The sequence below is a fragment of the Acomys russatus genome, chromosome 27 (assembly GCF_903995435.1).
Source record: "Acomys russatus chromosome 27, mAcoRus1.1, whole genome shotgun sequence".
Lineage (NCBI taxonomy): Eukaryota > Metazoa > Chordata > Mammalia > Rodentia > Muridae > Acomys > Acomys russatus.
Genome location: NC_067163.1, coordinates 41,895,668 through 42,039,846, shown reverse-complemented (window position 1 = coordinate 42,039,846; position 144,179 = coordinate 41,895,668). Strand labels below are relative to the sequence as shown.

Below are 144,179 nucleotides of genomic sequence, written 5' to 3'. Positions count from 1 at the left end.
CTATAGTCCTCTGCTTTTATGCCTCCTGGGTATTTTTCCTATAAACCCATCACATCATGATTTTTTAAAAATGTCACTCAAACTTGATAATTTTTCATCCAACCTTAATTATATACATCTTAAACTTTATCACCTCCAATGAGATCACAGGATGTTAGGATTTTGTCCTTTTAGAGTACACACTATTATGGTTTGAATCTGTAACAGCTCCCCCAAACTTCGGTTTGAATCTGTAACAGCTCCCCACATTTCTGTTTGAATCTATGATAGCTCCCTCATACTTTTGTTAGAGTCTATAATAGCAGCACTCCACACACTTCTGTTTGATGCTTGTTTCCCCAGCTATTGAAAGATGTAGAGCCTTTAAGAGGAAGTGCCTTCTTTAGTAGAAGTAGCCTATTATGAGATTCAACTCTGAAAGCAATAGTAGCCCTTTGCTCCGATCTGGACTCTCTGCTTCCTGTCTGACATATGAACAAGATTTTACATCATTCTCTACCATGGACAGAGCTGGTTATGCTACTGTGTCCTCCAATCGATGACAAACTGAAATCATTCTGAAATTATGAATCCAAGTAAACCCTTCCTAGATAAGTTGTTTAGTAAACTATTTTCTCTTTGTAACTGTAAAGTTCTTTTCCATTGTTCTCAAAAGATACTGTTCTTTAGGAAAGAAAAGTCATGCAATTTGACAGGAAAATTATCATAGGTTTCTGGTGTATAGTATGGGGCAAGAATCTGTAACATTCAAGATAGAATAGCTATAAAAAAAAAAGCTCCGTTGATGTTGGGACACTTATCTGAGGGTATAAGGGTAAGATTTATAGAGTAGTAATAAATGTTTGTGTAGCAAGTAGTAGTAATAGATTCTTTTTTAACGTCCAGCTTTACTTACCCTGGGAAGCTAACCAGGTTTCCAGTACCAGGCCTGATTTTCCTACTGTTGAGTGAGCCTTAGCTTCAATTAGACAACTGTTTGTTGCCACTGACTCATGAATGTCACTTATTGCACCTGCATGCACATCTTGTCATGATGGTGATTGTCATAGTTCGTAGGTACTGAGGCTGAGTAGGACTATTAATTTGCTCCCTTCCCTTGTAAGCTTGCATAATATTTCCCAGAATAAACAAAAAAAATTACAGGCAGCTGTTGACAACTAGGAGAAAGACAATTAGACTCTTTCATGGATGAGCTCCCTTTTGGGTTGTCTATGCATATTCTAATTATATGTTTTTGTATAGACACATATACACATATGCATTTATGTATACATATATGTCTGTATGTATGTATGCAACAAATACATTAAAGTCACACAGAGTATCAACTTGAGAGGAGGAAGCTCAATATGGTTTCCAGAAAGGGTATATTGGAGGGCTAGGAGAGAGGAAACACAGGGGCTGGGGATAATGTGATTCTATCCTAAATAAAAACATAAAAAAGAATGATATCTGATATGTACCAAAAATTATAAATAGATCATTCACAGTGAGTTTCCTTTGTTATATGCATTACCAGAAATTCTGAATAAAATATATAAAGAGCAGAAGTGGTACTTTGTTAGGCTATTGAGGATCCATTTAACACTTTCATGGTAATGGAGAAAATGTGTTGCTCTGAGACAGAGATTCTGATGTAGCCCATTCTAGAATCAAGATCTGCTTCTATAATGCTGAGACTGCATGTGTGGGCTATTGTTCCTGGTCCTTGGGAAACTATTAAAACATTTATTCCAGCTTTTATATCTAGACATTGTCATAGGCCAATGTCAAACATCATACTGTCATCTTGGTTATAGATATGACTATAGTTTCTTAAATTATTTATATTTTATGTTATACAACAAGGTGATTGTGGAGATAAAAAGCATGTTTTAAAAAAGTGACTGTGGGAAAGAACATGCTACTTGCATCAGACCACTTAGATTGTTTCTGTACATACTCATTTAAAAATCAGAACCAATTTATTTTTAAACTGGGAACCAGAGACTATGGATGCACAGATGTAGGTTTATGTATAAAGATTCCCAGGCTCTTCTTCAACATGGGCCTCTATTAGATTTATGACATGCTTGTGATTCTCATGTGGAAACGTTCCCATGCAGTCAAGGCAGGCCTTTGATGTTGTGCATATCCCACGCCCTTTCTGTCATATGGATCACTTTAAGAATATTATGAAAATTTGTTTTAAAGAAAGATTTTTCCCCTCTGGGACCATCTCCTGTTATAATTCTGGTTCGATTTATTTTAATATATATTTACTCCATAGTCTTCTCTGTTTCAACTTATTGCAAAAGATATTTATTTGTTTATATGATAATAACTATATATGCTATTAAATACCTTATTTGGTTAATTATAGAATGGTTTCTTATGGGGAAAATATGATGTAAAATTTTAGGTCATGTGAATATCACTAAAATTGTCTTTAATCTGATAGCTATAAATAGACAAGTTGCCTAATCAGAACAGATTACTGATTGTAGGTTATTCTCTGTGCCTTTTTCACTCAGTATCAGATGCAGTGTACTTTACAAAGTTAAGTAATATACCACTTTTGAAAACTCATAATGGATAGAAATATAAGTAGATATTGATTGGCATGTCTATAGTGTACTAGCTTAAAATACAGTTTATGAGATAATATATTGCATGTGATATCTTTTTGAAAAATCAGCCACATTACACCTCAAAGTTAATACTAGTTTTCTATAGATAAAATCAAATTGAATTTATGGTTTTCTTCTTGAGTTCACATATTTTCTAAACATTTCATAAAGAAAGTATGTTGTCCTTATAACCTAGCTTGAAATAAAAGTAAAGTTAGAGAGATCACACAATAAGATCAAGTCATTGAGAGCCCGAGGAACGGCAGCACTGGGAAAATAGGAAGGAAATTTGGGGAAAATGGGCATTTCTCTTTAGCTTCCCCAAATCCAGGTAGTGGAAGATCCTATACGGATTTCTGTGGCATACATTGAACTTTAAAGTAAAATTCTAATATGACTTCCATGGAAACATTATAAAAATATAGATAACACAATCAGAACCTTTACTCTATTTTAATGCTTCTTAGTTGAAAATGTAATGAATAATGAGGGAGAAGAATTGATAAAAATAATATGCAGTTGTTTGACCTTTCCTTATTAGAACAAAAACTATTTGATAATTAATGTGAACTCACCTGATAATCAAACTATCTATTTAGAGAATGAAGAAAAAAACTCATGTAATAAGTGAAACTACACTTATAAGCCAAATTATATTCATTACAAACTCTAGAAAGTAATTTTATTTACAAAGGACTTTCTACACACTAGAACTTCATTTCCTAAAGTCATCACAGTATAAACTCATTTTCAGAACTAGCAAATTGCACACTTATTTGAAAATTTACTTTATTTTTTGAGATTATGATAAAATTAAACCATTTCTCTCTTCCTTTTGCTCCTTCCAAGCACTCTCCCATATACCCTTTCTTTCTCTATCCCAAACTCATGAACTATTTTTATTAATTGTTCCTACACACACACACACACACACACACACACACACACACACACACACACGCGCGCGCGCGCGCACGCGCATATGTATTAACAAATACATAAATACAACTTGTTTTGTACAAGCTGTTTTCATTATGTATAATGTTACTTGTATGTATATTCTCAGAGACGGCCATTCAGTATTGAATAAACACTTGGTGTGTGCGGGAAGAATATTTCTCACACTCTCAGCACTCCTTAGCTGGAATATTGTAAGAGCCAAGAGTCACGGAGTTTGCTGTGAGATTGTGTCTCCTAGAACAATCAGAAGCTAAACTCATAAAATCTCACCAAATGACTATTTAAAACTGAGGAAGGAAAATAGACAAGCTAACATGGACAGTGAGGCCTCAAACCTATACAGAGTTGTACAGGTAACACGTTTACTTTTGAACTGAAAAAAGAAGTTTTGACAGGTCATTCGATACACTAGAAGCATCCTGATGGGCATATATGGCTGTCAGCTGAACAGAACTGTAGCACAGCGCACGTGAATATGTTATGTCCAAGTCGAAGGACCCCCGTAGACCACCAGAGACCAGCCGGATGCAAGATACACAGGGTCATTTATTGAGCAAGCTCCGGAGCAAGGACTTCCAGTTCCCCAATAACTGGAGGAAGCTGGAAGCCCCATCTCCTTGGAGTCCAGGCTTTATTAAGGCAAAAACTACAAGCAGGGCTTTCCAAGCATTAAAGCTGATTGGGGTAGGGGGCTTGGACCAAACCGCAAGCAGAATTTTTATCTACTGTGGATTTTGCCCCTGATGAGTTGGCCCCGGGTGTAAGGGAGATGTTACCAGGCGTACTTTTGTTGACTTAGCGAGACTTGGGGAACATGGGGCAAGCGGGGAGTTCACCATGGGGCCAAGAGAGGGATGACTTTTTTTTTTTTTTTGGTCCATACAGACGCTCTGGAGGTGCACCGACCAGTGCATCAAAACACAGATAAAGAATCAAAGAGAATATGGAAAAATATACAAATTAGAAAATAACCTTTCATTTTCCTATCGGTAGCTAATTTTATTTTATTTATTTATTTATTTTTTAATTTTATTTTATTAATTTATTCTTATTACATTTCAATGGTTATCCCATCCCTTGTATCCTCCCATTCCTCCCTCCCTCCCATTTTCCCCTTACTCCCCTCCCCTATGACTGTTCCTGAGGGGGATTTCTTCCTTCTTTATATGCTCATAGGGTGTCAAGTCTCTTCTTGGTAGCCTGCTATCCTTCCTCTGAGATTTGGACCCAGGGGTCCCACTCAAACTATGGCACCAGCCAAGGACAATACAAGCTGTAAACTTCAAACCCCTACCCAGATCTAGCCAATGGACAGGACATTGTCCACAGTTGAGTGGAGAGTGGGGTATGACTTTCACACATACTCTGGTGCCTCATATTTGACCACGTCCCCTGGATGGGAAGACCTCGGCAGCTTATTTTAAACTGTATCTGAATAAGTGCAACTACTCGAATTATCAAATAAGCACTTCGTAAGTTTAATCATTAGCCTTTGAAATAATCCTCATTTCTAAAAACTTTAGGAAGCTTTTCCCTAATTATGAAATGAGATCTTGGAGTTCTGCTCTACAGTGCGTTTCCAAAAAGCTTTTCAGTATTTTTTTTTCTTTAAAAAGTTTAATGATAGAAAGCAGCCCGTGTTTCCAACCTCTGGAGTAGCTACCCATGAATCAACGTTAGCGCCAGCTCTCTGGTTTGGTTCAGTCTATTGTCTTTGTCATAGTCTTTGATACTTGATGCTCTCAAATCCCTTTATAGGAGAAATGTTTTTTTTTTTTGTTTGTTTTTATGGAGACAATGTGCTCTAGCGAGACATGTTTTTCTAAGATTGTTTTTTTCCCCCCTGTATCAGAGGAAAAAGAAAATAAAAATCCAAACTCAGAAACATCTGTTTCTCTTCAAGTTTCTAAGACTTTCCATGTCCATTCCTCAGTTATTACCAACAGCTAATTTTAAAGTAGGTGATTTTTTTTTCTAGGTCATTCTCTAAAGAGGAACCAGAGTGAAGGTACTTGGGTGTATTATTTTTATGAAACCATAAGGTAAGCCTTTTGAGTAGGCAAGCAGTACTTAGTGTTTACCAAATACAACTGTGACATGGATTAACTTGCTGTCATAATTTGATTTGTCCTTTTTGCCTTCTATTACGATGTCTCTATACACTTGATTGTAGATATGTTTGAACACACAGGACTGTCCCTCAAGGTAGCTTTATGGCCCACCAACCTATAAAAATTAGACATGTCTGCAATAGGAAGCTAGTATTCTAAAACCTTCATGGTCTTGAAATTATCTCATGGAAAAGCTCCTTGAATTGGTTTCAAAAATTTCCAGTAAAATAAGATAAAATATAACTGAAATTATATTACTCTTTGAAATTTGCTGAATTTTTATAAGTAGGGATATAAGCCTCTTAAAAAATTAATGCAAAGAAGCATGATTAACACTAGACTTCAATTCGAAATAATGCTATAATTAAATGAATAGACACTTTCATAACATGGTGGCATTATATTTAAATCAAATTTTTATGTATTTATTGTTTCATAATCACATTATTATTAAGTGGTGTAGCCTAACTTTTCAAATGCTGGTACACCAACAGATGAGCTTTGGGAGTAGATTCTTCTGGAAGCTTCCACCATGCTCTTGAGAGAAGATCCAACCTTCTATTACAGTAGAAATGCATATGGTGTGTGAAGAGTAATCTTAATTTTGAATTCTATACCAATGTATCTAAAATTAAACTTATTTTGCATTTATATACAAAATTCTTTATCAGTGAATTAAAAATAATCACGTGAGTAATAATTAAGGCATTAAGCTGATGAGTTGATTCACTAATCTACTTTTTGTCCTATCATCCCTATAGTCCAATACTTTGAAATTGCTATTGCAGGCTGTCTAGGACAAGGAAGTTACGTGAATTAATTGTTAGTTAATCAAATCATGAATATATCAATTACTCGTCTATTTTTATCACAAGAATATACATCCTAGGTGTAACAAATAGATATGATTTTATAGAAAGATAAGGTAAAATAGTTAGATAAGGTATTCAGAAACCTCAGAGACATACAGAATATGGCATCTAAATATGTTTTTATTATTACAAAGATAGATTTACAATGATCCAGGTTAACTTGTTGCAATATACAGCATACCTCAAAGAAGATGATGAGCATCAAAGAATCTCCTTATGGAAATGTCTTCAAATGTGGCAAACAAGCCACTGAGCAAAATGTTCTTATTTCTACCACACACAGAATTCTGCCTAAAAATGTGCAAGCTTGGATGCAGGCAGAGTTGATGGCCAGTCTCTGCGAAGACAGAATAAGCAAGTCCTCAATAGTTCCTGCCTTACAAATATGTCTGTCAGATACATTGGGCCAGGCGGCTAAAGATGATACTCCAACACTATAGAGAATTTTGGGTGACTCTTCAGGCAGCAAACCATCTCTGTCATCTTCTCATTTTGGAAGCTGCTAACCTGGACTCCTTTTATCAGGTTATTAATTTTATTCCTTCTCAAGTCTCTGATGGGGTTGAAGACCAAATAGTTTAGTGCTACAATTAAGCTTAGTTGTTTAGGGCTTAAGATGTGTTTAGGTCTAGTTAGGTGTTTTTTAAGTTGATAGTCACAAGATATGATAGATATTGATTTACATTAGACTCGCCAAGATAGGAAAGATGTTTTCTTCAAGGCTGCCAAATACAAATAGCTAAAACACTATGAATGTAACACACACACACACACACACACACACACACACACACACACAAAACATATATAACAAATAATATAAATAATATTTCCTGATTCGTGGTTCTTCTTGACATAGGTAACTTTTGGTATATATGTATAATAATATAAATGCATAAGTAAAAATATTTAATAAAAATTTTGAGAAAGAAGAACTGACCTTCTTACCTACAGAGACATCAGGTAATAGACAAGTACATTTTAATATGTTAAATTTCTGTAATTTGTTATGCAGCACTAAAGAGCTAACACATCGAGTTAGTGGTCAAATGAAGTTTGCATGTAAGGTAACATGCGAAACACTTTATTTCTGATATTGCTTGGTGCCTCAAATATCCAGATTGTATTCTTCCTACTGTGATGCTCTACCTTTATTTGAAAGGCTTGTCTTTATTAAAGCGTGTTGATCTTTGTCAAATCAGCAACAGTGAATTAATTCTGTCATCTTTTCATTTCTAAAATATTGTTTAATTTAAAAGAGAGTTGAAGGTCAACTAAACTATGTTTCTTATATGTAGAAATATTAAGTCATGCCCTGGACTGTGTGTGTGTGTGTGTGTGTGTGTGTGTGTGTGTGTGTGTGTGTGTGTTATGTACATGTGTCTGTGAGAGTGGGCACACAGACATGTACACGCACATGGAAGCCAGAGTAGTGGGTCCCACTCTCTCACTCTCATGAGACAGTGTTCTTATTCTCAGCAAGCTCCAGTGACTGACCCCCCATGTCTGGTTTTCACATTGTTGGAATTACAGACACACATAACACAGCCAGCTTAAAAAAACATGGGTGCTGGGGATCTGAATTCAGACCCTCCTGCCTGCACAGCCAGCACTATAGCTCACTGAACCATCTCCTAACCCCATAGACCAGTGAATCTCAACCTGTGGGTCTCAAATACCAAAGGAGTTGCCTAATACCATGGAAAAATGGATATTTCCATTACAATTCATAGTAGTAGCAAAATTACAGTTACGAAGTAGCAACAAAAGTTTATGGTTGGGGGTCATCACAACTAGAAAAACTATATTAAAAGGTCACAGCATTAGGAAGGTTGAAAACCATTGTCATGAACTGTGTTTTTGATAAGAGATAGTAAAATTACATCTACAAAATGTCATTTGTGAACAAAATAGGTCATCACACAAGAGTATCCCGTGCACTGTTAAGAATTGAAAAACGTGTTCCATGTCCTGGAGTGTCTGGCAACTTTGTTCTAAAGTCTTGTTTTCATTAAAATGGCTTGGGCTGGAACCTTTCTTTGATAATTTAAAATTCCTTTCCACTCTCCCTCCAGCTTCCATGCTTAAAACATCACTGGTATTTTGGCAAATGAAGCAACATTAAAAACAAAGTACTTGCTTAGAGTTCTTCAAGTTATCTGTCTAGCAGTAACACAGAATGTGTCGATGGGCACGCCCTCTTCTTGCTGCTGTTGTGTACGGATTTGATTTACCTTTTCCCCTCAAGAACTGCTTCTAATGGGCACTGCTCTAACTGGTCTCATTATACTCTCACCAAGCTGTATGTCTCATGTAAGACCTAACTGTCGAGATGCTCTGGGTGAGTCAGCAGCAGCACTTGTAGTGCCATGCCTCCACTTCTCCAGCATCTCTTTGGTTAGCTCCTCCATCACTGTGGTTCCCTTTCACCTATTCTTGTTGGCCACTGAGGCTGCACAACAAAGCTACACCCAGTACTACAGATCTGCAGCAACTGTGTTGCAGGTCACTCTGTGGGTCAGGAATTCAGACAGGGCATAGCAGGAATGGCTTAAGTCTGTTCCATAATGCCTGGGGCCGAGGGTGACTCAGAATATCTGAGGTCTGAATCACTTGCAGGCTACAGAGTCCTGGTGAGTTGGCATGAATCAAAGGCTGGATATGGCTGGGACTAGTTACTGGAGAACCAATTCCTGGTCGGTCCCTGAGACTTGCTTCCCACATAATCCCCATGGTAAGGAAACATACCAAGAGTCTCCAAAGGGGTCACTTTGGTGTCTATGACCTAGAAAAATCTGGGACTTGCAGCTGGACTCTCAGAGTTGTTTGGAAGACAGTGGATGGAAGGATGATGAGTTTTATAAAACGTCTTTCAAATGCATCATGTACATTGGCCATATTCATCTCTGCATGTCATTCATATGTAATCTATACTCACAAAGAAGGACAAATATCTGAGTCTAGCTTGTTTTGCTGAAATAAGATTATCACCAGACTCATCCATTTTCCAGTAAATGATATAATTTAATTCTTTTGTTGCCGAATAAAATTTCATTGCAGGTGTGCATCTGTGGTTATGCGCGTGCGCATGCATGCATGCGCACACGCACACGCACATACACACACGTGTGCATATGCACAACATTTTCTTTATCCCCTTATCTATTGATGGACACCTAGGCTGCTACCACAGAAAAGCCTTTGAATAGTATTGGAATTAATATCCACATAAAGGTACCTATAATTTTTCATATACATGTATAGATGTGCTGTGACTTGGAGTCCTTTGGGTATATATCCATGAGGATTGTAGATGGATAATGTAATTCTACTGTTTAGTTTTTGAGAAACCTCCAAATGAATTTCTATATTGCTTGCAATTTACAATCTACCATTAGTTTTTACAATCTACCAGCATTTTTTCTTTGTTTACTTAATGACAGCCATTCTGACAAGGGTGCTTAGAATGTCAGCGTAGTTTTAATTTGCATGTCATTGATTTCTACATGATGTTCAATGCTTATTTTATGTTCATTGACCAATTTTACTTCATGTTCAGAGATTTCATTACCCTATTATTGATCAAGTTGTTTAGAGTTTGTGGTATTTAGGTTTTATTTATATGTATTTATATATTCAAAATCATCTAAAATTTAGCTACAAAAGGTTTTCTCGTAATATGGTATTACTGTTCACTGCTTTTTGTTTGTTTGGTGTGCAGAAACTCTATAATTTCCCACATTCTCACATACCATTTCTTTGAGTTATTTCTTGAGCTAGTGGAGTGCTCCTCTGAAAGCCCTCCTTGCCTGTGCCTATATCTTGAAATATTTTGCCTATGTTTTCTTCTAGAACTTTCAGTATCATGATGCCCTTGGAATCAATCATTTTTGTTCAGGGTTAAGAGACAAGTTTCTAGTTTTCTTCTCATACACATATATATCTCATTATTACAGCATCATTTCTTAGAGAGACCATATTTTTTGTAGTGTGTATTCTTTAAACCATTGTCAAAACTCAGGTGACTGTAGATATTTGGCTTGAATTCTAGGTTTCTAGTCTAGTTCATTGGTCTATGTTTTCCTGTACTATTGCCAAACTGTTTTCACTACTATAGCTCTACAGTATAACTTGAAATCTGGCTTGTGATTTCATATTTAATACATTTTCTTTATTTATTTATTATAATTTATTCATCTTACATCACATTTGTGATTTCTATCGCATCATTCTTTTTTCATTAGAGTTGCTTTCGATGACTGGAGATTTGATGCTTCCAAATGAATTTTAAAACTGCTTCTTTTCTATTTCTGTGAAAAATGTTAGATTTGATGTGTATTTTATCAAATTTGTATGTGGCTTTTGGGTAATAGGTCACTTTCACTGTGTTAGCTCTGCCACTTTGAGAGTGTGGAAGTGTCTTCTAGTGTCTTCTTTAACTTCCTCAGTATTTAACTTTTTAGAGAATATCATTGACCCTTTAAAGCTTTAATCCTAGGTATTTTTTTTTAAAACCCCATGAGTCGGAATGTTTTCTTCATTCCTTTATATTGAAAAGATGTGAGTTTTGTTTGCTAATTTTGTATTCTGCCACATTGTTGAAAATGCCTGTTGGTTTCAAGAGTTTTCTGTTTGCGTCCCTTTTATGTATTTCTCTTATTATAGTAACTATGGTTTTATGAACTAATACAATATGAGCAATTATAGTGGAAATTCACATTTTCCATTTATTATAATATTGGCTATAGGTTTTTTACTGTCTTCGCCCACCCTCCATCTCTCTCTCTCTCTCTCTCTCTCTCTCTCTCTCTCTCTCTCTCTCTCTCTCTCTCTCTCTCTCTCTCTCTCTTCTTATGTTGAGGAGTGTTTCTTTGGTTCCTAGTTTCTTCTTGGCTTTTATCAGAGGATGTTGTCAGAGGCCTTCTCTGCAACTACTGAGATCATGTGAGTTTTGCCTTTGTGTCTACTAATGTGGTATATTCTATGTATGGATTTGCATATGTTGAACATTTCTACCGCTGGAATGAAGTTCATTTGGTAAAGTGACAGCTCTTGATTTATAGTTGGATTCAGTTCATAAGCATTTAATTGAGATCTTCTGCATTCATGTTCAATTGGGAGATAGTCATGTGTGTGTGTGTGTGTGTGTGTGGTGTGTGTGTGTGTGTGTGTGTGTGTGTGTGTGTGTGTGTGGTGTGTGTGTGTGTTAATTGGTTTTGGTGTTTGCCTTCATGGTATGAGTTTAATAACATCCTTTCCCTCTTGTTTTTATGGACTATGTTTAAAAATACCAGTGTCAATTTTTCTTGAAAAGTAGAAATCAACAGGTTTGGTTTGGGCTTTGTTCAGATGGAAGACACTTTATTAGTGATTCAATATCAGCACTTGTTATAGATGTACTTAAGTTGTTTGACTTGTTTATCTTTGATTTTGGTAAGCTGTTTGCATTCTGATAGTTATTTATTTTATAATCTTCAATTTTTTAAATATATATTTTTCAGTGTGTGCCCCATTGGACACATGAATTTTATTGATGTCTTTTTTAATGCCTCATTTTCATCTAATTTTATAACTTTGAGTCTTACCATCCTCTCTGGGTAGTTTAAGAATTCGTCAGTCTTCAATGAGACAGGTTAGCTTCTGGCAACACTCAGCCTACTTCAAAGAGGATGATTAGCGTCAAAGAACCTCCTTATGGAGATGACTTCAAATGTGGTAAACAAGCCACTGGGGAAAATGTCCTCATTTCTACCACAGACAGAATTCTGCCTTTAAAAAATGCAAGCTTGGATGCAGGCAAAGTCAACAGGTAAACTCTGCCAAGAAGGGGTAAGCAAGTCATCAATAGTGTCTGCCTCACAAATATTTCTGTCAGATATATTGGGCCAGAAGGCTGAAGATGACTATGCAACATAATAGAGTTTTGGGGGACTGTCCAGGTAGCACACTGTCTCTATCATCTTCCTATTTGGAAAACTACTAACCTGCACTTCTGGCATACTCAGTTAATCAGTTTTATTCCTTCTCATATCTCTGAAGGAGTTGAAGACCAGGTAGCTTAGTTTTACAATGAAGTTTAGTTGTTTAGGAGTCAAGATGTTTTTAGGTCTAGATAGATGTTTTAAGTTGATAATGATAAGATGTGACAGAGATTGATTTACATTTAGAAATTAAAGTGCTCCAAGATAAGAAAGATGCTTTCTTCAAGGCTGTCAAATACAAATAGCCAAAACACTAAGAATGTAACATTTATATAATTCCTGATTGTGTCATGGTTATTCTTGCTATAGGTAGTTCACTGCATATATGTGTAATAATGTAAATGTCTATGTAAAATATAAAACACGTTTTAAAAAATATTTCATCAATCTTGCTTATTTCTTTGAAGAATCAATTCTTTGCCCCTTGTATTGTTGGCTGTTCTTTATTTCCATTTCATTTATTTTTGCATTGCTTTTCTTTAACTGATTTGAGACCTAATTCATTCTTATTTTTCTAAGACCTCTAGTTGCATCATGAAGGTACTTATTTGTGGTTTTTCTGCTTTTTTATTGCTGATGTATTTTAATTATTTATAAAGTTTTTATTAAATATTTTAAAAAATTTTACATATGCATTTATATTATTACACATATATACAATAAGCTACTTATAGCAAGAAGAACCACAAAATAATCAGAAATTATAAAATGTTACATTCATACTGTTTTTGCTATTTGTATTTGGCAGCCTTAAAGAAAACACGTTTCCTATCTTGATGCACCTAAAATTCTGAATGTAAATCAATATATATCATATCTCATCATTATCAGCTTAAAACATCTATCTAGACCTAAAAACATCTTAACCCCTAAATAACTATGCTTAATTGTCAAACTAAACTATCTGGTCTTCAACTCTATTAGAGACTTGAGAAGGAAAATAACCTATACTCCTGGTATAGCCATGTTTTTCTGATTTTTAAATGTAGACATTTCTTGCTGCAAATTTTTCTTTTAGATTTGCCTGCTATTGTATTATACCAACTGGTTCTAATATATTGCTTTCATTTGATTCTAAGATTAGGATTTTTGATAACCTTTCTTAATTTAGTAATGTTTTGATCAGTCTCCACACAATTTTATGTATTATGAAGTTTCTCTTGCTCTTTGTCATTTTTTCTGTTGTGCTTAAATAGAATAGAATAAATAGAATAGAAAATTGTATCATAAAATGTCATCTATTTTGGAGAAAAAAAGTTACATGGGTCATTGACATGAATACATTGTCTGCAATGTTTGGAAAGAATTATCTATTGAGGTCTACTGAGTCAAATGATTCACCATTTGACCTGGTTAATGTTTCCTCCACAATTTTTAATCTGGATTATCTATTTATCAGTGAGAACAGGCTATTAAATTTATCTAGAATTGCTGCATTGATGACAGCTTCACTCTGTATCTTTATATTCTGTAGACTTTGGTTTATGAAACTGGGTGTGGAAACGTAGAGTAGATACATGCTTAGAATGATTGTATCCCCTTTGTAGCATCTTCTGTTAATCAATATGAAGTTACTTTCTTTATTTGCCCTAATTTTCTCATTTGATTTTTTTATTTTATCAGATATTGGTCAGATACATACCTTCTTGTTTTCTAGTTCTGTTTTTTATTGCAATATCTGTTTTCCCTTTCTCCTAAAGGCTCTGATTTTCTTTGTTAGTGAAATGTCTTTCTTCTGTCAACAAATGTACTTGCTTTTTAAATCCACTCTGGTAGCCTGTGTCTTTTGGTTGGAGAACTGAGATTGTTAACTTTCTAAGTTCTTATCTGGTGTCTGCGTTCACTCCTGTCACTTCGTTCTATTTATTGGTGTTTAATGTTTCTTAGATCCTCCTTTCTGCTCTAGTTTAGTTTATTCTTTCCCGTGGCTCATTATATGTTTATCTTTCTCTTCTGAATGTATAATTAGGCACGGGTTTATTTAGTTTGCGTTTATCATGTAAACTTTTTGTTTCTTCAATTTTGAAGTATAGCTTTATTGGATATGTACTCTTGGTTGGGTTACTGTCTTTCTTGCGTTAAAGGCATAGTACTCCATGGCTCCTGACATTTAGAAGGTTTCTTGAAAAATAATATATTATTCTAATGGATTTACTTTACATGTGCTTTGGTTACTTCTCATATTATTTCTTGTTTTGTATGCTTAGTGTTTTAATACTAATATGATGCAGAGAGGTTCTTTTCTGTTCAGCATTCTAAATGCCTTATAGTTCTCGATGGTCATCTTTTATCCTAGATATGGACATTTTCTTCTGTGACTTTATTGTATATATACTCCATGTCTTTGTTGTCTTCTCCCTTCACTATCTCCATGATAGTGAATAAAAGGTGGTCTTTTAATAATTTCCCATAGATTGTTTATGCTCTATCCATATATTATCACTTTATCTTTGTCATAGTCTAGATCTTAGGTCTTCAAACCCAGATATACTATATTTATCTGATCTTTTATATTACTGAGACTTTCCAGTGACTTTTTTTTTAACTTATTGAACTTTCCATTTCCAAACTTTGCATTCATGCTTAAAAAATATTTTATCTCCTTATTGAATTTCTTCATATTTTATATTTACCTCTTTATTTTGTATAACAGTTGGGGGCCAGATGTAAATATTGTTTTTATTTCCTCTGATGAAGGAATTAGATGAGAGCCATACCCAAGCTATGCAAATACAGGACTTGGGCTGAATCCAGAGCACTTCTGTCTCTGTTCTATCTTTGGGATGAGGCCTGGAAACTTCTAGCCTCCCTACAATCTAATCTTCTGTAACCTGAACCTTGAATGCATCAACTTCCAGCTCTCACCTGTTAATCTAGGCCTAGAAAGTTTCATCCTCTGAGACTTACTGCTGCTTATACTCACCCTTTCCAGTTCTTTCTGAACTCTCACTGGATGGTTCAACTCAGCTCTTCTGGCCCAAACTCCTCTGCACCCTGATTGATTCAACCTGCCTTCTCTCTCAGCTCTTAGGTGATGACTGAACTGCTCCATTGGCCTCAAACTAACTCTGGCCGTATGTTCTAATCTTCTGGCTCCTTTTCATTCTCTGGATCATTCTCTCTGCAATTTGTCTCTGTAAAACTGGTCAGATCAAACTGCCATGGACACTAAGTCTACTAGTCTCACTGTTCTTCCTCTTTTTGCCCTGCACTGTCTTAAGTAGCCTTTCTTTCCTGTAACTCTCATAAGAGTTGAGCATATCTTATCTCTGACTCATTCTGTCAACACTTCCTCTGATTGTCACTTCGTTTGCCCATCAATTAGATGTCACTTTTGAACATTGCTTCTTCCTTCGTTAAATGAATCCTATTTTCGTTGTTTAGGATTAAACGTATGTACTATGGGAGAGTCTGCTTTGCAACCATTTCACATAGACCTAGAAGGTTTGGGTTTAACCCTTTGCCAAAGCAGCTATGTTGCTTGATTAAAATTACTCTACAATTTTGTTAAAGTGCTTGTGGTATTGTCTTTGTATACATTTAGAACTTTATTTGTGTCTTATTTGATTTTGACCAACTTTCTCATTATCATTCTTTTCTTGGTTTGACTGAACTGATTTCATTGGATTCCAGTTACTATGATAATCCTAATTTTTTGGAGGCACTGTATTGCCTTCATTTTCTTCATGTTTCTTGTGTTTGTGTGTTGAGGTCTATGTATCTGAGATCAGGCCATTGTCCTAGTTAGCTATAACTGTAAACTTAACACAGACTTGGGTCATCTGAAAAGGAAGCTTCCATTGAGGAATTGCCTAGATCAGAGGGGCATTTGGGTACAACTACAGGAAATTGTCACAATTATTAATTGGTGTAAGTGGACACAACCCAGTATAGGTGGTCCTAGGCTGAGTAAGAAAACTAGCTGGGAACAAGCCTGTGCAAACCAGGGTGCAAAGCAGAAAGTAATCCAGCAGGTGACATTTCTATGTGGGATCTACTTCATGTTCTTTTTTTACTTCCTGTCCTGTTTCCCCTCCTGATAAACCGTGACCTGGGAATTTAAGCTAAATAAACCCCTTTCTTCCTCAGGTTGCTTATTGTCAGTGTTTAGCACTGTAACATAAAGTTAGTTTTTTTTTCTTCCCACAGGATTGAGACTATAGCTCAGTAGTTAAACATGTGGATTCTTCTTGTTATATGCATTTCTCAGAGCATGGAAGCAGAGTTACAAAAGGAGAATCTTGTGATATTGTCTGGAGAACTCCTACTCCATTGTATTTCTTGCTTGGACAGTCTGCTCAAATGTCAAAAGATGGCACTTATATTTTAAATTTGTATTACATTCCCCTACCCCTTTGTGCATGTGCTTTGTGTGTATGTGTCCATGTCAGTGCGTGTATGTTCGTGTGTTGCCTATGCACATAATTGTGTCATCTAGACCCTTTCATGGATGAGTCATTCTTTATTCTCCTTCCTTTCTCTGTCACTGACTTTAATAATGGAAATATTTTCTGTGTTGGAAGTCTTCCAATATTCTCAAAAAGCCAACTGGTCACCTTCTTGCCTGATAAAGGTGCGATGACACTTGTAGAGTGAAGTGGTGAGATTTGTAGCCAGAGGTGATGTCGAGACCAATGATGACTGACTGAGGCTTCAGCAGAGGAAAGCCTTTGGCAGCTGCAGTGGCTCTCCCAGTGGGATCTCTCCAGGCAGTGACCTGTGTGTGTTCTTGATTTGTAGGATATTTCTCTATAAACATCTTAGTTTTATTTTCCTTTGTTGACATGTATGAGCACTATTATAGTCATAATTTTATTTGATGGTATGTGACCTTTGAAGTGTTCTTTGTGTATTTTACAGTTCAAACTCTGTGGGGGCTGAAACTGAACATTGTTTTTTGTGATTTATAATGACATGGGAAGATGATTAGATCTTTCACATAATTATTCAGGGTTTGGCAGATTCTTGAGCTGGATTTTAAGTGATTAGAGGAAAAAAGACCTTTTGAGTGAATCATACTGACTTTAAAGTGCTTTTGCATTTACAATGTAATCACTATTTGTGAGGTGCTATGATACCCCCACCACCACTAATCTCTCTAAGACCTTGAAAGAGTCTTCCAGAGGGTTTGGCTTGTGGCTTGACAAAGCCTTAATCCTACGCATAGCCCTGGATTCTCCCCGGGAATGTTTTCTTATATTCATACCCATTTCTAAAATTTATTTACTTTTCCTTTATTCACTTAACATCTTGATTGTAGTTCCCTTGCCTGTCTCCTCCCGTCCCACTCTTCTTCCCTTCCTTCCCCTCCCCTTCTTTCCTAGTCCTCAGAAAGGAGGAGCCCTCCCCACCTACCATTGGACACCACTTAGCCTATCAAGTCTTATCTGAACTGCCTGCATCCTCTTCCTCTGTGTCCTGGCAAGGCCACCCGGCCAGGCGGAAGTGATCAATGAGTGGGCTACAGAGTCCATGTCAGAGGCATTTTATGCACCTTAATTTATTTTCTCTAGAGGCAATTAAGAACATATGATTTTAACAACATCTCCCTTTTAACTCACATATATTTAATCCATAAGTATGGCAAGGATTGAACAGAAATCTCAGAAGAAAAAATATAAATCATCAGTAAATACTTGAAAGTGAGTTCAACATCCTTAGCCACTGGGGAAAGGCAAGTTACAACTGCATTAAAATTCTATCTTATCCTAGTCAGAATGCCTATCATCAAGAAAATATACAACAAAAAATACTAATAAGTATACACATAGATACACACACACAGGAATTTTATTCAACAATAGAGAAGAGAATGATGAAATTATGCCATTTAGGGAAAGTTGGAATCAAATGGATATCACTTAATTAAATAAGATAGAGTTGGAAACACTAATGTTCTTTTTTTTTGAAAAATAAAATCATTCATATTACATCTCAATTGCTATCCCATCCTGTGCATCCTCCCATTCCTCCCTCCCTCCCGCTTCCACCTCATTCCCCTTCCCTATGACTGAGGAGGACCTCCTCCCCCTGAAAATGATGCTAGCATATCAAGTCTTTTCTTGGTAGTCTACTATCCTTCCTCTGAGTGCCACCAGGGCTCCCCATCCAGGAGATGTGGTCAAATATGAGGCACCAGAGTTCTTGTGAAAGTCAGTCCCCTCTCTCCACATAACTGTGGAGAATGTCCTGCCCCTTGGCTAAATCTGGGTAGAGGCACGTATTATCCTATTGGGACTTTAGGTGAGAGAAATATAGGGGACGGGGAAATAGAAGGTCCTAGAGGGTCCTAAAAACCTACAAGAAGAACACTATGATGCATGGATCTGGGCCCAGGGGTTCTGCTCAACTATGGCACCAACCAAACACTAATGTTCTTTCATTTGATGAATCTGGATTAAAATTTATATAAAAGTGTATACATATACAAATATATAAATATGCAGTAAATTAATATAGAAAGGGGCCTATGGGAGGGGATAAGGAAAACTAAAGATTGGGCAAAAGCAGCAAGGAACATTTTAAGAGGAGGAGAGAGTGGATCAACAAAAGAGAGGGATGGTGATAGAATGAGTGCAATTAGTTTAAATGGCATCACTCACACACACACACACACACACACACACACACACACACACACACACACACACATATATATATGTATAATGAAATTTATCACTCTGAGTACTTTTTAAAAGTTATTTATTTTATTTTGGATATTATAATATAATTACATCATTCTTCATCCCTTTTTCTTCTTCTAAATTGTCTTGCACACCCCTATTTGTTCTCTTTTAAATTCATGAACTCTTCTAAAAAACCCTAACTGTTGTTGCATGAATACACAAACACACACACACACACACACACACACACACACACACACACACATGTTTCTAAATATAACCTGCTCAGCTTGTACAATGGTACTTGTATGTATGTTTTCAGGGTTGGCGATTTAGCATTGGAAAACCGATTGGTTTACACTTCCTTGGGAGAGACTGTTTCTCCTCCGCTCAGCATTTCTTAGTTGCTTGTACCACTTTTTGTGGTACTGAGGCCTCCTGGTCTTTCCCTTGTTTACTTTGTCATGTCTATTGTTACATTTGCTTAAGCAGTCACGTTGGTGTGAATTGTGGATATGTGTTCTAATATTAGAACACACAGACGCACAGCAAACTCCATGAAGCTCTGGCTCATACAGTCTTTCTCTCCATTCTTATGAAATGTTCCTTTAGCCTTAATTTTTTTTTTTTTTTTTGGGTGGAGGAGGGACGTTGTTTTGTTCTCTTTTGTAGGTATATCCATTGGGACTGGACGTCACGCTCCGCATTTTGATTAATTATGTTTTTGTTTTGTCTAAATGTTGTTGGTTTTTGTTTTGTTTTGTTTTTTGGTATTCATATTTGTTGAAACGAGAAGTTCCCTTGATAAGTGATGAGAACTATACTTAACTATGGCTCTGATAACAAATATTTAGAATGTAGTTAGAAATTATACTGGTTTGGTAAAGTTGTGTTTTTAGTTTCTTATTAAAGCTATATCACTTCACTACTCCTGGACAGTTAGCTAGGATATTAAGCACTGTTTTTCTCTGGTTGAACAGGTCTTTTTGTTTGTTTGTTTTGTTTTGTTTCTTGTATTTTGTTTTCACTTTATGTCCTGGCCTTAGCTCCATTCCTTCTCACTGCCCTTCCCCCCCCTCCCCCAGGACCCCTTCCCTAGTCTTCAAAAAATGAGAGTCCCACTTCACATTCACCCCAGCTTGTCAAGTCACATCAGGACTCCTCATGTCCTCTTTCCCTGTGGCCTGCCAAAACAGTTCTGCAGGGGGAAGTGATCAAGAAGCTGGCAACAGCTTCCACAATCCATGTTAAAGACAGCCCTTGCTCCCCTTTCTGGAGGACCCACATGAATTCTGAGATGCCTATTGGCTACATATTTGTAGGGGGCCTAGGTCTAGTCCATGCATGATCCTTTGTTGATGCTTTCAACCTCAGCAAGCCCCTCAGGGCCCTGGTTAGTTGGCTCTGTTGGTCTTCTTGTGGAGCTCCTGTCACCTCCAGATCCCATTCTCTTCTCTCTCCCCCCACTTAATCACAAGACTTCCTACATAGTGCCCAATGTTTGGCTATGAGTCTTAGCATGTGTTTCAAACTGCTGCTGGATGGAGCCTCTTAGAGGAGAAATCTGTTAGGCTCTTGTCTTCAAGCATAGCCGAATAGTGAGCATGTCTTAAGTCCAATTAGAGAGCTGCTAGTTATCACAAATATATGTGTGCCAATAATTCTCCCTCGGTGTTATCCTGGCACTTGGTCATGGTTGTGGTTCGTAGGCATCACAGCTGTGTAGGACTGTTGGTTGTTTCTCTCTTTTGAAAACTTATATTGCAATTCTAGACAACTCTTACCAACAACTCTAAAGAGAATTTATCATACATGGTGGGTTGTTTTGTTCTGTTTTTGTTACATGGGGTATGCTTCCTGGAGGAAGCATTGTCACTCCTAATGAGGCAATTTCATTTAAACAACTTATATGTCTGGATTGATCTTTAATATTGCTTGTATTTTTATAATGAGATCTGGGTAGGTGGGTTTATTTTGCTAACTCTAAATCTGATATGGCAAACCAGGTTGTGGCAAAAGAGATGGTGTATGGTGAGATTGAGTGTAAATGTTTTATATGGCTTTGGGGGAATGCAGTCAGGTAGAAAAGGTTGGGTATATAGGATGTACCTCCTGGTCCAAGGGTAGAGTGTGGGGCGGATCTAGGAAAAGTTGGGTGTGGCATTCCAGAGGCCTTGGGTTGGAGGGTAAGCCAGTTGGACCTAAGAAGAAACCTAGAGATTGATTGTAGAGTAGGCAGGGGTGTCCAAACCAGACACAGGCACTGGATGTGAGACCCAGGGTAGATCTGGCAGGTTATGAGACATTTTGTGGAGGGAATGGTCAGGCAGACTCACAGGGCTAGACACTAGGGAAGGCTGTGGGAGAGCTAGCTATGAAGAGAGGTAGGATATGGCATGAGAAGGACCTAACTAAATTATTTTATTAAAAATTAGAAAATATTATGTCCACCATCTTATCATTCCTCATCTCTTTAGGCTACTTTGGTTTTTCCCTTTGAAATTTTACTAAAATCCCATTGACACACAATATTAGTGCATCCACCCTAAGTATGATAAAACTCAGACTCAAGATTAAATAACCGGAATTTACAAGTTTCAAATGCTGACAATGATAGAAAGTTTGGCAGAATTTGAAGTTAAAGAAAATTGCTGTAAGTACCCAGAATAAATTTTATCCTATCAAGAGTACTTGATGTCAATAAATCTCAAAGAAAACCTTATAGAGATGAAAAGTTCCTTACACTATGTGGATATATACTAGGATAAATGTTTTTTTCTAACATGTTAGATGAAAAGTCAACCACATTGTAGATTGAATACTAATTTCAAGATATTTTCAGCAGTAATAATAGTCCATTATTTTCTACATTTTCCTTTTATGTTACCAAAGATCCACTGTTTTGTTCACTAAGCATTATTTTTCACCACTGATAGGTTTCTTCTTTCAATACTTATAGACAAAACATAATTTTGTTTTCTCTAAAAGTTGGCCACATTTTTTTAATTTGGTAAAATGATTATCAGATCATTTCCTGTTTGCCCATGTCTGTTGCTAATACTTTTTACTATAGTGTGATAAAAAACATTGTTCTGTACACAAAATAGATAGAACATTGTTTTGACTTTTTGAGGAGTCTGCTGTTCAAGGTCAGATGTTGGCCACACAAGAAACTGTAAAGGTTAGTTGTGTAACTTAGTGGAAAATCATTTCCTGAACATTATTACTGAGGCCCTGGGTGTTGGCTAGCTTTTAAAATACATTTTTTTTGGTTTCTTATATCTCTTTCATCTTTCTCTACCCCAATCTCTTCTAATACTGCTACTCCAGGTAAAAGAGAAAGAAGGTTTGTGGAGAGAAAGGACATAGTTCCCTTTTGGCTACTTCCTGCTGATTAGGGTCATTGGGTCCCTTGGGGTCAAGTCAAATCTTTGTTTGAGGACGTCTCCAACTTCTCCTCATCAAACTGCATCAACAGCAACCAGGAGCAGCAGTCTCCTTCTTTCCTGGAGACCCTCATCTCTTTCTGTGATCTGGCATTTATTCCATCTCCATAGTCCTCAGAATTAAAGTATTGGCAGCTGCCAAAGAGCGCCTCTCAGAGCCTGCACAAGGCAAATAGTTTGATTCTGTGGACAATGGGAATTAGCCCCATATTCCACACCTGGGATGAAAACAAAAACATATTTATATAAGATAACTGAGTTCTTAAAGACAAAAAAAAAAAAACCCTTCCATTACACCTGGGTTTGATCTGTAGCACCTTTAGTAAAGGGTAGAAGAAAGGTGGGAAGGAAGGAAGGAAGGGAGGAAGTGAGGGGGGAGGGAGGAGGAGAGAGAAAAAGGAGGGAAGGAAAGAAAGAAGGAAGACATAACAGTAACATTTGAATTCAACATAAATATTGTATCACAGGTCCTGGCTTTCAAAAAAAAAAAAAACTGTAAAAAATGGTCTGGCTTTCTCAGATCTAAAGACAACTGGAAGAAGGCCCCTGTCCATCTACAGAGGATCTGATTCCCACAATTGGAGAATTTTCTATGTGGAGATAGAATTTCCTCTGATGTGGCAAGATTCGCTTTCAATTCTTATAGGTATTTCTGCAGAAGCAGGTAAATTTATACACGTCAATAATGAGTCACTAGGATGCCTTCCCCTCTGGCCCAGTTTCCTGGTAAGTGAAGGCTTTATAGGGGACGTAATCCCCCTCAGGAACCAGTCATAGGGGAGGGGAATAATGGGAAAATGGGGGGGGAGGAATGGGAGGATACAAGGGATGGGATAAACATTGAGATGTAACAAGAATAAATTAATAAAAAAAAAAAAAAGAAATTAAAAAAAAAATAATGAGTCATGGGAATTCAAGCAATCACACATATAGCTTCCCAATTAAACAATTAGGAAATAATTACAAAAGAATCACCCCCTGGAACCTTCAATAATATTGACTGTCAGGGAGAAAGTAACTCAAAACCCTGAGGAAGAGATATGAAAAGGTTAAGACATATAGGAGAAAGACAACAAATATGTATTTAAGAGAAGAAAAGTCACAAATAGGAATTCTAGAAGAATAAACAACGACAGTGATAGTAAGTACAATGTAGCATTGTACTAAATATCTATTTCCCTATTACAGATTATTATAAAACCAAGAGTGTTAGGACACTGACCTTTAATTATCTTTCTTTTTTTCCTTTAATTATCTTATAGTTGCCATGGGTCAGAGAGCCTGATTCTCCAAAGTTCTTTCATGAGATTGCAGCCAGCATGCCTGTGGAGGTTAGGCTACTTGAACGTGACTGTTTTTGGAGCACCCAAGATCAAGCTAATTCATTGTGGTAGATGGCAAGAAGCTTCCGATTCTTATTCTATAGATACCCTCCACTGAGGTGCTCTGAGCACCAAGGAAGAAAAATAAAATTTTGCAAGGTACTCTCAAGACATAACCCAAAGCCACATGATCCACTCTCAGTGGGGACATCTAATCACGTCTTTGTATGATTCAGTAGATCAGTTTAGTACAGATTTCAGTGGGATGCCCCAAGGCTGTGGCTATCGGAAAGTGAGGATGATTGGGAGTCTAACTGAAGGTTCTGTGCAACACGTATTACAAAAGACATACCTCTAGAGGCGAAAAAAAATAACTAGAATCTGCATTTTCAAAGAATTCCACCAATTCTAGTCTAGATAGATAGGGGAACATGTACACACTCTGTGTGAGAGTTGTGAACTGAGGCTGGGTGTGTAATTCAGTGGTTAAGCACATGCATACTGTGCACTAGGTTCTGAGTTCTGTGCTGAATATGAAAAAGAAAATAAAAGAACCTTGAACACTAAGTACCTAATAACAGATCACAGAAGCTGTAACTTTAAACTTATTGTCACTTTAAAAAGTCAAATACCAAACTAGACCAAGATTTAGCTTTGAAATATATATGTATATTTATGATATATATGTATATATATATATATGTACATGTAATGATAACTAATGAAAAAAGGCCATGAATTTAAACAACATCACAGATGCAAATATGGGAGTACTTGGAGTAAGGGAAGGAGAGAATAATGCAATTACATTATCTAAAGGAATACAGTTGACTAGAAGAGGGTGGAATGGTGTCTAAAAGCTGAGAAACTAAAAGATTACACATCAAGAATTCTAGATGAAGGTAATAGCATAAACCTAAACATAATATGAGTAGGAACTTGAAATATATATCATTCAGTTTTTCATTATAAAAATAATTGAGAAACGATATTAGCTAACTATGTAAACTGTTAGTTGGGGACTGAGCAGGAAATATAAGAAACGGACATTGGCAGCATTGTACTATGTATACTTATGAGACTATATTATACAAATGATAATAATTTTTAAAAGGGAAAGATACTACAGAAAGAAAATTATTAGGCTCATTTTCTTTTGTAACGAACATCCCCAAGCCCAGTATCTCTTTCATTCTGTAACAAAAACTTGCTTCTGCCTTGTTCCTGGTTATCTTCACCTTTTGCAGCTCTCTCACATAAATGCCCTTTATGAAGCTCCTTACATTTTAAGTAAGTTAAATCCATGACTGTCCAATTTACTACAATAGAACTTTATGGAATGGCCTCTTTACAAAGGAGGGAAGCCATATAATCACACACAGGCTTTTCCCTTGCTTCACCCTGAAAATGACCGACAGGACTTCCATTTACAGGGCATTGTCCATGATCCATTACCCATCTTCTGCTGAGTGTGAGAGAGCTCTGAAGCAAAATGCACAAAGTAAAAGAGAAAGTGAAGTGATAAAATGCAGGCCTTTTATATGGAAAACGGAGACTCCACTGAGGGGCAAATCATGTAGAGTATTGGTAATAGGTCATCAAGAAGAGAGTCAATACCCTATGAGCATATACAGGGGGAGGAGGTATCCCTCAGTCACAGACATAGGGGAGGGGAATGGAGGGGGAAGTGGGAGGGAGGAAGGAATGGGAGAATACAAGGGATGGGCTAACAACTGAGATGTAATTTGAATAAATTAATAATAAAAAACGGAGAAAAAAATGCATTACCCTAATTAAGTGTCAATCAACCCATCAATGATGAATGCTGACTGTGGGCACAAAATAGTGCAGGACAACAATTGTTGGGACTGTATCCTCTAGGAGGTGTCACGGCCCTGAGTGCAGCATTTTCAATGGAGAATAGACCATTATCTACAGTAAAGGTTTAAAATGATATAAAGAAGAAAATGACAACTGCAACAAACCTCTTAATGAATAAAATGATACTTGTTAATTTTTCCCATTGTTTGTATTGCCTTCACTCTCTCATCAGTCCAAAGCACAGAAATCATCGCAAAATGGAACCTTCTGAGTAAGTTTTCTCATATTTATCTGCAAGTTAAGCTGGCATTCAGTTGTGCCCATTTGATGTCTGGTTGAGTTAAGCTTTGTAGAACACATAATAGCTCTATGAGGCAATGCACTGAAGGCAGGAAACATTTCAATGAAAGTCAGTCCTTTGGTCTGAGGCAGCTAAGGTTTTCTTTTTAGATATAATCTCAAGTATTGTCTAGTTGAATGTATGCAGCTATGGAGAAATTATTTCAGAGAATTTGAAATTGTCTGGCGACATACAAATATAACTTGCTGTCATAGAAATTCATAGGGCTCTGGGAGATTGAAAAATCATCTTATTCTGAAAATAGTTGAGGTCAACAGGCTGCACATAAGAGAAGAGCAAAGCCAGAGAGGAGCTACAAGGCTCAAAGTCACTGTCTTTGCAGCGCTTGACACAACTCTGATTAGAAAAGCCTCTGTGTAAAGTTCTGAAGTTCTATTTAATTTTTAATAAACGTATCAGTAAGGATAATTAGATTTCTAAAAAAAAAAACCCTTAAAATTGAACTGCTACAGTAACAAATATTTACTGATTGGTTGATTTTTTTTTTTAATTTATTAAGGAACTGAAGATACTGATCAGCAGTTAGGAGCAATCGATATTATTTTAAGTTGGGGTGGTTGATTGCTTTATAGTTTCTGCTTGGTGCAAGGCAGAGTTATAGGTCAGGAAAGCTCAGTGCTGTGAGAGAAGAGGGAGCTCTCTGCAGCTCTTTCTGGTGACTGTTGCTTGCTGCCATCTTCATAGCTTGTGTGATGGTGCGTTTGGGTGGGTGGAGCTCCAGTCTATCACCAAGGGAGCTTGACATGGCTGTAGGTTCTGCTGGGTCCTCAGGGGGCCCAGGTATTGACCAACTGCTTATTCATGGTTTTGAGAGCCAGGTCACCAATGACCAACCTTCTGGAAGCTGGTGGGGGTGTGTACAGGTTAATTCTGCTGAGTACTTAGGAGACTCCCAAAGCAGTGGGCATGAATGAATTGGAGGGTAGACATCCCGAAACAGAAGCTTTGGCCATGCTTGGACCTGTGACACCCTTGTGATAGGGCATGGCATCTGCGGGGTACTAAGAGCTTCCATGGGAGGGGATGCAGGGTGAGGAGGTCAAGGATCCTGCATAGTAATCATGGGCTGCCAAGAAAGAGCCATTGCAATGAATGGCCTCTATGCTTCTAGGTTGGAATCTTATGGATACTCTGGCAATGAGCCTTGGCAGGCATCAGCACTTGATATTTTTGCAGAAAAGTTTGGTTCAAGCACCCAAGCTCACAACATGTAAAGGCTGCTGCAAAAGATCGTTTGGACCTTGTGACCATTAGCACACGTGTATACATGTGTGTACCTATACACACATACATAGACACAGACACACACACACACACATAGTAAAATCTTTTTTTTTTCAATTTAATTTCTTTTTTTTTATTAATTTATTCTTGTTACATCTCAATGTTTATCCCATCCCTTGTATCCTCCCATTCCTCCCCCCCCCCATTTTCCCATTATTCCCCTCCCCTATGGCTGTTCCTGAGGGGGATTACCTCCCCCTATATATTCTCATAGGGTATCAAGTCTCTTCTTGGCTACTTGCTGTCCATCCTCTGAGTGCCACCAGGTTGCTGGTGGGAATGCAAACTAGTACAGCCACTTTGGAAATCTATCTGGTGCTATCTCAGAAAAATGGGAATAGGGCTTCCTCAAGACCCAGCTATTCCACTCCTTGGAATATACCCAGAAGATGCTCCAGCACACAACAAGAAAATTTGCTCAACCATGTTCATAGCAGCCTTATTCATAATAGCCAGAACATGGAAACAGCCTAAGTGTCCCTCAGTAGAAGAGTGGATAAAGAAACTGTGGTACATAGTAAAATCTTAAAACTTCATTTGCTTATTAATTTGTTTGTTTGTTTATTCATGTTATTTTGTGGGTTTCTGAGAAGAAACTCTACTTGTCAGGCATGGCAGCGAGCACCATTCCCCACTGACCACCTTCCTGGCCCTTGAAAGTCTTAGTTTATCCAAGGAGACACATACAAGGAAAATGAAATGCATATTAAAGATGTATGAGGAACTTATTTAAATGCAAAAACGGTATATATATATAAATATATAGCTACTAGGTACAATTTGAGGGGTGATTGTATTAAAAAGTTGCCTCACAAGGTTTGTTGAACTTTGGGTATTAAAGGTCCTAAAAGCTTGGTCTTGGTCCTGAGAACGTTAATTTTAGGAGAGATTGGGGCCTCCTGAATCCTGGGAGGTCAGTCTGTAGTGAGTCCCTGCAGAAGACTGTGTAGCCTGCTACAATTCCTTTCCTTTCCAGGTTTTGTTTTCTCATCACTAGTTACACTTTGCTGTGGCCCAGTCTCTTGTCCTTCTGTCTGTGAGTCATCGCAGACCCTAAGCAACGAAGTCAACTGATCATCTGCTTGAACTTTCAAAATTGGGCCAAATGAAATATTTTCTTTTTTGTAAGTTTTTAGATCAGTAATCTTATTTTATTTGTCTGTTTACTTATTTAGAGGAATGGTCTCATGGCTAATACTGGCTGTCCTGAAACTTACCATGCCAACTAAGCAGATTAGGAACTCCCAGAGATCTGTCTGTTTCTGCCTCCCAAGTGCTGAGATTGAAGACACATGTAACCCTGCTTAGCTAAGCATGTATTACAGTGATGTAAAGCAGACTCATACATGACTAACTTACAAAGGAAGGGGGCAACAAAATAAGAAAGGAAAATTCAATTTGAGAATATATCTGCAGTAGTTTACATTATGTTGAAGGCTGGTAAGGATGTTCTAAATTTCTCTTTTCACTGGCCAATTACTTGCCTTCTGTTTAGAAAACACAGATGGCATTATAGCCTTGAAGAAAGCCAATGTCCAATTTTATTGATTTGGACTTGTCCTAACAGAAAAGTTCAGTTAAGCAGTGTATGAGTGCATGTACACTGAAACAGAATTATAGTTAAAGCATGAGTCTATCACGTTTAATGATCCTCAATTTGTTAACTTTTAATTGGCCACAAACAATGAGCTAGAATTACTTGTATCAAAACTTTTTTTTTTATGTTTTCATGGTTTCTATCATTTTTATTTATTTTCTCATTTTGAAATTATAATTATTTTATTACCTCCTCCATTTCTTGCTTTGAAATCCTTCCATATACCCTCTTTTGTTCAAATATCATTATCTCCTTTTTCGTCAATTTTTAAATATATAATATGTATACATATATATGTGTATAATATATGTATTGATTGACATATTATGTATGTATATATTATTTACATGTGTATATTATATATGTATTTATGTGTACAAATATTCCTAAATTCATAAATACAATCTGCTAAGTCTGTATAATACTGCTTGTATGCATGTTTTCAGAGATGATCACTTGATACCAGATAGACAATTGGTGTTTTGTTTTGGGGGGAAGACTATTTCTCTCCTGCTCTCAGCATTTCTTAGTTGCCTGTAGTTCTTTGGGTAGAGTTGAGGTTCTTGCTCCACTCACTCCTGTCCATACTACCATATCTATTGCTGGTTTTCTATTTCAGCTCATGTATAGGAAGCTGTGTGGTGAGAACTTATGGTTGTACCTTCTGACATTCCAAGAAGACAAAGTCTTATAGCAAAGTCCCTGGTCCTCTGCTTTGTACAGTCCTTCTGCCCCGTTTCTGCAATGATTCTGGATCCTTAGATGTAGGAAATGTTTTACACTTGATCTTAGCCAAAAGGCCAAGAAGTGATGGTGTAGTGATTGTTTCATAGACGCATCTCTTGAGTCTGGGATATACCAGTCTGTATTTTAATGGTTTGATCTGTTACAAAGTGAAATCTGTTACATTCATAGTATTTTGGCTATTTGTATTTATTATCTTTGAAAAAAACATCTTTCCTATCTTGGTGAGTCTAAAATTGTGAATGTAAATCAGTATCTATCATATCTCATGTCTATCAACCTAAAAACATCTATCTAGACTAAATACATCTTAACCCCTAAACAACTAAGCTTAATTATAAAACTAAACTATCTGTTCTTCAACTGTATCAACCCAGAAGCAGAAAGAATCAAATGGTATATACTCACTTATATCTGCATACTAGCCCAAGGGGCATGTCCCACAAAAGCCTTCACTTACCAGGAAACTGGGACAGAGGGGAAGGCATCTTATTGGGACTCTAAATGAGAGACGCATGGGAGAACAGCAAAATAAAAGGATACAGAAATCTACTAGTAGAACAATATGATAGGCAGATTTGGGCCCAGGGGTCCCGCTCAAACTAAGGCACCAGCCAAGGACAATACAGGAGGTAAACTTCAAACCCCTTCCCAGATCTAGCCAACGGTCAGAATATTCTCCACAGTTGAGTGGAGAGTGTGATACGACTTTCTCACGTACTCTGGTGCCTCACATTTGACCATGTCCCCTGGAGGGGGAGACCTGGTGGCACTCAGAGGAAGGACAGCAAGTAGCCAAGAAGAGACTTGATACCCTATGAGAATATACAGGGGGACGTAATCCCCTCAGGAACAGTCATAGGGGAGGGGAAAAATTAAAATTTATAATTCCTGATTGTTTTGTGGTTCTTCTTGCTGTAGGTAGTTTGTTGTATATATATATGTAATAACATAAATATATATGTAAAAATATTTTTTAAAAATTGTAAAAAATAATAAAAAGAATTATTATTTTAGAAAAAACCAAGGAGAAGTCTGCATGATGAGGGACAAGAACTTCACTTACCAGAGGGTATAAGGACAAATATTTAGAACTCTTCTATCTTAATAGATTTTTAATTTAAGCCACCCAGTATTTTGCACAGTCTAAAAACACATTTTAGTGTCTTTAAATTTGTAAAATAATTCAGCAATCCATATATTCTATTGACAGTTATCAAATTAATAACCAACAGGCATTTGTAGTTGGACATAAAAGCTTAGTTAGAATGCAATGATCACTTCCTCTCAGAAACTGAAATTCTTTTTTTTTTCTAATGGTCTTCTTTTCTTACTCCAAAAGTTTTTTGTTTATTTGATAAAGATATTATATCTTTTACCTAATTACCAACAATTAAAATTACCACGAGAATAGAAGGAAGTGATTACATATTTTCTTCAGTCAAATTCATCATTACTGGGGTTTCTTAAATTTACTGGTTGGTGACTCATGAATCCTGGTGTAAATTCTGGGGGTCCTCTTCTGAACAGAATGTGAGATATGGGGGACCCTTGAACTTTCCTTTCTGCATGCTGACAAAACATAGAATAATTTGTGACTTTCTAAAGAGGATGTGGGGATAAAAATCACACCTGAGTGGTTAGAAATCTCTTAGATAATCTATATATATATATATATATATATATATATATATATATATATATATATATATATCTGAGAATTGTTTAAAAAAAACACTGAAAACAGACTGTCAAACAGATGTTAGGCAACATCTAGAGGAATTTAGAAAATTCCATAAGGTTAAAACAGTCATATTTAGAAAAAGATTGTGGTGGACCTGCCTTTTGCCTTCTAAAATAAAGCAGTCAGTTAAAATGGAGAAGAAAAAAAAAAAGTGTGACTTACTCACAATGAGACAGTGGAGATCCCTATTACTTGACCAAAGCATGTTCACAGAATGGATGCTATGAGAAGGTGGCTAGCAGCAAGATGGGAGATCTCACCAGAGCACAAACTTATGACTTCTTGATCTTAGATTTATATGGCATCTAGAACTGTAAAAACAAAAAACTAAGCAAAACAAAGCAAAAAACCCCCAAACAATTTCTTTCCTTTAAACTCAAACCTTGGGTATATTCTTATGGCAACTCAGACTAATGTAGAAGAAAAATTCATTTAAAAAGTAGTTGTACACAGAGAAGGAAGGGTGAAAAACCATCTTGTGTTGCAAGTGAATTTCTCTTTAACCTATTAATTTATATCTTATAGTGAGGTGTGATTATAACAGAATTTTTTTTTATCTAAACTTCTATCCATAGACAATCCCTACAATTATTTGGTATATATTTGGTATATATTTGAAAGAATTAGTTATACAAGTAGGGCTATATGTAGCATACAGTGTATTTGTTAGACTATTAATAATAACAAGTACCCAGATTTAAATAAAATTACACAGTTTGAAATCTAAAAAAAGAAAAGGAGTTGTTTATATAGTAGCCTTTGGAGAAACCTAGACATAGCTAGATAGGGAAATCTACTGACACAAAAAATCAAAGTCCCTCATTTAGAGTCCCAATAGGATGCCTTCCCCTCTGTCCCAGTTTCCTGGTAAGTGAAGGCTTTCGTGGGACATGCCCCTTGGGCTAGTATGCAGATATAAGTGAGTATATACCATTTGATTCTTTCTGCTTCTGGGTTAACTCACTCATTATGATCATTTCTAGCTCAATCCATTTATCCACAAATTTCGGGAATTCCTTGTTTTTAATAGCTGAGTAGTATTCCATAGTGTATATGTACCACTGTTTCTTTATCCACTCTTCTACTGAGGGACACTTAGGCTGTTTCCATGTTCTGGCTATTATGAATAAGGCTGCTATGAACATGGTTGAGCAAATTTTCTTGTTGTGTGCTGGAGCATCTTCTGGGTATATTCCACGCATGGGAGAACAGCAAAATAAAAGGATCCAGAGGGTCCTAGAAATCTACAAGTAGAACAATATGATAGGCAGATTTGGGCCCAGGGGTCCCGCTCAAACTAAGGCACCAGCCAAGGACAATACAGGAGGTAAACTTTAAACCCCTTCCCAGATCTAGCCAATGGTCAGAATATTCTCCACAGTTGAGTGGAGAGTGTGATACGACTTTCTCACATACTCTGGTGCCTCACATTTGACCATGTCCCCTGGAGGGGGAGACCTGGTGGCACTCAGAGGAAGGACAGCAAGTAGCCAAGAAGAGACTTGATACCCTATGAGAATATATAGGGGGACGTAATCCCCCTCAGGAACAGTCATAGGGGAGGGGAATAATGGGAAAATGGGGGGGGGAGGAATGGGAGGATACAAGGGATGGGATAAACATTGAGATGTAACAATAATAAATTAATAAAAAAAAAATAAAAAATTAAAAATAAAAAAAAAAAATCAAAGTCCTTGGTTCAAAAGCTTTTCACAAAGGCAGAGAAAATTAAGGAATAGGAATTTGGTATAAGAACAGTGCTTGTGCCTGCAACAATGGTTAAAGAAGGAGGAGGAACTCATAGAAAAGAAAGAAGGGAAGGGGGAAAAGTGGGAGAATCGTATTATATTTTAGTTAAATAAAAATAATTTAAAAATAATGCCTCTGGGTGAATGTGAGGGTATGGCTTTTAAAGGCAGCAACTCAGCGAGCACTCTGGCCCAGTTCAGTTTGAATTATGAGTGTACTTAAGTCAAGGCTATAAAGTAAGTGTATTTTTATTTCTTTAAACTTAATTTATCATCTTCAGAGGTTTTGCCATACATTCTTTGCTTTAAGTAGAATGGCTGGGGTGCTGGAAATTAAGAGCTCTTTCTCTTTCTTGATGTCAGGGTAGTATTTTTTCTCAGAGTCACCAAATATGAACTCCTTTGACAGGAATAATTTCTGTGCTACAAGATTTTGACACAGTTGTAGGCATGTACATACATACGTGAGGTTTTTCAGTTCACTACAAGATGCTTCTAAAATAATTTAGTGAAGTAAATTTCTCGTTTTATGGTAATATCTAGGAAAAAGATTAATTTGCAAAGGGCTTTTTAAAACAAATCCTCCCAACATTTTCCATAAAATGGATCATCATCACCACCACCACCACCACCATCATCACCACACTGCATTGGTTAAATCAATAGTCTGAGTCCCATCTTGGCATAGGACTTAATATAGCACACATAAGTGTTACGGTAGGGGGAGAAAGAAATGACTTACGACTCCCTTTCCTGTGTTTTTATGCTGTTGTGCCACTTGTGAGCTCTGTAGGGCAGTGAAAGGCTTTTAACAGTTCCCAATTATAGGTGTTTTATTCTAAAAATGAGGGACAATCCTATATAATTATTTTAAAAAGTCCCTTCCAGGCGTAACACAAACTTCTGCAGTTATTTTAGGAGCAGAAAGAGACAGGGCTGAGTGTCCAAATAAGCTTTACAACTTACAACAAACACTGCTTTAGCATATGGAAACCATAGATTCATGAAGCAAAGAATTTGAACACTCACTATGGCTTTCGCTATAAGCTTTCTCTAGGTACTCTGCAACACAAATTGTCAATCATGGTTGCCTATCGTGATGTCACAGGAAAAAAAAAAGAGCTTGTCATCTCACACAAGTGGAAGCAAGTCATCTAACATGTAAGAGAAAAACCAGTGAGATAGATAATGAGATTCTTACATGATCTGAGCTTTTGCGTACAAACATCTGTCCTTAATCTGTGTAGGAGGAGACAGTGAACTTTCCCACTGACCTTCTCAAAGGAAAGCATCATTAGGGATGCTGGGAAACTAAGGAACATTCAGCACATCCATGTAGAAAAAAGAGCTGGAGGATTTTCTAACAAAGATTTTTCTGTGTTATATTTCAACTTTTACTGAAATGTTGAAATTTTTATAAAGCTGTGATGGTATTCGTCATCCATGGTCCTAGTCAAAAGAGTTGCAATATAAAACATACATTGTACTTTGTCATTCTTGGTCATACATTGCTGGGATATTTCTACGCATTTAAAGAGTTTGTACATCTTCCTAATCCCCATCTAACATGGATGATATCTTCAACATTTTACTTTATCATTTCTGCTTCTGCTTTGTCTTTCATATCCATCTAAGTTCTCTCCTTCTTTATACCTGATTTCTTCTTTCACTTAATTCCTCTCTCTTCCTTGTTCCCTTAATCTTACTAACAACTCTACATTCAGGTATATGATTCTTTATTGACTGTGTGTCCTGCGAGGAGTATGAACTTGCATCACATCAACATTCAGAAATGATGGGGTTACTGAGGATTGGGAGACAAGGATCAGGAGGAGAGTGGGAGGAAAGAAAGGTTCAGTGAGGTAGATGTGAAAATGTCATAGTGAAATCTATTATTTCTTTTTTTAACTTAAAAAATCTAAATAGAAACAATGTTTTAAAATGAATCCCAGTCTGTTGGTGCAAAGTCTAGGATAGAATCAGAGAAAGCTGGGAGTGTTTGATCTTGCATACCAAAAATCCCATCTGATTCCCAGTATTCCTTCTGCTTCCTTAGAACAGTGTTTGCCAACATGTTAAAGATTAGAAGCATCAGCACATGGACAAAAGGAAACAAAACAGCACCCCCCTACACACACACACACAATCAAGACTAAAAGTTACTGCTTAAGGATGAATGACTACAAAGAGAAATAAAATAGTTCCTTTAAAACTACAATGGGGAAGACCCAATGGTTAGATCACTTGTTGGTTTTTCAGAACTGGGTGCAATTCCCAGCAGCCCTTGTGAGTGGCTCCCAACTGCCAGTAATTCCAGTTTCAGGGAATCCTGTTACCAGGGAAGGTGTCTAAGTTCAATTTGTTTTCACTGCCAGATAAATAACTAAATGGAAGGAAAAGCAAACTCAGAAACAACAGGTAGCAACAGGGGGAAAAATATCAGACACAGTAGCCGAACCAACAGATGAAAGAAACTTTATTTAAAAGTGAAGAAGTGCTGGGTAGGCCAGGGTGTAGGCAGGAGGGGAAAAGAAGAAGGAGGGAAAGAAGGAAGAGGAGAAGGAGGAGGAAGAGGAAAAGAAGGAAGAAGAGGATGAAAAGGAGAAGGAAGTGATCCCTTCAAAGAAGACTGGGCTGGCCTATCGTGCAAGGCTGAGTGTTTAAAGGTCTTTGCTGGTCTTCTTTCTCGAATTAGGGTTAGCCACTTTAAACAAACAAACAAACAAACAAACAAACAAAAAAGCGGATGGGATAACAACTTTGGGAAAACCTGTCCTGATCTGGCTCTAAACTTATATGACCATGTTGGATAGAAGCCCCAGCAGAGGAGTGGGTGACTGTTAATGTCGTCTTAGTTATTTTCATCAAGCCTAGCATTTATCATTACCTGTTGTAGACAGCCATGTCTTGGGGGCTGGGTATATAATCACTACTGATGAGTCAACCCAACGAATAGTCTGAACATTTTGGTCCCTATACTTATAAATTTGTACACGTCAAGTCTTGTTTAATGCCTAACCAAATGCTGTGGTCAGAATGCAGACAGCAGCAAGAGTACAAAGTCGTTTTCTATTTCAAAGCCCCTTTCTGCGTTAAGTACTAGTACAATTGACTGAGGTTTGGACAGAAAGTGCAGGAAATCTTAACATCATTTTACGAAAATTGTATGGTTTTGATTTTTAGGATATTTACAAAACATCTGTTTCTCTATGTGGCAACCGTGGCATTAGAAAACCAGAACCATCAATGCTTCTGCGCTATTTATTAGACCTGGAACAGCACAGTAAACCAGAAGGGCAGCATAAGGAAGCAGAGTTTTGATTTATAATTTCATATGTGAAGCATTGAAATGATGCTTCCATGAAGTTCTTGGCTATTCTGGTTTTGATTTCCTTCTGTAATTAAGACAAATTGTAATATTAGAGCTAGGGTATTAAACACAACTTTAATCCAACTCTTTTACCTTCAAAGCGTAACATGCTGAAACTTGGGGCTTAGTGATCTGTGTAGGGACATAGATATATCAGCATTTAACTTGGTTCATGATTTACAGTTAGGTTGGGTGCTTCTACCATGACATATCTCTTTAACCAATGAGTTGTCATCTTGGGATAAAAAGTTCCCAATTCCTGTAAATTAGCAGCAGTTATGACCCAATTAAAAAAAAAAAACCAAGAGAGCAGAAATTCAAGCATAGAACTCAGCTAGTAATTATAAGTAGTGTTTATAATGTGTCACTGATTTTCTTAGTTATTTGGGTATCTTATGTGTATTTTGAAGGAAAAATAATGTCTTAATTCTGAACATTCTAGAACTCAGAAACTCAAAAAATATCTTTTGGAATATCTTCTAATGAGAGCTCATGTTTTGTATACATCAAAGTAACAGAGAGAAATGTGAACCAGGAGATTTTGCATTCATCCCAATCTATACTCCTAGGTTGATGAAACTTGGATCATAATATAGTTTCCCAAGGCTTTGGCACTATGATAAAGATATTCTGCCATGCCTACTCTCTTACCTGGAATCTTACCTGGAGTCTACTCTTCCACGGAGTGACATTCCTTCAAGAACAAAGTGTTCATGTAAGTTCATGGCCCTTTCTCTGTCTCTTATGTTCACACCATTCAACTCTGTTCTAAATGATGCGCATATGGGGCAAATGGGGTATTTTTAGACATTCTAATAATGGAATCAGTTTCACTCAAGCAGTTTGTAAATATTAAAACCTCCTTCAAAAACAATCTGGAAGCTAAATCTTACACAACTTCTTAGCAAAACATTTTTGCCTTCAGCATTTTAGACTGAGAATACAATATTAAATTTCTAGACATGAAACATTGTTTATAAACTTTCCAACTTTTGGATGTATTAGTTGTTGCTGTGAGCTTCCAGTGTTTTCTCAACTCTATCTTTTGGATCAACCGTGGTATCTTGGGATTCTTGCAGAGTTTAATAACAGTCACACTCTAATTTTTAGCTTTTTGCTAAATTACATGTGTGGATGTTCTAAACAATTGTTCAGTTTCAGCCTTAGTCCCTCTATACTAACAACACACACACACACACACACACACACACACACACACACACACACGTATTACAATGTGTTGAACTGGTACTTTTATGGTCCACACAAAATTGTGTGCAAACTTTTATAGCAATATATTGGGTTTTTTGTATGCTACTCGTGTTCTTAAATAAAAATTATTACATCTCCAGGGCCAAATAAATGCTTTGTCTCTGAATTGTCTGGATTTAATTTTTAGTTTAGTAATTTTTGATTGTTTTTGTTTGCCAATATAATATAAGAAACTCAAGATTTAGATTGGCATTCAAGCTAATACATAGCAGACATTCTAACAGGTTCCAACCTTCTTTACAACCCCCCTGGAGGCTTACTGAATGAAGCTAAGATTTCACTGTTTTTGCTGAAATGGCTATAATAATCAATATATTCCAAAATATATAAAATCTAAAAATAATTTGCCAAATGAATAGTAACTGATACATAGCAACTGTTTTGTTTGATTTTTAGAACAACTGAGTTTAAAAATAATTTAGATTTCTGATAAATGTCCAAGGTGAAGAACATTAGATGAACGTAGATCGTACTGTCCTGCTAGATGCAAAGAGGCCAGCTGTGATTTTCATGATTTTCCTCTTTAATCACCACAAAGTCGCTTTAAATTTGTGAAACTAATCTCTCTCTTTCTCTCTTTCTTCCCTTTTCTCTCAAATTTAAACATTTAGGCCCCATTTAGTCTACTCAGAGTGTAAACGAATGCACAGTGCACATGGCATCTGTCTAGAGTCTGCAGGACACGCTGCACTAGAAAATGAAAGACAACTCATAAATCTGTGATGAGACAATTTTGGAAGATGACATTTCAATTTCTAAAAGCCAAAGTACATCGTAAGATGGCAATGGACTGAACTTCACAGCCTCTAATACAATTTTCATTTATTTTAAACATAGTTTGCATGTTATAAAAATACTGATCACAGTGAGCTTTACCAATTGTTATTGCTATAAAAATGAACTCAGGAACAATATTCTTAGTGGAAATAAATTATATAGTCATTCTTTTTTTTTTCCTTTTCTTTTTTTTTTTTTTTTTAAATCACAAGAGAAAAACCTCAGCTGTCTGGTCGCTGGCACAAAACCAGTCTTTGAAGAGGTCTTTTGCACATGAGCGCCAGTCCATTCCCCCAGTTTCCCACATGGTTCAAGGAACACAGACTCTGGCCTCCGTTACCATGGTCCCACAGGGTCTTTCTGTGCATAGACAGTTCTAACAGTGGCAACAGTTCTTCAAGACAGTAAAAGGATGGACTGAGAGTTGGTATAATCTTAGTTCATATGTGGTCTTTTCCAATATGATGGGACACAGCGACACACTTCTTCACTAAATGACAGTCCTGGATCACAGTGCTTCAGTCGATTTGTACATGGCCGTCTGTAACAACTAGAAAAACAGAGAAAAACACATATGGTGAAGACCAAGGTAGCCAGTCAAGATGCTACAAACCAGCTTTTATGTATTTTTTTTTTTAGTTTAAAGCAGGAAAAATTACTAACTTTATTATTAATGTGTTTATAGGTTTATAAATATTTAAATGTGTGCTTAGGTTTACAGAATTGTAGAGAAATGAAAAGGGCTTTTAAAAACATAGCTCATTTGCTGACACGCCAATGGAAAGATGGGCTATTGTAAGCATTAGTTCTTTTGAAGTTCTTTCTGCTTTGTGGATGAAAGTAACATAAAACAGAAAGTTTGAAAGTGAATATTTAAGGTCTGCTGATTTCCTGTGATCACATAAGCATGGCAACGTTCACAAAAGTCTGGGATGTGCATGGGACCCAGACTTCCAGGCAATTAAACCCAGCCATCTTGGCAGGACCGTAGTGTTTGGCTGGCAGCCGCATCCACACTTTTGTGTTTTTACTCAGCAGCTGGCTGGACGATGGTGGATAACTCCTTTTCCTCCACCTGTATTCTGAATGGTGAGAGAAAACATGCACAGTTGGGGCCCTTCTCCATTCACCCTAGACTTCCAGTTGCTGCTAGTAGTGGTGAAAGGGCAAATTACCCATCATTTAATTTTTGGAAATTCTATTTGCTGTACTAAATTGACTCTAGCTTTGGAGAGTGTCTTGGAAGGTGAATTGTTCTCACTGTGTAATGGGCTGGAAAGGAAAAATGAAAGAGCACTAAAGAGCCCCTTAAACATTTAAAATTTCATCTCATTTGATGTAGAAAGGAAAGCATAGCCAATGATTGTTTTGTACTTAAAATAGTTAATTTTTCTTATTGTTTTCTTTGACAACTCATGCACACATATAATGTTTCTGGATTACTCTCTCACCTTCTACTCTCTAATCTCTCTGCCACCCTTGCACCTCTTCCTCCTATCAAACTTTTTTTTACATATTCATGTTTTCTTTTTTATTTTATTTTTTTTTTGCTTTATGATCCATTCGAGTTAATCATAGTCAGCTGAGTGACCACCGGATTGGAAGTATCCAGCTGGAGCTCGAGGAGAAGTGGGATTTCAGTGGGTACTCAACTGATGGCCATGAGTCCTTTCTCCCTGAATCTATCAGGAATAAATAATTCAGCAGTGTGAGGCTCTGTCGTCTTAGCCTTTCCTCCACCCATGCCCCACCCAGGCCTGTTCTTGTGTAGACCCAGTAAGAGCCTCCATAACAACAATGAGTTCATGATTATGATGACCGTGTCCTGCCCAGAAGAAGATGGTTTACGGCCCCTTTTTTCTATCTCCCTAGCTCTTACATTCTTTCAGTTCTCTTTTCTGAAATGTTCTGAGAGGCTTAGCAGAGGATGGTATAAATGTTATGTTACAAAATTTTAACTATTCATGATGACATAATGAATACAATTTCTTTATTAGAAAGAAAGGTATCTAGTTCTCAGTGGTCGAAGACAGCAGATTATTAAAGTCTTTCTTCATTGAAATAAATATTAGGAGAAAATGTATGTCTATATATTTTACAATGTTCTATTTTGCTCCAGCCATTCGACACCACAAACTCTGGAAAATACACTTAGAAAAATGGACACCTTTAGAGTTGCAATGAGTATAAAGACTTAGCCTAGGAATACACTTCAGGGCTGGGGGTATTGCTCCATACCCACTTGCCCAGGACATGGTAACTTCAACCTTAAATACCAGAAAAACAGGAAAGGGCTTTAGGGCAATATATGAAAGACTATATATTGTTAAGCAAATATATAAGGGCAGAAATATGATCTACTTAGTTACTGTGTCAATTCTCTGTAGAAAAATTATGATTTTTTTAACTAGTCTATATACAGTCACACAAAGAAATCAAATTTGTTTTTGCTAAATTTTATAGCTGTGTTCTTTTAGATATTGAAAATATTGAAAATATCACTTGATAAGTAGGGTCTGAATGTGCAAGTGAAATTGGAAAATGTATATTAATCAAAATATTTTAAATGAATATTATAATTATTGTAAACAGTTCTGAAACAATGCATAAAGAAAACAATATAATCAATGAACTACCTGGGTTTACTTATGTCTCATTATACAGTAACTACAAATGACAGATCTTTATAATTATAAGTTAAAATGAGAGCACGCACTCTTGAGACTCAAAAGATAGGCTCTACTCATTGGGGTACAAGATTAATGATAAACAGCCACGAGGATGTTATATTAAAAATAAAAAAAGATAAGACTGTTTTTGTAGATGTTGAAAGGGTAATATTTGCCCATATATAAACGGTGGGTGAAAGAGGTAATTTATTGGCAATCGGGTCTCTACAGTCTCAGGTAGCAATGAGAAGAGAACAGAACTACAAAGACGGTAACATTAAGGACACTCAAGATAAATATGAAGGTCTTTGCTGGATCTAGCTACTAAGAGGCTTAAAGAGAGCTTAACAGGGGCCTCTCCCAGGCCACAGACCCAGCTTAGATTAGAGATGGAAGAATACAGAAAGCCAAATCCACGGGCGGTGGAGGAACTCTGAAAAATCAGTATCATGGCCAAAGTGTTCTTAGCCTTAAAGTAAGAGAATAATAAAGTAGAAGAAATCTGCAATCTTCACAAACTGAGAGAGAAGAAAGACAGAGCTGAAGATAGTGAAGTAAGTTAAGCAGAAGTATGGCTGCTGGACCAACACTGAAGGAATACAACAGAAGTATCAAGAATAGAGATCTTGATTAAATAGTAGTCATTTTCTGAGAAGAAAAAGGTGTAAATTCAGACATAAATATGGTAAGTCCTTGAGTCCAAGAACCTTATTTATTTTATTATTTTTAATAAAAAAAGAACAAAACCATGTTGTAAAAAAAAATTGAATGATGGGGCAAGAGAGATGTCTCAGTGGTCAAGTACTTGCTGCTCAGTCAGAGGACCCAGGACCATCACCTGAAACCCACATGTTGACTTACAACTCTCTAACTGCAGTTCTGGGAATCCAGTGTCTTCCTCTGACCTCCGTGGGCACCAGGCACCCACAAGGTGCATAGCCATACATGCAGGCAAAACACCAATATGGGTAAAATAAAGTAACATCTCAAAAATGAGTCTTGAGTAACTTTTAAAGATCTTGTTTTAAATTTTTTATTATGTGTGTATGTGTATGTGTGTATGTCTGTGTTTGTTCATGAGTGTGTATGTGTGAGTATAGGTGTTCCAGGTGACTAGAGATGCCAGTAGAGGGTATTGGATTCCCCTGGAGCTGGAGTTAAAGGCCATTGTGAGCTGACTGAAGTGAGTGCTGGAAACCAAACTCAGGTCCTCTGATGGTTCTTAACCACTACGTCATCTCTCCAGTTGTTGGAATATCTTTACCAAGATATTACATTATTGTCATAGTTAGCTTTATTCATTGATCCAACACAAATCTAGAGTCATTTGAGAAGAGTGAACCTCACCTAAGTAATTGACTAGATCAGATTAACCTATGCATATGTCTGTGAGACATTTTCATAATTTTTAACTGATGTAGGACTTGGCCACTGTGGGTGGTGCAATCCCTAGACAGATAGATTTTGACTTTACTAGAAAGTCTGGGATTAAGCCAGTGCACAGCGTTCCTCCAGGTTTCCTTCCATTCCTGCCTCTAGTTCCTTCTTCTGGTCTCTGCACTGGCTTCCCTTGATGATAAACTATACCTTGTAGGTCAAATAAACTCTTTCTTCCCAACATTGGGTATGGCGTTTATCACAGCAACAGAAAGCAAGCTAGAACATTTATTTAATTCCCATGAAGCAGTAAGCATTTAGTGTAAATATTTCATTTTTGTTTTAGAGCAAATTCTGAGGAAACAGTATGGTGCATCCTGTCCTAAATTACACCCGGAAGTAAAATTGTGGAAGGTTTCAGACATAGGTCAGTGAATGAATTTCTAAAACAATACATATGCCTTCTAAAGGTAATTCATATAGGACTGTGGAATAAAGAATAGCATTGATTTAAATAATCATATCTATTCTGAGAGAATTTATTGGCTTCATTCCAATAAGCAGCTGCTGATTTGGGTTGAGAAACTGGTTCCTGGTTGGGAGCGTTGCGCTTTCTAGAAAGGCATTCGTGCTGCTTCCGTCGACCCCTCACCTGCACGTCTGATGGTGGAACTTCTTCCCTTTGAGGAAGCACTTCTGTGTGTTTTCCGTACACTCACAGGCACATTTTCCAGGATTCAGGGGTTGATTTCTTGGACAGGTTTGTTTACATACACACTGGCATGTGTTTTCATCAAATTCCCTGTTGGCTCCACATGAGTTGGAGAAAGCTTTGTTTTTACAAACACACTGGCACGAGTTTCTGTCCAGTTCTTTGTGGGGTCCACAGCTGGATGGGCGAACCCCCCCTTTGCAGACACACTGACAGGTGTCTTCATCCAGTTCCTTTTCTGGTCCACAGACATCATGGTATCCACTGGTTGCGCCTAGACAAACACAGAACATACTTACTGAACCTCCCTTGGTTCAGGATGTGGCATCACACATATGCATCCGAACCATCTTTCCTTTTAGTTTTTTTTTTAAGTAAAGAGCTATGTATAAACATGCCATGTCCCTTTATATAGAAGTATTTAAAGATATCAAAGGAAGGAGCAAAAATCTTACCTTGTACTCATTCTAAGGAGTGATGAAGAGAGTATTGTGAGAACTTAATATGAATATAAAATGAAAATGTAGGTCAGATAGAGACTGAAGTATTGTTTCGCTTACCACCCTCAGCATTTGAATAAAAGATAAAGTCTTGTTGAGTCAGGCATCGGCACATGGAGTTATTCCACACGTAGTTTGCTGGACACGTCTTGTTGGCTGTCTGACACCTTTGGGGGACACAGATTAAATAGAAGCTAAGCAGCGGTATAACTGGCATACAGAAGGATCATCTCCTTTTCCTATATATATGTTACAAATCAAATCATGCTTACAAGAAAGATTTAAAATATTTAAAAATATGGGTGAACCATCGGTGTCTCCTCTTAAATAACACCTAGCTCACCTGCTGCCAGGTTTCAATCTCAGAGTTTACCATTGTGAATTATAAGGTCTTAGATAGCTCCAGACTTAACAATTTTTAAAGGAAAATAGGCTTCTTTGTGTAATGGTGTTTTAACTTACTAACAAATGTAATGATGCCTTCCACATTACTCTGTAATTTCCTTTATCAAATAAAAATATATTTCAGGCAATTTTAGAGGTCATTTGTCAAAAAAATTTCTGCATGAGTTTTAATGGCTGTATAAAATTTCATGAGAAGATGTGATTGGTCTGTTTGTGTGGCTTCAATCATTTGGCTCTCAAATACTACTACACCTATGGTGATATTCACATAAAAACAAATTTATGATCTTATTTCTGAAGCACAGATGTCACAGCTCTAATATCTCTTGATCAATGCATGAGTTCCACTTTCTGTTTCACCAAAAACAGATATCTAAGAGTCATCTCATTCCTTGTCTTCGTTTTACTTACCTTCCTTTCCTTCCTTTCTCCCTAACCTCCTCTTCATTTTTTCTTATTTGTTTTAGAAAAAAATATGAAAAAATGGTTTTCAGTCAGGAACTTAAGCTACTGTTTGAATGTCGCAATTGTCTCGCCCTTAGCTAACAGAAACTCATTTATGCTAATGGCTACAACATTGGGCATTTTAGTACGACAGACCTCACTAGCTCATCTTATTCACTGCCTCCACACCCAGAGTGGTCCATTTTTCACATAGCTGCTGCCATCATCATCATCATTATTGCCATCATCATCATCATCATCATCACTACTTTAAAATGGCTATCATTTGAGATTGTGTTCTGTGCCATTAGCTTGAATACCTAGATTGTCTTAGGAGTCAAATGAAAATATATTCTGCAGATTGTTATCCTGGTTAATGTCTGTCCTGGAGGCTTTCTGGTCTTAATCATTCTAACTTACAGAGCATGCATTAACCTTTACTACTTGGCTTGTTGAGAAGAATGGGTGTGGATATGAAAGGGAAATACTTATGTCAACATCACACACCACTCATTTTAAAGCAATATCGTAAACAACATTATGTGGTGGAAGGGTGGTGAGTGAGCTAAAGATTGTTACAACACAAATAATCTGTGGGCATCCTAAAGACTGCACTGAATGCAAACAAATAGGCCATGTGTTTGGGATATTGCCAAGAAAAGTTATATAGCTATATACTCAATGTAATGAAACACTCTCTTTCAAAAACAGCATAGGAACTATTATGAAACTATACAAAGATTCCGATTTGGGCTTTGTCTTTTTACAGAATGAGCAGTTACGAGCTGTGTCTGTTTTAAAGCAGGCCCTCATTATGTGGTATTGTCTGGCATTAAACGTGTGATCCTACATCCTCGGCCTCCCAGTGCTAGAATCCCCGGCACACACCTCTACGCCCATCTTGCAAATATGCATCTCCTAGCCATCACCTCTGATCATTCTTCGGTGTTTTCCTTTCTAGCCATCGAAAGACAAAGCCTATTCATCCTTGTCAATATGGCACAGTGTGCCTAAAATGTGCCATATGCTTCACCCACATGATTACTTTCAGCAGATGGTACTGTTTACTTTAACTTTGTTCCCTCTTCCTTTCTTGAATTCTCCCAGTCATGGCCCCTTTAGGTTGGTGAAAGAGTCTATTATGGGTATTTCTTGAATTCAGTACTTTTTCGTCTCTCCATGTTATTTGCTATGTCATGTCAACTAAAGCCTCTCATAGATCATGCACAGGGTCCAGCTTGTCGTCTATAAGCAACGATGTGTCAGTGGCAGTGATAATTGCTGAATGATCATAAAATGGTTTAACGATCTTAGATGATATAAAAAGTTTTCTCTTTCTACAGACAGTATAGCTTATGGTAATTCATCTAAAACAACCTATGTGTGGAGGTTAACTAAATTTTCAGTATTTTTTTTTCATTTAAAATAAAATTAAACATGCTTACCATATACATTTTCAGGAATAAATAAGTCATCTTTAGCAGGATAAGCATGCATATATTTTTAGGCAAAAACAAGAATAGTTATGCCCAAAACCAACAACAAAGGATAGCTATAGCTTTCAGTCCTTATGCTTGCCTTCATGGTAACAAGTTCAAGCACAACATTTGGCCTCCAACAGTCTTTATATACATAGCTGCTTGCTTCATCATGCTTTTGTTACCTGCCTTTTGTTTTTAATCTTGAATATGTAATGCATTTACTCATGCAATGATGAGTTAAGACTATGAGAAATGTGTGTTCATTGAAGTTCATGCTGGACCGTATTCCCAGTGTGCTATTATTTTTCTTGGTGCCTTTGTTTATATGTGTTAGTATTGCATTTTGAAACACAACCCAAACCAAAAATCAACATCAGGCCAACCAGTTAAAACCTGTTTCGTTCACTAAGTATTTCCTGGAACATGCCATCCCATCCTAAACATTTCGGTTAATGCTTAAAATAATCTCTACTCAGTACATTATTTTGTCATTGTGATGGTTTGAATGAGAGGTTCCCCATAACTCACAGATGTCAGAATCCATTTGGGGAGGGTTTGGAGGCATGGCTTGCTGGACAAAGTGTCACTGGGGGGAGGGAGTATTAAAAGTTGCAAAAGAGTCATGCCATTTTGAGTTAGCTGTCTCCTGCATGCATGTGGATCAAGCTCTCAGGTATGCCCCAGCACCATGCCTGCCCTCCTGCCATGATGGTCATATACTATTTTCACTCTGGTTCAATATGCTCTCAACTAAACTCCTATTTCTTTTAAAAAATATATTTTATTAATTTATTTATATTACATCTCAATTGTTGTCTCATCCCTTTTATTCTCCCATTCCTCGCTCCCATTTTCCCCTTACTCTCCTCCCCTATGACTGTGACTGAGGGGGACCTCCTCCCCCTGGATATGCTCATAGGGTATCAAGTCTCTTTTTGGTAGCTTGCTATGCTTCCTCTGAGTGCCACCAGGCCTCTCCATCCAGGGGACGTGGTAAAATTCTCTTTTTATAAGCTGTCTTGGTTATGGTATTTTACCACAACAATAGAAAAGTAACTAATAGAGTAATTTTATCATTTGATCATGAAAAATTGTTCATGATAGTATTTATCAATTTTCTGAACCGATGTTATTAAATCTGCACATATATTCTATCCGAACTATAATATCTTACCTTATTATCCTTCTACCTGTGATTGTAATATCCTTTTCTATATTGGCTTTGGATGGGTACATTCTGTTATGATGACAGTAGAAAATATTTCTTTTTCACTTTGGCAGTATATAATTTATTCTATTTTTGCTTTAAACAGTACTTTTCTAGCTATTTGTTACAGCTTCTATTTGGAACATGAAATCAAACAGATTCTCAGGCATATGGATCAGGAGTTCAAATGTCATCTTCATGGGCTATATAATAAGTTTGAAGCTAGCCCAAGCTATATGAGAAAATGTCTCAAAAAATAGAGCCAAAACCTAACATTTCCTAATACAATGGAATAACATATAATAACACAGCCTATCAGAGTGAATGTGGTATAGATGAGTTTCTACAATTTTCTTTCAATTACACACACACACACACACACACACACACACACACACACACACACACACTAATATTCTCATACAAAACCTCAAACACAGGATCCCCTTTCCACCTGGATTATGTATATATTTGGATGCAGTTATCTTTTTTGCAGTCTAAAAAATTGACAAAAACAAAGATCTAAGCTATATAAATGGCAGAGTGACAGGAATCATTTCAGTTTCTAGGCCCCGTCTACTGGAGAGTGAAGGCCCTTTCCCTCCAGGGGAACATGGTAAGCTTTGTGCTGGGGTTAAATTGTCAAAATATGTCCATACAGATTTATCTCTACCTAAAATAAGTAAGAAAATGAAAATTTTTCTTTGCCTTTACATGGTCAGAAAAAATTTTGCTTTCATATGGCACAACAAACTCAAAATACATATTTTAACTATATGAACATTTTTATGTAGAAAGTATTATAGGAATTTTTGGGAATGTTATAGAAACATCCAGGTATGTATTTTTATAGTAGTAAAAAAAAGTTCATATAATCCAGTTGTACCACCTAGTTTTCTCTTTTGTGTTTATGTTGAACAAAAATATATTTTGGCACACAGCTTTCAACTGAACCTGCAACAGTCTTGACAACACAAACTTTATAATATTTACTAATGGTTTACTTAACGAGAACTAAATTTTTTGGATTCTAATAGTGTTAAAACACAATTTAATTTTCAAAATTATATGAGATGTTTCACACAAGTAAGAAAATTTTGCTCACTGTAAATAGATTTTTATGTTGAAATCTGAAATTATGCTAGATAATACTGAATTAAAGAAAGCAATATTTGGATAAGTACATTTTTATAACTCCTAAATGATGATCCCTCCTTCAAATGTAAGAAGCAAATTCTTAGGATTTATATAATACCATCCTAAAAATGAGGTGGAAAGAAAAATTTTAAATGTTGTTTAGAGGTTAAGGTGTTTTTAGGTCTAGATAGATGTTTTAAGTTGATAAAGATAAAGATGATATTTGATAGATATTGATTTACATTCAGAATTTTAGATGCACCAAGATAAGGAAGATGTTTACTTCAAGGCTGCCAAATACAAATAGGCAAACACAAACACTATGAATGTAACATTTATGTAATTCTTGATTCATTCATGGTTCTTTTTGCTGTAGGTAGTTTATTGGATATTTGTGTAATAATATAAATGTATATGTAAAATATTTAATAAAAATAAAAGAAACATGTTATTATATTATAATGAAAGGAGGTGTTGACAGATTATGTAGAAGGATTATCTTGCCTTTATGACTTAATCTTCAAGGTATTTTGATGCTGTTGAGATTGATATTCGAAAGTAATGATTAATGAACATATGTAGAGATTTTTACAAGTAAGACATTTCATGTGCTACATTGGCAAAGCATATTACTGGAAACACGTGTCTTCTGCAAGCTATAGAATAATTTTTAGTATAGTTCTATGTTGGGAACTTTCATAAGTTCTCCGCCAAAAAGAACATTAATTTTTATGAAAGATGAAAGTTACTTTTATAAGAATTATTGCGTTATTTGAAAATTTCACTTTAAAGATTTGCTAGCCATAGATTTTGCTGTTTGAAATCAGGAGTCATGAGTCCAAGGATCTGTGCATTTCTCAATAGGAGTATCCTATTGAGTAAACTTTATTAGTCCTTTTGCTTCTCTGAAACTTAGAGAGATATACACATTCTGGGTTGAGTAAATTCTAAATGTTGGGAAATAAACTAGCCTTTATACTTTGAATGTTATGGCATGCTATCTCATGCCTTCTATATTGTTACTCATTTCCTCTACATTTTGGCCCTGGAATTTTATATTCTTAGAGATTCCTTGACTCTCAAAATCCACACTCAACGAACTAAAATATACTACCACTATTATTTGGCATTTTATACAAATGAGCTAAGATGTTATAGTTCTTTCAAAGAAGTATAATCTTTGAAAAAATTTACTTTATAAATTAATCCCAAATTTTGTAGTTCCTAAAGCATAACTGACAACATTTTATATTCTTTAGCTACAAAATGATGTTTTGACACATGCAATATGCCAAGAAAGTAAATAAAGGGAATCCCAGCTACATTAATAATTTTGATAAATATCAAGACAGTAATTTGATTTCTTTTTAAATTTAAATTTATTTATCTACCTTACATCCTGATTGTGAACCCCTCTCTCATCTCCTCCCAGTCGCACCCCTTTCTCTCTTGTCCTCATCCTCCTTCTTTATTCCTCAGAAAGAGGGAGCCCTCCCCTGAGATTTGATTTCTTAAATGTCAGCTGTTGGTATCTGAACTTCAACTATCTAAACCTATACGATGGAAGAATATAGATCCTGAAACTTTTTGAAAGGTTATTGTCTGAATAGCAACTGGAAGGACAGCTGTATTTTGGTAATGTAAAGGCTTGCAGAGCTCTGGAAAAAAATCTTTCATTAGTTTTGTTACAAATATTGTTTAATAATTTTTTTATCCTGACCTCATTATTCATGTTACTGGAATACACTTTTATGTTTACACAGATATTTTTAAATTCTAGATTTCCTATAGTGCTTAACAATGAATAAAAAATAAGAAAACTTTTCACTCTGGGGGCACAGCAGAGTGGTAGAGTGTTTGTTACTATATGTGAGACTATGGGTTAAATTACTACAGACACACACACACACACACATACACACACACACATTACATATATGCAAAGTGCCTTTGTATTCAATGTAATTATGTAACTTCCTTTATCCAATACAGTAAGACATGATTCACCCTTAAGATTATTAAGTAGTAAGCATTGAACCCCTACTCTGATCTAGCCAACAGACAGGACATTCTCCACAGTTATGTGGAGAGTGGGAACTAACTCTGACAGGAATTCTGGTGCCTCATATTTGACCACCTCCCCAAGGTGGGGAGGCCTGGTGGCACTCAAAGACTTGATGGCCTGTGACAATAAAGTGGGGGAGGAGATCCCCCTAGGTCATGGACTTAGGGGAGGGGAATAGGGTGGGAGTGGGAGGGAGGGAGGAATGGGAGGATACAAGCGATGGGATACCAATTGAGTTGTAATCTGAATAAATTAATTAAAAAAAGAAAAAAACCCTAAAAAAAGATTCTTAAGTTTACATATACATATATATGTAAAAAAAAAAAAAAAAAAAAAAAAATACAATGAAAAAAAAAGTATAGCACCAAAAAATTATGTTTAAAGTATAAAGGTCTATATTTAATATACATATATCTAAATTATGTGCATTTGCTTATATGCTTTAAATTGAATTGATTCACATGAGTTTACAGGCTTGACTGTGATATTGCTCGCCTGTGTTCTGTGAGTCTTCTGACAGGATAGAGCCACAGTTTGATCACTGTCAAAAAAAAAAAAAGGAAGGCAGATAGAGTGTGATGGATGTAAACTCTATGCATTTAATAAATTTGACACACAATATATGAAAGAATAAAAAAAGTATGTGTATTAGTTTAAAAAGCGAAATGACAAGATCAAATCTTTCCTTTTTTTAAAGCTCTAAACAACTGTTTGGAAGCAAAATATGTCACAAAAGGTCACCCACCACTGGATATGAGGCAGCCATTCAGTGCTGTGTGCTCACTGACTGATTCAAGTAGGGTGCTTGAGTTTTGAACTGGATGGCTAAGCGAGGTGTGACGTGGGTGAATAAAGTGCACAGGGAGGCATTTATTTAGGGTGTTTTTTGAGCATTTGCAGAAGTTTTAATAGGATAAAACAATAAAAGTTAATACACAGTTATACAGTTTTATTTCCTAATTTAATTCAGATTAACTGAATTAAGCCAGAGAATGAATAAAGTTAAATAATCAGGAAATCAGTAAGAATATGCTTCAACAAAGCCTATGGTCTTACTAGCATGTCACAACCATACTTCAGTAGCAGAAAACTACAACGCCAAACCGGTGACAACAACCACAAAAATTAAAGGGCAACAGAAGATTATAATGACCTCTTAATAACTCACAGACATCGTCAGTACAAGGGAAGGAGAAATGAATAAGTGTTATGTAGAATTTCAGGGGTAATGAAACCCTTCTGTATGATACTATCATGGTGGATACATGATATTATTCATTGGACAAATGCTACAAAATATGCTGCAGGGGGACCTATGATATGGCCTATGGGATTTTTGCTAATTATGATTCTACCTCATTGATGAAACAAATATACCCCATCTTCTTTGTATCTTTTCTTCCACAAGGACTGACATAATATATCAACCAGGTTGAAATAACAATTATCTTCAATTTTATGAGCATAAAACATGCAAAAATGTTTAGGTTATCCTGAAAATTGTCTCACTATTTTTCTGTACATCAAACTTTCTATTCTACCTCAACACCTTAATAAACCAAACCAAAACCAAACCAGCACTCTTGAGGCTGGTGTTCACTGCTTTAAAAGCATAGCGTGTTTTAAAATTTATCCCTCTAGTTTTTCTGTCCTCTGGGGAAACGCATAGGCAGAGTGCCAATGAAGCAGATGAGCTGGTAGACTACTCCTGGCTATTTACACTGTGTTGTTCCTTCTCCTACCCAACCAAAATGCCGCAGAGATGCTGGGATGCCAAAGGCAACTGTCAGCAAACCAGACCATCCAGCTACCACATAATATCTTGATTTAAAAAAAAAAAATAACGCTTCTGGGTTTTTTACACAATGCTTCTCTTGACTGAGTTTCACTGGCAAATTCATTCATGCTAGCAGGTTCCCAAGTATATATACATGTGTATATAGTCTATATGTGTATATATAAACACATATACACATGAGAGAGAGAGAGAGAGAGAGAGAGAGAGAGAGAGAGAGAGAGAGAGAGAGAGAGAGAGAGAGAAAATTAAGAAATGATGAACAGGTATAACACTGAGATTTCAGAAAATAAAGGCAGGTATACATAATGATTTTAAACTTTCAAAGAGGATATTTTTTAGAAGATCCTAAAATGCCTGTTTTTGGATGTTAACAAAAAATTCTTTGTCATCAGATGGTTTAAGACTATGTCTTGATTTAGTGGGAGCATCCTTTCTCTATTATTCATAAATGTTAGCGAATTATTTTTATGCTCATCTGTTTATTTGTATTTTAAGGAGAAAAACACATAACAATCTTCAAATTTAAAGGGAAAATTTGAGGAGTTAAAGCTGGAGAAAGAAAATGCCATGACTTTTAAGCTTTTAAGCAACTGGACTGAGGGTGTATTACAGATTAATGGTCTAAAGACACTGAGTCCTCATGTCTTAAGTAAAAAGTTGCCGGGGATATGTGTTAGCTGTCCTCCTTGGCAAAGATAAGAGCCCTCACAGTAAAGAGGCTCTCTCCTTAAATCCCAGTAAATGTAAATAGTTACTATTAAGTACATTTTATTTAGTATAGTGTCAACACTATACAACAATCTCAGTAAACAAATAAAAGATGAATTATCACCTCAGACAGATTTTTAAAAATTTTTCATCCACTGCTTTTATCGTACTTTTCAACTTGATACTATTTCAAAGACTGACATAATCACATAACCAGTTCCAAATAATATTTATCAGCCATTTTATGGTGTATTAAGTACAGTTAAAGATGCTTTGGCTATACCGAACCTTCTTATTCTACCCTCATACCTTTATAAAAGCATGAAGATTTCCTAAGCTGGCATTCACTACTTGAAAATCATAGCCTTAGTAATCTCATTATCTAATACCTTATTGATTTTATGTATTAAAATCTGTTCAAATAAGCCCAGTCTTTGCCATAAGACTTTTATTTCCTTACATCTTCATAGACATTGTCAGCGTTAACCAACTAACCAACCAATAAATGCAGCACTATTAGATTTAAGATACTTGTGTCTCCTTAAAGAAATGCTCAACCTCCTTAGTCATCAGGGAAATGCAAATCAAAACAACTCTGAGATTCCATCTTACACCCATCAGAATGGCTAAGATCAAAAATTCAAGTGACACCACATGCTGGCGAGGATGTGGGGAGAGAGGAACACTCCTTCATTGCTGGTGGGAATGCAAACTAGTACAGCCACTTTGGAAATCTATCTGGTGCTATCTCAGAAAAATGGGAATAGGGCTTCCTCAAGACCCAGCTATTCCACTCCTTGGAATATACCCAGAAGATGCTCCAGCACACAACAAGAAAATTTGCTCAACCATGTTCATAGCAGCCTTATTCATAATAGCCAGAACATGGAAACAGCCTAAGTGTCCCTCAGTAGAAGAGTGGATAAAGAAACTGTGGTACATATACACTATGGAATACTACTCAGCTATTAAAAACAAGGAATTCCCGAAATTTGTGGATAAATGGATTGAGCTAGAAATGATCATAATGAGTGAGTTAACCCAGAAGCAGAAAGAATCAAATGGTATATACTCACTTATATCTGCATACTAGCCCAAGGGGCATGTCCCACGAAAGCCTTCACTTACCAGGAAACTGGGACAGAGGGGAAGGCATCCTATTGGGACTCTAAATGAGAGAAGCATGGGAGAACAGCAAAATAAAAGGATCCAGAGGGTCCTAGAAATCTACAAGTAGAACAATATGATAGGCAGATTTGGGCCCAGGGGTCCCGCTCAAACTAAGGCACCAGCCAAGGACAATACAGGAGGTAAACTTTAAACCCCTTCCCAGATCTAGCCAATGGTCAGAATATTCTCCACAGTTGAGTGGAGAGTGTGATACGACTTTCTCACATACTCTGGTGCCTCACATTTGACCATGTCCCCTGGAGGGGGAGACCTGGTGGCACTCAGAGGAAGGACAGCAAGTAGCCAAGAAGAGACTTGATACCCTATGAGAATATATAGGGGGAGGTAATCCCCCTCAGGAACAGTCATAGGGGAGGGGAATAATGGGAAAATGGGGGGGGGAGGAATGGGAGGATACAAGGGATGGGATAAACATTGAGATGTAACAAGAATAAATTAATAAAAAAAAATTAAAAAAAAAAAAGATACTTGTGTCTCCATATAATTTCCTTTCTGTGTGTTTCTCTTCCTTTACCTTTCCTTGATTGCATCCTTCTATTTCTATTTTGTAGTACATTGATTTGCCTGTAGTATACTGTCATAGGAAAACCATGAAACTGTAATCAGCTATTATCATAAAAGAATATAATAGCTATGAAATAAACACACCAAATGTGCATGTAATAACACAATTACAGCTCTAAAGCATAATATCTACACAAAAAAGCCATGCTGTCATCATCAAAAAGGAGCAGTGTTGACTGTGGTATTTTCTTGTGACAAATGCAGGGGAAAGCTCTTAATCTGAGGTCTAAGAAAGGGCTATGGCATTAGAAAGGCAGAAAAGAAAGAGAACTGACTTCAAGATAAATTCATAGTAGGAACAAGATACTGAGCAGGAAACAGGTTTGTGCCCAGGGAATCAGACTTCGTAGAACACAGATGTGGAGAATAATGGCAAGTGACAAAAAAAGAATGTGGAGAAATCTGTCCTCAATTCTTTAAGCAACTGATAGGCACTATTATTGCTTGGATGAATCAAAAGATGTCTTCTAAAACTTACAATCGTGAACAAGAATGGGAAAGAGAGTTGATACAAAGCAACTGGCTTGACACTGATGTGCTAAATCAGGTGTACACACAGAATAAAGTAGATGGATAGAAGGGATGAGAATTAAATGAAAATTGGAACAGATATCTTGCCCTTCTCCCAAATAAGCAATCGTGCTTGTGTGGCATAAAAGAAGAAATAACTTGTAGATTATTGATTGATAACTAGATTACAAAGTCTGAAAAGAATCTGAGGACTTCATGCTATATAAATACATAGAGGAATACAAAGAATTGAACTAATCTTTGGATTTACCATACAGTTAATAGAACTATATGGAAATGGAAGATAAGTCTAGAAAAATTACTAGGATCCAAGTATGTGATCAGATCCTCAAATGAAATCTGAACCATGAACACAGACATGCTCCGCAAAGTGTTCAGAGTGGATGCTTTGTCCTAGGAAACAGGACCTAGGAAATGAACAGCACCCCAAGGGCTGCATGCATGCGATGACACATGGGGCCTGGTCTTCAGATAAGGTTGCTGTTTTTCATTCTTACATTACTGATTTTCATCACAGATATCAGTGAGATCTTTCTATTTTTGTGCAAAGGAGGACAGATGGGTGTTAGTATTCAAACCATCACAGAGTTCTCCATAAAATGTCCTGAAGAGGGCAACTTATCTGCCAAATTAAGTTGTCTAGCACTAGGAGACACCATGGGAAGGTTACTACTAATAGTACATTGTGGGAAGACAACTATGTAGTATATTTACTGTCAAGGCTCCGAAGGTAAAAGCCTGTCTTAATTTCCTGTCCTATGTATTGTCCATGTCCTTATGCTATTTTAATAAGTGCTGAAATTATGTTTGATTAGCCTATTACATACACTAGAAACACAAAACAAAACACTGAGATGCATCTTTGTCTCAGAGTTCAAAGTTCCTAAGACCCAAGTGACAATGAACAATATTCCAGTACAAGTTATTCACAGTGACTGAACTGGTGCTCTGTCCTTCCCTTTAACCAAGTGCTACTCTTTGCTAAACTAAACGTTAAGAAAGGAAAACAACCTGAATGCTAGATGATAGAATGAATGTTCATTTAAGCAATATGAAGAGAACATTCAAATAATTAAGATTTCAGTAGTCAAACTTTGCTGAAATAAGGAGTAAGGAGTTACATTTCAACTATGTCTTAATATATCACCATAATGTGTATGGTTAATTTTGTTTGTTTTAGACTTAAATCATTAAGATTTAAATTTTTAAGCTTTAAAAATCATTTGTAAGTGAATATTCAACATCAAGAGGATAAATCAATGTGACCACCTCACTATTTGTTTGAACAGTGGTAGTCCTTTGATAGTGTGAACCACCCTGCCTATACAATGGGTGGCTCCGTATAATGTTACTTTTATTGTATAATATTTTATATTTTGTGTCTTATGAGAGATATAACAGTCTATACAAGCTTCTTTTAATAAACTTGTGTTTATTGGAAGATAATTTTATATTAGGAGAAGATGTAGAAAAAAAACAGACTTCATTCATACTCACTGTGGCAATGTTGCTGGCAGAGAACGTCTAATAATGGAATGGACTTGTCTGTAAACGTCCAGCTTAGACATGCATCGGCAGGAAGTGTGATTGGCAAAACTGATTGTGACTGGTTTGGGGCCTTGAGAGAGAGGCACTGTAATTTCAAACAACTACAAAGGGACAAAAAGAAGAAAAAAAATATTATATGGATGTTACAGAGGACTTTTATGGTACATGTTGAAGTGCAAAAGAGTGTATAAGGCTAGCTTCTATGGCTTGATACTGTGTATCAGAGGCAGAGCACTAAAGCTTTTCAAAGGATAACAAAGTAAAACATCGTTTGCTCCCAGACAGCATCTTCCATCACAATAATAAACAGCTCAGATGCTTACATCACACCACTGGTTATGGACCACACTAAAAGTATGAGGAGTACCAACTAATGACACGAAGCAAGGAAATGAGACCAGTGTGCTCAAAGAAAAGTAATTAGTTCAGAGTTCCATGTTACTCAGTATCAAGGTCTTTAAGCCCAGGGATATAAAATGTGACATAAGTTATCTGTAGTAAATATCTTCCTGACTTATGAGCAAAGCTACTGGCCTCACAGCCTAGAAATGCCTAGCTAAGTCCTATTTTATGCAAACTGAATCCGCAGACATAAATTATACTTATGAAATTAATTTTCACTCCAAATAAAATTTCTCCTTGAAAGTTTTACACATCTCAGATCTCAAGAATTTACAACATTTGAAATAAAAATGAGCATTGCATTTTTTTTTTAACAAACAAAGCTGTGTTACTGCAACCTTGACAGACCTTATAAAAATGAGCTAAAAATAAAGTAGAACATCTTACATGCTGTGTTGAATTAGAGTCTGAATATGGAGCTAAGCTAAGGTGTTTATTTATACTCCTAGTTTATGGAGAACTTCAGTTCTCAAACGGGGAGAAATAATGAAGTTTTAACTTGAATACATAGACTAAATGGTTTTCAATTCCTAGGGTTTATAAGCCAGCTTATTACTAGAAAAAAAATGCTAAAAAATGAAATCTTACCCAATAGATGCTTGTTTGTAATATCTATTTATAGGAAAGAAATGACAATTGAACCCTGTATTATTCTGTATCGTTATGGCAATCTGAGACGGGCTCCAAAGAGTAAAATACCTCAGTGCTGTGAAACTGCCCCCTGGTTGTAGTTGCATGCCATTGGTTGACAACTGCTGACAATGGCAAGAGGCTAATATCATTTGACAACTTTGGCCACACAATACAAAGATGTTTTTTACTGAGATAAAGAAAGAATACTATTATTTATGACAACATGGTTGGACCTGAAGGTCTTGTTAAGTGAAATAAGCCAGGCACAGAAGTACAGGTACTATGTGTTCTCGTATACATGTGAAAAATAAAGTAACTTTTATCATCAAATTTAAGAGTAGAAATGTTGTTCTCCAGATACTTGGGAGGAGTCGGAGGACATGCTGCTGTTAGAATGTTACAATTAGCTCTGGGGTGCTATTTCACAGTGAAGGGACTACTTACTGTGATTGTGTATTGCATATCTCAAGGGGCTTGGAACTAAACAGAGAATTCTCAACAGAGGAGTATCAAATGGCGGAGAAACACTTAAAGAAATGCTCAACCTCCTTAGTCATCAGGGAAATGCAAATCAAAACAACTCTGAGATTCCATCTTACACCCATCAGAATGGCTAAGATCAAAAATTCAAGCGACACCACATGCTGGCGAGGATGTGGGGAGAGAGGAACACTCCTTCATTGCTGGTGGGAATGCAAACTAGTACAGCCACTTTGGAAATCTATCTGGTGCTATCTCAGAAAAATGGGAATAGGGCTTCCTCAAGACCCAGCTATTCCACTCCTTGGAATATACCCAGAAGATGCTCCAGCACACAACAAGAAAATTTGCTCAACCATGTTCATAGCAGCCTTATTCATAATAGCCAGAACATGGAAACAGCCTAAGTGTCCCTCAGTAGAAGAGTGGATAAAGAAACTGTGGTACATATACACTATGGAATACTACTCAGCTATTAAAAACAAGGAATTCCCGAAATTTGTGGATAAATGGATTGAGCTAGAAATGATCATAATGAGTGAGTTAACCCAGAAGCAGAAAGAATCAAATGGTATATACTCACTTATATCTGCATACTAGCCCAAGGGGCATGTCCCACGAAAGCCTTCACTTACCAGGAAACTGGGACAGAGGGGAAGGCATCCTATTGGGACTCTAAATGAGAGACACATGGGAGAACAGCAAAATAAAAGGATCCAGAGGGTCCTAGAAATCTACAAGTAGAACAATATGATAGGCAGATTTGGGCCCAGGGGTCCCGCTCAAACTAAGGCACCAGCCAAGGACAATACAGGAGGTAAACTTTAAACCCCTTCCCAGATCTAGCCAATGGTCAGAATATTCTCCACAGTTGAGTGGAGAGTGTGATACGACTTTCTCACATACTCTGGTGCCTCACATTTGGCCATGTCCCCTGGAGGGGGAGACCTGGTGGCACTCAGAGGAAGGACAGCAAGTAGCCAAGAAGAGACTTGATACCCTATGAGAATATATAGGGGGACATAATCCCCCTCAGGAACAGTCATAGGGGAGGGGAATAATGGGAAAATGGGGGGGGGGGGGAGGAATGGGAGGATACAAGGGATGGGATAAACATTGAGATGTAACAAGAATAAATTAATAAAAAAAAAATATGTTATAAAAAAAAAAAAAAAAAAAAAAAAAAAAGCCAAAAGTGGTTTCAATATTTTTTTCCTAAATAAGTCATAAATATTTGTAGAGATAGGTATTTAACTTGATTACACAGTGTGAGCATATTTAAGCAATACACAGTACTGTTAATATGAAATTTAATGTTTTTAAGGTATCTAGGAAAATAAATGTACATATATAAAAAAGGACCATCTAACTTATACAATGCACACTTTCTTTTTTTGAAGGGCACTTCCATCTACATTAAGCAATTCAACTACTTTTTAGCAAAATATAATGTATTCATAAAAGATAGATAAAGACTATGCCCAGAGAGGACATTTTTCTTATCTCCCATATTTAAAAACTGTATAGGTTTGGAAAAGTAGTTAAGCCTTTCCAAGGTATATATTTTTCTTTAATAATAAGTTAAGTAAAGATAATACCTGATGTGCTGCTTCATGGGATTTTAAAGAAAATTATATAGTACAGTGTACATGGATATGATTATGTATATTGTTTGCTATAGAAATGTTAATATTTGCATGGTATCTGCATACATTCTCAAGGCGATATGTGGTTTTTCAAAATATTACCTATTTTTCATGGGTAATATATGCTCTCAACATGGCAAGAATTATGATTTTGAGCAAATCTTCTGTGAGCATGCATTTCCTTATGTGGTGGGCATGAGACTTCTCATTTGTTGAAATGATATAAAGAAAGACATCCGTTATCTATAGATAGCTATTTCATAAAAGGATTTCGTAGGTCTGCGTAAATTATAACTATTTTAAATTTCTAGGGCACGTACTAAACCTACAATAACAGAAACCAATATAGAAGATACATAAAGTTGCATAAAAAGAAGAATATTAATATGTTTATAAATTATTTCTTTAATTTTCTTGTATTGAGGACATAGCTTTGGCTCTTGTACATGATCAAAATTGGAGCTGTGCTTCAGTTCTTAATTTTTATATGATTTTATATTTATATGTGTATATTATATGTACATATTTAATGTGTCTTACATCCTAAAATCATGCAAAAGATAATGTTTGTAGTTCAATAAATAAAAGTCTACTATTATTATATAATAAACAGTTAAATGCTTGTGTCTAGAGCTGTAGGAGGGCAAGCCGTGTAAGAGTTGTCAGTATCAGAGTTGTGCGTAAAATCATGGATACTGATGTGCTATTCGATGAGATCATTGAAAACGAGAAGAGAGCTCGTGTAATAATAGAAACCTGAGAGAAGGGCACACTAATTGTGGAGGCAAATAAACCTGTAAATATCAGGTGAAAAGGCAAACTACTAACGGAGAAGGCCAGGAGGGAATGAGCAACAGAAATGAGCCAAGGAAGGAGAGAACTTGAAAGAGGTAAAGTGTTGGGCAAATGCTTCCTGGAAACCAAGTACGTTAGGAACTAGGTGATGACTAGGAACACAGCACACAGTGCTGTGGGATGTGGCTGGGCAGAAGCTTACTGTAAGAGAGGAGCCACAAAAGGACCAGGGACAGGAAGAGGGACCAGATTGACTGGAAAAGAATTCAGAGGTGGCAGGCCACTGGGGCTTTTGTGGTTACAGAAGATTTCCTATTGCAAGAGCTGGCATTGTCTTACGTGACGGCGCAGCACAGAATCCAACAGTGATGGACACGGTACTGTTGGAGATAACAGCCATGGAGAAGGGCTTAAGTGCCCTGCCCTCGTGGCTTAGCAGGACCATCTTTATCCACAGTGTTAGAGCTGCTCCAGGCTACTTCTACCCTGTTACCCAAAAGGAGAAAGGGCCTAGAAGGCCACAGCGAGCAGCCTCAGTGATCATGGAAGCATTTCCACAACCTGGTTGGTAATATTCAATCTCATCATCTCACTCTCACGCAATTTGGGGCTGTATTTAGCAGCAAGACCTTGAAGAACGTTTTGGTCAGATGAGGACAGTGAAATCATGTATTAATAAAGCATATTTATAGACTAATGAACACGGCTGTAAGCTTCCAAAAGCAGGAAGAAATGTGCGGAGGAATAAACAAGTTGAGGGCTGATGTAACAGGTGAAGAGACTTGAAAACACAACCTTGTTCAGAGTTGCTTTTGCTGTAAACTGAAGGGCTTTTGTAAGCGCTACGATTGCAGTGGTGCTTCAGAGAAACAAAAACAAAACAACAAAAAAATTTTTTTTAGAGTTAACCGAACTCAAGAAAAACAAAATCACAATCAACACTGTCACCTTTCACTGTGGCTAAGTAGGGAGTGGGAAGGCTGATAGGGGTTAAGTGTGATGACCTACAGGGACAAGTAGGCTGAACGCAAAAACTTTTCTTCTGAAGTACATCCTTCAACTTCAAGCTTTGACTTAAGTTCTTCTTCATTCTGTGTTTGAATATGTAAGTGGGGAAAGGTTAGGAATCCAGGAAATATACGTAATATTTTTTTTTTTATCCATCTACCAACTTCAAAAGGCTAACTGTACCTATGCCAGGTCTTGCCGATTATTCATGGGGCCTCCCTAATTCTTGATTTTCTTCTGTATTGCCTTGTATGTGGATGTGGATGAAAGCATGTCTTATTTTCCAAACTCCGGTACATTTTCAAGTTTGCAGGCTCATTTGTGGTTTTCAATAGCTCTGCTAAACTCTATAAGCTAAACTTAGAATGAATACATATGCCTCTTTCCCTAATAAGATGATAAATGCTTACGAAACACAGACTTGTAAAAAACCAAGTAGATAATCAATAACTAGAAGTGCATTTTAGAAATGCACGTGCCACTTTCAGATTAAATTTAGCTACTCTCCAAATAGTTGGTTGCTTAAGTCATTTCCAAGTGTGAAACAATAACCACGGGCTTGGTCTTAAGAAATAACAAGTCCTGAAATCACCATTTATAACTTTTGCTTAGACACAAGTATCTCAATTCTAAGTCTCCATTTCATTTTCTACAAAACAGTGGTGATAATGGTGATGAGTAGGGATGAGTTTTGATTCTGCCTTCTCCACAATCATCCTTTTGAATTACAACAGCAGCACCCAAGATAAATGTAAATCTTTGTTAAATAGTTTAACACACACACACACACACACACTAAATTTCTGCTTGAATTACTTTCTTTCTTCAGATTTCTTGACCACCCTATAAAAGCTGCTAAAGTCCTTGCTGGAATTCCAGGATGATAGTCATCAATAATGATGCTTGCTCATATGCAGTGTGTGGTTAACAATAATTATCAGTGAGGATGAGTGGAACACACATGTGTGCATGCACTGATACACACAGAGATGTGTATGGCCTTGTGCACATATAGCACACAATAGTGATAGATACTATAGGATTTTTAAGGTACCAGAGAGTTTCTAATAAATGTTCTTAGTAAACAAGTAGCAGCAGTGAAATACTCATGTGAAATCTTCTCTGGCCAGTTCATGAAATATGAACATCATGTTTAACTATAATCTTCTGTCAGTAGAGAAACGATCTATATAAACCTACCCATAGTGGACAGAGTAAGTGGACTCTATTATGCTTTAATACTATACTCACTGGGCTCTCAGACTAATTTGCATTTTAATGCTACATAGTAGCGGTTTTTATTCACTTAAATTCAAATTGCTTAAATTCAGGAATAACGGTCTATATCTAGCATGTCTATTCAGCAGGTAACCAATTACAGTGTGATATTTACTAAAACAGACTTATTGTTCTAAAGAAAGTACTTCCGGAACAACACAACATTAATTTATAATTCATTTAAATTTTAAGTGTTAAAATATGACTTATGAACACTGATGTTATATATATTTGCATGTTTTGTTTTGGCCTTGGGACAGATTTTTAAAAGGCACACATGTAAAGAAGGCATTTTTTTAAAGCCTGAGAATTGAACAATATCTGATTTTATATTCTGTGGACATGTGCTAAATAAGGGTAAATAGGAAATATTTCTGACCTTAGGTTTCCTGGCCTTATCTCCTGGCATTCTTTAATAAGAGTATGTAATGTTTAATTTTCACCAACAAGAATGGACTTCTAATAGAGCACAGTTTGGAACAATAGTGTTTACCCAGCATAGAAACTGCTGCAGATTAACAGTTTCCATCTTTCTGCATCTCACAGGCTGGTCAAAAGAGGATGCAGAACTTCATCATTGGGAATATCCTGGGCTAAAGTTTATTACCAAATTTAATAGGGATATTTTTGGATATAAATACGATCCGAAATAGAGACATTTAAAACATCGTCATATCTAAACTATAGTTCGTTTTTGTTTTCTTTTGTTTTTGTTTTTTGTTTTTTGTTTTTTTAATTACCCCAACTTTGAGCACACTCAGAATAAAAGGTTGTGGCTGGAGGTTGCAGTAACAATAGTAAAACCAGACTTAAAACTGTAAAACATTTAAACTAATCATTCCTACAAATGAGAACAGGCAGAAATTCAAAGTGGTTAAACTTAGCGTTCTGGCTTGCACACACTGCTGTTCAAAGGCTGTGGAACTCAGATCAGATCAGCAATGAAGAGCAGGTAGAATAATTTTGATATTCAGCTCTGAACTAATTTTGACATATCAGGTGCATGGAATTCATACAGTGTCACAAATCACTTAAACCCTCACATTGGGAGTCTTCAGAGTCTTTGATACAATTATTAGCATCATCAATATTTTTACTTGATTAAAAGCAGTGTTTTCCCACAGATTCCTTCATTATTTTCTTCAGGATAATATTATTACTGCATAACTTTCTGCTAATTCTTCCTGGTTGAGATATCTTTGTTCAAATCAAGATGAAACTTGTTTTCTAACAACTGTACTTGCCAAATATTAATTTGTTAAAGATACAGCACAAATCACACTCTATTTATAAAATGCATGAATACATATGGGTGGAATAAATTAATCTTGCACACCCCTGCAGCATTCTGGGAGAAATATTTCTAACTACGGTACAAAAGAACAGCCTCTGCTTGTACTACAAAGTTCCATTTTATACTGTGGACTAATATATATTATGCTTTTAAACAGTATGTTACATTCTACTTAAATATAAAATATAAAGGAATGTTTTTGGCAACACATATGTTTATATTATTTCTATAGAAAAATGAGACATAAATTGCTGTTTCTTTTTGAGATGTAAATACTGAATTTTAAATAACACTTAAAATTAGTTCACAAAGGCTAGGCTGGCGGCTCTAGCCTGGTACTAATGACTATACAAAAAGAGCTCCGTTTCTTGAGAGCAAACCTCAGGCCTCCCAATGAGACCTGTGGTCCTAGTCCATTTTCTTCATTAATTCCCATCTTCAGGATGACATTTAGGGTTAATAGGAACATTCCAAGAACTTCTTACTCCACACATGTGGCTTCAAAGCAGATGCCTTTCCTCTGCTTTTGCTTTCATCACCAAGTAGCTTACTTTCTGCAAGATTCACATTAGCTTTTGGTTTTATCTCCTAAATATACAATGTCACATAAGAAAATATACTTAGGACATATTTATGCAAGAGGTTAAGATGGCATCCAATCTATATGCGGGCTGCCTTGAATGCAGTTGTTATTGATTACTTTGGTTTGGAATGCTCAGCCCATGTGGTTCTACTTTGCAAGTGGAAGCAGGCTCCCTCAAGCATTCTGATAACCTGCCTTTCACAGAGACCCATTTAAAAACAAACTGCGAAGTTTCCATTTTAAAAAAAAAATCAACATTTGTAGCACAACATTTGAGTCTCTGGTATTCTTTAAGTTTGGATGATTTGGGCTGGTGACTTTGGTTGCTAAAATATGTGTCTGAAACAGTAACAAAACTAAACTAAGGCTTGTTTTTTTTTCTTTTATCTTAAAGACATTTAGTAGTGAGAAACACTATTATTATTTCTTTTTACTAGATAGATCTTCACACATTCCCACATTGTACTTTGGTAATTTCTTTTTATAAGCTTAAGAGAAAGTACTAAGTAGAAGATTTGAAAGGCTGTATTAGTAAAAACAGAAACAACCACAGAACATTTCTTTACTGCCTTTGGGAGCTTCTGACTTTAGTCACTGGGCATGTAAAACTCCTTGAATGCATTTCCATAAACCTAAGGAGTTCTCATTCATAACACCCACATTACTTTTAATAGCTAGTTGAGTGTTAATTTTATTTTTACAAATTTAATTTTGTGTGTGTGTGTGTGTGTGTGTGTGTGTGTGTGTGTGTGTGTTTTGAGGTATGTAAACAGAGTGCTGGTGCTTGTGCAGACTAGATCAATAGGAGCCCCTGAAGTTGGAGTTACACACCTTTGTGAACTGCAAGATTTCGGCGCTGGGACTTGAACTATGGTCCTGTATACGACCACCACTCCTCTCTGCATTATTTCTCCCGCCCCAATACTAATTATCTTGGCCACGTACTAAATTCAATTTGACCAAGATGTACACATCACTATTTACTGTAAAACACTATGAAGCAGCACTCATTTAACTGAATTTAAGTTAAATTTATTATTTTAGTCTAAAGAGAAACATCTAAGTTTCAGTAGGAGGAGAGCATAATTGTACAAAGTGAAAGGAAGTAGGGACCTCAGTAGGGACTGAGTCAAATAACGAATATTGGCTTTACCTTGGCATTTGCCTTTCTCTTCTGATAAGTTAATTTGGTATTAATAAGCACATTATACTTCATTTCAAACAACAATTATTATCATGATGCTTTCTCCCAACTCAAAGACAAAAGACCCAGGCACTTCGCTGGAATTTTATGCCCAACATTGTTCTTGTGTCTGCACTGTTTAGGGCTTTCAAACTCATGAAATAAGCATACTCAAAACTTGACCTCTGGTCTTGAATTCATTTCCTTTCACTCACATATTCATTCGACTCAGTGCCAAGTATTTATCAAGGTGCCAAACACTGCACTAAGGATTCTCTAGTTTAATAAACAATTTTCTTTTTCATGGAATTTGAAGCCCAAAGAATAAAACAAAGTAAAAATAAAAACCTGACCGATAGTGAAATGATGGTAAATTACAGGTAACAACAGCAACAACAACAACAAAAAAGCTATGGAATAATACATCATGATGTTATGGAAATGTGAAAATGGCTTTTATGAGTAACTGCGAGTATGACCAGCTCATCACTGGATAAATGGAGACTTGGGGAGTATACTTTAACCACTGGCAGGTGAACTTAATCCAAGAGTTAAAGGAATCCAAGTAGCAGTGGAAAGTAGCTTTTAAGGGTAAAACCAGTACCAGATGGGAGCTGAAAGCGAGGGATTATGGACTATCGTTTCTCAAAGAACAATGAAAAGTATTCAGCTTGGTGTCTTTGCACAAATCAAAGGACATGCTTTTGTGGGTAGTCCAACCGGAAAACACAAATTTATTAGTACACTGGATAAATGCTGGCCCAGACTCAAGAACACAGTGCTACTGAAAAGGATTTATGTCACGACAAAATGTTACAAGTATGTTGGAAGGAGCTAAGTATGGATATGGGGCACCAGCTGTTAGACTCATTTGTTATGGTCCTGGTGAGAGATAAATGTGGGCTACATCAGAGTAAAGACATTATCTGAGTTCCAGAGATATTTGGAAATTATGTTTATTTAGTGGAATTATTGATTGGACTCTCAATCAAAAGAATAGTTGGCTTGACCAAACTGATGACAGTGTAGCTTAATAAAGGAGAGAAAAGCGGGAGAGAATGAGATTCACTTAGTTGCTTCTCAGGCAGGAGTAGGCATACTGGCTGACTTCGTAGGAGAAAGCTGAGTCAGGATTTTAAGCAGGGATTATGGAAATCAGGAAAAGATTTGGGATGAGTCACTATAAAACTAAATGCAGTAGTTGGGAAGTCATGAGTGTGCAGGTCGATAAGAGGAGTCTTCAGGCAAATATGAGCAGTCACCTCAACTTCCCTGAAGCCCTGTTCTCCACTGGCAGTACATCAAGATCTCTGTGCTTCTCTTCGCAGTTACTGTGATACCATTCTTTCTGCTTTACATAGTCAGCTTCCCCTCTTCCACATCTGTCCCCTGGTCCCAGGCTTACATCAGCATCCTATTGTAAACAACGCATGTCTAATATTGTCAGTGTCCAGCTTAAAGGATGCTCATTGCTTTTAGAATTAGGTTACGGTACAATCAAGGCCTGGTGGATTTAACAATAACTCAGCAGCTCCTAATATACTATCTCTGTCCAGATTTCTTGGCTCTCTTCAATTCTTAGGGATCATCTATTCCCCTCTGTTCTAGTACCTTCACCTACACCTTCAAATTAGGGTTAAAGATTAAATTTTACAAAGACAGACCATGCTAATCAAAAGAATTGTCTTAATTTTCACAGTCATTGGCATTATATTAGAGTAAGACATTGCTTAGCTGGTATGATATTGTTGATCAGCTAATGTGTGCTGTCAAACTGTCCATCTGATACAATTTTCATTACACCACAAAACGTAATTATTTAGGTTTATATTTTGAGTACATATTTTTTGCTACATTTCTATAACCAGAGGGTTTAAACATTTAAAACGGTTTTATTGTTAAACAAAAATGCTTTATTATTCTCTCTCTCTCTCTCTCTCTCTCTCTCTCTCTGTCTCTCTCTCTCTCTCCTCTCCCCCCCCCCCCCCCCCCCCGACCGTGTATGTGTGAAACTGCAAGTTTATGTACTTAGGAAAGCCGGAGGTTAGCTCCTGACATCATATCTTGTTACTCCCACTGAGACGTAGGGCTTCCTTCTGAGTTAGGCTGGCTAGCCACCGAGCCTATCTCTGGGTCCTTAGCACAGGAGTTATAAACTCTTATCACTGTGCAGCCATCGATACTAGAGAACGGACTCAGAATGTTGTGCTGGCAAATTAAGCACTTTAACAACTGTGTTATCTCTCCAGATCCTACTGATTCTTCTTGAAGTTCGCCCGCAATGAATGAGTGTATACACAGTGCATGGAGACATATATTCTACGTCCTGTTTGCGCTATAGGTGATATATAGTCTGTACATACACATGTAATTATATTATGCCATGCATATTTATTGTTTTCTTCACTAGGCTTTGATCCTACTAGATGAGCAGAGCTTACAATGCATTAATTTCTTTCTTTGTGAAAACGTAGCATCAAAAATCACAAGATCAAAAAACATATTTACTTCACTCTCCAAATAAAATGTAAGACCCTCTGGCTTGCAGTAAGTCACTTCACAGGGCCTGATGTACAGGCACCTCTTCCCCTGATCACTCAAAGGGCTCTAAAGCATGACTGAGACATGGAATACCTACCGTTTTGCTGAGGTAACCTGTGCTGGTGTTCATGCATTGCAGCCCCTCGCTGTTGCAGCAACCCCCACATCTGTAGACGGACACACATGGAGGTTTAAAGAAGGTGTTTGTGGCTGCTCCAAACTCCTTCCCCACATCTATACACACCTCACGTGGCATGCATTGAGTCTTTCTCCACTCATTATCAATACCTGTCGAGTCATAGGGAAGTCCATAAGTTACACAGAAGCCACCAAGGGAGACAGAGCCTACAGCATTTGCCACTTACTCATATCTGACTTCATATCTTAAGATTTTGTGTAAAACAAATTAAGGAAAAAAATAGACTTGATCCAGAATTTCTCTGTGAATGAGAACTTAATATAATATTTAGTAGAATCGCTGAGGAAACTCCCTTTTAAGATTATTTTTACAGGGAGGTAACAAAAAATTAGAATTAAATTAGGGATTTCAAAAATTATACCAGTAACCTAACAAAAATGTTTGGTTTTCCTTGCCTAAAAGAGGGAAATTTAATATATGGATGTTTACAGGAAATGCAAAAACGGAGCCACGCTCTTTGCCTGGCAAGTACAATTTTTGTGGTTTTGAAGCAAATGTAAACATCATGCTTTAGCTTTTCTTTTTAAACTGACATAATTCAAAACTCATTTTCAGGCAAGCTATTCAGTAATGTTAAATAATGACATGACAGTAGCTATGTCCAAGGAAAGGCTATTTCCCACCTATTACAAATGGTAGCCTTAGCTGACTGTAGGAAAATTAAATTTCCCAACTCTTCCTGGTTTCTCTTGGACATCTGCTTCCAATAGGTTGTAGGCTTACCTGTGACTCTATTGACTTTGTACTATATTAAAGATGATGCAGTTTCTGTTTTCCAGTTTATTTCCCCTGTATTTCCTCTAAAATAACATTTTTGGGTTTTTAAGAACTATACATTATGGGTGATTGCATCATGAATCCATGTGTGTGTGTGTCCTGTAGGGAGGAGTTCGTGTGGAGGCTGGAGGGAATCTCCGGGTCCTCTACCACTCTGTGCCTTTATTGTTTTGAGATAGGATTTCTCAGTGAACCAGAACTCTCTCAGTAGGCTAGGCCGTCTGACCAGCTAGCTTGCTGGACTTTCCTTTCACTGTTCTCTGCAATGCCAGGGTTACAGGCACCCATAGTTATGAGCATCTTTATATATGGGCACTGGAGAGTCAAACTCACATATTCATCATTGCATAGTTATCTCCCTGACCGCATTATCAGACTTTGAAATGGCAGTGCGATTTAAAACTAAAGAGAGCCTTGTATGAAATGGTCAACCAACCTGTATTATGTCATTTTACACATCATGATTTTTGTGAAATGTTATGGTAAACATTAATCTGCTTCATAAAAGACAACTCTGAGCCAGTCTCTCTGAGGAAACAAGACAGCAGGTAGCTCTTGAAGAGTGCACACAAGCACACATAAGCATCTGTCTATCTGTCTGTGTATAAGAATAGGGCGCAGAGTGTTACATATCTTATGCATAATATATACATATTCTCGCACATAAGTGAAATTAAGTTATGTCTAAATTTAAATCAAAAAGAAAATTTCTTAAAATACTCATTTTTCTTTAGATATAACTGTTTAAACCAGTGGTTCTCAACCTATGAGTGGGTTGCAACCCCTTTGGGGGAAGGAATGACTGTTTCCCAAGGGTTGCCTAAGACCATTAGAAAATGTAGATATTTGTGTTGTGATTCACAACCATAGCAAATTAGGTATGAAGTAGCAGTGAAAATAATTTTATGACTAGGGGTGACCACAACAAAAGGAACAGCATTAAAGGGTCACAGCATCAGCAAGGTGAGAAACACTGGATTAAATGAACCTAAGTAACTAAGGTAAATTAATCCAAGGTGGAAATTTTATTTAAGTATTTCCAAATGTTTGCAATCTCAGTTAATAAAGGTGTGCTGATGTGCATGTGCCTTCTAGCTGTGGACTTCAAGAAATCACCTAACTACTTTAAAAGAGTTCTCGAATTATTTCATTCAAGGCAATTTTGCTAACATCTATTTTCTTAACGTCTCTGGACTTAAAGTTTTTCAAGCTGGAAGCAAAGGTCCTTCCATACCGAAGGGCTTGAAGCTCTTCAGGCGCATTGTTGCATGTACTTACTTTTCAGTATCTCTGTGTTATAATGTGCAGCAGCAAATTTTACGGTGTCCCCTGTCCTTGTGCTGAGGTTAGGCTGCTGCCAGCCACCTTTCCTCAGCTGACACTTGTACATTTTCCAGTAGTCTGGGTACAGGACAGACATAAGCTCATCTACGCTGGACACTGACCGCAACTGCTCCTCCAGGTCTTTGCCTGTGAAAGCCTGTCAAAAGAAAGTTGAAGGTCAGTACTTTACCAGACTAAGAGTTTAGGAAGAGAAACTCAAAAGCCTTCTGGTTTAATCTAACAGACACTGTATCTGATAATAAGAGGATTATCAACAAATCATGACTTGCTTAAATGGTCACGGTAAAATTAAATTCGTATTAGTATGTAATATCTCTAGACTAGCACAGCTAAACTATATTTGCTTTTAAGATCCAAAATTGTGAGAGGTGAGTTTTAAAATTCCTTATTGTTGTAACAGCTTTTTCACACTGACAAATTTGTTGACTTTAATACTCATTTATACATATTTTTCCATGTACACTATATAAGTAAATTGACACAAATTTCCTCTAATATTGTGTACCAACATCAATAAAATATAAGTAAAGTCTTTAAAAATATATACATATTAATTTTAATTAAAATATAATTGCATAATAGATTTTTAAAGTTGGACTGAAGGCTGCATATGTAGTGCAGTGATACGGCACCGCCAATGGTCAAAGCTCTGGGCTACATACCTAGAACAAAGAGAAAGGGTAAAGGGCTGGTGCAGTCATGGCAGCATGAAATAAACACTTGAAGTTTATTTCAGTGGAGATCTTAACATCACTGAAATTATCATAACTTCCAAATTTATATACATGATGTATTTGCTTGGGAAAAATCTCATATATGACACAAAACTCAAGAATCAAGTTTTGAGATCTAATAATGTTTACTGAGAGAAAGAATGGTTATGGAGGCAAAGTTATTAAAGAAAGCTCATTCTATGAGCTCATGAGTGATAATATCTTCTGAGCTTTTCAAAACATGTCCATATATACTACATATGGACATATATACTATATATAGCTATATATGCATATATTATTTGCCAACCAATTCTAAATAAATATAGATAATGAAATCTATCTTTATATTTGTGGTCACTGTCATGTGCAATAAAATGCCATAATGCTTCTATTAGCATCTGATTGTTAAATAGGCCGCAGAAAATAAGGAGCAATGGTAATGTGATAGGAGGGTTGACAACTTTCCTAAGACTACAGTCAACTTCTGACCTTGTCCCATTATACAGAAGTGCAGAATATGTCATTTGTTCTCTATCCCAAAAAGGCTTCTGTCAACAGAACAAAGCGACAGCCTACAGACTGGGAAAAGATCTTCACCAACCCTTCATCTGACAAAGGTCTAATATCCAAAATATATAAAGAACTCAAGAAATGAAACACCACCAAACCAAATAACCCAATTGAGAAATGGGGCTTGGAACTAAACAGAGAATTCTCAACAGAGGAATATCAAATGGCTGAGAAACACTTAAAGAAATGCTCAACCTCCTTAGTCATCAGGGAAATGCAAATCAAAACAACTCTGAGATTCCATCTTACACCCATCAGAATGGCTAAGATCAAAAACTCAAGCGACACCACATGCTGGCGAGGATGTGGGGAGAGAGGAACACTCCTTCATTGCTGGTGGGAATGCAAACTAGTACACTATCTGGTGCTATCTCAGAAAACTGGGAATAGGGCTTCCTCAAGACCCAGCTATTCCACTCCTTGGAATATACCCAGAAGATGCTCTAGCACACAACAAGAAAATTTGCTCAACCATGTTCATAGCAGCCTTATTCATAATAGCCAGAACATGGAAACAGCCTAAGTGTCCCTCAGTAGAAGAATGGATAAAGAAACTGTGGTACATTTACACTATGGAATACTACTCAGCTATTAAAACAAGAAAATTTTTTTTCATTGTATTTGTCATACAGATCACTTTTCTCTTTTTCTTTTTTGCTTGTTTGCATATATATAAATATATACATGTATATACATACATACATGGTTTCTCTGTGTAGTTCTGCCTTACCAGAACTCGCTTTTTAACTACGCTGGCTGTGAACTCAGAGATCTGTCTGCCTCTGCCTCCTAAGTGCTGGGATTAAATCGTATTACTTTCCCATCAAAATTTAAGTGATATAGTGCCTTAGAATGTTTTTTATCCATTTTACATTACGTTATTCCAAAGACATCTTTCTACTTCACCAGTGAGCTCTGCACAGTCAACCAATGGTAAACAAAACACCTGAAATAAATATTGAGTTTTTTCTCTTGAATTAAAATCCCATTGACCCTTTCTTGAACGATGGCAAAATGACCAAAGAAATATTAATTCTTTTGTTTTTCTCAGTTATGATTGCAAACATAGAACTAAACAGATACAAAAAAAAAATCACCAAAACCCCCCATTTACAGCAGGTTTGATTCCTGTCCATCCAGAGATATTTAGAAACATCTAAGGGTCTCTGCTGTAAAATGAGCATTGTTTTCAGAATGATAGAGAACAGTGGCTAAGAACACCTTTACACTCACAGGGCAACCTCCTACAGCATTGTCTAGGGTAATGTTTGCACCCTGTAGGGGGCATTAGAGGGCTTCATTAGCTTGCATAATCTAACTTCATCAGTTGGCATAAAGCATATGTCACGTATTATCCTATTAAGAACATTCCAGAAGTTGGACTTTTAAAAAATTATTTAACCCTATAAATTCCTGTTAAAAACTTTGTATGAATGAGTGGGTTTAAATACACTTACTTGCTTGGATTAATATTACTCAGTGACAGGAGCATGCTTTCTGTTTTTCTCATTAAGTATTTCTTAACAATATTCCCTTGGCTTGTAATAGCAAAACGTATTTATTTATAAATAGTGTTCCTAAGCAAATCACAACTGTTTATGAATGATTTCCCTTTTGTTGGTTATAATTCCAAATGCAAGCTTTTTTGTCTTTGAAAATGTGAGCTCAATTACTTGGGGGTGAGCTTCATGGGTAAAGCACTGGTAAAACAAACATGACTAACTTGAGTTTGCATCTTTAAGACCCATATAATGTGGGACTGATAGGGTGATTGCTTGTGACCCCAGTGTTTCAGAGACAGACAAGGGTTCAAGTGACAGACCCTGCAGACAGGGCAGACAGCATCAGTGTCAACTCTTGTCTCTACACTCATGAACACACATGTGCATGGGTAGCTGCACACATATGTCCACATAAACATGGAAAGACACACACATACACAAATGCACACTACATATATAGATACTTAAAAATTATCCTTCAAATTAAAACGTGCAAGAGGTTTTAAAACATTTATTGTTAGTAAAGTTTCTTTGATATGATAAGGAACAACTGGTGCTAATATTATTTAGTACTGATTACAATATTAATTATGCAATTTGTACATTTTAATTAACATATAATATTCAGTTGGGATGTGAGTTGATCATGATCACACAGTTTGAGGGACTTTTATACAATGAGCTTCTGTAACCCCACACAGATAAGCAGAGAACGCTGAATACATCCTGCAAGTCTTCTTCACTCTTTTTATTTATAACAGTTCACAAAATGTAACTAACTTCATTCCGAGGGTTTTTAAAAGCCAGTTTTTGCTTCGCTTTGAGTTTACAATGGTCGTGTGCTGCAATATGCATACATAGTACTGGGTTGCTTTTCTCAACTTTACTTTGTAAAATTGAATCATATTTGAGAAGTGCTGGTTTTCCATTCTGTTAACTACTACAATTTCTCTAGTCTATGTGTATGTAGTATACATCAGAGGGTATGAAAGAGAAAAAGAATTGGCTTATGAAGTAAGCACATCATTGAGTGCTCAGATAAGACCAAAATAAATGTATCAATTTACACTTCTGAGGGTTGCATATGGAATCTCTTGCTCTGTGTCTTTGCCAATGTACATTAGTTGTTTTCACACTTTCAGTCATTCTAATATGTATGCAGACCATCTCATTGTGGTTTGACGTGATTGCCTGTTTGCAAGGGCAGCTAATAACAGCTTTTCATTCATTTCTGCTAGCCGTCTTTGGTGCTGTTACTTGTGTGGATTACACATGTATTCTTGATATGAGCTCTTTGCATTGGGTTCCGATACATGAATCACAGACATCTACTGTGTAACTATATTTCCACTCATTCCGTAGTGGTTTCTGGTGAACAAATTATATATATACCTGAGCTTTTTCAAGATCAGTCTTTTAAAAAATCACTTAACTCACAATCATGAAAATATCATTCTACATTATTCTGTAAGATTTTCATTCACTTTGGGACAACCACGAACTTGGAATTGTTCTTTTAGTATAGTGTAAGGTAGATGTCAGGATCCTCTTTTTCATTCCAATTGATCCTCCACCATTTATTCTGTCACTTTGGTATAGGACTAAACCAATCCCTTTTCCTTTGTGTATTTAATTATTATCTTTATTCTACTACAAAATTGAGTGGGTAAGTAAGTATTGTGCTAAGGACTGAACCGAAGGCCTTGTGCATGGAGGTGAATGTTCTACTGTAGAGCCCATCTTCATCCCTACAATAGCTTTACTATGAAGCTTATTTTAAGCACACTATTTGGATTGCACATGGCTCCTCAAATTTCAACAATAGAATTGATGCCAAAATTAAAAAATTACAAAACAGTTGTAATTTTACTGTCTTTTTTTCTTCCATTACAAATTTTAGTTACATTTTTTTGAAAGTAAAAAAGCTTCAAGTGTCTTATTGCATGAACTAGCATGTCAAATGAGATGTCCACTGCTTTTATATATGTTATGTGCCAAAGACAATTATCACTACGGGTGTTGGTGACACCAGTAAACGTTTAAGCCCTAACTATGTTGCGTATTCTCTCCTATATCATGAGTTCGGCTTCAAAGAACTCTTTATTCTTAAGCTTTTCTTATAACCTACACACTGTGAAGTCTCACCTTCCCTGATAAAATATCTCTGTTCTTTAAATACACACATTGCATACCTAGAGGCACATGTTTAATACAGTATCTGTCTGGCCCCTGGGTTTTCTAACACATCATGATTTGAGGAAATGCATATGTCTGTCCTGACACAACAGTAAGAACATGCATTCTGCACAGATCGATAAACTTGTGTTTGAATCTTAGCCACAATATTTACTGTGTGTATGACCTTTTGAGCTCATTTCTTCAACCAAAATATCAGGACTGCTGTAAAAATTTAATGTGACTTTGTGAAATAAGGTATGTAAGTAGCCAGATGCTTTTTTTTTTAATGGTTTCCTGGTTTTTAAAAAAAGTTTCTTTCCAGATTAACAATGTTTTATTAATTTCCTTTATGACTACACTTGAACTGAACTTATGCTAATATATTTCATATAGATGACTGATTTTATTTCATCCACAACGAAACATCCATTTGTTTTTTACTCTTTTCACTATGGCCTGTATGTAGAGACGCTGGGAACACCTATCTCTTTCTCACTGCAACAAAGCATTTTTAGCCTTCCTACAAAAGGCAGAATGTGCTCAGAATGCTGAAGTTCCTTGAAGCCGTTTTAAGGCACAGCATCAGCCCACAAAGGGGCTTCTTTGTTGGTCATCAGGCGCATTCAACCCTATGCGAATGGAAGGTTGGGACAGGAGATGGGGATGACTGCCTGTGAGGACACAGAGCAGAAGAACACAACCCCCCTGCTCAAGAGGATTAACGGAAAGCTGGAAAGTCTTTAGAAGCAGGCACTGGAGCTGCGTCCTGAGTGGCTTAAAAAACGGTCACTTGATGTCCACGGTTAAGCAAGGTGTGGGGACGACTCCGCCTCTTTAACAACTTCTGTAACTCTAACCTCTGCCCCATTTCAGCAAGGAATCAGCTGAAAGCAGCCGGGACATACTTAAGCATGATGCAATCCAGAGGATTTAAGATATTTGCATGCCTATTTTTCAAAACTACCACAATGCGTACCAGGGCTTACATTGAAACATAATTCACTTTATACAAAAAGAAAGACTGTTGTCAAAGACAGGCAAAACTCACATAAAGAATGTCCAGAAGTAAAACTAATGTGAGTGGCAATAATAAGGGGAACTGGATGCTTCCCGCTTCTGCCCAGCCCTGCTGGAGCTCCTTTGTAATTAACTTGTGAAACAAAGGTGACACCTATTTTCACTCTGTTTTCTCTTCTAAAGCACATTTACACCCACTCCTGATTACTTAATATGCTCTCTCTCTCTCTCTCTCTCTCTCTCTCTCTCTCTCTCTCTCTCTCTCTCTCTCTCTCTCTCTCACTGTCTCTGTCTCTCTCTCTCTCTCTGTGTATTCCTATTCCAGTGTCTACTCAGCTGACATTTTAGAATACATTTTTAAGGTGTGATAAAAAGAAAAACAATCACATTTGTCCACAAATAAGAACTGTATAATGAGATGTCCCCCAGGGAAGCTTCTGTTTCCAGTGCTTAACCCCTGTCTTTGTAAAGAGGCTAGGACTGTGCTATCTAGGCAGCCACTACCTCTTAAAATTTCAAATCAACAGCAAGAGAGAAAAGATTATGAAGTCACCATTCTCTATTGAATGATTACACTGTGCCAAGGAATGTTCTAGGCATGCTATTCCAGAACGAAGCCTCTCCTTCAGCGCAGCTTACAAGCTACACATCATATATGTTTATTTTGAGAGCTAAGAATCCTAAATAGCAGCTCTCCGAAATTCTTCTTTCCAAGGAACTTCCATATCTTAAGACATACCTGCTTTGTATATGGCAATTAATTGCAGAAAAATTCTCTGAAGTTTATGTGCTTGTGTCTAAAGGATTCCAGATTAGTTTCTAAAGTGTCAGGGAGAGGAATTTGTTGCTATGAAACAATGTTGAGGAAAACAAAGCTGAAGTATTTAACCAGAACTATTGCATCTAAAAACATAAAACTTCCAGTTTTCACTTTCACCAACGAATGAGTTATTAATTACTTTCTATGATTAGAACCTATTTAAGAACTTATTGCAGAGAGGCAAACTAGCAATATTTAATCATTTTTTTAAAAAAATCTAATTACTAGAGCTGGAGAGATGGCTCAGTAGTTAAGAAAGATTTTTGCCCTCCCAGAGGAGCCAAGTTCACTTCCCAGCTCCTCCCTGGGGCAGCAAACAACTTCCTGTAACTGTAGCACAAAGGGTTCCAATACTTTCTTATAACTTGCTGGCACCTACACACACACACACACACAGAGAGAGAGAGAGAGAGAGAGAGAGAGAGAGAGAGAGAGAGAGAGAGAGAGAGAGAGAGAGAGAGAGAGAGAGAGAGAGGAATGAACAATAGAATCAGTTATATGCCAATTGGTTGTAAACAGTGTGTGTATGTGGGGAAGCAGGGAAGAAAAGAGGGGTGCCTTAATTGATGATTAGAATATGCGAAGCTATGTGCTTTTAAAGGCAGCTGAAAAAAAAAACTATTATGACTCTATCTAATTCATCTAAGGATTTAGAAAGTTTCCCTGAGGCCAGTCCACTTAGTGAGCTCTGGGAAAGCACTTATTTTGAGAAGCCACACACTTCTTTATCATGCCAGATTCCTTATGTCCCAAACTGCTTACTTTAGGAGCTTTGCTAAGCCAATCCTCCATGACTCAGTGTCAAGGCTGCTTTGGGCAATGTCTTTGCACAACACATTTCTTTACCTTATGCTTTGTGCAGTGTGAATTTCACAACACTGTCAGCAGGTGTGTCTTTGTGAGTACCATTATTTGTACAGGAACACTAAGGAGTGATGCCTTCTTTCCCTAAGAAGATGAAAATTTAGAAACAGATTGCCAGGAGTAATAAATATTAGCTGTGGCCTTCCTCATCCTAACAAGCCAGGAGTTAGATAAATGAATATGGCGTTAAGCACCCAGGTGACTTTTAACACAGATATTTCTGTAGGTTGGCATAAGTAGATGCATCAAAGTCCTCACTAAGCAAGAGAAGACAACCATTATGCTAATAACATTTGCAACCAGTGTTCACAGTATAAAGCTTAGATTTTAGCTCAAGAATAATCCTAGGCTGCATTTTATTTCCATCTTAAAAATGGCCCTGAGAAGGTCAAATTTAGAATTAAATATTTACATTCTACAGTACTCTGTGCCAATAAGTAGGATTCGTGTTTAAAGTTTCACTGTAGGAAAGTATCCACTTAGTGGAACTGGGCAAATTTCAAAGATCTGTCTCTCTTTACTCCTGACTGCTATTAGCTTCCTGACCCTAAGATACAAAGAGAGCATTATGGAGCTCAGGTCTCTTGGGCTAGCTGGTAAAATTCCATACTGCATGTTGGCTAATATTTGCCAGGTACAGTTCTATAGGACAAGTGTATTTACAAACTGCATATCATTTTAAGATAACTGAGCAGAATAGTCTTTATATCTTCCTCTTGTGCCTAAGACTGTATTCCTAAGATGTTTTGACTTGAGAGTCACGGGGAGGAGAAGGAAGGCGAGGAGGAGGGAGGGGAGGAGGAGGAGTGGAGGGAGAGCAGAAGGGAGAGGAGAAAGGAGGAAGAAACCAGCTTATCTGTCCAGGAGATCATATTTACTGTGCATATTAATGAAAACAATGGATATTTATTTAGGTGAAAGGAGCTCCTTATAATACTGGAGCTCCTACGTTTCCCTATAGAAAACTCCTATGTAGAAGAGAAACTAGAGCAAGTGCGCTAATGCCATGTTCACAAAACTAATGCATCACTACTTCCATCTGCTCTGAAAATGTGTTTTAGTATTTATTTAATATGCATGTACAAAGTGTTTTAATACTCACTACTATAGCTAGCTCAGTGAACTGTAATCGAGCATTGAGCCCCTGTGTAATTGGCTTCATCACTGAGGTTTCCCAACATTAAACATCATAGTTTGGATGATAAATGTCCCCCCTGCATGACCCTGTGAAGGTACTGGGGTCCAGGGAGATGAGCCCAGGAAGCAACAGAATGTTTATGGGGTTGGGCTCACTGGGGGTTCCTTTGGGTTTGGGGGACATGCAGGTGAAAGAGACTCTTCCGTGAGCCCTTCTTGCTCTGTTTTCTTCCAGGCTCACCGCGCTTCTGATTTTGCTTTACTAAACACTCCCATCGTGGTGTGCTGCCCTAGCACAGGCCCATAAGTCCCTGTTCATGGACCAGACTCATCATACCTGTTAGCCCAAAGTAAACTCTCATCCTTCGTAAGTTAACGACCCCAGTAATTTTCGTGCAGTGATACAAATCTCATTGATACAGATCTTTTTTTTTTCCTACTAAGTCATTTTAGAGCGAACATTGTCTCCTTTGCTATGTGACCGCCTTGGGTATTTGATCATATCTCACATTTTTCCAGCATCCCCTAGTTCACATCTGACCACCTTGGCTGACCTTCAACAAGAATCCTGTTTCCCAATCTCTCTTTCTCCTTTTAAGAAAACTAATCGAATGCTTTTCGTTCTCCCCAAAGCCATTCACTCCACAGATGTGGGTGTCACTTCTGTCCTTGCTGAAGCAACACTTAGCTGTTCTTATTATTCAGAGTTCTCTCTTTCTCCCACTCTCACCTCAGTGTACAAACCTGCTGTTCTCATGAATTAAATAAAATAAAGAAACATAATAAATAAATACAAGCATACAAGGAAAATGTCAAACAGATTAAAAGTCCCTTTAAGTCCTTATCTTTATTCTCCTCTCTCAGAACGTCTTGAAAGGACATCTGTGCTCTTCGTTATGAGCCTACAGTGAGCATCCACTCTGGGTTCTGCTCCCCACCAGTCCACTGGAACTATCCCATAGGTCAGTGCGCTGTTTCTCTATTAAAGCCATGTGTGTGTGTGGCTTCTTGAGACCCCATTTTCCTGATATTTCCTCTCCGTCAGGGTTTATGACTATCTCTGACCTTTGCTTACATCTCTTACACATAATCTCTCCAATTTGAGTACTAGTGGTCCAGGACTATTTTTGTCTCCGATCATCTTACTTCTCTTTGTGAATAATTTCACCTATTCTTAATCTTCTCCAAATGATCTGTGTCTGAAGATGGAAATGTGTACATTCAGCCCAAAGTTTTCTCAAAAGTAGACTTCTCAGGATACCACTACTAGCATCTAACTTGGAATCCCCCAATTTCCCCTCAAAATCTCTTTCCTATGTGCATAGAACTTACTAACCTGGATCTAATTGAAAAGCTTGAGAAGCAGACTTACCAGTTCTCTCTTATTCCACAGTGAAATCTATCAGCAAGTCATAAGCATTTTATTATTAAATTGTAGCAATGCCATCCCTGTTTGCTACAATATTGTGAGTCAACACAGGCATCCCCTCTGCCTAATTCACAGCATCACCCTTGAGATTGTTGTTCCATGCAACTGATTCTCTACCCAAAACTCAGGGGGTTCTTATCAATACTACTTAATAAAGCCATTTACCCAGCTGATCTGCTTAAGTAGCTCACCATCATATTGAAATAGATCCACCTACGAACACTAAACCCTTAGATTGTTTGGGTCCTGTTGGTACCATGGTTTGTCTGTTTCTTTGTTTTCCAACGGTATCTACCACCCTCCAAACCCTACTTTAGAACAGCACTTCTCAACCTGCATGTTGAAACCCCTTTGGCAACCTTGATCTCCAATGTGTTTATATTACGATTCATAATAGCAAAGTTAGTTATTAAGTAGCAATGAAACAATTTTATGGTTGTGGGGGGGGGGTCACAACAACATGAAGAACTATATTAAAGAGTTGCAGCATTAGGAAGGTTGAGAACCACTGCTTTAGAACTTTAGTGTCCTGCAACATTTGTGCTTCATTTAAACAAACAACCTACATGAAATATCTTTCCTTTCATGGAAGTATATTCCCGTAGCACTACACATGGTAACTTCTCTTCGCTAAAGGGTCAATTTAAATGCCACATTAACACTACAAAGGCTTCCTTCAGATGTTAACTCGATATCCCCAGCCACAAACTCTGTATTAAACCCTCTCATTTATTTCATACCGTCTATGGCATGTGAAACAGCCTTACTTATTCTTTGCCTTACTTGCTCTCATTTACTCCCTCGACACTTGCTTTGTTGCCTATAAGCACCTCTTCTTTGAAGCACACCCAGAATATAACAGGGTACATTGAAATAGTTTCTTTTTATTTTTCATGACATGAAATAACACTGCTGATAGCTTTCAGGAAAAAAAACTTATAAAAGCAGCTAAAGGTAACTGAATTCCAATTTCATTAAATTTGCCAAAAAGTAAACTACCTTTATAATGATATTCAGGAGGTTTACCTTTTTTATTCTGAATCACGAAAGAAGAAAATAAACACACTTTCCTTTTTAGAGTGAAGATTGAAAGAATATTTATATTTTAGCCAAGTTTTTCACCATGTTAACACTGTAACTCTCTAACTAGGCTAAGCCAAAGGAAGATAATAAACACAGAAAATTTATCTTTGTTTAATCTTATTTCCCCCTTATTTTAAAGCTCAGCTGAAATATGAATAATTGACTGACAGAAGAAGTGTTATAAGGTCCATTTAATATAATGAAAGAAATATTGAGTTAATCTGTTTCCAAAGCTCTTGGAATCCAAACTCAGGGATGATGAAGAATCACCTGTGATGCACCCATGTTGATGCACAGAGTCCAGCTGGATTGTCATTGTGCCTGGTCCAAGTCTAACTACTACCTACTAACTACTAACTACTACGTACTAACGACCACCACTAACTACTAGCCTTGAATACCACCACTAACTACAACTAAGCATATACAACTAACCTCACTTCATTTGAATCACAGACCTAGTAAAACAGAAAATCAGACAAAGAGCATGTGAGGATAAAAGTGGCTGCATAGGAAATTTACCAAATGAGGGCTGAGGAAAGGGCTCAGTGGTAGGAAGGAACACTTGCTCTCTAAGCACGAAGGGTTTGAAATACTAAACCATACGTTTTGTTTTTTAATTGATTAATTTATTTTTAATTAATTTATTTTTGATTTGTTTACATCCTGACTGTAGCCCCCACCTTTGTCTCCTCCTGGCCCAGCCTTCCTATTTGTTCCTCCCTCTCCTGGCTCTCCTAGTCCTTAGAAAGCATCCTTACTCCCCTACCATCTGACTGGAGCGTATCAAGTGTCATCCAGACTGCCTGTTTTCTCTTCCTCTGTGGCTTGGCAAGGCCACCCTGCCAAAGGGAAGCGATCAATAAGTGGACAACAGAGTTCCTGTCAGAAGCAGCCCCTACTCCCCATATTGTGGGACCCACTTGAAGACTGTGCTGCCTGTCGACTACAGCTGAGCAGGGGGTCTAGGTCCCCTCCATGCATGGTCTTTGGTTGGTGTATCAGCCTCTGCAGCCCCCCTCCCCGCGTCCTCCCTCCCCCCACCCTGGCCAGAGTTGTTGGCTCTGTTGGTCTCCTTGTAGAGCTCCTGTCTCCTCTTTGTCCTTCTGTCCCCCAACTCTTCCATAAGACTCCCTACGCTCTGGCCAAAGTTTGGCTTACTTTAAATGATTACATAGATCAAACAATCTGATATTTTAAAAGTCATCTTTAGCTAAAATCAGTTCTTGCTTTAAAGGAGAAAAGTTGCCTTTTAAAGCATTTCTTTTCCTTTTAAACTGTTCATTTTATTTACTTTACTATTAATTTACTTGGTTAGCCTTACAAATCTGGCTTTAGTCCTCTTGCATTTTAAAGTGCCCATTGTGTGTTAATCTTTTTATACTGGTTCTCCTTCTGTCAGCCTTTCTTCTTTTTTTTCTCCCGTGTTCTTCTTCCTGTCATTTTTATGTATGTATTTTGAATGGACTCTGATAGTTCTTGGAATCTGCTTATTCCCAATCTGTTGAGAAGTTATTTCCTATTGCTGTATACTGTTTTCTCATGTAGCCTTTTCTGTATCACTTACTAAGACCTAAAGTTAGCCAAACGTGTTATTTATTTAAACCAGGTCTTGGGGGGTAAGAGAGATGGCTCAGAGGTTAAGAGCACTGACTGCTCTTCCAAAGGTCCTGAGTTCAATTCCCAGCAATCACATGGTGGCTCACAACCATCTTAATGAGATCTGGTGCCCTCTTCCGGCTTGCAAGAGTTATATGCAGGTAGACTACTGTATATGTAATAAATAAACAAAATTAAAAAATAAATAAATAAATAAATAAACCAGGTCTTAAGCATAAATAAAAATAAATAAATTAATTAAAAAACAAAATGCATGGTTTAGTATTTCAAATCCTTCCTCAGTTAATCACATGGCTAGGAATTTTTAAATATCATTCTGCTTTCATTACTTTCATCAACATCTTTAGCATAAAAAATGGGATCCGTGATCATTATTCTACTAGAGTATTAGTTTTGTATTGTGTATTTAACAATAACATTGCTTAATATTAGAAACATAAAAGCCCAATGACTAATATAATAGCAGTATTTAGTGACGTATGTGTAACAGTAAAAAATGTGCCATGTTTTGAATACGGGTCATTTAACTGTTCTATCATTTATCCATTAAAGAAAAAAAACAAAAAGCAGAAAAAAGATATAAATATGTAAATTAGCACTTGCTACACTGAACTTTTTTCTTTTTATTTCAGCACTTGAAATTTTGGACAGAGGCTTTTGGAAGATTTTTCCTGAGAAATTCAATTCCCTTTCTTTTCTTTCTTTCTTTCTTTCTTTCTTTCTTTTTCTTTTTTTCTTTTTCTTTCTTTCTTTTCTTTTTTTTTTTTTTTTTTTTTTTTTTTTGAGTGATAGGAAGAGTCCATGTAGAAAGGAGACTCTGAAACCTGAGGTTAATGGTTTACAAACACAGGTTTCTGGTCAGGTTCCCTTTTACAGGATACTGTACAGCTTGAAATGGCTCAAAAGGACTCAGTATTGACTTCCCAGTGTGAACACAGGTTGCACTAAGCAGCACTATAAACACTTCTGTAAAGAGACACCTGCCTTTTGAGTGTTTTCAAATTCACCATCTGAAAAAAGAATGAAGTAATTTGGCAGAGTATAGAAAAATATTTAAAGTCAGTCTCATTGAATTGCCACATATTGGTAGCCTTTTATAAAATCTACTTTGGAAATAAATCTACCTGAACCTAAATGGAGGTACCAATTGACTAAAAATGGTTTTATAGCCACTGTTTACTGTTAGAGAGAAAACATGTTTTGTCTGTAGAGTTACATACATTAATTCTGATTAGCAGAAAAAATTTAAGGGTCTCACGACTAAATGGTATTTACTGAATAAAGAGAATAAAATTGGAGAAAACAAAACTATACTTAGCACAAAGAATACAAAATTAAGTAGTTGCATGTTTCTGGACAATGATAACTTTGAGTTACCCTGCTTTGAATTCACCAAGAAATCAAACATGCTTTTGAAATGCTATCACCATATTTTCACAAATGTCTACAGCTCAGTGTAACAGTGTTTTCTCTTGCCTTGCAACAACAACAAAAAACTTAACATTTATTTTGTGCATCCAAATATAAGCAAAGATACTAGTCTTTAAAGACAGCGATTGCTTGTTGGGCATTTGGATACAATCAAGTATTGAACTGGCCTTAGCATATAACTCATCCATTTCACTGGGAGCTGTGGAAATTGAGTAAGTTATTTAGTTTGTTTGTGCCACAATTACTTCTGTTCTAAAGAGACTGCAATACAAGACTCTGAAGCAATACAACCCTCATGAAGCCCTGATGATTAAAAGGGATGTCTTAGTAGAATTCAGTGCAATACTTGGGACACATAAACACGGAGCAATTATTAAATAATTTTCTCTCAGATGTCTGGCAAAAACTTTAAGATTTAAATGTATACACATATAAGGAATTAAAGACTTGCATATAATCATTCATGTCATTAGAAATACTTATTATAGTTATTTTCAAAGTATGTTTTCATAAAATTACTGTTTGCTAATCACTTTGATGCTTTTCATTTTCCTAAATATGCTCACCAAATAACAAACACACAGAGGCAAACAAAATCGTAAAATAAATATTTATCGACGAGCTAGTTACACAGAGAAACATATCTGATTTTATGTTTAAGCATACCATTTAAAACAATGATCTTCTAGTTCCACAATTTTAAGAATTTTAAACAAAATACCTAGTGTATTAGTGTGTGTGGATTTAAAATGGTTAAGCAAATCGGTACTCTATACAAAATGAATGGTAACAATAATTTATGAGACCACCCATTTTGTCATATTAAGCAGTAAACATTCTAAAGTAAAATGTAAACCACTATAAAAATTAGTTAATTGAGTCAGCAGAGTTTATAAGTTAAGATTGTGAAAAAATATCTTTAAAAATGCCTTATAACTATTCATTTCAGATAAATTTTAAATTTTTTTACACGAGATCATAGCGACTTGAAAAATATTTCTTTAATTAATAAAATCAAGCACACATATTTCAATATAAATTAATATTTTGAGCAGACTTTTTTCAAGAAGGATCTAGTGGCATAACTATGTGGAATTTTCTGTGAAATAAAATCTTCATTAGAAAATCATATCAATCTTGTTTACAAATTCTGGCTATTACAAATAAAGCTGCTATGAACACAGTTGAGCAAATATCCTTGTAGTATGGTGGATCATTTTTTTGAGTATATAGCTGGGTCTTGAGGTAGCACTATTACCAATTTTCTGAGAAAGAGCCAGATTGGCTTCCAAAGTGGTTGTACAAGTTTGCACTCCCACCAGGAATGGAGGAGTGCCCCCCCTTTCTCTACATGCTCGCCAGCATGTGCTGTCACTTGAGTTTTTTATCTTAGACATTCTGATGGGTGTAAGATGGAATTTCAGAGTTGATTTGATTTGTATTTCCCTAAGGACATTGAGCATTTCTTTAAGTGTTTTCTTGGCCACTCGATGTTCCTCTGTTGAGAATTCTCTGTTTAGCTCTGTACCCCATTATTTCATTGGATTATTTGGTTTGGTGGTGTTTAATTTCTTTAGTTCTTTATATATTTTAGATATTAGCCCTTTGTTGCATGTAGGATTGGTGAAGATCTTTTCCCAATTTATAGGCTGTTGCTGTTCTGCTGACAGTGTCCTTTGTCTTACAGAAGCTTTTCAGTTTCAAGAGGTCCCATTTCTTAATTTTTGATCTTAGAGCCTGAAGCTGTGTCCTGTGCCAATGAGTTCTAGGCTCTTTCTCACTTTTTCTTCTAATAGATTTAGTGTGTCTAGTTTTATGTTGAGGTCTTTAATCCATTTGGGCTTAAGTTTTGCCAGAATCTGGAAACAGTCTAGATGTCCCTCAACTGAAGAATGGATAAAAACACTGTGACACAAGGGAATATTATTCAGCTATTAAAAACAGGGAAATGTTAAAATTTCCAGGCAAATGGATCAAACTAGAAATGGTCTTCCTAAGTGAGGTAACCCAGACCCAGAAAGACATGTATAGTATATACTCACTTATAAGTGGACATTAGCCCACCATAGATGTCCTTTCAGAGACTCTACCCAGTGGGGGATCAGGACAGATAATGAGACTTGAAGCTGGACTTTGGGCAGAGCGCTGAGAGTTGTATGGAAGAGTTGGGGGATGGAAGGTCCAGGAGGGAGTAGGAGCTCCTCAGGGAGACCATCAAGGCCTGCAGATCTGGACACAAAGTAACCTGCACAAACTGACGCACCAGGCAAGAAGAATGCATACAGAGAACCAAGATCCTCTGTGCTGATTTAATTGATGGAATGCCTATTCTCTATGTGGTGGTAGAGGGGAGGACTGCTGCTGAACCGCTGACATGTACTTTGGTGCCCAAAGTTTAGTAACTGCCCCTTGGCAAGATGTCGTAGTGGGCACAAAGAGGAAGGAGATGCAGCCTATACTGATGGGATATAATAGGCTGTCACCAGACAGTTAGAGCAGGAGGGCACCCCTATCAGAGGTCTAGGGGAGGGGAATAGAGAGAAGTGGGAAGGAAGGTGGAAATGGGAACATACAAGGAAGGGGATAACAGTCAGAATGTAAGGTGAATAAACTATCGTAAGTAAATTATACATTTTAAAAAGATATTTTCATAAAAAAGAAAATCATATCAGTATTTTTAAAATTATCATGTTTCACCCTTAGTGACCTTTTAAGAATTATAGATGGTTTCAACTTCCATTTATATGGCTGTTAAATTTACTTCAACATATATTTATATTTAAAAGCTGCAACTCAAGAAAGTAATAGATGGGTAAAATTATGTCTTACTAACTTTAAAAAAAGTCATTGTCCCACTTTCTTCGGTGGCTGAATAAAAGTTTTCTTATTACAACCATGTCAATAATATAGAAAATATCAAGTAAATGCTATGTGTACTTGCTAAGATGTAGCAAGCCTGGTGGTGCACACTCAGAAATTGAGGGGTGGAAACACAACTTTGAAACTAGCCTAGTCTACATAGTGACTTTCAGGCTAAGTTTGGCTTCACAGAAAAGCTGTCTCAAAAAACAAAATACCTGTGAGCATCCAGAGCAGTCAAGAAACTTGTAGGAGACACCAGGGAATGGTAGCAAGGCAGTGAAGTTGGAATAGAGTCATATAAAAAGATTAAAAGGGAATAATAATAAGAAAGAGGAAATGGTATGGGGGCTGGAGAGCCTGGAAGAGAAGGGAATGAACACAGGGAGCAATAAATAACACTAAACATTTTCTAGAAAGTTTATATGAAAAACTACTACTACAGAAGTTTCCTGAATTACAAACATGCATACATAGAAAAGAAGTTTCAAGTCACTTACCCTTTAATGGGTAACAATGCCCTATTAAACACCACAGATTATGAAATAAGAATTCCAGTGCTGGAGATGGGTACCTCTACTCACCTTATTGGCTAATGAGGTTCCAAAGATCCCTAAATATTACAGGCTCTGGTTACTGCTCTTCGTCACATTCCAGAACATGATGATAATACACTATTGCTGAAGACACACCACAAAGTCGAGTCACAGAACCTGGGCAAGTGAAGCTGGTGTTGAACTGGCAGCTTCATCCCTAATGTCTAGCTTTTAAAGTGCTAGAAGGTGCTCCCAGAAGATAAAAGTAATCATCTATAGTACCCAGCTGTGAACTCTAAGAGCTGCATTAATGGCAAGCTTGGCAAACTCTGTCCACTGGTACAACAGGGACTTGAATGTTGTGGTGGTTTGAATAGGTGTGGCCCTATAAATTCATGTACTTGAATACTTGGCCTATGGGGAACGGCACTACTAGGAGGTGTGGCTTTGTTAGAGGATCTGTCATCTTATTGGTGGGATTGTGTCACTGAGGAGGCAGGCTTTGAAGTCTCATATATATTCTCAAGTTCTGCTCAGTGTGAAAAACACAGTCCCCTACTGGCTGCCTTCATATCAAGGTGTAGAACTCTTTGCTCCTCCAGCACCATGATGCTATGATTCCCCACTGTGATGATAATGGTCTGAACCTCTAAAAAGTCAGCCTGCCCCAATTACATGTTTAGGTTTATAAGAATTGCTTTGGTCATGCTACCTCTTCACAGCAGTAGACCCCTAACTAAGACAGAAATCGTGAGTGCTTCCAAATTTTAACTTAAGGTCCACTTCACAAGATGGAACCTGGAACCATTTTGGGGACTAATAGCCTGTGGCTAGACAGATCATTGACCTAGTTGGAAACCTACTATCATTACTCTGCTAATAGGAACTAGTATTAATCCCACTCCTAATGACTTTTCTTTATACTTTTAGACTAGTACCTTATCAGAGATGCTTCTTTTTTCAGTAGGATGGCATTTAATACAGCGACCCTAAAGGAGGCATCCATATTGCCTCTACTTTACCCACAACTCAGGAATAATTGTAGAAAAGTAGGTTTTAAAAACCCCAACTACAACAAAAGCCTGTAAGAAACAAAAGGGTTAACTGACTACAAGGAAGCATTGCTTGCCTGAAAAACAAGAGGGTAGTTGCACGCTCAAAGAAATTGTGATGGCATACACAAAACCTATGCATGCTCAAACCAAATAAAATTCCAGCATAGAAAGAAGAACCAGTCATCTGGTCTACCCCTAGCTGGGGACCAACCAGCAAAGGATAGATGTTGGGAGACAGAGTTAGTTTTCACTAAGGGCATGGCCTCAGGTATGGAGAACAGACTCCAGTGGGTGGCCACACACCTGAGTCCTGGGGCCAAGATTGCTCAGCCTGGATAGAGTTTCAAGAACATCAGGACACAAAGCTGGGTGGCTATGAAATAGGGAGTGTATATACAGGCTGTTGGAGGATATGAGCAAATATAATCAAAATACAAGATATACAATTCTCAAACAATGCGACCAGCTTTTTGATCACTTCCTTCCGGTGGGACTGCCTTGCCAGGCCCCAGGAGAAGAGGACACTCTCAATCCTGATGCAACTTGATGAACTGGGGTGGATGGGAAGTGGAGGCTTCCCTTTTCTGAGGAATAGTGTAGGGAGGATGGGGGAAATATAGAGAAAGCGGGACTAGAAAGAGAGCAGGTGTGGGGCTACAACCAAGATGTAAATTGACTAAACAAATTTTAAAAAATTTAATAATTCTCAAAGTATGCAAAAAAGTACTTCTATATAAAGAATCAATCACCAAGCTTTAAGAAGTAAAATGTAAAAATAAACACACCAAAGCAACAACGAACACTAATATAGTAGGCCAAAGAAGAGGCAACAATAAACTACAACTTCTCATCAAGAATGTTTTGAAATATTTTAAGAAATAAAATAATTAATCAGCTGATGCTTCCTAAATGCCAGTCTAATATGGGGTCATACTTTGAAATTCTGGAACCATACAATGAACAAGTAGCCTATGCCAAAGTCTTTAGAGAGTCTTCTCTACTGAAAATTCAGGCAAGCATCTAAACTAAAAGTATCAAGTGTTCAATGTCAGGGCTGGAGGCCAAGCATAGTAGTTAGCAGGAGACTTGGGGTCTCATTTCCAGAAGCACAAAAACAGAAAAATCAAAATAAAGCAGAAAATCACTCATAGCAATACCTATGAACAAATCATATACTACTTATTCACCTTATGAACAAATCATATACCACTTATGTGGTGACTTTGCAGGCACCACCTGTTTCTGGCACTCCACCCTTTATTTATAGCTTGACACAGCAAGGCTACTTTCCAAAGAATCCAGCCTCAAACTCATTTCATGTACCATGGAAAAAACAAAGTCGGTCTTCTTGATTCTTTGCTTGGTTGTTTGGGAGTTTTGAGGCCGAAGGGTAAAGTCAGTTTGGGAACATGTCCAAACCATAACTTCAAGATTGTTTGAGAATATTGAAAAAAACCTTTCTGGATAAAAATATGCCTTACCTAACGAAACAAATACTTATTTGGTTTATAAAGGAATCTGGTTCTTTGTATATAGGTGATGTTATTCAGATATTTCAGAATAAGAAGAGCTGCCAAAGATTAAAATTTTTTAATGAAATATTCAAAATTATCTAACCAAAGGTAAATCGTCTTTGCCATAAGATCAAGTATGTAGTTTCACTGCACACAAGCAGTTCTTTTTGTGACTGGACCAGAGTTGATACTCATCGGTTGAGACAAGTAACTCAGCAACCAAGGACAAATAGCAAGTACTCAGCAAACGCTTGCTGTACTTAGTGATTAACTCCTTAATTTATAAGGTTGAAAAGAATTACTGAAATCTGATTAAAGAAAGAAAAAGAAAAAAATAATAATGAAAAAGGGAAGTCAAACAACAGATACATTACACTCTAAATTTGCAATGCCATCATCCAATATTCCTGTATATTCAGGACACTTTGTCTCCTGAGTGTCCACATACTTGTTTTCTGCCTCAGAGCTCTGGTTTGTTTGGTTGTCTTTCTATTAAACCATTGTTTTCTAGTAACATTATGTAACATATGGAGAGCTGTGTTCAATTGACTTTAAAGCCTAATATTGTAGCAAGGAAAGAAATGCCTGTGTTAATTCCGAGTGATTTAACCATTAGAATAATGACTTAGCTTATGTAAATCACTTCAGTGCCCAAGGCAGTGGCAGCTGGGAAATCAACAGTGATGAAGATTGTATTGGGAGATTGTACAGGAACATTACTGCTGGAGAAATCTGGGCTGCAGAGTCCACTTTGGGCCTTGATTTATCTGCTATGGTTATCTTTAGTATCACAGCCATTGGGAAAGTGCCAGGAGCTACTAAAATACGCTGTGTATGTGGTACCTCAGACCCTTTGCTCCTAATTCAAAGCTAACAGAGTACATGCTGTTCTATTCAGTCTACAAAGTATTACGTTGTGGCTGATAAAAAAAAAGATATAGTGTAACCTTTGCTTGAAAAGGAATTTAATGCAAGCCATAAATTAAAATATTTGTTTTGAGTGTTGCTGAATGGATTGTTCATTAGAAAGAGAATAAACTGGACTGAAACCAAGATCTACATAAAGAAAGGAAAAACAAACTATAACTACCCATGCTGCACAGTGCCTTGGTGTTTACCATGTGTAGAAAAAAGCACCGTGAATGGTACATGACCAAAACAATTATCTTCACTCACTTTGTTTTTCTTCCCCTTCCTTCTACATGGTACCTAAGTGTAATAACTTAGAAGAAATATCAAGAGTTTGGAGTTCCATTAGTTGTAACTCAAATCCTAATTCTTTGACTTTTCTTAAATCTGCCTTCAAATAATCATTTGAAATCTCAGCATTTGTGCCTCATCACAAAAATCTTTGGGTTCATGCTGAAGACTGAAACATGTGGTACCCATAATAGCAAATCCTTACAGTCACCCATTCCCATAAGAATAATTTGTGAATAGAAGACTTATGAACACCAATTCTCTTCCATGTCAGTTCAAATCCCTCTAAGATTTTTCCCATAGTTATGTGAAAGGTCACACACTAAGTTTATATTAAGAAATAATTACTTGCCTACATCAGAGACAACAGTACATAGCATCTCCTAATTTAAGACAGGAATGATACAGTGTTGCCATGATAACAACCAACTGATGGGAGTCAGTCTCAAAGTGGGCAGGCAGGCAGTGAGTGAGGGCTCAATGAAACAAGAACTGGACAATGAAAGCCAGATATACGCAACGAAAAGAGAGCAATGCAGGGAGGCTAGGCAAGTTAGGACCGAAAACTCTCCCATGCATTTCATTGTGTGCTTTCCCTGGGCATGCCATTCTCTTTGAAATGACTGAGGACAGAGCAGAAAATTGAAGTTTGTTTTCAAAACATCTGTTTCTATGTTAATAATATATAGCAGTCAACATATTTGGGAAAAAATACCTAATAAAGTATTTGGTTACAAATTTGGTATTTTGCTCATTAATAAGAGTTGATATCCAATAAAAGTTGTAGAGGAGAATAATAAAATATGGCTACCTGGTTAAAAGCCTTGTAATGACAGGAGATTTAAGATACAATTTTTCATGTGAAATTACATGTTTCTTATATCTAAATGACAGGTAGAAAGTAAAAACTAAATTTTATAATATACATAAAGCCAAAACAATATAATTACCTATATATAGAAATTGTATGAGTGTTATAATATATTAATATCATGATATTATTATATTAATATTATATAATAATTACATATAATTATATATAATAATGTGTTTAGATATCTATAAAAATGTCTGCTGATATAGACTGTAAGTAAGTGGCTTAAATCTCTCCATTCAAAGCAATTTTTCCTGCTTTTATACATACAAATGATGACTATATAAAGGCATTTAATAATATATGCTACTTATTGAGTATTAAAACATTTCTTCAGCCGAGCTTGATGGCACAAGATTTGAATCCCAGCACTCAGGGAGGCAGAAGCAGGCAGATTTTTTTGAGTTTGAGGCCATCCTGGTCTTCAAAGGGAGTCCAGGACAGCTGAAGCTACACAGAGAAACACTGTCTTGAAAAATAAAAACAAAAACGAAGTTCTTCTACAAGCTAAATAAATACAATCTTTCTAAATATTTCAGGATAACCCTCAATAATGTAAATGTGGAATAAATACAATTTAACCTATGGTCACAAAGTTCCATCCTATATTTAATTTTATTTATAATTAAATTCATACAAATGTATCAAAGTTTTGATTTCCAAGAGCTCTAGTCACCATTCTAAAAACAGAAAATAGTCATAGGTATGCAATTGTAGCGAACAGAAGCAATGCTGTTCTCTTTGTTTTGGTTCATCTATGTGGGCATTGATTTGTTTTTTATGCTAGCTACCGAACTCATGCCTTTGTTTCGTACTAAGGACAATGCTAAATCTAAATTATACCTCCGCCAATTACTGTGTTTCAAAGGCTATAGTCATATATTCTCAAATTCACCACCCAACTCACAAGTGGTCGTGTTTACGGTATTAATATAATTTCAATGTAGTAAAAAAATAAATCCCAATCTGAGAATAAAATCCCTTTTTGAGTTGACTATGTTTGACAGGAATTAACCTTTCACACTCATTCCTGAAAATCCACTGACTGACTATGATGTCAGTGGCTATGAAATTATTTTTATAAAGGCAACTGTGGCTTATTAGCATGTGCAATGTTCTGGATTCAATGGCCAGTACCAAAAAAGCAAAGCGAAAATAAAAAAAGTGAATTGCACTGTTTGTTTATAAGCTTCCACTTCATAAAAACAGAATTTACTGTGAATGGGACCTTTGACAAATGAGGTTTGCATCCGAACGTACAGGCGACTCAGAACACCTGGAGAAGCCTAGGCAGCACGCACACATTCTAAGATGGAAAACACTTTATTATTTTTTTTCTGTTTGATTTTTTAAATTTTTATTTTATTAATTTATTCATATTACATCTCAATGGTTATCCCCTCCCTTGTGATATAAATCCTGCAATGCTCATGATTAAATTTTCCTATGACATAAAAAAAAAAAACAAAAAAAAAAACAAAACAAAAAAAAAAAAAACCGTTTCTAAGTGGAAAAAAAGAGAGACTGTGTCCAGTTCTAGGTCCAAATGTGAGGAGGCATTATAACAGATTATGTGCAAAGCTCAGTAGCATTGCCTTCTTGGGGCCTTGGGACAAGGTACAGCGCTTAGCAGCTGAGCTATCAGCAGCTATAGCCCTAACATTACAACCTTGATGTTCCACTTTTAGAGCTATTGATGTTTTACTGTTCTTGATCAGAGTCGGGGTTACTTATTAATATGTGGTTACTTTTATGCATATCAACCTAGAGAATATCAGAATGATATAAGATGAACCGGAAGGTTCCTGAGAAGGTAAGTTCTGAAGGAGTTACTATGCTGTCGAGAAAAACACAAATTCTCCCCCATGGTGTTTTTCCTCTAGAGCCTGCACTATTCACACTATCTCTCACTATGTGTACAACCCCGAAATGCCCTTTTATAGCTTTATAATCTCTAGTTGTACTGCACCCCTGGATAACTTATGTCTGAGTGGACAGTTTCTGATGAACAGATTCCACCACCCACATGATGAAACAAAGTACAGACTAAGACAGTGACAGAAGGCCCTGAGTCATACACCAGTTCCTTATCCTTACTGATGTCTGATTACCACAGTTTCTTTGAATCCTGAAGACACCTTCTCATCTCTGTTATGAATCACCCAGCTGCCAAATCGCTTGACTGCATAACCACTGTTGCCACCTTCACTCTAACAGTGACTCTAAACCCTTTGTTGAAAATGAACACACAAACACTTGTCATTTAATATATGTAAGTTCACATACAGCTCTTTCATGTCTAACTCATGAGTCCGTGACTCATACGTCCTTGACTCAAGTATTCTATGTGATGTGAATCTGCAGCATTCTCGACTTAATGCGCTCTACCCAAATCTGTCAAAAACTATAGGGTTAACTGTGTGATCTGCTGGCAGCCTATGGAAATGTTAGATTTAGTTCCAGGCACAATAATGTTAACTATATTACAAAAAAAAAAAAAAAAAAAAAAAAGTGTAAACAACCTAAATGCCCTTGCTTATCAAGGATTCATGGGAAATAGAGTGGAGTAATTTACCGTATTTTTTGGACTATAGGAAGCACCTGACCATAAGACACACCCAGTTTTAGAACAGTAAAACTAGAATATCAGTAAAAAACAACAATCGGACCATAAGGCACACCCTAGTTACCCCCCACTTTTTTGGGGGGAAGTGTGTTTTATGGTCTGAAAATTACGGTTCAAATTTATCACAAGCCATACATATGAGGTCCTGCTAAAGCTTTGTCCTGGCTAGCCTAGGCATGCACTAGGTACTTGACAAATACAAGATGGTGCACAATTGCTGTGTTTCTAGACAAAAGGACAACAGTCACCAGTCATTTATGTAGTATGTCATTCATGGCACTGTGGGTATAATGTGGCATGGACAGCATAAAAAATGTAATAACATTTTGCACGCACGTGTGGTGTTGACCTGCAGAACACATTTTCCACTATTCAGTTTATACAATCTGAGCCAGTGTGCAACGACAAGGCCTTGGTTCAGTGTGAGAAATGTTTTTCTGAGATGCAGGCCTGTCTAATCTAGGAGTTTCCAAGAATGCAATATAGAGGGATGAGAACAATATAACATAGAAGTTAAGTCACTTGTGTGAGGTGGCAAAAAAAGTACCTGTCAGGTGAAGTTTTATTTATTAGTGCCTTGTTTTTTTCTTCCCCTTTCTATAAATGTGACAAGCAGAGTGCAAAAAAGTATCTTCTTGAGTTCACTGTGCTGCGGGCTTTCTGTCTATTCTCTGTCTCCATGATAGGCTAATAATGTCCACCTTTTTGGTAACCCTCTATTTATCAAGAAAAACATAAGATATGTTAATACTGGCATCTCAGAAGCAAAGGTGGGGGAGGTAGAAGCATGAGACTAAAGCAGGACAAACTGGGGGGGCGGGTAAAATTTTATGCTGAAGTCTAGACATGAGGAAATTTTGAGAACTTTGTTTGTATAGTGTTTATTAGCTTTCTGTACTGTACCAGTATCAGTACTTTAATGAAAAAAAAATCCTTTCCAAATACTTTTTGAAATGTAACCCTATTCTTCATAATTCTTTGATTACCTTCTTTGGGTTCCTTATGTTTTTTAAAAAGTTGTACCAGTTAGTTGTGACATATGTGAGAAACCTAAAAGCTGACTAGAATTTGGGTGGTTAGTCCAATGAGTTCCAGTGTAAGTTAAGTAACCAGGAGGAAGTTGGTTGTTGTGTTAAAATTCCCAATACCAGGGAAATCACATGAACTGCCCCTGAAATTCTCAGCAGTCACAGAAATTATCAAAGGTCACCATGCATTAGTTAGACATGGAAACTCACAGCGGGACAGCAGATGCCAGATGTTGATAAACTCTTTGTTTGGTGAGTTTATTAACCAGATGCAGAACTTTACTTACCCAGTGCTTGAGCGCTTAGATACCACAGAGATACGCAGTTTATGAAAATGCGGATAGGGAGACAAACAGCCTCACTTGACCATGCATCACGCCACATGACAGTGCCTATTGAACAAGCAGCAGGCTTCTGCTACGTGCTCCCATTTGCATAATTCAAAGCTTTGACATCATGGAAACGTGTCATGGGATTGTATCCTGCTACATCACGCGCAGGGCTTAGCAATGAGGTTTATATAAACACTAAAAACCAGCAGCATAGAGAAATGAGATGCACTGATAGGCAAATCAAGACAGATGCAAATCGAACTTACCATCTGAAGATGTTCTTCTTTTAATAGGGCTTTGAATAAAAATGAATGAATTAGAATTATTTTGACCAGTGTGCTAATGTCAGTTTTTTAAAATAAGTAAGATCAGTATAATAATGGCAGAAGTAAATGAGCTAAAAATGGATACACCTTTTAAAAAGGAATATCATAATCAGTCCTCAATCAAAAATATAAAGAATGTGGTATTAAACCCAGTGTCAGAAGCAAAGGCTAGAAGCCTTACATACATCACACACACAAAAATCAAGGTGTGGTTCAAAGTTTACTGCACGTATTGCCCTTGGCTGATGCCTTAGTTTGAGCAGGACCCCTGGGCTCAGATCTGCCCATCATAATGTTCTTCTCGTAGGTTTCTAGGACCCTCTGGATCCTTCTATTTCCCCATTCTCCCATGCTTCTCTCATCTAGAGTCCCAATAGGATGTCCTCCCCTCTGTCCCACTTTCCTGGTAAGTCATGACTTTCATGGGACATATCCTCGGGCTAGTGTCCAGATATAAGTAAGTATATACCATTTGACTCTCTGCCTCTGGGTTAACTCACTCATTATGATCATTTCTAGTTCAATCCATTTGTCCACAAATTTTGGGAATTCCTTGCTTTTAATAGCTGAAACTATTCCATAGTGTAAATGTACCACAGTTTCTTAGACTGAGGGACACTTAGCCAAACGACAGGACATTCTCCACAATTGAGTGGAGTGTACGGACTGACTGTCACACGAACTCTGGTTCCCCATATTTGACCACGTCTCCTGGATGAGGAGGCCTGGTGGCACTCAGAGGAAGGACAGCAGGCTACCAAGAAGAGACTTGATACTCTATGAGCATATACAGGGGGAGGAGGTCCCCCTCAGTCACAGTCATAGGGAAGAGGAGTAAGGGGAATATGGGAGGGAGGGAGGATTGGGAGGATACAAGTGATGGGATAACAATTGAGATGTAATATGAATAAATTAATAAAATACATTTAAAAAATCAAGGTGTGCTTCATTGAACAACTTTTAAAGGGAAATAGCTTGGGCCAAGCAATAATTATTTGTTTTAATAAACCTTAAATTTAAACTAACATTTTAAGATTTTTTTTTTCATTTGTATGCCTATGTGGATTTGGTTCACCACATATTGCAGGAGTCTACAGAGGCCAGAACAGGGCATCAGATCTCCTGGAACTAGGACTGTAGGCAGCTGTGAGCTGCCCAGTGTTGGTCATGGGACCTGACCCAGGGTGTTCTGCGAGAGCAGTAAATACCCTTTACTGCTGAGCAATCTGTCTAGGCCTAGATTAATATATTTTAAAAACTGCAATATAAATACAAATCAATGTAGCAAATAAATGTTTAATGATTTTTAAGTATTAAAACATTCTCCTGAGATTGGTAAAGCTATTTAAAATATGTACAGAGACATTAATGTGTGGATCAAAATTCGTACAAAATTTAGACTTTAAAACAATGTATAACTACCGGGAAATCTGAAAACACCCGGTGTGAGTTTGTGTGTGTGTGTGTGTGTGTGTGTGTGTGTGTGTGTGTGTGTGTGTGTGTGTTGCATACATATATTGACATGATCATTTGCATGTAAATGCAAAAAAGAGTGCATACACATGAATGCATGTGCACGTGAGGGCAGAGGTTAACTTTGGGTTCTTCATCAGTCATTCTCCACCTTGCTTTCTGAGACAGGGATGTTTCTCACTGAACCAGGATCTCATCAGTCTGGCAGTCAGGCTGACCAACAATCTCTGGAGCTCCATCAGGCCCTGCTTCCCCAGCCCAATTGCTAGGGTTACAGAACCATCCACCATAGCCAACTTTTAACATGTATGCTGGGTATGTGAACTCAGTCAAGCTATTTCAAATAGTCAGTGATGTGTGGAACAAGTTGGACCAAAGTTCAATTATGGCAGAGACAGTTAAGTAAAATCTACTACAAAACAACCAAACAACCAAAATACAAAACAAAACAAAACAAAAAAAAGAAACAAAGAGAAAATTATACATGTTTAGATAATTAACCATGGGTCAAAGAGGAAAATTTGTATAGAAATGAAAAAAGGAGAAGGAGGAGTAGAAGGAATAAAATCATAATTTTACAAGGAATGTGTCAGTGTTTCAAATGTGTAAGAAGGTTAAGATGGAAAAACAAGATACTTATTCAAAGCTAAGAGATGGAAACAAATCAAAGTTTAGCTGAAAAGTTAGGAAAGTGAAGAATGTATTTATTTATTTTTTTGAGATGTAATAAGAATGATTTTATTTTTCAATTTAAAAAGTAAAAATAAACACTGTAAGAAAAAAGAAAGAAAAGAAAATACAATACGTTACACAAGAAAAAAAAAAGAAGCCAGAAGTAAAAATAGTAATAATACAATTAAAAATTTTTTCTCTCCCTTTGTTCGTTTTTTCTTTTTTTAAATTAATTTATTCTTGTTACATCTCAATGGTTATCCCATCCCTTGTATCCTCCCATTCTTCCCTCCCTCCCATTTTCCCCTTATTCCCCTCCCCTATGACTGTTCCTGAGGGGGATTTCCTCCCCCTGTATATGCTCATAGGGTATCAAGTCATAATGAGTGAGTTAACCCAGAAGCAGCAAGAGTCAAATGGTACATACTCACTTATATCTGCATACTAGCCCAAGGGGCATGTCCCACGAAAGCCTTCACTTACCAGGAAACTGGGACAGAGGGAAGGACATCCTATTGGGACTCTAGACGAGAGAAGCATGGGAGAATAGCAAAGTAGAAGGATCCAGAGGGTCCTATAAACCTACAAGAAGAACATTATGATAGGCAGATTTGGGCCCAGGGGTCCCACTCAAACTAAGGCACCAGCCAAGGACAATACAGGCGGTAAACTTTAAACCCCTACCCAGATCTAGCCAATGGTCAGGACATTCTCCACAGTTGAGTGGAGAGTGGGGTATGACTTTCACATGTACTCTGGTGTCTCATATTGGGCCATATCCCCTGGAGGGGGAGACCTGGTGGCACTCAGAGGAAGGATAGCAGGCTACCAAGAAGAATGTATTTAAATAGGAAGGCGAATAATCAGGGCACTAGCAAAATAGGGAAAATAATGTAGAGTCAAAAACAATATGATTTTTTAATAGACTACAAAGTAGACAGTTTTCTAATGAGGTTAACTCAGAACTAGAATGTATAAAGAAAGGATTTTATGATTGAAAACAGGTAGCTACAAAAAGAATGGATAGTAAAAATCATAGTAATGAAACTATGAGTATTTTCATAAAACAAAATTGAAAATATTTAGGATGACTTTTTAAAGAAAATTTATGTAAAATTTAAGATATTTCAAGACATAATTTACAAAGTATTAATATAAAAAGTGATTAAAGAATCCCTATTCTGCTTCATATGGAAACATAAAATATTCACTATAGCAGTAATTGAATAAGTAAAATGTTTGAATCAACCTACCTGAGAATATTCAATCATGGATTGTAAAACTGACTTCAATATATTCAAAAATGTTCTGGGCATCAGTAGTGTTTGGTTTCTAATGTAAATCATTAACCACCTCCAACACACACACATACACTCCCCCCCACACACACACTCAATCACTAAAGAGAAATATTTATGTGATATGAAGCAATACAGAAAGAAGGTCTGCACATGTGTGGTAAGACCATAAGCACACCCTTGGAGGGCAAACCTTAGACCTAGGAAACTGGCTAAGATGGTGAAGGAGCAGGACAAGATTTATAGGGAGGTGTTCAACATCCTGCAATTATATCTGTCCTGTGATTTTCTTTAAAAAATATATTATAGATACGTGAAAGAAAGATAAGGTATATACACACATACACACATACATAGATACCTATGTAGATGAATGAAATTGTTCTGAATATTTCTGTACAAGTCTGTGTGTGTGAATGTATAACTGTTTTACATGTTTAGTGTGTGACATATGTGCATGTATATATGCATGCTCAAATGTGTGTGCATGCATGAGTCCATGTCTCCTTGTTTATACCTTATGCTACCATATATATACAAAGACATATATGTATACCTATGTACATACAGATATATGTATACACATAGAGAGATATACATATATAAATACATATGTATATATAAATATATGCATATATGTATATATAATGTGTGTGTGTTCATTCATATGAATTTATATGTGTACATACAATAATGGTGTAATATGGACTTACAGTGTAAGGAATGTCAGTGACCATGAAGGGTTTGGATCTTTGCCCTCTTATTTTATAACTGGGATACACCACAAAAATAAATAGATAGATAAATATCACACTTAACATATTGCTGTTTCTATAAAATATGTAAAGTATAATATAAAATAACCAGTAAAATATTAATGATGTGACTAAAATGTTATATTAAATTGTGTTTAAATTCTTTACCTATAGTTACCATGAATTCGTTACTCCGTTTTTCTTGATACTAGGAAGAACCTTCTACTATGCAGTTAGTAGTAAAGTTTAAACTTTTAAAGAGCTAAACAGGTGGAAAATGTGAGACATAGAAAACACGGGGCAAAATGCAAATGACAAACAGAAGCCTAAAGAGTGGGAGATGTCGCCAGGTGTGGTGGCGCACGCCTTTAATCCCAGCACTCAGGGAGGCAGAGGCAGGTGGATCTCTGTGAGTTCGAGGCCAGCCTGGTCTACAAAGTGAATCTAGGACACTCAAGGCTACCCAGAGAAACCCTGTCTCAAAAAAAAAAAAAAAAAAAAAAAAAAAAATCAAAAGAAAGAAAGGAAGGAAAGCAGGAAGGAAGGAACGAAGGAACGAAGGAAGGAAGGTAAAGAGTGGGAGATGTGGCTTCCTCATAGCTCAAGTTGCACCCACACAGCATCTTGGCCTTCTTTCCATAATGAGAATATAACAGAGCTAAGACCTCATGCTTGAGGGCACCAGTGACTGCCAGCAGCCCAGCAGCAAGATCTTTTTTTTTTTTTTTTTTTGCACTCCATCATTGTAGAGGAGACGGGAATTGTTTAGATGTGGAAGAATGAGATGCCAGGGGTCCTTCTACTCACCATGAAAAGAAATTTTCCTCGGATTCTATGGTCCCTTCAACTATAATACAAAGATGATGCCTTCTGCTAATAAAAATATCAACTTAAGATATGAATGTGCACATATTCTCTGCCTAGCAATGGCTCTTCTCACATTTAATCCAGAAGTCATCATTTGTCCACAGAATTGGAATCTGCCTAACAAAAATGCCACAGAGACTTAACTTCCAAGTCCATCATCCATGACATTTGCTAGCAAGGTAGTCACTATTAGAAATCGCTTTCCTCACATGTACAATGGCAAGAATGCCCCTCTTCTAATATTATCTTAAGGACAAAAGTATGATGCAAGGCACATTTGTTTTGGTTCAATAAGTACTGACTTATAATTTACTGGTGGATATAGGTCTAAAACAGTTTTTTAGAGATCCAAGTAATTAACTGAGATCCTTAAGAAGGTGAGGCTTTGATACACTCACCCATCCCTGCTTCTCATACTTCTAGCCTGACCCCAGGGAAATATTACTTCTGGGTTGTAGCAGCAGCATTCCTACCAGCTGAGTGATGGCTATGCTGTTTGACATTAAATAGCAAGTTGTGTATTGTTGTTCTGTTTGGGGCTTACTTTGGGGAGGGACAGGAAATGGCAGCGGGTGTCAAGAATGAGCTAGAGTCTGCGCTATAAAACAATGAGCAGCAATGCTGCATGCCTCAGGCTTAAGAAGAGAGAAACACCTTATGGAATTCATTAGCTGTGTGGATTCCTCAGCCATGACTCTGTGGCAGCCTGGTGTATTGCTACAAAGTTGTCAGCAGGCAACTCTTTTGGTCACTGGAATCTAGGGTGACCCATTCGTCAAAGACCGTTGGTTCTTTTCTGTGGCCCAAAGGAATCTCTGTTGATTTTAAAACAGATGCAAAGAAGAGAAGAAAACACACGCCATGATTTCATCAACATTTTTAAGCAAAGCGAGGATTCGATCTTTAATCCCTCCAAAGTAAAAAGTGTTCTGTATCTGGGACCACTGGCTTCATTCCCCCATAAATTGTGACAGCTTGCACACTTTAAATACACACAACTAGTCTGCTTTACAAACACTCAAATTAGAATTACATAACGTAGTTTCTGTCTTTTGAATATTTGATTTTGGGGATGACTTCTGCAACTATCCTTGTCTGAGACACAAATGAGATTGCACGCACTGCTTTGTCATCTGCAATGTGTTTTCAGATGCACATCAATACAACAAACTTCTAAAAGACAAACTTCTGTCATTATATTCCTGGTGGTGAACTTAAGACTATCTAAGATCTAATGGAGAGTAAGTGGGAAGGATTCTAACCCACTGTTGCGTACTTACATTCCAATTCCCTACTACAGTTCTCTATTCTGTTTTCATTGAGGAGAGTTTATATCTCTGACTGAGAAAAGTAATAGTTTCCTGCTGTTGCTAGAATAAATTGCACAAGGAGAGTTGTTTAAAACAACATAAATGTATTATGTTGCAATGTAGAGGTAAGAGAAATCTGATTCTGCTGGAGCCAAGGTATCAGTGGGACCTCTGCTGAGGATCTACGGAAGGATCACATGTCTTGCCTTTCCAGGGTCAAGAAGCTGTCAACACCTCTTGCATCATGGCCTCCTGGCTGTCTCCAAGGCCAGCCATGATCATAGGCATTTGCTCCATGGCATCACCTTGAATCACACTCTGGCTTCTTTATTGCGCTTTACAGAACTTTATTGCACCAGAATTATTATGCTGGATCCATTCAGAGGTAGCAGGAGAATAGGGGAGAGAGCAGGGCAAAAATTAGCAGATTAAAAAAAAATTGTTAAGGAGAAAGACTAGTAACTTCTCTGACTAAGCCAACATTCATGGGACACAGTCTGTGATAGAAAAGCCAGCACTAAGCAAAGGACCCATAAAATATTACTACCCTCTCTGCTTGGGGCCACTGAGCCTCTGATATTTGTCCCAGTTCTGACCCACTTCCTTTCTATCCTAATAACTTGTCTTTCTTCACCACTATCCACATATCCAAATTCTTGGTCCAGGACACAAGAACTTGGAAATAGCAAAGGATACCCATTGAACCCCACTACTGACACGTATGACACAGATCACAATTTTCTCATCTCAGAAATCTTTGCTGAGAAACCTCTGCTAATGTAGGAAATTTTTCATTATGCAGGTCACAGTGCATGCTCATCTTCAGGGGTCATCATTCAGTATACTACAGCTAGGTTTGAGTTATCAGAAATATCTCAGTAAGCCAGTAAGCCAGGTATGGTGGCGCATAACTTTAATCCCAACACTGGGGAGGCAGAGGCTGCCAGAACTCTGTGGGTTTGAGACCAGGTTGCTCTATAAGGTAAGTGCCAGGACACCCATCACTATGTAGAGAGACACTGTCTCACAACAAACATAATCAAACAAATTCTGTAAAGGTGATATGAAGGTGAATATGTTAGGAAAATATAGAAGAGTTTGTTGAGTTACTGATGAATCCTGAAGAGGACTGATGTGGCTTTCTTTAATTAAGATGTGGGGTACAAGCCTATAGCCCAACCATTTAGTAATCCAGAAGACTGTAAGTATCACAACAGCTTAGGTTACATTGTAACACCCTGTGTGTATATGTGTGGGTAACTTCCTATGCTATACCTGCAATTCTTAAAACAGATTACCTTAGTGTCTACATCAACATATACATTCACATAGAAGACAGTTCACTTAGAATGTCACCTTCCGCTACTCTTGATTAAGTCGTATATTGGATGCTTTTCACTTAGCTACTCTCATCTGCAGTTCTTAATCCATACAGTATAGACACTCATCAGAATACACAGATTACCACACATATGGGTAGTTTAAAAATATTAAAGAGCCTGCCTCCCATAATTTCATGCCTTCCCAATCTTAGCAAATTCTACTCTAAATTCTGCCAGCATCTAAAGTTTGTTGCTGCCCAAACTCATAATGTTCACTCAAGGCAGGATGGAAAGTTTGGGGATTAAAGTCATGAAAATAGCCCTTGGCTCTTTAACCAATGACTAACAAGAACTGGTGAATAAATGTATAGACTTCAGTCCCAAAGCTCTCAGTTGGGATTACACCAAGGGCCCAGAGATCCCACACAGAATTAAGCTTCAGGTTCCCTTAGTGGTGATCCTCTCCTACTCTGTTTCACTTTGTCATCTCCTTGCCAGATATCCTAGAACCCCTCAAATTTGTCTTAAGCTTTGCTCATGGGAAAAATTAAACTAAGACACCAAAAAATATTTATAGATAACTCCAGGGCTGACTGATGTGCTATAGTGTATGTTATTAAAATGTTATACAATTTCTAAGCTACACTACATGCAAATATGATCATGTTTGCTTATTTTTTTCTGTTGTTCTTTGTTTGTCTTTCTTGTTTTGAGACACAGTCTGACTATGTAACCCACACTAGCTTTAGTCTGGGGACCCTTTCGTCTTTATCTCCCAACTGCTGAGACTACAAGTGTGTGCCACCACATGAATCATTGTCTTTATGGCTACTAACATGCTTTACTGCTTCTGCTGTTGCTCCTTTGTGGAACTCAGATTGAAATTAAAACCCTGGAGACGCCTCTCAGGCCCCCAAATCCATGCACACATAAATATTCATATTGTTCTAGTCTATTTGTGATGTTATTGAAAAACATTTGACAATGGTTAATCTATAAAGAATAGATACTGATTTAAACACATAGTTTTGAAAGTTTAAAGGTCAATGATCAGACAGCACCAAGGGGTGTCTTGTGAAGGCCTTCAGGCTGAGCCACCCCATGTGGAAGAAGTCATCTACTTACAGAGGGTTCAAATGAGGAGAGAGAAAGAGGAGTGAAGAAACAGGCTCGCTGTGCAGGAACAGCCTGTTCCTGTGGAAACTTAGCCATCATTCGAGACCTGTACCAGCCTCTTCCAAGAGGAATGCTAATCATCCCTCAGTGTTAAACAGTGCTGAGATCAATTTCTTATTGTAGCATGACACTCTTTATATAACCCTAGGCAAATTCTTGATTTTTAAAGTCTATTCAATCATAATAATGCCACTAAACTTAGAATCTAAGATCTTATAATAGTTTGCTACTGCAGGACAACTGTTAAATATTCATAGAGTTTTTGAGTGTTTCAAAATCGCTTTAGTCTGTGAGTGAGTGGCATGTGCTAGTCAACCTGGAAAAGTCCAGATGGTTACAAATTAGAAGGCATAGCCTACATAATAAGTTTCAGATCAAATTCAATTATACAGTAAGATGCTGCATCAAAAGGAAAGAAGAAAATGAAATGAAGACAGAAAAACAGATTTCACTCTTAATTGTGAGCACTCAGCTATACACAGCTTTGAATAAAATCTTTCAAAGCTCTGGAGTTTATCACAGAGAGAGAGAGAGAGAGAGACAATTAGGAAGTATGCAAATAAAGAAAGAAATAACCAAAATAATTCTTGAAACAAACAGAAGACCATGTTAGAAACTGGGTGGTTACTTTGGAATAGAAAAAGAAAGTAGACCCCCTAAGGAACTGGCATTGAAGCTGGAACCTCAACGAAAAGCAGATTCGGCCATGCTCATCTACGGAAGAACATTCCATGCTCCTGGAAAAGAATGCGATTACAAAACCGACAGAAGGAAAAAGCTGCGTTCTTTTGAAAATGTTGTATGTGTCAACATGGTGGGAACAGAAGTCATAAGAGTTCTTAATGGTCAAAGCAGAATGGGTTCTGCTGTAGTCCGTGGTAGGACATATATAGGGATGCTGTTACTTCACACTTAGCAAAACGTTCTGACTTCTGTGGATAAATTAGACTTGAAGAGGAAAGGGAAAAGGGGGAAGAAAGAGGACCAATTAGGTTTGACTGCAATCTTGAAAGCAGGGCATGACAACAACATGGTCTAGAAACAGCAAGCATTGAAATGCACGGAATATATGGATTCGAGACCTGGTTTAGAAAAAGAGAAGAGTTGACTTACTGATAGATCACTCAAGGATTTAGGCAATAATATTAAATGAAAAATCAAAGGTTTTCATAGATTTATGCTAATTACACACATACTCAATGCCTGGCACATAGGAAGTACTCAGTAAACAGTAGCCAAGCATGCACAGAAGGAGCATTAAAAACACAGACAAATAAACTGAGAAAACAAGGTGAGCATATATGTTAATAGGTAGCAAAATCAGCTAATCGATAAAACAATTATTTCTTAATATGTTTTTTCTCCCTGAGGATTATCCATAATCGAGATCCATCTAGCTAGTTTGTTAATGCTAAATCTATAAAAAGTCATACAAATGACATTTGTCCTCAATGTGACACATGTTAGGTGCCAACTGAATAGATAATAACCACTATGAAAGTGAGAAGACATAAGATCCCTGGGTCAGTGCTTACATAAGCATGGATACCATTCGTATCATAGGCATTCAATTAATACCAGCAATATGATCTGCTAACAACTATGACAAATGGATACAATAGAAAACAATGATTACACTGTCAATAAAATAATATTGGTTCAATCATAGGCAATTTAAATTCTTAAGCATGCATTAGACAGACTAAAGAACCCAAAGTGCATCCTCTGCATACATACATACATGCATGCATGCATAGATATAGTACATGTTAATTATTAATGTTTCTTATTATTCCTCATAATCTTATGTTGTTTTTGAATTTTCTCCTATTTCTTCTGAATATGTATTCTACTAACTTTCTTCATATTCTTCCTCAAGAGTCTAATTTTTTTCATATTCCTTTACCATATATTCATTCCTAAATTTGATGGACAGTAGTCCTCATTACACAGGCTGAAACTATCATTAACCTAATGATTTTTGCACCTTTGTTTTCTTTTTAAGGAAAATTTTACATTTAGAAAGCTTTCAGAGTCCAAGTGTTTTAGGAAAATCTTGTCTTGCCTATTCCTCTGTTTCTACAGAGGTGAATACACAATTTCACTGAAAATTTTCTGTCTTATAATCTGAAATGATGCATTCTACAACTTAACATCTGCTTTGGTAAACAGCCATTCAATAACATAGGCTTGCTTATTACAGCATTTTGCACAAAACCATTCACTCATATGGTATTAAAATATATAGAAATGAGTCATTGGCATGTAGAAACTAACAACACACTATTACATACCTGAGGGCTCATTGTAGAGGAAGAATCTGTTCATTGGCTCAACTTTCCTTTATAACTTCTTTTCCCCTAATCATCCTGAATTCTGGTGCTTCCTCTTGCCTTGTTGTTCTACCAGATGAATATCTAGAAGTTTTGCATACTGCCCAGCAGTAAACTTATATTGAGATGAGCAAGCACCAAGGATCAGTCACAGCAGACAGTCCTGAGAATCGGGCATACTTATATTCAGCCTTGGCAGCCGGCACTAGAAAACTTCTACACTGCCAAAAACCCAAATGAAATGTGATTTTCGATCTTGATCCATGTCAGGAATAAAGTAAAGTACATTTGTCAGTAGTTTCCCAAGTCAGCATCATTCTGGACTTGATACTTTGCTTGGCTGGGTAACTTGTCCCCAGGAAATGCATTTTTTCTTCCAAGTCTAGTTGTTACTGACTATAATTTCTATGTTACATGTAAAGTCTGAGCCATTTCCATAATGGCCACTTGTTAGTCTGTGTAGTATTCAAACACAAGACTAGTGCTTTCTGTGTTGCCAAACTTTTTTCTCTTGAAATGCTCAGGTTCAAGGCTCTTTTTACGCTGCCATGATCAAATGACCATTCTTAGAACTGAACCAGGTTTATTCCATGTATCCATTCTCAATACTTGTTCAGCTCTTTTCTAGACTCCTTTTAAAAAATATCTTATTTATTTATTTATTGTATATAAGTGCTCTATTTGCATGTACACCTGTTTGCCAGAAGAGGAGATTAGATCACATTATAGATGGTTGTGAGCCACCATGTGGTTGCTGGGAATTGAACTCAGGACCTCTGGAAGAGCAAACAGTGCTGTTACACACTAAGCCATCTCTCCAGCCCATCTTTTTAAAAAATATTTGTTATTTTTTACATATACATTTATATAATTCCACATATATACAAATAAACTACCTAGAGCAAGAAGAACCATGACACAATCAGGAACTATATAAATGTTACATTCTTAGAGTTTTGGCTATTTGTATTTGACAGCCTTGAAGAAAACATCTTTCCTATTTTGGTGTGCCTAAAATTCTTAATGTAAATCAATCTCCATCACATCTTGTCATTATCAACTTAGATCACTTCTCTAGAACTAAAAACATCTTACCCCCTAAACAGCTAAGCCACCTGGTCTTCAACTCCTTCAGAGACTTGAGAAGGAATAAACTTGATTACCTGAGTATGCTGGGAGTGCAGGTTAGTAGCTTCCCAATGAGATGACAGAGACAGCTTGCTACCTGAAGAGTCACCCAAACTCTCTATTATGTTGGAGCATCTTCCTCAGTCTTCTGGCCTAACATATCTGACAGACATATTTGTGAGGCAGGCACGATTGAGGACTGGCTTACCTTGTCTTGTCTCTAGGCCATCTTTTCTAGACTCCTAATCTCATCATGAACAAGCTCAGTAATAATAAGGTGCTGGAGAGATGGCCAAGTACTTGGTACACACACAAGAGAACCCAAGTTTCGATCTCCTGCACCCTCAAGAAAAACGGGGCATGTCACATGCATGTTGTCCAGGTTCAGAGAAGGCAGAGACAGGAAGATCCCCGGGGCGCTTACTGTCCAGCCAGTTTATTCAACCAGTGAGCTCTTGGTTCAGTGAGAAATCTCAAGAAACAGTGTGGAAAGCAATTTGAAAAAGATACCTAGTACCAACCTCTGGCTTCTGGTTTCCAAAGGTACAGGTTACTGTGCATCAGGTTACTGTGCATGGACACCTACACACACACACAAGCACACACATGCAACACACAGAGAAAAATAAGTGGTGGAAGGCACAGTGACTTGTATGTTTAGGGAAACTAAGGACAAAAGGAGGAACTTGACTTGTGAATTGAATATATATATATATATATATATATATATATATATATATATATATACACACACATATATATTTTATATGTATGAATATACAATATTTATACTTCTATAAAACATATATATTTATATTGTCGTAATATATTCTACATAGATTATAATATTATAATATTATAAAATAATGTTAATATTATCTTAATATATAATATACATATGGTACAGATATTTCCACATTTAAAAAGTGAAAGGGGCCCGGTAGATGACTAAGACAGTAAAATGCTTGACACATAAGAGTGAGGTACTGAGGTCAATCCACTCAACTTTAGTACTCAGGATGCAGAGACAAAGGATACCTAGGGCTTCCAGCAAATTGACCAACTCCAAGTTCAGTGAAAGAGTCTGTCTCTAAAAACATGTAAAGATAAATGCTTAATGAATACACCTGACACTGATCTCTAGCTTCCACCCTAATGTACAGAGAGAGAGAGAGAGAGAGAGAGAGAGAGAGAGAGAGAGAGAGAGAGAGAGAGAGAGAGAGAGAGAGAGAGAGAGAGAGAGAGAGAGAGAGAGAGAGAGAGAGAGAGAGAGAGAGAAATTAAAAGAAAGAAAAACAGCAAAGGAAACAAAACAAACAAAGAAAGAAAATAAAGTTTAAAAATACTCAAGGGCTTATTTCAGCTTACACTTGGGTAGTGCACTATGAGTGGAAGTCAGGGCAGGACCCAAGCAGGAACAGATGAAGATACCATACTCTATACTGGAGACACTACTACTGGCTTGGTCCTCATGGCTTGCTCAGCTTATATTCTTAAACAAGCCTGGAACATCTGCCCAGAAGTAGCACCACCCACAATGCCCCCATGAAAGAGTTGTGTTTACTTTCTTGCTCTTCAGGATTTGTTCAGCCTGCTTTCTTAGACCACCCTGAACCACTAGCACATGGGTGACAAAAACCACTGTGGGTTGGACCCAACCACATCAGTCATCAATCAAGAAAATACACCACAGGCTTGCCCACCAGCCAATCTGGTAAAAACATAAAATAACTTAATGTTCCCTGTTCCCTCATGACTTGAGGCTGTGCCAATATGGCGTCCAACCAGCCAGCACAAAGGTGCTGTGAAAAAAAGAGGATTAAGAGAACCTGATTGCCCCCTCCCACACACACTTTCTGTATGAGGCCACAGGCAAAAGGTGGCCATCTTGATTTTGGACTTCCGAGCTTGTAGAACTGTCCACAATAAATTTTTGTTGTACTCACCCCTAAGGTATTTTGTTTCAGGAGCTTGTACAGAATAAGATACACTGTTACCTTGTATGAACAGAATATGTTCCCATCCCGTGTCTTAGTGTGTTTCAAACTTTCTCACTCTGCAACCCTTCAATACAGTTCCTCATGCTGTGGTGACCTCCAACCACAAAATTATTTTCATTGCTGCTTCATAACTGTAATTTTTCAAGTGGTATGAATCGTAATTTAAATATCTGATATTCAGGCTGTCTGATATATGACCCCTGTGAAAGAGTTGTTTGACCCCAAGAGGTCATGACCCACAGGGTGAGAACCACTGCCTTAGACCTATGAGCACAGTAAACTTGCCTTGTTCCTTTTCTGTGTCCTTTCTGGGTGTCCTTCTAAGACTGACAGTGACTTAACAAAAACAGAGTCTGGTGTCTTTTAATGGCTTCTGCAGCATGAAGGGCATTGGTATCTTAAAGAGAGCTATTTTTATTTACGTCTCCTATGTGTGCACTTCACAAACCCAGATAACATTAATTAATGGGTGCTTGGATGAGCCTCATTTCCTCCTGTGGGCCAGGACAGGAGTGTAAATCTTACTTATGAACTTAGCAGTTTTGGCAGGCACTGGAAAATGAGCCAATGCTTTATTGAAGCTGAACACAACGAGAAAGCACTGCTTTAAATGGACTTCCTAGCAAGGTAGTAAGCGGCAGTAGTCTGAAGAAAATGCCCCACATGGTCCCCAGCTGGCAGAACTGTTTTGGAAGGTATTGTCAACATTAGGAGGTGAGCACTACGTGAGGGCAGTTGGTCACTGAGAACATGTCCTTGGGATATGTTGATGCTAGATTTTCTGTCCCTCTGACTCTGCATCCTGTTTGGCATGAGGTTAGCATAACAGTATCTGCCTCATGGTCCCACTGCCAGGATGCGGTTTGTCACCAAAGGTTCAGAAACATGGAGCCAAGCAAGCAGATTCTGCCTGAATTAAATCGTGACCTAAAAATAGGTCTTTCCTCCCTTATATTGTCTGAATCAGGTACTTTGTGGCAACAATGAGAGAAGTGTACAAAAGATGCACTGTTTCTCTAGTTTATAGTCAGGGAAGCCTGAGTTAGTGGACAGGAAAGTATACACTTCCTAAGGTGCTCGGTTCAAGTTAGGTCTGACTCCAAAGTCCATGTGATTTTATCCTCTGCTTTCTATTAATAAATCGAAATACAGAGATTAAAGATAATATACTTGAATTATCTATGAGCCAAATCTAGGTCCCTGTACTCAATAAAAATATTATTTACCTAGTAACCATAGCAAAAGAAATCAATAGAAAGTATTCTTCCAATGCTTGGGGCGAAAGCCTTATTCATTAAAAATGAGTTTTCAGGCAATTATATGGGACTATAAAACAGCAGTTATGGAAATTAGAGTAAATGTTCAGTCTCTTAGCTATTAGCTGGCTCCTATCAGTTTTACTCAACTGATCACAAGATACTTAGCAGAATTATACCAGAAAAAAGCAAGTCCACGTCTCTGTGAAGCAATCGAGTAGCCTCTGTAAATAGTATTGCTTAAATGTAGGAATGTATGTTTTAAAAAGCCTTTTGTTATTAAAAAAGTAGTTTTACATATATCTGGGAATCATACTTGGCAACTTAGAGACTCTCATTTCAAATCTGGCAAGTCAATTATGTTGAAAAACAGTAAACTCTAATATTTCTAAAAGTGTTATTATGGAAACAGTTTAAGTTATTAGTCACCAGAATAATTTTTTAAAAACATGTTAGCAGGTTTATTTGACTACTTATGAAGTCTCTTTTACAATGTGGCATGGTATTTCCAGCGACCAGAAGGGTACTGCGCTGAGACTGCAGAGCAAAATAAAGCCCCAAGTTAGACATCCCAGACAGAAAATAAAGATAGCACATAAGATATTTCAACTTTGAAATTACCTAGTTCTGGTGCCCTGGCTCTAAGAAGAATAAATAAACTATTTTAGGAATTGAAACACTGTGAGTTTGGCACTTAAAAGAAAATAGGGAACTGAGGCTGCAGAGATGGCTCAGCCGTTAAAGGCTATGCTCACAACCAAAAATTGGGGAACTGCACTGTGACCGGTAAACAGTGAGACACATCATGATTCATTCTGCATGTGATGAGCACTTAATGTTTGAGGAGTGGCCATCCTCACTGGACCTCACAAGTTCTCAAGAGAATCCCATAGCATCCTCTTATTTCTTACAACATAAAAGTGCAAATAACTGATATTTTTGCAAATGTTACCTCTTTTTTACTGACTGTTTAAATAGCATTTAAAACAGGTATCAATGTTAAAAGTAAATTTTTATGCATACTCCACTGAAGACATTAGCACATTTGACAGTTACACTATGAAAAACAGCTCAAAACAATAAGGGCACATAATCCAATTGCAGGTGAAAATTCAAATAATAAACTAGTCAAGCCATGTTATGGAAATTAGATGAGTAAATGTTTAAAACTCAAGTGTCCTTATAATAATAATAAAAAAAAATGTTTTTAGCTCCTTTAAGGGTTTTTCCAAGTCCAAGTCCCATTATATTCGGTATGTGGTTAACTTCGTGGAGACGAGTTTTACATGGCATGATAAGGAATTAGAATAAGGAGCTGGAGAGACAATGACTTTATAGTTGGGAGTACTTGTTCTCTCGCACAGGCTCTGGGTTCGGTTTTCAGCACCCACGTGGAGGCTAGCATTGTCTGTAACTCCAGTTCCAGGGGATCTGATGCTTTCTTCTGACGCCCATAGGTACTAGGTAGACATGTGGTGTACACACATACATGCGCCTGGACAAAACATTCATACACATAAAAATAAACAAATCTAATTTTTAAGAATTAGTGTGATAAAATCAACAGAATGAAATATCAAAAATAATACAATATGAAGACATGTGTTGCCATCTTCCACTAATGTCACAAATGCACCAAATACATGTTTGAGCTTATGACTTTCCTATTATCCTGTTAGCCAGCAAAGTATAAAGCTCAAGGGGACACGCACTCATACTCTTGAACTCTGGAACATGAAGTGTTCCAGATTAGAAACAACAACATAGGAATCTAGTTGAGAAAAGGAACTATCACTTTCCTCTCTGAAGAGACTGCATTGCACATATTGCACATATAGCTGGGGTGTTACGGTAGTGTGAAAAATATGTAATCATGCACCCCCTTGATTAGTTGGCTTTTCTGTTATAATCAGAGTGTGTGCCTGTGATCTAACGTCAGCTGTCCCCACTTTTTGTATGAATACATGGAAAACCTGAGCATTCTCACTGAAGAAAACTAGGTCACAGTCTATGCACTAAGCGGGGAGGAAATCCTCGGGGATAATTAGTATTAGAAAATTGTATGCTTTCCACTTCTTACACAGAAAAGAAGAAAGTGAAAACAAATGGAATATCACTGTTACAGAAAATAGTGTAATATTTACCCAGTTTGATTTCAACGGACTGAAACCTACATTATTTTAGTACGTTTTAAGAGCCGTAGCCTTCCCAAATTTTTCCTTTCTCTATTGCACATCTACTTTTGACTATTAAAATTAGTGAGGTCAGATCCGCATCTCTATGAATATTTCATGGAAAAATGCTCTCTGCAAATTAGATCTTAAATCTTCTGGACATGGATGGTAATGCCAATCTTAGTTAAAACTCAGGGTTCCAAAAACATTAACCTTGTAAGTTACTCTGAACAGAATGCATCAAAGTTGTAAGCCACAAAAAGGGAAGTGTCTAGAAAAAGCAAGCAAATGCAACCAACCACTGCCAGTATCTTAGTTAGATTCTCCTCTCCATTTCTTCTTTACACGGAGAATTGCGTAGCTTTAAAACCACGCACTTTGATTTTCAGCCTGCCTTGAAGGGAAAGATGACAAAAAGGCTGTTTTGACCAAAGTTTATTTTTGAGAACTGCTTGCCTTTGTGTTATAGCACTGCACCCCACTCTGATGCTCCTTTCTTCCTTCCTTCCAATCAGACATAATCGTACATGGGCAGAAAAGGCACTGCAACCCCAAAAGGAGAAATGCAATAAAGAAGACCGTAGTCTTGCTAAAACGAACAAGTAAAAAACAAAAACAAAAACAAAAAAACAAAACAAAAAACAAACAAACAAACAAACAAAAACAAAAACAAAAACAAAAACAAAAACACTGAAGTTCAAACACTGACGATATATGACAGAGGACATTTGCATTATGCTGTCTTGGATACCCACGAAGGTTATTTGCTAATTGTGTAGAAATAAACTTCTGGGTTCTTTTAACCACTGAAACGCAAATTTTGTTACATACACCCAAATCTCATTTTAATCATTTGACACTGATATATAATTATTGTACAGTTTTGCTTTAACTAATAAAATTCTTTCTGGCATCAAAGAACAGGAGTAGAGGAAAGTAATAGTGATAGCACCTGACCAATGAGAGGTAATTCTGATTCTTATTTTGATTTCAGCTGATTTATTAGGATGAGGTTATGCTCAATAAATATTCATTTAAATTGCTAATTTTCTGAAACACAGACATATAAAGACAACTTCATTTCAAATAAAAATAAATGACAAGTCAATAATATTCCATGCTTGTGAAAAATTACATCTCCTCAGGAAATTTCTACAGGAAAAAAAGTAGAAACCATAACCATCAATGGTAGGCATTATACAGTGGATTTATGCCACATATATTATGTACTTCATTTTTAAAAAAATATTTATTTATTTATTTTATGTATATGAGTGCTCTACCTGCATGTATACCTGCATGCCAGATGAGGGCATCAGATCACAATATAGATAGTTATGAGCCACCATGTAGTTGCTTGGAATTGAACTCAGGACCTCTGGAAGAGCATCCAGGGCTCCTAACCTCTGAGCCTTATCTCTAGCCCTATTATGTACTTCTTCAACAATATACAATCTTGGACCACTTATTTTACATCACAGCAAATGATTTCAGTAGACAGAGACTGAATATAAAATAAAAGTTCTGGTTGATGTTTTGATTTTTGAGACTCAAAGATAATTTTTAAAACTAATTTTAGGCATTAGTTTTTAAGTAATAGAGAAAGGAAAGTGCGATGCAGCTAGTAACCGCAGAGGCCTAAACACTGAAAGGAGATAAGAATGTCCTGTCAGCCATTCAGTGACTGTGTAGAGTTAGGGCATCAGGCATTGCCATGAAGTTTGTCAGATGTTCACGGCAAACAAAGAGTAGACAACAGCATATAAAAATGGATACGAAGCTAAAACTTCAAACAAAATAATCAAGAGTTGGAAAAAATGTGATCCATCTTAGCAATTGAAATGTTTGACTTCTCCAGGCATGGTGGTACTGCACTTTAAACCCCAACACTCAAGAAGCAGAGGCAGGCAAATCTCTGAGTTCTAGGGCAGCCTGATTTACAGAGTGAGTTCCAAGACAGCCAATGCTGCCTAGGAAGGTATTGTCTTGGGGTGGGGGGAGATTGATTTCCTTATATAAGCTCAGTGAACATTTCTTTTCTTTCTTTCTTTCTTTCTTTTTTTTTTTTTTTTTTTTTTTTAACCTAGATTAAATCTTGAAGAGATGCAAGAAATACACATTTTAGTTAACACTGCTTCCTATACCTGACTTGATTTATATCTTGTGGATTGATAAGTAAGAATAGCCTAAAAACCAACTGTTCCTGCTTCAGACCAGGACAAGCTACAGGAGAATTGATGTGATTTAAATAACTGATACAGTCAAAGTGCCTTAACATAGGAAATATGTTGCACAAATGCTGTCGACGCCGAGGAAGTGGAACAACTGGGAAAACGATCTGGCAGAAGTGAGTTCAGGCACATGTTCTGGAGTTAAAATGAACAAAATCCTTAGCCCAACAGGGAAATAAATTAGTTGCAGGAAGAAGGCTTATCAAGATTCAAATCTTGAATCACTTTAGCTGTACTGTTGCCTGGCCTGGAGTCTCCAACCCCAGTTTATGACTAAGGAAAAAAATTAATTGAAATCAATATATTGAGCCTATAAGTAATCTATTAGAAAAAATTATAGTAACACATACATCATTTTATTTACTGTTTATTTTTTTCTAACAATGTTAACCTGAAACACTTAATCAATGTAGAAAGTTTGTATACATTTGCTGGTATATTGGACAAGCACTTCAGAAGAAAAGCTCTGAGTGTCACCCAATGGCGTTTTTTAATCACCTCTAGACATTCCTTTGAGTATTTGAACTGTATTTAAAACAGTTCAAGTGACATCTGCAAGCCGTTGTTGACGGATGAGATAAGCTTATAAACTATAGATTGTATACCCAGCTGTTTTAAATTTCTGTGAGCATTCTTTCCTAATGTCCCATTTGATGGCTGTGATGACAAATCCAGGCTTCCCAGGGCCTATAATCAATCAGGAGTTCTGGATAGCTCAGGTGTTTTAATTATTCGTTGATCTGAGGGAAATTTAGTAAACTACTTTCTTCAAGCATCATTCCTTGTCAGTTTGAAGACTTCTTAACCAAATTTTCTCTCTTAAATCTTCACGAATTCCCATCTCCATACTATTTAGTTTTCCAAACAATCAGAGCTATCAGAGGTTCCTCTTCAAGCTATAAGCACTTTTTTAAAACAACTTTTTATTTTTGTGGTCATAACGTAAGTACAATATTTCTTTCTTCCCTTTCTTACTTCTAAACTCTCCCATATGTCTGTCCTTGCTCTCTTTCAAATGCATGGTCCTTTTCTTCATTAATTGTTATTGCATGATACATGTATGCTCATATATATTCCTACATATAGGTTTCTCAGTCAGTATAATGTTTCTTATGTATGTTTTCAGGGCTGTCCATTTGGTATTGGGTAACTAACTGGTGTGCTCTTCCCTGGGAAGATTACTTCTTGACTTTTGGCATTCCTTAGTTGCCTACAGTTCTTTGTGTATGGTTGAGGCTTTATAAGCTTTTCCCTGTCTACTTTGGCATGCCTACTGGTGCGGTCCTCATTCATTCATCCATTTGGGGGCAGTTGTGTTGGTGATACTTTATGGGTGTAGCTTCTGGCTCTACTACGGTACACAGTCGCGCAGCAAATTGCCTGATCTTCTGGCTCTTACAATCTTTCCACTTGCTCTTCCACAATTTTCGTTGTACCTTAGGCTGTTGGGCACTGCTGAGATGCACATGCCTCGATCTGTCGCAAAGAGTGGGCTCCTTGACCATGCAAATATCCAAAGGAGGGAGGCAGTCCTACCCAGTAATGACTGCTATAGATCACCACATCAATGACCAGCATGGCACAATAATCCTAAGGGTGCAACAGTGGTATGCACGCTTGGGAGTAATCAACAGCTCTCCAATGGACTTATAACCTGCTCAACAAGAGGGAAGCCATGCCTGATACTAGAAATCTACCTAGTCACTCAGTGTTAGCAAAGTCTCAGATACTGGAGGAGAATCTACAACCACTAAACAATCTATTAACCTGAGTCCTTACACACACAGATAAGCGAAGTCTTCATCTCTCAGCAAGGAAACCTCTCTTTACTAACACTTTTAACAATTAGAATGGACAAAGAGTGTGACCTTACCAATGCAGAGAACTTGTATTTATTTGAAAGTCACTATTGAATAAATCATCATAAAGCATCCATTAAACAGAAATGACATTTTATGGGTATATTCCAAGGAGTGGAATAGCTGGGTCTTGAGGAAGCCCTATTCCCAGTTTTCTGAGATAGCACCAGATAGATTTCCAAAGTGGCTGTACTAGTTTGCATTCCCACCAGCAATGAAGGCGTGTTCCTCTCTCCCCACATCCTCGCCAGCATGTGGTGTCGCGGCCAATGGACAGGACTTTCTCCACAGTTGAGTGGAGAGTGGGGTCTGACTTTCACACGTACTCTGGTGCCTCATATTTGACCAAGTCTCCTGAATGGGGAGACCTGGTGGCACTCAGAGGAAGGATAGCAGGTTACCAAGAAGAGACTTGATACCCTATGAGCATATACAGGGGGAGGAAGTCCCCCTCAGTCACAGTCATAGGGGAGGGGAATAAGGGGAAAAATGGGAGGGAGGGAGGAATGGGAGGATACAAAGGATGAATAAATTAATAATTTTTTTAAAAAGGAAAAAAAAAAAGAAATGACATTTTAAAGAATCCATCAGAAAAGTACAGAAGTTGAATACAAAGATATAAATTACTCTAACTTTAAATGTCAGTACATTCAGCCCAATGTAGTGTAAATTTAGAAAGACACTCTTTTATGTCAGTAATTATGAAAGTCTTGGTCCACATGAATGTGAAAATTTTCTTTTGACACGCAGACCAGAAGTATCATTCAAAATTGAAGAACAGTTTCTACTTCACAGGTAAGCAAATTGGAAAACAAGAAAAATAGTTTCTTTAGGAGAAAAGTAAAAGCTCTTTCATAAATCCCTACTTCATTTTTTCAACCAGAACTAAACTATGGTTACAAGTTCTGCTGTATTCCATGACCTCAGATAGTTAGGCTTCAGCCATGAAAATTTCCAATTATCTGAATTGCACAAATAAATTGAGTCAGAGCTAATAGAGCTATGGCATAAGACACAACACATGATCTTTTTGAGGAGGAAAAATAACCATATCCATGCCCTGAGACATATCAAAGATACTACCATAGCTTTCCACAGAGAAACCTTATAAGAGAGCTAAAGAAAAAACAACAAACAAACAAAAAACAAAAAATGAAAAAACCAAATGAGGACCAGGAAGAACAGAGATTGATAACTCGCTGCCCCCGCCCTGCCCCCGGGCTAGACCTGAGCTTAAAACAATTTTCTACGGTGATGTTATAGCCTAAGAATTTTGGAAAAATTGAAAATTTTATAACAGAAGTGTTAGGTTTCTTTGCTTCAGTGTTTTGTATATATCATAGTGAACAACATACTTATGTCAAGAGTGAAATTTCACCTGAGTATTAATATTTGCATTTATTAAAGTGTATGTTCTCTATCAATAGTTTAGGGTATAGCTAGCCTGGTTAGTCTGATTCTAGTATCTCTTTGATGCTTATTATTTGACATGTCCAGATAGGTATAGTTCCAATACATAAAATACTTAACTGTTTTAAATAACAGGAATTGCTTCCTCCAGATTTTGCTTAAGACTTAAACACTGTAACAGCAAGACCAGTAACTGCTTGCTAAATAGACGAAAAAGTGTTATAAAGTGATTGGCAGAAATATAAGGCCTTTCAAGGTTGTATGGACAGTGTCTACTTTACTTACTGTGCACGTAAATATCTGGTCGCTTTTTTTACTTTAACTGATATTCAATATTTTTAAGGCCTAAAACTTAAGAACTTGACAACTTTTAAATAAGGCCTTATTTTACTTACAATTACAGTAATAAACAAATGGTATTTAAATATAAAACAAATAGAAATAGAAAAAATAATGTGCGGAACAGAGAGAGGACAATGCAACTTGACATGCTAATGGCCCAGCTGTGACAAATGCAGATTCCTTGCAGTCAGCATGGCTTGGAAGCATCTATGACTTGTCTGAGTTGCAAATAATTTCTATTGTTATTTGTCTAAAGGAAAAAAAAAACATATTTCTAGGGCTGGTTTGGTAGTTGGAGCACTGACTGCCATTCCAAAGGGCCCAACTGTCTGAAACCCCAGTCCCAGGGAATCTGATATGAGCCCCCTTTTGTCCTCTATGGGAAGCAATCACACACATGTGACACATACAGACATGCAGGAGATTATACATATATATATATATATATATATATATATATATATATATACTAAAATAAAATAAAATAAAATAAAAATAAAATTTAAAAACACATTTAGGAAAAGAACAATTAGGATGTAAGACGCTCTTCTAAAAAGCATACTATTTGAAAGGAAAATGATGCTTAGCATGCCATAAATAAACTATTTTCTCAACAACCTTCCAGAAAATCAAATTTAGCACTACAAAATCATTAAACATTGAATTAGGACTTACTGAATCAAAACTTAGTGATGATCTAGCTCTTTTAAATGTTGTTTTGTTTGACATATAAAGACTTAACTTATATGGACCAGAATAATTGAATGCAAGCCAATTTTAATAGCTAAACATAATCCAATGTACTAGAACATATTTCAAGCCCCTGCTGCAAAAAAACATCAACTCAGATTCAAAATGCCACTCCATCTACACAAAACACCATCTGACCTACATGTACAGGAAATAAATCCCCCCACATTCCTGAGAATATATATATATTTTTTTCCCTTCATCCCTCCCTCCCTCTTCTACCTTATTCCTCTCCTCTAGACTTCTGACAAGTAGGGTCCTCCTCCCCCACCATCTGACCACAGCCTATCAGGCCTCATGAGGATAGCCTGCATCTCCTTCCCTTGTGTGCCCACAGGGCCTCTCCACCAATGGGCAGTAATCAAATCAGGGACACCAGTGTTCCTGTCAGAGACAGTCCCACACTCCCCACCCCATGCCTTCCCAAAGGGGAGAATGAGCCATCTATAGGCTACATGTGAACAAAGGGTCTTGGTTCTCTGTTGGTCATGTCCTTGGTTGGTACATCAGTTTGTGCAGGCCCTCTGGGTCCAGATCTGCCAGCCTTGATAGTCTCCTTGCGGAGCTGTGGCCTACAAAAACACTAGAAATTTCAGGCATTTCTAAAACTTACTGATTTTTAATTGTTACAACTGAATGAATCAGTCCGACAAAATTTTAACAAATCTCATATTATGAAGGACTACCTCTGCTGCAGTGGGTCAGAGTTTAAAATGTGTGGTTCCTTACACCTTTTATGTATGTTTTACACAAACATAGTCATGTACCGATGGCTACTATATGTGTAATAAAGATTTCAAGTCATAAGACCAGCTAATACTACATTAAAATCAAATTCACCCTCAAAGAAAAGTATAAACTAAGAGCCAAAATAATAGGAAAATACAGCATCAGAGATAAAAATATAAAAAGCCCCATCTTCCAAAAGAAGGTTAAGTTCATACTCAACTTGATTTAAAACTTTTAATATATACATCCATTTATTTTATGAAGACATATATAGTATATATTTTATATTAATATTAATTAATATTATAAAAGCATTATACATATGAATATGAAGACGCATATGCAATAAAAAAAGTTCTGGAACTCATGGACAGTTATTCTGTAATTTGAAAAAGCAATTTAGGGACAGGAAAATCGCTGGTGGGTAAGAGCACTTGAACTGTGTTTTAATTACTTTTCTATTGCTGTGCAGAGACACCATGACTATGTCAACTTACAGAAGAACGTTTACTGGCTCCTTCCTTACAATTTCAGAGAGTGAGTCTATAAGCAGGCAGGTGTAATGCTACAGCAAAAACTGAGAGCTCACAGCTGATCCACACGGGAGACAGAAGAGGAGGAGCACTAACTAGGAATACCAGGGGCTTTTGAAACCTTGAAGAATAGTAACACACCTCCTCCAACAAAGCCACACCTCCTAATCCTTCTCCAAATGGAAGACAAAGCACTCAGATATGTGAGCCTATGGGGAGGGGGCAGGGGGGCGTGTTCTTATTCAAACAACCACACTGTAAACCTCATGACCAAACTCAATCTTTAGAAGCCACATTAAGACATAATACAAACAAAACTACCTGATGGGATGATGGGATGGGGACGTGGTGACTTGCATCTATAATTTCAGGGCTTCCACAGTTGGTGAGATGGTAGGTGGAAGCAGGAGAATTGGCTTGAAGCTCACAGCCTGTCTGGAGTATACTGGACAGTAGACCCAGAAAAGAGAACCCACTCCCAAAAGTTGTCCTCTGACCTCCATACATACATTGCAGCATATGTACAACTGCACTATCTGTCCCACCCCCCTTTTTAAAAGTAATTTGAAGCCTACTTAAAATATTTAATCACAAAGTAGTATACTAAAATTAAATGTAATATAAAAGAAGCATTGGAATGTGCTACAAAGAAGACTCCCTACCGAGTGTCTGATATTTTGATTTAAAACAGTTATTATATGTTTGGGTGCCACAAGTTACATTGTCCAATGAGATACGCTCTGTTTTATGGACAAATAATATACTCTAAATTAGAAGTCAATTTGACCTTCATTTAATAATTCTGGCATTATGACATATTTTTTCCTAAGGCACATAGGATAAGACAATCTATTGTCAATAGAAAAGCACAGGACCTAGAGAGTAACAAAGTCCTCAAAGAAAAATCAATTAAAATGAGAGTAGGTAAGGCTTAAACAAACATTTCTGTAAAGACTGAACTTCAGCTTTTACAGAAAACAGTACTTCAGTGTTCTAAGATAAAACGATGCAGCTTCAGACACAGGTAAGCCATGGATCTGGAGGGAAAACCATAGTTACCACATTAAAATCCACACTTAAGAATATAGATGACCTTTTACTAAATAATTAAAGATTTTAAAGCATCTGTATCTTTATGTGAAACTCATTAAAATTCAGATTAGTAGCAACTGGGCACATGGCATTTTACTGAGCGATTAAAACTCACTTATTGTATTTACTAAGTAAAAATCATTTTATGCACAATAGAAACAATAGATACAACAAAATGTATAGCTCAATTCAATATCAAAAATATAACTTGCATAAAATTTTAGTTGGCAAAGTATTTCAATTTTCATTGAAAATTAAAATATATATATGTGTGTAATTTGAATATGTATTGGTCTCAGATGATCCTATAAAGAGGAAGCTGTCCAAGCCCACAAGGAGTATAGATATTAACTTAGGCACATTAGACATATACTCACCACAGTGCACAGTTCTCAGTGGTGTAATTAAAAACTCTTATCATGAATGCCTACAGTAATATTAAAAATGGTGCAGGAGAGGCAAAATTGGATTTCAGATATTGCCAGCTGAAGGAGGATTGGGGAGTCTTGGAAAGATGTCATTGAGTGAGTCAGCTTTTGGTCACTCTGACAAGTACTCAACCTACTAACTTTACATAGAAAGAATTTAATTTTCAGATTTCAGTGCATGATCACACCTGGCTCTCTCATTTTTGCCTGTGGCAAAGAAGATCACTGGGTAGTACAGAGAATTATCCTCATGGAGAACAAGGAGCCAGGGAGGGGGTTTCTTTGCTTATGACATAACTTAATTAATTTCCATTAGACCCATAGTCAGAAAGGTTTCATCACTTACCAATGGTATCCATTACAGGCTGACAAATAGCATATACACATATAGAAGAAATGAAGGAAGGAAAGGGGAAGGAGGGAGCAGATGAATCAAAGCAGAGTCACTTAAGTGTAAAATGTGGCAGTCACAACAGCATCACTCAACCTATATTACTGTGATGGTAGTTTGGAGGCCATTGGGCTCCACAGGTTCTTATATTTGAATACATGGTCCCTAGTTCGTGTAACTCTTTGGGAAGAATTATGAGGTGTTGCCTTGTTGAAGTCAGTGTGCTACTAAGGTAGACGTTGAGGTTTCAAAATCCTCCTGCCATTCCCAGTGTCTCTCTCTGCCTAATGGTTGTGGATCAAGATGTGAGCTCTCACATATTTCTTTAGTCATCTTGGATTATAATCTTCTGAAACTTTAAGCCAAATTAAATGCTTTGGTCATCGAGTTTATCATAGCAACAGAAAAGTATCCAAGACAGCTGTAAGCTATCAAGTTTATCATAGCCACAGAAAAGTACCCAAGACAACTGTAAAAGGACTTGAACATTCAAACAAGCTTGGAACTAAGCAGTCGTACTGATCATAATTTCTTGTATCTAGCTCATCGTCATGTTTCGCCATGTGTCAGTAACATCATGAGGCTACACTCATGGAGATACATCACAAGTTGCATTTTTCTAAGTAAGAATTACTTTTTAACACATCAGGTATTATTACTAGTAACGTCAACAGGGGAAAATCGTACATTAAAATCTATGATTTCATTACTGGCTTAATGTGTGTATCTGAGGCAGCTTCAGATTCCTCATTTTAAGTGTGATTGTCATGACTCATGAATAGTTTTGGCCCCAAGTTCTAATTTGGCATGGCTAAACACCAAAAAAGTAAAAGAAAGTCAGGAGACTCAAAGACAACAAACAATGAATCACTACCCTCTCAAAACTAAAGTTTGGCTCCAAGACAAAAGGATTACTTTGTTTTCCTGGGATGTCATTAATGTCATGACCCATAAGCAAACATGAATCTAAGTAAGTGTTCCATTTTTCAAAACATAAACTTGGAAGAGGACTTTAAAAAGAATAAAGTAACTAAATACGCAAAACAGACACAAATAAAGAAAAAGAATTAGAAACATTCAATTTCGGCAATGATACTGTAGCAAAGTAAAGGATGGTGGTTTCCAACAGACCCACATCTGGTATTTGATATTAACTGGCTACTTCCAAGAAAGTGTTTGAGTGAGCGGAAATAGCAATGCCTTTTACAGATTATAGGAATTCAATTATGGGACACAAGGCAGCTGTGTGGCCACTCAAGTTAAAAGAAAAGCAAGACATTTTATTTAAGATTCCAATCTGATTTAATTTGTCAAATGCATCTACTCTGCTTTGGTCAGAGGAGCGCTTGGAGGTGGGGACGGACCTGACTAGAGTGTAAAATGCAAAAATGAGAAAAGGGGCCATTTTCCTGGTGAAAGGTTATAGATCAGGTTCCTACCAACACATCTTTCTAAGTAAGGTAATTACGTTCACTGTTTCTAAAAAAGCTGTGACCATTTCACACTACTTGTTTGAGGAAGCAGATAAGTAGCTTCCAGTATTGCTAGTCAATTGCCATGTGAGAAATGTACTGTTTGTCTCTGCACAGTGCTTACACATATACCCTTCTGTTCTCTTCTACTTCGGTTTTTTTTTTTTTTTTTTTTTTTTTTTTCTCAATCTTTTCTAGTACTTTAGCAAGCTGGACTCCAAAATATTATCAATGTCTTGAAATTTTTCTCTGTAAGTAAAAAAAATATTAAATAAACAATGTTCTTTTAATCCTGATTTGACCCAAAAAAGGAAAATTAAATTAAATTTTTTTAAAGCACAGCAGTGCTTTTAAGAAATAAAAATAGTATGTAAATAAAAAAATCACTACAAAAATTATTTTATGTAAAAAATCTAAATCTGAATGTTCCGAATCTTCCACATAAGTGCTTATCTGCATCCTTAGATGAAATTTTAATTTTAAAACTAAAATTCAAAATTAAAATTTAACGAGGTGATACCAGTGCACGTGCACTGTATGCATACATGTTCATGTATGTATAATGCATATGTGTGTATTCATTTATATGCTGTGTAGCTACTGAGTTCTGTTTAGAAATATGATTCATATCTGATTTTTTTAAAAGCCCTATAAAATACTCCAATGAACATCTGTACTAGGATCCTAATAATATGTCTAGGTTCGAGATCATATTTAGAGCTTTGAATTGTACATTTCCCTGATTTTTTATATCCTCCTTTTTTCTTCATTGTATTACATGCATATATATACATATATATATATACAGATAAATTCCCCAATACATAAATATAACCTACTTAGTCTCTATAGAATTACTTGTATGCATATTATTTCATGGACAATCATTTGGTGTTGGAGAAGCAATTGGTGCCTTTTATTCTTAATTCTTTTTTCCTGAGCACTCACGTGCCTTAACTCCCAGCAGCACATAGCACTGGACATGTGAGAATCACAAAGTTCATAGTAGTGACTGATTGCCTAATAGAACGATCAAATGAAAACCATGTATGGTATCTTGAGTACGTTTAAAGGACTCAGATAAATCAGACTTCCTGTAAGAAGTGTCAATTCCATGATTCAACAAGGAAGCTACATCGCGTGCCAGTTGTCATTCAGGAAGTCAGTCCCAAAGAAGCATATAAAGTCACTTTTCTAAGAAAACCCACAGAAGTTTAACTTTTCCATGTAACATCCACTGAGTTTTCTTCATACTTTCTTTGGTGAATATGCACTTCCATATTTTAGGCAGTATGCACTGAGTTAACTTTAAATTTTCAACATTTATAAGCATACATAATACTTTTGTTGAGATTTCAGATGTTTGTACATTGAAGTACCATATTAGCATATGTATAATTAGCATATTTCATTAAAGAGTGTTTTTTGGATTTGTTTTATTCTTAAGACAGGACCAAACAATGTAGTTCACACTGGCCTTATATTTGGCCTCCTCCTACTTTGTCTCCAGTGTAGATTTTATTACTAAGCATATTCAATTTCTATGTTTTTAAGCCTTCACTGTATTCAAGATGAGTTCATATGAAATTATATGGCATAATAAAATTTCTGTGTGAAACAGTGTGCTGTTATCCAAAGGATCCAAGTAAGCATCACTTTAGGTGAGGCTTACTCTATCTTTCTGGGTTTCTTGGTTTTGTGTTCTATGGCCAGGCCTGTCACCTTTGAGTACAGACAAAAACCCAGGCACCAAGCACAGGTGAAGACATGTTATAAGCAGTACATGTGTGGCTTTATTTTGAACAATGAACATGCTACATATATAACCTCTTAGAAGTTAAGATAATTTATAATACATTACATGCAGCAAGTTTGATTTTATTGTTCTGGATAGATGTTCATATGCCCATGACATAATCTATGCTTTGATTTTTTTTCTTCTAATCATGAAGCCAAACCATTAAATCATAGAAAGCTAGCCTTATGGCAGATACAGTGCTAACCCATCCGTTTTTCAGTCACTTACCTATCTACTCTTTAAGCTTCAATGATGCAGTGTGAGATTTAGTTGTTATCTTCACTTTGCTTGTAAAGAAGCTAACCTTTGCTGTCCTACAGGGACTAGGGGGCACTGGTAGGGTGTGAATGTGAATAGCTAGGATAGGGATTCAGGGAGGACCACAGGACCCACACCCGTCTCCATTGTGTGAATAGCTAGGATAGAGATTCAGGGAGGACCACAGGACCCACACCCGTCTCCATTGTGTGAATAGCTAGGATAGAGATTCAGGGAGGACCACAGGACCCACACCCATCTCCATTGTGTGAATAGCTAGGATAGGGGTTCAGGGAGGACCACAGAGCCCACACCCATCTCCATTGTGTGAATAGCTAGGATAGGGATTCAGGGAGGACCACAGGACCCACACCCGTCTCCATTGTGTGAATAGCTAGGATAGGGATTCAGGGAGGACCATGGGACCCACATCTATCTCCATTGTGTGAATATCTAGGATAGGGATTCAGGGAGGACCACAGGATCCACACCCATCTCCATTGTGTGAATAGCTAGGATAGGGATTCAGGGAGGACCACAGGACCCACACCCGTCTCCATTGCTTAAGTCTCTATCCAAGTAGTTCTGCTGTTGGCTGGTCGGTTACATGACTGCAACATGTTATGAACCACGATGGTGACTTCTAGCCACTGTTCTTGGAAGTTCAAAGCAAGGTACAGGAGTTCTGCAGGCAGAGGAAAAAGCAAGTTTTGACTCTGCCTTCACTACTTAAGACCATATACTTTATGTGACAGCAAAAAAAAAAGTTCAATTGGTAATCAAGATTTAAGATAAAATAAATACCAGAATAAAGACCACTGAAACACTTTAGATGGCATGAATCCCACCTTTCAAAGCTACCAAGCAAACAGAATTCATCAGAAAAAAAATATGTATTTTAAGACACATTTTACCATAGAACCAACAAATTCAACCCAATCTCTATTTTCATAAACTATATGAAGGATGGAAACTGGACATTTACATTGCAGAAGAAACTATTACAAGACTAAAGTGTTTGTTGTAAACTTTAGAATCTTAATACAAATCAAAAACTCATTAGCATTCCTTGTTATTCTTTGCTGCATGCAGTTTTCATTAACTTGAAAAATCGATAATCTCTTAACTCTGAATTTACATAAATACAAACCTGCACATAATGTAACCAAGGGTATGCTTAGCTAATAACAAGGATATACAGCCTCTAGTAGTGATGAAATCTTAGAAAGATGACAGGACACATGCCCAGATATTGGAGATGGTATGTGGCTCTTGCCAACCATCAGTTGTTCTTTCTGAACTCTTTTATTTGAGAAGGTTCATTACACATGGAAAGCTGTATTTTTTCCCCAAAACTCACATTACGTTTTTAGAAAAAGCTATTAGAAATTCTTTCTAGGGCCCTGGCTAAGCAGTTGTTCTTTCAATGTTCCTGTAAGCTAAGGCCTTTAATCAACAGACATCATGGCAAAAGCATGTAATCTTATCACTCGAGAGGTAAAAGAAAGAGAGTTCATGATGAGCCCAGAATGCAGAGACTTCCAGGACAACAGAGGCTACAAGAAACTCTGATCCAGGTAGACAGATAGGCAGACAGACAAGCAGGCAGGCAGACATGTAGGTAGACAGACAGACAGACAGATAGTGGCCATCTATGAACTATTTTTAGTCAAAGATGCCGCAAATGGTGAAGACTGAAAGACAGTTTATGCCCACTCATGAATAAGTGTAACTAATTGGTTCTAATGGCTGTAATATGTTTTTCTCTGCCTTCTTGCACATGGCTGCAGTGAGTAGGAGTTATAGATTCTGAGAGGAGATAAGAGCATGAGTCTTTCACAAATGGGGAGATGGCTGACAGTAGTGTCTGTACAGGCATAAAGATTTGATTTTGAACCAGAGTGTCCACATAATAAGCCAGGGACAGAAGAGTTCATATGCAATCCAAGGAGGTGAGTCAGAGCTCTGATGCAAACACTCTAGGCCAACCAATGAGCTCCAAATCCTGTGCAAAATATGGTTGCAAAAGTAGTAGAGATTGGGTCAAGAAGACACTAAGGTGGCCCCTGGCCTACACAGATATGACACACATAGGCAAATGCACGTGCACAAATCAGCAAAATACATGTTTTACATGAATAAAATTCTCAAAGAAAAAAACCAAATTACTGTATTTTAAAAGTTTGATAGCTACCCAAAAAGGCAAATAAGATCAGTAATTTGCTCAGCTATTATCAGAGAAGCTTCCTCCTGTAACAAACAGAAACAAATACAAAGGCCAACAGTCAAACATTATGCATGAAGTGAGAGACTCCCTGCACTCATCCATAAATGGGATGTCTCCATCAAATCCTTCCCTCAGGGCTCACAGAACTCTGTGGAAGAGGAGGCAGAAAGAGTGTAAGAGCCTGAGGGGATGGAAGGCACCAAGAAAACAAAACCTTCTAAGTTAACTTGATCAAAACACATATGATGAGCTCCCATAAGGACAAAAACACTACCAACCCACTCTCCAACATTAAAGTACTGCTATTCCTCTAGGGTAAGTAATTTTTGCCTCATGTTTATCATCCATAATGTAACAAGACAGCAATCTATGCAGATAGAGTATAAAACAGAATGACATAAAATTATGAGACTAGGGCAAGGCATAAAAGCTCCAGAAAGGTTCTCAGGGTGGTGAAGGCCATTATTATTCCCTCTTCATCACTGTATTTAAGGAGCAACTGATATCTGGAGGATAGTGTAAATGTGGAGCAGATAAGGCAAAACCGAAGCCGGCAGTAAAGAAACTCGCATACCAACATGGCTGGCACCAGGTCCTTATGAACCCAGTTACAACTGAGCCAGCATCCAGGCTGCGAACAAATAGTTTTGATGATGTGACACAAAAATGGTTGTCAATCAGGAAATCATAGTCAAGAAGAAATACAAAGTACTGAATGCCAAGGAACGGTGAATTGAGCTTTATATGTACAAATCCGTACACACCCAGCATGGTCAGGACATGGTCCAAGAGTGGAGTCTTGGGAGGAAAGTTCTGAGTGCTTGTGAGAAACTCACACCTTTTCTTATCTTGTGACAAGACCAAAGTCTTATGACTTCAGTTTCTTCAAACCTGCATAATTGTTCTTGTAGTATGTTTTTTATGCTCCTTTCAGGTATAGCAGATAGGAGTGAGTTTACCACAGATTCCTCTTTATAACCGGATATTGTTATTCGTTTATATGCCTCTGTGGAAAGACATATTTCCCACGTACAGCTTGTCTACCACATGTAACTTGCCCTTGTGACTGTGCACTTTACTCATGTGACCCCCCCCCCAACCCTCAGAGTATAAGTGTCTGATGCTCTGAATAAAGTTGGCCATTGCATGCCTCATTTACTCCCTGATCCCGCCGCCTTTAGAGCAGTAAACACAGCATCGTACGGACTGATGACAAAACCTGAGAGAGGAATGAGAAAATATACTTAAATATACTTGTAGGAGAATCATGCGTACCACTGTGTGTCTGCCCTTAACTGCCAGCTAATTCCGGAAAGAAGATAAGGATCCCACCCTTCCCTTAGACAAACCCCTGTCCTCCTCAGAGGCTTGTAGGAAGTCACACTTTAAATCTCTAACAGAAGCTGATGTGAGGTGAAGTAAGAAGAGTTTAAAAGTCTTGTATTCCTAAATCTTGGAATTCTGATATTGTGGGAGTGAAGGGAGCGGGAAGTCCAACCAAGTGGAGATTGTAGAACACAGAAATACAGACAATGCTTCAACTAAATTTTGACACATTAGTGCTATAGCCACAATCTATTTTACATGAATAAAATTACATTTTTGTGTGTTGAATATATCTATTGAATATATATTTCACGTGCTAAATATATATATATATATATATATATATATATATGGCAGTATACCATAATTTTAAATTTTCAGAAAAATTATAGAAACAATTGTCAGAAATCTATTATATGCCTTAAGTCCTACTGACCCTAGACAACTATGTCCCTTTGAAGCAAAGGGTCTCAACCTGTGGATCATGACCCCTTTAGGGGTTATATCTCAGATATTTTGCATATACAGTATTTACATTATGACTCACAAACAGTAGCAAAATGACAGTTAGGAAGTTGCAATGAAACATTTTTATGGTTGGGGGATCACCACAACATGTGGAGCAATTGATGAACTGTATTCAGCATAGAAGAACTGTATTCAAGAGTCGCAGCATTAGGAAGGTTGAGAGCCACTGCTGTAGGGCTTACTCTGAATGTTTATTTTGCTTTTCTAAATATGTCTTATGCCTACAAGTATCATAAGTGATCAGTGGACCAGCACTGTTACCCATCCTTTTCTGTGAAATAGCCTCACTCTACAAATATAAACAATATTGTCCTATGACTAAGACATCCAGGCCAGGCTTGCTTTCTCCTATCCAACTTTCACAGTAATCAATCACCAGGCTGATGGTCCCATCCCCTGGGACAGCTCCTTCCTCTTTTCCCTGTGTCCCTGTCCTGCTGGTGTTGTGCATGACTCTGCATCTAATAACATTCTTTTGCTTCTTAATTACACTACCCTCAAGTAAAAATCTTTATGACTTCTATCCAATCTCATGATTGGTTGCAATAGTCGGCTTGTTTGTTCAGTTCATAAAATAATCCTTCTCCCATGACTTACAGTGTTAAGTTGAAATGGTGTCAGCTGGCTGGTGAGACAACCAGCAGAATTCCAGCTACCTGAACAGAGTGGAACTTAGTAGAATTTACTATTGTCTGTATAACCACCCACCCAACTCCAAACTGCTCTATTGGCCTCCTCATTCTCCCAGAATTGGCTTGTCATTCTAGAGAGTACATACAGTTCTGGCATTGATGAGTTCATCTATTAAAAATGCACATCCAATTACAATCCAAACTCCTCTCTAAGATCAAAGCTCCCAGATCAAACGGATGCACTGATGAGTCTCCCCCAAATTCCAGAACATACAACATGGTTTAATGTCAATTTCATATTGATAGCTAATAACCTATCTTGACTATTTCACTTCAGTGGTAAATGCCTTAAAAACACACATATACAGAAAAATGGCATGTCTTCCATATGAGCCATCTGGCACTTTGATTGTGAGTGGAGATGACTTGGGGTATTAGTTCAAGTGTTTTTTGTTTTTGTTTGTTTGTTTTTGTTTTTTTGTAATAACTAAAGCCCAGATATTTATTTGGTATCAGGTTAAAAGAGAAAAAAATGTCCTCTGGGGAATTCTAGTGCAGGCACACATATGGTACTTAGAAGAACACTGTCATTGATTTAGTTGACACCATAAATAACAAACTAAAACACACAGCTATTTATTTAAAAATAGATAAAGAAAACCTGGCCTATTGTAACCCAACATCTGTAAATATCTAGGTATTTGCACGCCCACTACAATACACTTTTTTGGAGAACAAATTAAGACAACATAAAATGTGGCGAAGAGGTTTCTGCAAGGGGCTGGAAAGTCAGAGTGGAGGAATAAATATAAGCAAAATACAGTGTATAGATGAACAAAATTCTCAAAGTAAAAAATACTGTATTTAAAAAGTTCCCCAAAAGACACATATGATCAGTGTCTTGCTCAGCTATCATAGAAGAAGCTTCTTAATGCAGGAGACAGGAACAAATATAGACACTCACAGCCAGATATTAGGCACAGAGTAAGACCTTGAAACACTCAGCCATTAAATAGGATATCCCCATCAAATCCCTCCCTCAGAGCTCAGGGGACCCTGCAAAGGAGGTAGAAGGAGTGTTAGAGCCAGAGGGGATGCAAGACACCAAGGAAACAAAACCTCACAACTCAACATGATCAAACACATATGAACTCACAGAGACTGAGGCAGCATGCACAGAGCCAGCATGCGTCTGCCCTGAGTAAGGTTCTAGAGCTGAAAGGAAGAATGGACACATGACCCTATTCCTAAGCCAGAAGACACAAAGTACTCTTCAGGGTGGGCTGCACACTCAGCAGTGCACAAAATGAGCTCAGTGGCATCTTTGGAAGTTCCTTGTCTCATAATGCCCTGTCAGGCCTTTTCTTTTTTTTTTTTCCAATCTGTTTCTTGTGCCTCCTCTTGGGCTCTCTCCCTTCATCCCCACCCCCCCTGCCAAATTCCAATGTTAATTTTGTTTTATCTTACCAGATTTCATCTGATTATTATCCAATAGAAGCCTGTGTATGTTCTAATGAGAGACAGAAAGTGGAGATGGGAGGAGTGGAGGGAGAGAAAACAGGAAAAAGAATATATTATTGATAGCTACAGTTTGTGGATGGTATGGCATCCTTCTGCTTTATATCTGTCATAGGCCTTATATTTCTGCCAATCACTTTATAACATGTTTTAGCGTCATCCACTGCAGCTCCGCATAACACTCAGATGCTTTCCCTGAGCTCGGAAGTTGCCATTAGTTTGATAACACATTTCAAATGATTCTTTTTATGCCCACAGTATCCAGTAGCCTTAGTGTTCTGGCACTGACCTGTGTCCAGTAACAACCTTCAGAAAATATTGTAGGGCTATTCATTAAGTAGTACAATCATGAGTAAAAAATAGAAAGGGGAACCTACTAAATTCACTTCCTCTTACCTAGGTGGCCTTGGGTACCACAAGGAAGACTGGATAGTGAACTTTGCTTCATAGTTTATTGGCTTTTCCATACTCATGAATTTTAAAAAGCTACATGTGTATTTATTAATTCACAGAACTTTGTATGAGTTAATTTCTATACATATTTGGCATCTTTTATTTATCTTGGTATAGGACTTCCTGGGATTTATGTCATTCATAGGAAACTACAACTGGTTTCCCTCCAGTTCTCCTTGCTTACAGCTAATTGAGGTGCTTTTAAAGGCCACTAGGGAGAGACATGGAGTCTTTACACCAGAGTTTGGGTTACTGTGTGCAAGTTTCACAGCAAGAACCCAGTTTCACTGAAGGAATCAGTAAAACAGGACATCAAGGTCCTATTTACCCACTAGGGAACAGTTTACTAATCAAAAGTACACTACTCATGAAGTTCAAAGACGAAAATAATGTTTCCTCCGATAGATTAAAAAAAAAAAAAGTCGTATCACATAACTTTCAGTTCTTGTTCAACATACAGAATTTAAGAGATTGTTAAATAAGAAAAGAGACACTGTGCAAACAAAATGCACTGATCTTCAGAGAAAGGGAGAAATTTAATGACCAATGACAAGAGCCTTGAAAATTAAAAATGAAGAAACATTTTTTTTTTAAACCCTACAACTCTCTACCTTCCTTTAAGACACCCCTGCATGCTCAGACACACATACACACATGCACACTCCAGCACAGTCCTTCATGACTGGCCCAGTAGTGACCGGCTTATCAGAAAACACTTCTCGTTTTACTCCATCCAGGCTTCGCATCTTCCTACTGTAAATCAAAGCCCAGTTATCACAGGCAATGGAGATGTTGTCTGACTAAGCCCTCTGCTTGAATTTGCAGAGGCAGAAAGTAAATAGGTCTGGCAAATTTCAAGATCTCAAGTTACAGGAAGTGCTATGGGGTCCGGCGCTTTACTTTTGTGGCATTTAGGGACAGTGGTACTCTCATCGTTATAGTTAGTTATAGCAATATGTTTGTGTTGAAAGTTACAATTCTCATAATGAACTGAAATTCTGATTTAAAAAAAATTTTTTTTTTTTTTTACCAAATATAAACACATGGTAGTTTGGTCTTTGAGAAAGTAGTGGTCTTGTCCATATTAAAGTTCATCTCAGACAAACTCAGGGGAGGTGATTTGATCTCTGCACATTGAGTGTATGTTCACCAATGAAGTCAACTGAAAACTGAGAATAACACACCCTCTTGCTTTTTTCTTCCACTTGCAGTCAGCTACAATAAAACACTTCAGTGTCTACTCCCAGCCAGGGGGGCTTCACAGTGCCATAAACAGAAAACTTTTTCAGGAGTTCAAGAACTCAACTGTTATGTCAAGTATAAACTTTAAGATGCTATAAATACATTCTTTAGAAGGTTCCAGTGAGAAGTACACCAGGAACACGATAAGATAACTTCTTCTGAGAATAAGACTGTCTTTAAAGGCACCCTATCACGTTTAGGAAAGAGACTTTTATTTTACTTAAAAACAAAATAAAACAAAAACTGACCCTTCAATTTTTAGTATCTAATAGCCAGCGTTTAGGAACGGAATTTATAAAGTTTTTTTTTTTTTTTTGGGAGGGGAGGTTTCACGTGATTATGATTTATAAGATTTCCATCTCTGCTGCATAGTAGATTTGACCAAGTTCAAGTTAATTCTGAAACCCAAAACCTTAGAGTTCAGTTACTAAATTTTCTTACACTTTTTCCAAACTAGTCCAAAAAGCCCAGAGCTCCTGCTCTAAACACTCCAGGACCATCAACCTAGGCTGTCTGGTCGCACACCCCAGAAGCTCTTTGGAGTCCAAAGAACCAGCCAGGGAAAGAAAAGAGCATTTCCTACAGTAATGAAATTCTCTCTGGAGCCATGCCACCAGGGCAGGGTGCAAGCTCCCCTGTGGGTATGGGGGAGACCACTCTGAAGGAGAATGCTCCATCTGTGTGACTGACCCCTCTTTGGGCCCTTCCCTCCTTTAAGTTGCTTTCTTTGCTAGTAACAGCTTTCCCCTGGTAAGAAGAGAAACTTTGCTCCAAGAAAGCTAGCACCAATCTCTAACTTTGGATCCAAAGGTTAAATAAATAATTATGCACACACTCTGGAAGGCAGGTTCTGTGTACACCCAGTAAAGCCAAGCCCACAGTCCAGGGCAGGGCTCCTGGGATCCTCAACCCCAAGCGGCGGGGTCCACACACCTACCTTGACCTCGCCCCCGTCGGGCTCCGCTTCGGAGAAGCCCAGTCCGGACTCAAAGGCGGCGGCAGTGGCGGGCGCCTCGAGCGGACCCGGGATCAGTGCAGCGGCGAGCAGGGAACACGCCAGAGACAAGAAGCCCAGCAAGTGCATGGTGGAAGGACCGGGAGCCGGGAGGCCGGTCCGCTGGCAAGGCTCAGGCTGGGGCGCGAGGCTGAGGTCCTGTCCTCGTCCCAGTCCCGTGGTTTCCTCCCAGGGACCCCTCTAGGCGAACGGATCCCAGGGCTCTCAGCAGCTCTAACTTTTGCCCTGGGATATGGCAGCCCGCGCCTGGGAGAGGCTCTGGGTGTCAGGTACGAGCCTCACAGGAAACCGGACATCCGAGCTGCCCTCGGTGGCGGCCGGCGAGGTGAAGCGAGGGCGCCGGCTCCGCGGATCGCGGTTTTGTTTTTGGCGTTTTGCAAAGAAGGGGGGTTAAGCCCAGTCACCCTGCGATGTTGCACTCGTCCCGAGGAGCCCGCGGGTCCCTGGTCCCCCTCCTCCCTCCCCTTGCCCGAAGTGAAAGGAGCCGGGCCGCGGGAGCCGCGGGAGAGGCGGTGGTGGCAGCGGAGCCGGGGGCGGGAGGAGGGCGGCGGGGCGCCGGGCGGCGGCGAGGCCCGCGAGCTCCCGGGCGCTCGAGCCTCCTGCGCGCGCGGGACCAAGCGGTGGCGGCAGCGGCGGGCGCAGGGGCAGGGCATGACTGATGCGCCCTCTGCCTGCGCTTATGTGAGAGAAAGCGGCCGAGGGAGGGAGCGTGCTGAACCCGGTCTGCCCTCCCCTCTCGTTCCCTCAGAAGCTTGCTACCTCCAGCCCCACGCTTTCCCCCAGCCCCACCTCCATCCTCTCCTCGCTTTCCCTTTCTCTGCCCTTCTCTCTGAACTCTGCAGGGAGGGGGCGACCAGGGCCTCAAGTTAAGTCTGAGGACTGGATCTAACTGCAGGACCAGTTTTTGGAGGCCACATGACTGAGCTCAGCTGAAAGATGGGGGGTGAGAGGGGTGGGGGCCTGCTTTGGAAATGGGTGGGTAGCGGGAAGCAGGTACAGAGGGGTAAGGGGAGATGCAAGCTTTGGCCCTGGTAGCCACTTATGATACAGCTTATTTCATGCAGACCCCAGAGACGTTTGGGACCAGCCTGAGAGTCTTAAAACACTCCTAAGACAAAGTCAACATTATGGCGAAGACCTTTGGGGCCACGGAATGAGTATAGTTCTCCACAGCTCCACCACTACCTCCACTGTTTTTCCGGTAACTTGAAGCAAGAATGCCAGACAGCTCAGCATACAGGGCAGTCTTATTGAGATAGATGTTGTGTTCGTGATCTTCAGGAACACCTAAACTTCCAGCAGATGGAGAGATGGGCCAGAGTCTTGAAGGACACTGAAAGAAACACACCCCAAAAGTTTCAGCGTGACATACCTTCCGGTTTACAAGAGAAAGAGGGTGATGAGAATGGGACGGTTTATATGCTAAAAGAGCAAGCTGCTGTGATGCATTTGTTCTTTGGCAAAGCGCCTAGGGATTTTGTTGTGTTATTGGCGCAGGTGGGCACAGTGCAGAAGTTCCATGTAAGCAGTTTCAACAGCATGTAAAACACAAAGGATCTTGCCTACTCAAACGCTACATTAAGTAAATTAATGTTAAAAATTGATAAAATTGTAGGTGGAGGAAAAAAGTCTCCACGCCCAACATTTAGAGAAACATTTGACCGCCTCTACAAACAGGGAATGCCCCTAAGGTGTGCCTGTGCCTTTCCTTTATTGAAGACTAACGTGGTTGAAGTCTCCTTCCATCTGCCAATTGCTTTTGACTTTGGCATTTTGCACACAATTCATCTGATCGAAGTTCCACATGTAAGTCCCTCCAATATTTTGGAAATATCTGTCACATTCTCCCAGGGCCAACTTTTCCTACCAGTAAAAGATTCCTTTTTATTTTAATCTGACAGTTCCAATTATCCTCATCCATCACGCTTAGTTTATGTTCATAAAATATGCCATTCAGAGCATGGCTCCATACTTAAGATACTCCAAGGAAGAATTTAAAAAAAAAAAAAAAAAAAAAAAAAAGGCTTTCCTGTCCTGTCCGGAGAGTAAGCTTTTGTTGATATAGCCTTAGACCAAGTTTATTTTCTGGCAGCCAAATCATACTGTTGATGCAAAGAACTCTTAAGGTTGACCAGATTTTTGTGTGTACTGTTATTTAGTCACGTTTGCATTACTCTGCGTTTGTGGCAGGGGTTAGCTTCCTGTGCCTCAGTTTGTGCTTAGTTGTTTATCATGAGGAAGGAAGTTCCACCTTGCCATGGCCAGCCTGTCACACTGTGTTGAGGTAATTTGGAATCTTGACATTGTCAGTATGCCCCACTCTTTCTGTGGCCCTGTTGTACATGTATTGAAAGAACCTGTCACACTTATCTTCCTATCTTAATAAAGCTATAGGAAGAGAAAAGCTGTGGACGGGCTGGAGTTTGACTTAGTAGAAATGGCGTGTCTTAGTGGTCTTGTCCCACAGCGATGATTGTCAGCTTTTATTGCACTTGGAGCCACAAAGGGCAGTTGTAAAAACAGGCACTTGGGCACACCACCAGGATTTAAGGAATTCTGGGAAAAAGGACTGGATGTCAGAATGCCTCCTATAGACACCCCACATGGAGAACATCACACATTTCCAACAGTGTCAGGGTGTAACATGGCAAGAACACCGTAAGATCAACAAATATAATCTGTATTAAAATGTATTAGTAATATTTTTAAAAATCCTTAGCACATACTTTTTCCACTTAAATATAGCTATCTTCTTACCAATATTGCTGTTTGAGGTAAATAAAGTTCTAGCAAGAAGTGCTTAAGTAAAAGATATATTAGTTTTCTTTCAAAGCAATACAACAGGGCTGGCAATATAGCCCACTGTTAAAATGCTTACTTACCATGCATGAATCAAGAGTTTAAAACATTAATAATAATAACTATTATTATTATTAAACAGCATGCATTTTTTTAAAGAATAAGGTTTAGAAAGTAAAACCGAAGAGTTTGTAGAGATTTCTCCCCTTGCTTACCACCTAAAATGGTACCATTAACAGATTTTGAAGTTTAAAAAGATCTTTTTTACTGTTTTGTTGTTGTTGCTTTGTTTTGTTTTCTATCAATGACTTCCGGCAAGATCTTTTAAGGTCCATTACTAATATTATTTTTAAAGTGCTTCTAAAGGAAGGTGGGTCCAGAAGCATCTTACTATTTGTTTATTTGTTTTGTTTTGTTTTCCAGAAAGTACTATCCTGTTAGTAGACACTGAGATGAGAGAATTGACTAACAATTGGATATTTAGTCCCAGTTTGTTGTAGCTGTTGGGTTTTTAGTCTTTTTGAAGATGGTGTTTGATGGCAAATAACTGTACTTCTATGTCCACTTCTTATCAGAGTTTGTGAGTCTCCCCTGGGCTGGATTCCAGCCCCTGTCACCTCGAGATTCCCTCGGAGACTAGTGATAGTGGTTCAAGGAAGGAATTTTCCGTGCAGCCACACTGGGAAGATAGTAGGCCTAGTGCTGGGGAACTGACAAAACTCCAAGCTCATACAGGAGAAGAAGAAAAGCCATTGACAAGAAGTATAGTCAAGCAATCTTCATCAAGCTTGTCTGTGCTCTTTGTTGTTCAGTTTGTTTCTGTTTGAAGGCTCTGTTGGCAGGGAGGAAATCACTACTGCGTGAGAAGCCTCTTCAGTTTGCATTGGGTCCTATCCAGGGATGATTGCACATACTTAAGATTGAGGACGACCCTGATTCCCTCAGTGCGGTAATGGCTCCCATGTGGGGTCAGTGTTTGTTCCCATTCCCTAGCCTGTGATATTTAACTATTTGCAGGAACTTGAAGCTATTGGTATCATTACTTTTGAAAATGGTTGAGGGATTAGATAAATTTAAGACTAATCAACATTGTTGCCGGTTTCTACACAGGCACCTCTTAAGAGGTTGTTAACACTTCTACATAATACTTGAGCAAGAATATGAGCCAAGTAGAAGGGATGGCTGCTGGCCCAAACAAACAGTACTTTCAGCAAATTCTGCCTTTATGTGCCTTAGATACACTGTGTGTGCTCTAGCATCTGTTAGATTCTGCCCATCTCCTTTAGCTTAATCTATATCTGATTTTAATTAGTTTCTTGCTTCTTTGGTTTTGTTTAGTGGTTGTAAATCAAACATTTCTAAGTGACTACTCAAATAATTTCCTTTTGTTAGTTCTAGCCTCTAAGAAACATAACTTAAAAATACAAAATTTGTCTCAATTTTTCTTAATCTAGGTTTGTCCATTTTGACCTATACAGTTTTTTTGTTTTGTTTTGTTTTGTTTGCTTGTTAGTTTATTTTTGCAATAAGTTTGAAATATTTTTTGTTATTTGTTACTCTTCTGTTGCTGTGATAAAATCCCTTGACTCGGGCAACTTAACGAAAAAAAGACTTTATTTCTGTTTATGGTTCCAAAGGAATAAGAATTCACCATGGCTCCGGGAGAAGGAAGCTGAGTGATCGCATCTTTAAGAGACGCATGAATCAGAGGTGGGACAGGGCAGGAACCCTCGAAGCCCAACCGTCACCATGGTGACATAGTCTTCCAGCAAGGATGCTCCCTCTGAACCTCCTCACACAACGCCACTGACTGAGAATCAAGAGTTCAACACCTGAGTCTATGGAGGGGCAATCTTATTCACTCATTCTACTGTCTGGCCCCATTGGTTCATGACCATTTAATACTTCAAAACACAGTTAGCCCTACCTCAGAAGCCCCTATGGACAGTAACAGTTGCAACACTATTTAAAAGTCCAAAGTGTCTTCTGAGACTCTAGCAGTCTTTTAACTGTAGCATCCTGTTAATTACATGCTTTCATCACATGAGGACACGGGGTATATGCTACCATTCCAAAGGGAGTAATGGAGGAATGGTGAGGAAAACCTGGATCAAAGCAATACGAAACCCTAGCAGGGCATACTCCAAATCTCGCCACACCGTGTCCAGTGTCAACAAAGGTTAGACGGCTCTTCACCATCCAGCTTTGCTACTTGCAGCACACATCTTTCTCTTGGTCTGGTTCCATCTGCATGCAGATGTCTCAAGCCTCTGGTATTGCCAATAATATATTTGGGTCTGAAACCTAGGATTCACTTTCAGAGCTTCACATAATGGTCTCTCAGAATCTCCTTTTTGCATACACTCTTTTCTTACTACTTGGCTTTTTGAAACCAAATAGGAAGAATTCATGACCCATTCACTCCTACACCCTTCTTGCTTCTAAAGTCAACGCCATGTACCTAACACTTGTAACTTCAGCTTCCAGCTTGTGATGAAGCGCTGCCTTCCTCTGGATGACAATTTCTCTGTACTGACCTTAAAGAAATACTCCCTAGAAGATTTCACCACTTGGATGCTGCTGTCTTACTAATTGCAGATGGTTCTACAGTCCCGGATAATCAGAATATACTGTCCAGTAAAGCAAAGATCTTCCACAGGTCTTTAATCCAAAATATCACACAAGTAGCTTTAAGAGGATCTTACTTCTCTCTGAAACTTGGCAAGCCAGACTTCCATTATCCATGTTTCTCTAAATGCCTATATCTTCCAAGCTCCTATAACAGTTCATGAAGCTCTTTATCGCAAAGCTCAAACACTGTTCCACAATACGCCTGAAAAGAATAAAATGGTCAGTTACTCAACTTTTGGTACCATTACCTGTATTAGTAAAGGTTCTATAAGGGTCCAGAACTAATAGAATGTATGTACATGTGTCCATATATACAGGCATCTTTATTATATATGGGATTTTCTTATTAGATTGGCTTACAGGAGGGGGTCTGCCACCACTTGCTCAGTCCACAAAAATCCAATACCTGGAAGAGTTTTGGAGAGTTGCTGGTTTTCAGTCTACACTGAAAGATTGTCATCAGATTCCTGGCAGCAGGAAAGATGAATCTGCCAGGAAAAATGAAAACAAGCAGGCAAAAGCAGGTTTCTCCCTCAGTGTCTTCTTTTCTGGGCTGCTACCAGGAGGTGCTTCCCATATTTAGCGTGGGTCTTCCTCCTTCAAATAATCTGGTCAAGAAAACCTCTCACAATAGTCTCTAGCCCCTTCTGTTTTAGTTGAGTCAAGATGCAGCCAAGTTGACAACCAAAATTATCCATTGGAATAGCTTACATTTAAAAAAAAACATTTGTCTTTAAAAATATTTGTTTTGTTTAAAATTATTTGCTTGTAGTTTATAAATATAATTTTTATATATTTTATTAATTTATTCATATTACATCTCAATGGTTATCCCAGCCCTTGTATCCTCCCATTGCTCCCTCCCTCCCATTTTCCCCTTACTCCCCTC

At 37.5% G+C, this 144,179-nt stretch overlaps 1 protein-coding gene across 1 annotated transcript; it reads right to left on the bottom strand.

Annotated features, from left to right (window-relative positions):
* Positions 1–38,673: 38,673 nt before the first annotated feature.
* Vegfc (vascular endothelial growth factor C) lies at positions 38,674–138,422 on the bottom strand. Its single transcript, XM_051169498.1, has 7 exons — positions 137,783–138,422; positions 71,080–71,281; positions 68,923–69,113; positions 56,932–57,083; positions 43,964–44,070; positions 43,344–43,677; positions 38,674–39,195 (listed from the first exon to the last, which is right to left on the bottom strand). Exons 1-7 carry the CDS (start codon positions 137,927–137,929, stop codon positions 39,081–39,083), a joined length of 1,248 nt encoding a protein of 415 aa, XP_051025455.1. The 5' UTR covers positions 137,930–138,422; the 3' UTR covers positions 38,674–39,080.
* Between the last annotated feature and the right edge of the window lie 5,757 nt (positions 138,423–144,179).

Coding starts and splice junctions, on each gene's coding strand:
- Vegfc (XM_051169498.1), bottom strand. CDS start 137,929: ATGCACTTGCTGGGCTTCTTGTCTCTGGCGTGTTCCCTGCTCGCCGCT. Junction 71,282..137,782: donor CCGACGGGGGCGAGGTCAAG/GTAGGTGTGTGG, acceptor TTCTTTTGACAG/GCTTTCACAGGCAAAGACCT. Junction 43,678..43,963: donor TTATTCAAATGCTGAGGGTG/GTAAGCGAAACA, acceptor GTGTTTGTCTAG/GCGCAACCAGTGGATACCAT.